This window comes from Capricornis sumatraensis, chromosome 4, assembly GCF_032405125.1.
Source record: "Capricornis sumatraensis isolate serow.1 chromosome 4, serow.2, whole genome shotgun sequence".
NCBI lineage: Eukaryota > Metazoa > Chordata > Mammalia > Artiodactyla > Bovidae > Capricornis > Capricornis sumatraensis.
Window position 1 is genome coordinate 101049731 of NC_091072.1, and position 141886 is coordinate 101191616.

The 141886-nt window shown below is 42.5% G+C and overlaps 5 protein-coding genes, 2 non-coding genes and 1 pseudogene across 12 annotated transcripts in view; 7 read left to right on the forward strand and 1 right to left on the reverse strand.

Moving 5' to 3' along the window:
• Nucleotides 1–10738: 10738 nt before the first annotated feature.
• On the forward strand, nt 10739–28304 carry PRIM1 (DNA primase subunit 1). Its single transcript, XM_068971621.1, has 13 exons — nt 10739–10843; nt 11593–11750; nt 15130–15236; nt 15308–15381; nt 16758–16894; nt 17242–17300; nt 18420–18529; nt 19037–19128; nt 19298–19439; nt 21570–21639; nt 22048–22133; nt 25798–25896; nt 27326–28304. Exons 1-13 carry the CDS (start codon nt 10741–10743, stop codon nt 27343–27345), a joined length of 1257 nt encoding a protein of 418 aa, XP_068827722.1. The 5' UTR covers nt 10739–10740; the 3' UTR covers nt 27346–28304.
• Nucleotides 28305–30435: 2131 nt separating this feature from the next.
• On the forward strand, nt 30436–41756 carry NACA (nascent polypeptide associated complex subunit alpha). 4 transcript variants are annotated; one of them, XM_068970417.1, is made up of 9 exons: nt 30475–30510; nt 31037–31175; nt 31360–31431; nt 39860–39945; nt 40127–40204; nt 40438–40584; nt 40983–41111; nt 41324–41446; nt 41635–41756. In XM_068970417.1, exons 3-9 carry the CDS (start codon nt 31362–31364, stop codon nt 41647–41649), a joined length of 648 nt encoding a protein of 215 aa, XP_068826518.1. In that variant the 5' UTR covers nt 30475–30510; nt 31037–31175; nt 31360–31361; the 3' UTR covers nt 41650–41756. The 4 variants fall into 4 exon arrangements, with proteins under 4 accessions (XP_068826516.1, XP_068826515.1, XP_068826518.1 ...); XM_068970414.1 differs by lacking the exon at nt 41635–41756 and having other exon boundaries at nt 30470–30510; nt 41324–41515; XM_068970415.1 differs by lacking the exons at nt 31037–31175; nt 41635–41756 and having other exon boundaries at nt 30436–30510; nt 41324–41515.
• A 13527-nt stretch (nt 41757–55283) lies between these two features.
• On the reverse strand, nt 55284–55888 carry LOC138078660 (cytohesin-2-like; annotated as a pseudogene).
• A 19860-nt stretch (nt 55889–75748) lies between these two features.
• Nucleotides 75749–95774, forward strand: PTGES3 (prostaglandin E synthase 3). Of its 2 annotated transcripts, XM_068969668.1 has the most exons (8): nt 75749–76030; nt 89565–89678; nt 89829–89898; nt 90438–90536; nt 92022–92111; nt 93471–93533; nt 94383–94407; nt 94640–95772. In XM_068969668.1, coding segments are annotated over exons 1-8 (483 nt in total). In that variant the 5' UTR covers nt 75749–76028; the 3' UTR covers nt 94660–95772. The 2 variants fall into 2 exon arrangements, with proteins under 2 accessions (XP_068825769.1, XP_068825770.1); XM_068969669.1 differs by lacking the exon at nt 93471–93533 and having other exon boundaries at nt 94640–95774.
• A 6961-nt stretch (nt 95775–102735) lies between these two features.
• ATP5F1B (ATP synthase F1 subunit beta) lies at nt 102736–108386 on the forward strand. Its single transcript, XM_068970047.1, has 10 exons — nt 102736–102874; nt 103345–103527; nt 103768–103942; nt 104437–104558; nt 104810–104994; nt 105491–105649; nt 105741–105863; nt 106782–106994; nt 107383–107584; nt 108133–108386. The coding sequence occupies exons 1-10, from the start codon at nt 102748–102750 to the stop codon at nt 108228–108230; spliced, it is 1587 nt and encodes a 528-aa protein (XP_068826148.1). The 5' UTR covers nt 102736–102747; the 3' UTR covers nt 108231–108386.
• On the forward strand, nt 103594–103668 carry LOC138079411 (small nucleolar RNA SNORD59). Its single transcript, XR_011144883.1, has one exon. It is a non-coding gene; the product is annotated as a small nucleolar RNA SNORD59 (small nucleolar RNA).
• LOC138079412 (small nucleolar RNA SNORD59) lies at nt 104644–104714 on the forward strand. Its single transcript, XR_011144884.1, has one exon. It is a non-coding gene; the product is annotated as a small nucleolar RNA SNORD59 (small nucleolar RNA).
• Nucleotides 108387–125856: 17470 nt separating the features above from the next.
• Nucleotides 125857–141886, forward strand: part of BAZ2A (bromodomain adjacent to zinc finger domain 2A) — a 19400-nt gene continuing 3370 nt past the window's right edge. Inside the window, exons 1-26 of one of the 2 annotated variants that reach the window (XM_068969768.1) lie at nt 125857–125992; nt 127593–127981; nt 128072–128186; nt 129053–129238; nt 129719–129937; nt 130377–130823; nt 130969–131029; nt 132286–132394; nt 132565–132666; nt 132817–133027; nt 134600–134700; nt 134976–135041; nt 135222–135449; nt 135586–135840; nt 136787–137001; nt 137291–137365; nt 137567–137747; nt 137850–137909; nt 138107–138251; nt 138776–139428; nt 139590–139812; nt 139919–140074; nt 140187–140338; nt 140523–140812; nt 140908–141040; nt 141146–141292. In XM_068969768.1, coding sequence (XP_068825869.1) covers nt 125857–125992; nt 127593–127981; nt 128072–128186; nt 129053–129238; nt 129719–129937; nt 130377–130823; nt 130969–131029; nt 132286–132394; nt 132565–132666; nt 132817–133027; nt 134600–134700; nt 134976–135041; nt 135222–135449; nt 135586–135840; nt 136787–137001; nt 137291–137365; nt 137567–137747; nt 137850–137909; nt 138107–138251; nt 138776–139428; nt 139590–139812; nt 139919–140074; nt 140187–140338; nt 140523–140812; nt 140908–141040; nt 141146–141292 — 5055 coding nt within the window. Of the gene's footprint in view, nt 125993–127592; nt 128187–129052; nt 129239–129718; nt 129938–130376; nt 130824–130968; nt 131030–132285; nt 132395–132564; nt 132667–132816; nt 133028–134599; nt 134701–134975; nt 135042–135221; nt 135450–135585; nt 135841–136786; nt 137002–137290; nt 137366–137566; nt 137748–137849; nt 137910–138106; nt 138252–138775; nt 139429–139589; nt 139813–139918; nt 140075–140186; nt 140339–140522; nt 140813–140907; nt 141041–141145; nt 141293–141886 lie in introns of both variants that reach the window. The other variant, XM_068969767.1, reaches the window with a different exon arrangement.

Here is a 141886-nt window from a genome sequence, read left to right on the forward strand (position 1 = left end):
CAGTCCGTCAGAAGCACAGGTAACAACCTGGGCTTGCGATTGGCATCTGAGGTTGGGGGGAGTTTTCTGGGGAGGAGGCTTGAATCTATGGATTCTGACACTACCTCTGGGTGCATGCATGTTCAGTCACTTCTTTGCAATGCTGTGGACTGTAGCCCACCAGGGTCTTCTGTCCATGGGATTCTCCAGGCAAGAATACTGGAGTGGTTGCCATGCCCTCCTCCAGGGCATCTTCCCGACCAAGGGATCAAACTCGTCTCCTGAAACTGGGTAGATAGTATCAGGGCTGAGTTGAATTGTAATACACACAGCTGGTATCCAAAGAACTGGTTTAGAGGTATGGGTAAACCCATCCCTCCCTCACATTGGAATTGTTATAAAATCCTTCAGCACCCTTTCACAACTCTCTCCTTTCTTGGCTCCTATGAAATCACCATCTCCTAGCTCTCCTGCTTCTATTTCTATTTGTTCTCCTTGTCCTTAGCTGGCTTCTCTTCCTCCACCCAATATTTAAAGTCAGTATCTTTAAGAGTTCTATCCAGGCCCTTCTTCTCTTCTCAATGCACACACCTTCCTTGTATGGGGACCTCAGTCATCATCAACTTCAACCTGATCTACAGTCTAATGACTTTGTAAATCTCTGCCTTCAGTCAAGATCTCTCCCGACATCTAGCTCCTCATATCCAACTGCCTGCTGGGCATCTTTCACTGGAATTCATTCATTCATTCCATAAATATAGAGTTCCTACTATGTGCTAGGTCCAGTGCTATTTACTGGAGCTAATGTTGTTGATTTTGTTTAGTCAGTAAGTCTTGTCTGACTCTTTGCAACCCCATGGACTATAGCCTGCCAGGCTCCTCTGTCCAAGGGAGTTCCCGGGCAAGAATACTGGAGTGGGTTGCCATTTCCTTCTCCAGGGGATCTTCCAGACCCAGGATCAAACCCACATCTCCTGCACTGGCAGGTGGATTCTTTACCACTGAGCCAGCAGGGAAGCCACTGGAGCTAATAGAGGAGAGTAAATTGGCATGATATTTGAAATCTTAGAACTTATCATTTTAGTAGGAAAACAGACATTAAATATACATTCCTACAAATAAATATATAATTACACACTGTGATGAAGGCTATGGAAGAAAAGCATGGGGAGCTTAGGAAATATCACAATAGAAACTCAAATTTAACTTTTCAAAACTGAAATGATGATTCAGTGCAATCTGATCCTCCTCATTTTCATGTTACTTCCTATCCCTACATGTATTCAACAAATACTCAACAAATTTAATGGTTACCCACTAGATGCTAAACAACTCCCTTCCAACCAGCTGCCCAATCCTGAAACCTGGGAGATCATCCTAGACCCATCCCTCATCCCCTACATCCAATCAACATTAATTCTTCATAATATTTCTTGTCACTTATGTCCACCCAATCACATCCATCTCTACTGCCTTAGTTCAGGCCACAAGTATTCGTGCCCTGGATTCCAACAACAGTTTCTTGGGATGGTGCTGCCTCTGGTTGCTCTTTCCCCTTCTATCTGTCCTTTACAGGGCTCCAGAGGTTATTGGAACAGACTGGTTCCAAATCGGGAAAGGAGTACATCAAGGCTGTATTTTGTCACCCTGTTCATTTTACTTATATGCAGAGTACATCACGTGAAATCTTGGGCTGGAGAAGCACAAGCTGGAATCAAGATTGCTGTGAGAAATATCAATAACCTCAGATATGCAGATGACACCACCCTGATGGCAGAAAGTGAAGAGGAACTAAAAAGCCTCTTGATGAAAGTGAAAAAGGAGAGTGAAAAAGTTGGCTTGAAGCTCAACATTCAGAAAACTAAGATCATGGCATCTGGTCCCATCACTTCATGGGAAATAGATGGGGAAACACTGGAAAGAGTGACAGACTTCATTTTTCTGGGCTCCAAAATCACTGCAGGTGACTGCAGCCATGAAATTAAAAGATGCACGCTCCTTGGAAGAAAAGTTATGACCAACCTAGATAGGATATTAAAAAGCAGAGAAAGACATTACTTTGCCAACAAAAGTTCATCTAGTCAAGGCTATGGTTTTCCCGGTAGTCATGTATGGATGTGAGAGTTGGACTATAAAGAAAACTGAGCACCAAAGAATTGATGCTTTTGAACTATGGTGTTGGAGAAGACTCTTGAGAGTCCTTTGGATAGCAAGAAGATCAAACCAGTCAATCCTAAAGGAAATCAGTCCTGAATATTAAGTGGAAGGACTGCTGCTGAACCTGAAGCTCCAATACTTTGGCCACCTGATGCAAAGAACTGATTCATTTGAAAAGACCCTGATGCTGGGAAAGATGGAAGGCAGGAGAAGGGGACGACAGAGGATGAGATGGTTGGATGGCATCACTAACTCAATGGACATGAGTTTGAGTAGGCTCCAGGAGTTGGTGATGGACAGGGAAGCCTGGCATGCTGTAGTCCATGGAGTCGCAAAGAGTCAGACACAATCGAGCAACTGAACTGAACTGAAAGGTTCTTTCTTTCTTTTTTAAAATTTTATTTATTTCTTTTCTGCTGCCCTGGGTCTTCACTGCTTTGTGCAGGTTTTCTCTGGTGGTTCTTTCTCTGGTTCTTGTGGTGTGTGGGCATCTCATTGCGATGACTTCTCCTGTTGCGGTTCATGGGCCCTAGAGTGCACAGGCTTCAGGACTAGTTGTACCGTTCAGGCTTAGCTGCTCCATGGTATGTGGAATCTTCTCAAACCGGGGATCTAACACTGTCCCCTGCGTTGGCAGGCAGATTCTTACCCACTGCACCATCATAGAAGTCCCCAGAGTTTATTTCTAAAACACAGCTCTGATTATGTTTCTTCCCTGCTTAAAAGCCTTCCAAGAGTCCCTATAGTCTTCAGACAAATACAGATTCCTGGGGAGGAACAAAGTTTGATGTTATGTTTTGATTTGAATCTGTCATCCTTTATTTTAAGCAGTCTGCAAGGAGGAAGCTAGACCCAAAATGTATATAACTTTATAATTAACAAGAAAATCTATTCAGTAGGTTTATTAGCAGGTTATTCATCAAAAATCTGGTGGGTTTGCTATTGTATAGAACATGGAACTCTGCTCAGTGTTATGTGCCAGCCTGGATGGGAGGTGGGTTTGGGGGAGAATGGATACATGTATAGGTATATGAATGGATGAGTCCCTTCACTGTTCACCTGAAACTGTCACAACATTGTTAACTGGCTATATCCCAATACAAAATGTTTTTGGTGTTAAAAAATAAAATTAAGAAAAAAATTTTTAAAATATTGTGGGTTCATTTACAGCTTAAGTGAAAAAATTCAATTTCATATATTACATCCATCAAATAGGTTAAAAAACGATTGCAAAGGCCTATAACACGTTTTATCAGCTTTGAAGTCATCATTTGCTTTGTGGTTAAAAGAATCATTCCTGTGAGATTTAACTAAAACTTTGTCATTAAAAAAAATGAGGGTACTCTTTATTACTTTCAGTAGTTGACAACAAGTGATAAAAGTTATCATAAATTGAAATATGATCTTGGCTCCACCTAGACAGTCTCCCCTGGTTTATGATGCTCTTCTGTGAACATAACAGATTTTCTTATTTTCTCCTATTTTATTGAGGAGGAAAATAACTAGCACAGGGTAATTCAAATTTTCAACTTGTTTCAACAATATTATTCATTCCCAAGCCTTCAAAGCAGATATGATTGAATCAGATATGATCAATATTTTATTTTAATTTTAACCAAAACTGAATTAAAATGGACAAATGACTTTTATTTCCATACTCTTTAGCTTGGCACACAATGCTCTGGCCATAGCTTGCCAGAGAGATGTCTTACTGTGCCTTCCCTTGAAGTCTGAGTTCTGACCATATGGAACTATTACTGGCAGTTTCCTGGAAACACCATGCCATTTAAGCTTTTGAGCCCTTCCTCCCTGTACCAATCTTGCCCAAGTCTTTAAAAAAAAAAAATACTGATACCAATAGACAACTGGGTTAAAAATTCATTGAAGCGTAAACAAAAAATAATTTACAAGTAGATGGACTTTGGGGCTTCTCTGGAAGACCAGAGCCTAGCTAAATGTCCAATACAAATTTTTATTAACTGCAGAATAAATGAATTAGTTAAAAAAATGACTGGATGAACCATATCTTTCCCAAACATTCCTTTTACATGCTAAAAACATCCAGAATAACAATACAAGCTGGACTGAAAGTCCATGAAGTAGGTGTCCAAGTCTGCAAAGAACTTGAAGAGAGTGATGGAGAGCTGACAGATTACCCAAAGAGGTTGACAGTAGACATAAGCAGTAAATGTAAAGAAGGTAGATAGTGTAAGACTTGAAGGACAAAGGGGTTTTGCAAGTACAAAGATGAAAACACAGGGGAAACCAACTGAATGGCAATACTGCCTCCCAGTGGCCCTTGGGATAAAAACCTGTATATCAAAGCACTTCCACAAAATATCTTTCTCTCTTCGAGTGGTTCTGGGCTATGAGCTTGTGCCAGGCACCTCTTAGTTTATCTCATTTAACCCTCACAACAACCCTTTGTAGACAAATAGCTTGAAGCTTAGGAGTTAATCTCACAGACTAGGAGCCAGGATGTCTGCTTCTCTCACGTACTAGCTTTGTGACTGGGACAAATTAGATCTCGGCATATGTCTCCACCCTAATGGCAGAAAGCAAAGAGGGACTAAAGAGCCTCTGGATGAAAGTGAAAGAGGAGAGTGAAAAAGCTGGCTTAAAACTCAACATTCAGAAAACTAAGATCACGGCATTTGGTATATCACTTCATGCAAATAGATGGAGACACAATGGAAACAGTGACAGACTTCATTTTCTTGGGCTCCAAATCACTGCAGATGGTGATTGCAGCCATGAAATTAAAAGACACTTGCTCCTTGGAAGAAAAGCTACGACAAACCTGGTCAGCATATTAAAAAGCAGAGATATCACTTGCCAACAAAGGTCCGTCTAGTCAAAGCTATGGTTTTTCCAGTAGTCATGTATGGATGTGAGAGTTGGACCATAAAGAAGGCTGAGGACCAAAGAATTGATGCTTTCAAACTGGTGCTGGAGAAGACTCTTGAGAGTCCCTTGGACTGCAAGGAGATCAAACCAGTCAATTCTAAAGGAAATCAGTCCTGAACATTCATTGGAAGGACTGATGCTGAAGCTCCAATACTTTGGCCACCTGATGGCAAGAGCCGACTCGTTGGAAAAGACCCTGATGCTGGGGAAGATTGAAGGCAGGAGAAGCAGATGACAGAGGATGAGATGATAGGATGGCATCACTGATTCAATGGACATGAGTTTGAGCAAACTCTGGGAGATGGTGAAGGACAGGGAAGCCTGGCGTGCTGAAGTTCATGGGGCCATGAAAAATCGGACACAACTGAGTGACTGAACAACAACAAATAGGTCTCCATCTGTAAAACAGGGATATGGTTAGTACCGATCACATATGTCCTTGACAGCATAGCAAATGCTATACAAATGTTAGCTATTATTATGTCCTCTTGCCTAATGAGAAAAACTAATGTTAAATAAATCAAGCATACAATAGGAACTCAATAAATAAACTTCCTTTGCTTTGCCCCCTGATGTCTTAGCTCCTTGCAGTGTGCCCTCTTTAATGGTCCTGAAATTCAAATGGAGGACTCCCAAATAGCTAAAAGAAATTAGTTCCTAAAGGCAGCAATAAGGAATTCCCAGTAAAGAAACACCAAAACCTCCATTAAAAAGCCCAAGGGTATGCAGCTCTGGAAAAGAGAACTCTTAATGTTGCTCTCTTTTTTGTTCTTTTTTTAAGTTTTGACTTTTGACTGCATCAGGTCTTAATTGTGGGAAGCTCAGTTAGTTCCCCAACAAATTTCTGTATCCCCTGCATTCAAAGCATGGAGTCTTAAGCTCTGCACCACCAGGGAAGTCCCTCTATTGGCACTCTTGCTACTGTTATCAGAGTGAAGACATTCCCAGAAATGAAATTTACTCTACCCAAAACAGGTTGTCTGGGGATTGTGAAAATCAGCTAACATTGTGCAGAACATCACACTTCTAGAAATACTCAAATAAATATGATCTGTCTAGAGACTATTTTTCACCATGTTGCCTACAAAAGATGAGGGACCATGACCACTTTCAAAAATTAAAGTTCATGAAAATGATAGCTTTCAAGCAATAATACTGATGTAACTATCAGACTACCCACCCCGACCCACATTTGTAGTGAGATGTATCTTTACCTGGTAAGACTGATTGGCAAATCTGCACATCACTAGTAAACAGGCTCCTTTCATACTTATAAAACTCTCCATGATTCTGCAAGCTTCCTTGGATTCAGATTTTAGTACTCCTGGATGCTCTATATGAGAGACCAAATATAGAAAGAAATAATGACCAGACCATATACAAAAACAGAACTCTGATCCACAATCTGCCCAAAATATACCCAGGAAACCAACTCCCTTATCTATAATAAACAGCCCAGAAAGCCAGCTTGCTTTAGGTCAGACTTGGAGGAAGTGAGACTGCAGTCTGGAGTAATAGTCCAGGAAGCTAAATAACCCACATAATAATCCATCCAAGATAGTCAAGACTTGATTAAAAACTGACAGCTTCCCTAATTTTTGCCCCCACTTTCAATTTAGAACCAACAAGAGAAAGCCAAATATGCGCACCTAACCAATCACATAGGATGTCCCAATGTGTGTTAGCCCACTTATACCTGCCCAATGCAAAGGCCTTGATTTAGGATATACCTGAAACCTTCTCTCTTGTCCCTATTAAAGCTTTCCCATTCCTCTGCCTACATTTAAGTCTGTCAAAATACAAGTGAGGGTGGCTGACTCCCTTTCTGTATAAAACAAGTTCTTGAATAAATAGATCCCGCTTTTCTCATTTGGTTGGTCATTTATTTCCATATATTGGATCTAGAAATTCTATGAAGAACTAATTTCCAAACCTTCTTTAATTGCTTAAATGTGTTGTTTCTAAAACAGTTATAAAGTTAGCAGAGAACATCTCTTTTACTTCATCTTGATAACCTAAGTCTATATGCATTCTTGCCTTGAGAACGCCATGAATAGTATGAAAAGGCAAAAAGATGTAACACTGAAAGATGAACTCCCCAGGTTGGTAGGTGCCCAATACGATACTGGAGAAGAGCGGAGAAATAGCTCCAGAGGAATGAAGAGGCTGAGCCAAAGCAGAAATAACACCTAGTTGAAGATGTGTCTGGATATGAAAGTAATTCCGATGCTGTAAAGAACAAAATTGCATAGGAACCTGGAATGTTATGTCCATGAATCAAGGTAAACTGGAAGTGGTCAAACAGGAGATGGCAAGCACAAACATTGACATTATAGGAATCAGTGAACTAAAATGGACAGTAATGGGCGATGTAATTTAGATGACCATTATATCTACTACTGTGGGCAAGAATCCCTTAGAAGAAATGGAGTAGCCATCATGGTCAACAAAAGAGTATGAAATGCAGTACTTGGGTTCAGTCTCAAAAATGATAGAGTGATCTTGGGTGGCTTCCAAGGCAAACCATTCAATATCATAGTAATCCAAGTCTATGCCCCAAACACTAATGCAGAAGAAGCTGAAGTTGAACAGTTCTATGAAGACCTACAAGACTTTCTAGAACTAACACCAAAAAAAGATGTCCTTTTCATCAAAGGTGAATGGAATGCAAAAGTAGGGAGTCAAGAGATAACTGCAGTAACAGGCAAGTTTGGCCTCGGAGTACAAAATGAAGCAGGGCAAAGGCTAACAGAGTTTTGCCAAGAGAATGCACTGGTCATAGCAAACACCCTCTTCCAACAACACAAGAAACAACTCTACACATGGACATCACCAGATGGTCAATACCAAAATCAGATTGATTATACTTTTGCAGTCGAAAATGTAGAAGCTCTACAGAGTCAGCAAAAATAAAACCAGGAGCTGATTGTGGCTCAGATCATGAACTCCTTACTGCCAAATTCAAACTTAAATTCAAGAAAGTAGGGAAAACCACTAGGCCATTCAGGTATGACCTAAATCAAATCTCTTATGATTTTACAGTAAAAGTGACAAATAGATTCAAGGGATTAGATCTGATAGACAGAGTGCCTGAAGAAGTATGGACAGAGGTTTGTAACACTGCACAGCAGGCAGTGATCAAAACCATTCCTAAGAAAAAGAAACGCAAAAAGGCAAAACGGTTGTCTGAGGAGGACTTACAAATAGCTGAGAAAAGAGAAGTAAATGGCAAAGGAGAAAAGGAAAGATATACCCATCTGAATGCAGAGTTTCAAAGAATAGCAAGGAGAGAAGAAAGTTTTCCTAAGTGAACAATGCAAAGAAATAGAGAAAAACAATAGAATGGGAAGGACTAGCGATGTCTTTAAGAAAATTAGAGATACCAAGGGAACATTTCATGCAAAGACTGGCACAATAGAGGACAGAAAAGATATGGACCTAATAGAAGCAGAAGATATTAAGAAGAGGTGGCAAAAACACACAGAAGAACTATATAAAAAAAGATCTCAATGAGCCAGATAACCATGATGCTGTGATCACTCACCTAGAGCCAGACATGCTTGAATGCAAAGTCAAGTGGGCCTTAGGAAGCATCACTTAACACCAAGTTAGTGGAAGTGATGGAATTCCATCTGAGCTATTTCAAATCCTAAAAGATGATGCTGTTAAAGTGCTGCACTCAATATGCCAACAAATTTGGAAAACTCAGCAATGGCCACAGGACTGGAAAAGGTCAGTTTTCATCCCAACCCCAAAGAAGGGCAATGCCAAAGAATGTTCAAACTACCACACAACTGCACTCATTTCACATGCTAGCGAAGTAATGCTCAAATTCTCCAAGCTAAGCTTCAACAGTATATGAATGAACCCAGAATACCAAGATGTTCAAGCTGGATTTAGAAAAGACATAGGAACCAGAGATCAAATTGCCAACATGCACTGGATCATAGAAAAAGCAAGACAATGCCAGAAAAAAATATACTTCTGCTTTATTGACTACGCTAAAGCCTTTGACTGTGTGGATCACAACAAACTGTGGAAAATTCTTAAAGAGATGGGAATACCAGACCACCTTACCTGCTCCCAAGAAACCTGTATGCAGGTCAAGAAGCAACAGTTAGAACCTGACATGAAACAATGGACTGGTTCCATATTGGGAAAGGAGTACGTCAAGGGTGTATACTGTCACCCTGCTTATTTAACTTATATGCAGAGTACATCAAGCAAAATGCCGGGCTGGATGAAGCACAAGCTGGAATCAAGATTGCCGGGAGAAACATCAATAACCTCAGATAGGTAGATGACACCGTCCTTATGGCAGAAAGCGAAGAGGAACTAAAGAGCCTCTTGATGAAGGTGAAAGAAAAGAACGAAAAAGTTGGCTTAAAACTCAACATTCAGAAAACTAGGATCATGGCATCCAGTCCCATCACTTCATAGCAAATAGATGGAACAATGGAAACAGTGACAGACTTCATTTTCTTGGGCTCCAAAATTACTGTAGATGGTGAAAGCAGTCATGAAATTAAAAGACACTGCTCTTTGGAAGAAAAGCTATGACAAACCTAGTCACCGTATTTAAAAGCAGAGACATTACTTTGCCAACAAAGGTCCATCTAGTTAAAGCTATGGTTTTTCCAGTAGTCATGTATGGATGTGAGAGTTGGACCATAAAGAAGGCTGAGCACCAAAGAATTGATGCTTTTGAACTGTGGTGTTGGGAGAAGAGTCTTCAGAATCCCTTGGACTGCAAGGAGATCAAACCAGTCAACCCTAAAGGAAATCAACCCTGAATTCATTGGAAGGACTGATGCTGAAGCTGAAGCTCCAATACTTGGGCCACCTGATGGCAAGAGCTGACTCATTGGAAAAGACCCTGATGTTGGGAAAGATTGAAGGCAGGAGAAGGGGACGACAGAGGATGACATGGCTGGATGGCATCATCGACTAAATGGACATGAGCTTGAGCAAGCTCTGGGAGATGGTGAAGGACAGGGAAGCTTGGCAGTCCTGCAATCCATTGGGTCGCAAAGAGTCCGACACGACTGAGAGACTGAACAACAACCATATGCTTCTGGGCTCATCTTTCCGTAGTAAATCGTCCAGGAATGGGCGTGGTCTTCTTCGTCCCACCTGTGCAGGGAAACTAGCAAAGAAGTAAATGGGCAGGGACCACAGGAGCACCTATCTCAACCAGAAAGTGAACGGGAAAGTCACTCAGTCGAGTCCGACTCTTTAAGACCCCATAGACTATAGCCTGCCAGACGCCTCTGTCCATGGAATTCTCCAGGCCAGAAAACCAGAGTGGATAGTCAATTACCTTCTCCAGGGCATCTTCCCAACCCAGGTATGGAAACCAGGTCTCCCTCATTGCAGGTGGATTCTTTACAGTCTGAGCCACCAGGGAAGCCCAAGAATAATGGAGTGGGTAGCCTATCCCTTCTCCAGCGGATCTTCCCGATCCAGGAATCGAACCTGCGGTCTCCCCTTGCAGGCGGATTCTTTATCAGCTGAGCGACCATGGAAGCTCAGTCGGTCAGAAGCGGTCTCGCCCAGGCCAGCCTCCAAATAGGAACTACAATTCCCAGGGGCCCCTGCGGAGGGCGCCAAGATGCGCCTGCGCAGTGGCGCAGGCTCGCCCTGTGTGGTTCCCGCCAATTCTTGCGGTAGTCCTCTCAGTGTTGAATTCTGCGTTCCATGGAGGCGTTTGATCCTGCCGAGCTGCCCGAGCTGCTTAAGCTTTATTACCGAAGGCTCTTTCCCTACGGCCAATACTATCGCTGGCTCAACTATGGCGGAGGTGATGGAGGCAGGGGAGAGGGGTGGTAGTGTGTCTGCAAAGGCGTGTGAGGAGGTTTGGGGAGGGTACCTTGGAATGACAATATGAAGTGCCTCCTGTGCGCCAGGCGTTGTGCTGGGCGCCTTCGTCTCTTATCTCCAGCCCTCTCCGTCACCTCTGAGGGGTAAATGGGCCGAGAGAGGATGTAATGACCAGCCTACGCCGCACACGGAAAGGTATAGCCGCTACCACTACCACTACGTGTTAGTGTGTGCTAAGTCGCTCGGTCATGTCGACTTTTTGCGACCCTGTAAACTAGCTCACCAGCTCCTCAGTCCATGAGATTTTTCCGGCTCAAATGGTCGAACTCACTTTCCGTTTGGTGTTTACCTGCAACCACGGGGCGGGAGGGGAGTGGAGAGGGGGTAGGTACAGGGTCATAGCATGAAGCTGCGAAGTCGTGATCTGCTCAGGGACGGGGGGGGGGGCAGCTTCTAAAAGAGGAGAGGTACTTAACTCTTCCCTCTTAAATTTATTAGTGCCCACCAAGGAAAGAGAGGTGGTATTACATATTGAAAATATTTCTGCATCTTTATCTTCATCTTTGTAAACCCCTTCAAATTAGGAACTAGCTCTTGTCTTTTTTTTTTTTTAACATGTAGCATAGTGTTGAGCACAGAGGACTCACTAAAAATATCTTCTCATTGGTTAATGTTTTAATGCTCTGAGCTGGATAAAGTACCAAATTAAGGTGTACATTTATTTTGCAGTGGTAAAGAATTACTTTCAGCATCGTGAATTTTCATTCACATTGAAAGATGATATTTACATTCGCTACCAATCCTTCAACAACCAAAGTGATCTGGAAAAGGAGATGCAGAAAATGAATCCATACAAGATTGATATTGGCGCAGTATATTCCCACAGAGTAAGAAATCGTTTTTTTATGTAGTTTGTTGTTTTTTAAACCAAGAAAGGGTTGGTGCCCCTAGCATTTTGAGATAAATTTGTAGTGTTTATTTTATTTGAAGAGCCACACTTTAACCATTTTTGTAAGGAAGTTGTAAAGGTAAAAAAAAATTTTTTTAATGTCCTTTGATACTTTACTGACTGGAAATCATTTAGAAATGGATTGGCTATATTCACTCTAGGACAAAAAACTTTAAGCCAGTATCTGGCTAAAAGACTAAATGAGGGACTTTCCTGGTGGTACAGTGGATGCAGGGGACATGGGTTCGATCCTTGGTCCAGAAAGATCCCACGTGCCATGGAGCAACTAAGCATGTGTGCCACAACTAATGAGCCTGTGCTTTAGATCCTGAGAGCTGCAACCAAAGCCCAGGTGCCCTAGAGCCCATGCACCTCAACAGGAGAAACCACTCCAATGAGAACCCCGTGTGCTGAAACTAGAGAAAGCCCATGCAGCAACGAAGAGCCAGCACAATCAAATAGATTAAAAAACATTTTTTAAAGACGAAATGAAGAAGTCAGCATGGTTGAACACAGAGGACATTGGAGAGAATCATTCTTGATTCCTCTCTCACACCTATATCTGTTTCGCTAGGTAATCTCTTTAGCTCTACCATAATAATATCTACTAACCACTGCTACTAGTGCTACTATCATCATCATCACCTCTTATCTGAATTATTGTAAAAACTTCCTAACACTTTGCTCCTGTAGACTCTAGACTGTATTCTCAACACGGCAGCCAAAAGGAACCTTTTAAAACAAGTAAGATCATCATGATTCATCTGCTCAAAACCATTCTCCAGTGGCTTCTCATTTTACGCAGAGTAAGAACCACTCTCTCTCCCTCACTCACTCCATTCCTGTCACACTGACCTGTGCTCAATCAATTTCCACTGCCTAGAACCCATTTCCCGAAGTATCTTTTTGGTTCATTTTTCTCACCTTCAAGTCCTTACTCAAAGAGGCCTGCAGCCTGCCCTTCCTCCTGCCCTCTCCCCTCACTGATGCATTCTAAGTGCCTAGAATACTGCCAGGCAGAGAGAGTACATCATAAGTATCTGTTGAATGAATCAACATAATTGCCCAAAATTGCCCTTCTTCCTCTCCTTAAAAATACACACAGGTAGGAAAAAGATACACATAGAATAACAGCTTTTGTATGGAGCTTTTTTTTCATGTTGTACAACTTGTTTTTCATATCATTCTTCATTATTCTTTTTTAAAAAAGAGAACTTAGATTATTTGGCCTAGCTTATACAATTTCTAAATGAGGGAGATAGGACTTGAATCCAGGTTTTTGGACTCTAAATCCCAAAGGAAAGGGAGAGGAGGTAAGAAAAGGCAGGCAGGGAAAACACTTTGGAGCAGGTTTCTCCTCTTTTAGGGATAGAGATTAAAACTGAAGTCTCTGTAGAAGAGCCAAGGTGTCACTCTAACTCCTCCCTAGCACAGAAGGGGGAAAAGGTGTCATTTCTTAAATTGGGCCCAGACAGGCATCTATACATCATCTTAGTGTGTTTTTATTGGTTATATATGCACGTAGCTTACAAAATCAACTACTATTAATTAGGCTTTTTTTTTTTTTTTGGTTTCTTACTTTTGCCTCTATTTTCTGTTCCCAAGAGGCAACCTCTTTTTTTTTTTTCGGCTGTGCTGGGTCTTAACTAAGGCACAAGGAACCTTCCGTCTTCATTGCAGCATATGGAATCTTTAGTTGTGGCATGTGGGATCTAGTTCCCTGACCAGGGATTGAATCCCAGGGTCCCTTGTATTGGAAGTGCAGAGTCTTAGCCACTGTACCACCAGGGAAGTCTCTCTTTCCTATTTTTGTTTTCATTTTCTCTGCTTTCTGGGGAATTTCCTCAGAGGTTTTCATTTCCAAGAACATTTTTTTTCTAACATATCCTGTACTCTTTTCATTGATATATCTGGTCTTGCTGAAGATATCAATGACAGTTTTTTACATTTCCTTCTGTTACACAGGCTGTTTTATCTACAGTTACATTTTTTTCTGTTTTTCCACTTTTATCAGAGGTTTTCCTTATATATCTGTTAATTTCTTGCTTGTTGCTTATATTTAAGAATAGAGTACCAAAGAGCTGATTGGAAGCTCTGGCTGAGATCTGGGCCATTTTATTGTGGGAAGCTCTGGTGTCCGTTTCTCTAGGTCTTTGCTTGAATGAAAACTCCAGTTGATCACTGATCTGTTCCTAGAGCCTAATAACAATGCCTGACACACCCGGTCAGTCTTCAGAGAGGAATTTTCCTGTCTCCTGCCTGGGATGGCAGTGGAAAGGTACAGAGGAGAGAACTAGGTCTCAACATTCCACAAGTAAATGTCTAATTAATCCCCTGAATATCTGTACAGTACAACCTTTTTTCAGCTGTGCCTACTCTCCCCTTCTCAGTCCAGGGACCCTCTGTTTTATGCTCTCCAGGTAATGATTCAGGTGTCTTTGCCAGGGAAATGGAAGCACAGTCAGCTAGCTCCACACAGTAGGTTTAGCACTAACTGCTTCGTAAATAGATTTATAATCAGTCCTCCTGTTTTTAATCTCAGCTCCAGAGATACCTGTTGTCACCTTTTCCTAAGACTTGGAGATTCTGAGATGTAAACTGGGTTTCTTCTTGTTCTTCTTTACTGAGAGCTGAAGATTCAGCTTTTTGAATCTCCTTATAAAAATTGTGGTCGTATTGTCTCCTCTCTGGTTCTCTTTTTAAAAAGTCTTATACCTGTCTTTAAAAAGAAAAAATTATTTTTGTGCAGGTTTAGAGGAAGCCAAATAAGTATTTGCATTCAGTCTACCTTCTTTACCAGATAGTCCATAGCCTCAAAGGAAATTCCTTAGAGCTTGAGCCAGACTGACTTGGGAGATCTTTTTGAATTATTGAAAAATTTTAAACACATTTTTGTTACTTATATGACCAATAACAACTAAAGGTCCTTAAAATATCTTGCAGTAGGCTACTAATTATTTGTATGGACCTTTCCTGATCAGAAACCTAAAAATGCTTCATTATGATTTCTACTAATCAACAAATGTTTATTATACAATGTCTTATGTCAATTATATCTCAATAGGATTATCAGAAAACATACTTAAGGTAAAACATTGATCAAACCTTGTTTTTAGTAGATGGAAGTTACACTGGCATCACTTCTGGCTGTATAGGATCAAATCAGTGAGCTTCTTTTCTGTGTCAGTCACTGACAGACTTGGCATTATATGGTTTCTTTCCTTCTCTTTGGGCCCTTTTTCTTTATAGGTAGGAAATAAGCATATCTGACAGTGTGGCAGCTCTTATAGAAACTGATTGATATTTTGTCCCTTTAGCCCAATCAACACAATACAGTGAAGCTGGGAGCTTTCCAGGCTCAGGAAAAAGAACTGGTGTTTGACATTGACATGACAGACTATGACGATGTGAGGAGATGTTGCAGGTGAGTTCCGCATGCTTTGCTAGTAGGGTGGGTGATATCACTGACAGTGAGTAATGATCATTCTGCCCCAGTTCTGCAGACATATGTTCCAAGTGCTGGACCCTCATGACGATGGCCATACATATCATCGACCGAGCACTGAAAGGCAAGTATTAGCAGTATCTAAATGAGGTCACGTGCAAGAATCTTTTTTTCTTCTGAATATTAATCTGTCTACACCATTTTATAATCAATTCTCATAAATTTCTGACATGTTTCTTTGAAATATATGATGGGAAAATAAAAGATTAAAGTTGTAGTTAAAACTTTGATAAACCTATTGATAAAATCATGTAATTTTTTTCCCAGTTCAGTCATGTGTTGAGCAATTCTTGCATGCCAGTTACTGTCCTAAGTGAGGGAACTATGAAAGATAACAATTCTTACCTCAAGTAAGTTATGCAGTCTAAGGAGGAAACAAGAAAACTAAGGATTACATATGTGTTAATATGCACAGGGTGCTATGGGGATATAGAACAGCAGGAGTGCATAGAGGAATGGGAAGATATTAGATCAGAAAAGGCTTCCTGGAAGAGGTGATGGTAAGGATGAGAATGATAATGACTAACTTATATAAGAGGCTTATTATGTACCAGGCACTATTTCAAACACTTTAAATGTGTTACCTCTTTTAATATTCTTACCGAGGGTCTTTAGAGAGAAATGGCAGTTGGTCAGGGAGAGAAATGGAAGTACTGGGGCATGAAGAAATTCTTAGCAGAGTGACCAGGATAAGTAAAGAACTGAAAGCAAGAGCTCAGGGAGCATGGGAAACTACAAATAATGTACAGTTGACTCTTGAACAACATGGGTTTGAACAGCGCAATTCTACTTATACAGATTTTTTTCAATAGTAAATACTGCAATACTATATGCTTCATAGTTGGTTAAATCTGCAGATGTGGAACCACAAATATAGAGGAACTGCTGATGCAGAGGAACTCGTCCTTTTATATATATATATATATATGCGTGTGTGTATATGTATATACACACACGTATATATATTATATATGTGTATATACATACACATATTTATTTGTTGGCCGGACTGGGTCTTCATCACTAGACATGGGCTTTCTCTAGTTGACAAGGAGGGCTATTCTTCATTATAGTGTGCAGGCTTTTCTTATTGCAGAGTATAGGCTCAGTAGTTGTGGCACACAGGCTTAGTTGCCCCACAACATGTGGAATTTTCCCTGACCAAGGATCAAACTTGTGTCCCCTGCATTGGCAGGCAGATTCTTAACCACTGGGCCACCCAGGAAGTTCAAGGAACTGTTTCTATGGAGGGCCAACCATAAGTTTTATGTGGATTTTCTAGTGGGAGGGTCGGCATCCCACTTTGTTCAAGGGTCAACTGCAGTATAGTTAAGATGAGTACATGTGGATAAGAGGTAAAAAAAAATCAAGCTAGAGAAATATGCAAGAACCAGAAATTTACAAATTCATTTTAAAACTGATGATTTCTTCCCTCCTCAGAGGACTTTGGATTTAAACATCGTCTCTGGGTATATTCTGGAAGGAGAGGTGTTCATTGTTGGGTCTGTGATGAATCAGTTAGAAAACTGTCCTCTGCAGTACGTTCTGGGATAGTTGAATATTTGAGTCTGGTAAAGGTAAGGTCTTCTTAATGATAGTTTACATTTCTTCATTAGCTAGACATCACCCAGCCTTGTATGTTTAGTAACAAAAGCAAACTATCTTTTAAGCATTCATATTTCAGAGTAAATGATTTTACCAGTAGATCAGTTAAAATCATAGTAGTTACATTTTTTAAGATATCTCATATTTTGCTGTATGTGGCAAAAGGAAGTTTAGTTTACTTTTCTGGTCCAAGTATGTCAAGTAAAGTTAACCAAGATTTATACTTTGACAGAATTTAATCAATATCTTTAGAACACATTAAAGAAAATTTTGATTCTTACATGAAGTTTTGTTTTGTTTTTAATGGTTTGTTTTTCAGGGTGGTCAAGATGTTAAAAAGAAAGTTCACCTAAGTGAAAAAATTCACCCTTTTGTCAGGTCTGTTGGGGAAGACTCCATGAAGTTTAAGTTGTGTCTGATTTACCTGCATGTGCTTTTAGAATTACTTTATCAATTTTCTGCACCAGGGTAGCATTTTACAACAATAATAGCCAGAATTAATTAATTGTCTGTTTTGTACATTCCAGTATTCTTGATAGGTGTTTCACAAATGTTCTTATTGGTCTTCACAACAACCGCATTAGATACATGATGGTTATCTCCACTTATAGATGAGAGAAGTGAGATTTGGAGAGATTGTATAATTTGTTTGGCTTTATGCAAGTAATTATTAAAATCAGGATATATGTCCTTGTCTGCTTGATTCCAAAGACCATACCCTTAATTCACTACTTCTCTAGGATAATGGAAAGAGCATTGCATTAGAAGTAAGAATCCCTATTCTGCCACTTTAATATGACCTTGATAAAATATTAGAGACTCTGTTTCTTATGAGTATGGGGAGAACAGTGTCTACTCCATCTATCTCAGAGTTGTGGCAGAGATTAAATGAAACAGTAGAAGGGCCCTGGCAGTCCAGTGGTTAAGACTCTGCCTCCACTGCAGGGGTCATGGGTTCAGTCCCTAACTGGGGAACTAAGATCCTGCATGCTGCATGCTGTGCAGCCAAAAAAACAATAATAATAAAATAAAAGCTAGTAACCTAACGTACAAATATATATACATAAAACAGTAGATGCAGTCTATTTTCAAACTGCAAAGCACTTTGTAAGTGTTGAGATGCTAAAGCAAACAATTCAGAATAGAAACTGTAGATTGTATCCCACATCCTACTACTGATGTATTATTACATTGTCCTGACTTGGTTGCTTTCTGCCCTTGTTACATGTCTATGACGCTATGAACCTTCTAAATTGTGGGATTTAAGAAGTAAACATTTCTTGAATATCTAGTCTAAGCCAAGTACTTTGCTAGGTTCTTTCCCCTTAGACTGTTTCATTTAACTCTCATAACCCTGTGAAGAGGTATAATTCCCATTTTATCTAGTTAAGTTCTAGAAATTCAGTGAAAATAAGTACTAGCCTCCCTAGTGAACAAAAGCCATGTGCCATATATGTCGCTAATAGTGTTGGGACTTTGTTATTATTGTTCCTACAGAAAATCTATAAACATAATTAAAAAATACTTTGAACAATATGCCTTAGTTGATCAAGATATTCTTGAGAATAAAGAAAGCTGGGATAAAATTTTAGCCCTTGTTCCTGAAAATATCCTTTCCCAAGACCATTTCTATGTGAGCTACTTGTACTGACCTGTGATATTATAAATTTGTTCTACCTGCATGTTCTCATGTACTTATATAGTTTTAATCTTTTTTACACAAAACATCTCCTATATTTCTGGTTTTTTTTTTTTAAATCTCTAGTCTGGAATACAATAAGAAGCAAGGCTGTTTTGTAAATAAATTTCCTCATTTTGGAAGCTGATCCTCCTAAAATTAGTGACTACTTAACGGATACAAAATCATCATCAAAATATATACAGATCACGGACCAGTTTTACCTTAAACCTTAAAGCTATTTTGGCATTCTTTCTGTCGTACCTAATACAATTTAACAGGGGAATTTTTCTAAGGTTTTGTGTTTAATATCTGTATTTTAGAAAACAATAATTACTTTCTATGTAATCTTTAGATATCCTTGTGGTAATACACATTGAAAATAAGTTGTTCATTGATATACCCTAAATGAGTGTGTTCCTTAATGATCCATCACCAATGCGTGATGAACTTCAACAAGGCTTCCAAAGGCATAGCAATTCACTTCAGCGTTGGGAGAATTTGAAGAACACCATCAACAAATATCAGGTATATTCCATTGAAATCTGTATTACAAATACAATAATGCAATTCTTAATTAAATTATCATTTTTTCACTTACTAAGTTAAAGGTGGTTGAAGATCATTTTTTCACCACCTTAAAGAAATCTTCAAAAGTTCCTACTGATCCTCATGCTGGACTTACATCTGTTTTTAGAAAAACAACAAAAACGACAAATGTGGACCCTGGCTTGAGTGGGAGATCATGCTCCAGTATTGTTTTCCACGACTAGATATCAATGTTAGCAAAGGAATCAATCATTTACTGAAGAGCCCTTTTAGTGTTCATCCTAAAACAGGTACTATGTAAAAAAAAATTAAGAACACAAAAGAAAAATCAAAGTTATTTTTTGTTATAGAAAGCATGTCACTGAGTGTGAATGTCTGAAATAGTAAAGCTTGAAGAATTGTTCTGTCAGCTAGTATCTGAATTAACTTATTTTTCCATTGTCAGTTAGTAGGTATTCAATGAGTTTCCACTATGTAAATAATTTTCAGTTGGGTTTCTAAGGTTCAGCGTTAGAAGTAGAGTAGGAGAGGAACTTAAAAATCATAGAACAGCAGCACATATTGTTCAGATGAGAAAATAGTGGCTCAAGAGGTTAAAGTGATTTGTCCACAGTCTTAAAACAAGTTTTGGGGAATTCCCTGGTGTGATCCAGGGAGGTTAGGACTTGGCACTTTCACTAATGGGGACCAGGTTCTATTGCCATTCAGGGAACTAAGATCCCACAAGCCTCGTAGTGTGGCCAAAAATAAAAAAATTATGTCAGAACTGATAACAGAGTTCAGTTCTTAAGACTCAAAGTTCCATGCTTTTTAGAAATAGAATCACAGATGTAGAGGACAGACTTCTGGTTACCAAGGTGGAAGCAGGGGGTGGCATGAATTGGGAGACTGGGATTGACATATATACTCTACTATGTAAATAAATAATGGGAACCGACTGTATCGCTCAGGAACCTGTACCAGTTATCTGTGGTAACTTGAATGAGGAGGAAATCTTAAAGGGGGGAGCGGTATATGTAATGCATACATAGAACTAGTTCCTTTCGCTTACAGCAGAAATTGACAGCACTGTAAGGCAACTATACTCCATTCCATGCTCTTTCCACTATGCTGCCTCCCTCAGGTCTTTTTCAATAGATTTAGCTTTCTTCTTTCACTCTTCTGGATAAGATTTGATGGACTAAAACTGACTTTACAATAAGTATGATAGTAGATACAGTGGCATAAACTTTGCTCCATCCAACTAGAGGACACAATTAGAAGTATCTAGTTATCCTTTTTAGTGTCAACAATTCAACTCTGCCACTTGCTGTGGGAAGTTAAGCAAATGACCCTTGGTTTTAACATCTGTACAATGGAGATACCTCAGTGGTTTATGGTGAAGATCTAAAAGGTTAAATGCTTAGAAAAGTGTCTGTCACATATTCAGTACTCCCACATTGCCTAGTTTTCTTTAATAGTCTACAATGACTCTGTAGTATATACATTTATATAGCCCCTTTTCAAATCTGCCAGTTATGTGTTTTTAGTTTATTTTGGTAATAAGCTTAATGTTTCTTAATGTTTCTCTTAATATTCTAAAGCTTCAGTGAGTATTCCCCTTATTTAATATTCAAGATTTGAGTAACTAATTACATTCACTCGTAAGTATACATTTTTATTATATCTTTTTCCCATTAAATGGCTATAGTCTTTTCACTCTGCCTTCTACCGATAACTCTCAATTTCCTTAATTATTTTGTTAGTCACCTGCCATTCTTTAAATTCATTATCTCATTTTTCAGATATGAATTTTATGTCATATCCCAGTTGTGGACTCTGTAAAAGGGTAATATGTCATTTATATTATTTCCATAGATGCTCAACACATAGGTGTCTGTTTTGATTTCAGCAAATTAAAGTAATGAAGTAAACTACTTCCATCTATTTTGTGTTCCATCTTCAGGACTCACTAAATTTGAGATTGTTCCGTACTTACATATTGGAGGATATAGGGAAGAGAAAAACAGAAATCAAAATGGATATAAGAGCAACTAGGTAATAGCTCAACAGTCTTTCACATCTATTTTTTGGTGTTTTTAGAGAAATAAAAGGCACTAATGTGAAAGTACTTTTTTTTAAGACCCAATTTTATTGTGTTTATGTATTTTTTGAAACTTTTTGGCCACATGGCATGTGGGATCTTAGTTCCCTAATCAGGAAGAGGATCATACCCCTTGCATCGGAAGTGTGGAGTCTTAACCATTGGACCTCCAGGGAAGTCCCGAAAGTACTTTTATATTTCTAAATAAATATTCTTAACAGATTAGTGTAACCCTCTTTCTAAGCCTTAAAGTTTTAGCCAAAAATAACTCATAGGACACAGCCTATAATTATTTGTATTGTATAATATTCAGCTTATAATTTTTTGTTTTTCACAGGTCGCATTTCTGTGCCTATTGACTTACAGAAAGTGGATCAGTTTGATCCATTTACTGTTCCAACCATAAGGTATGTTCCAGATCACTGATCACTCCTTTTTTGTTCGTGACTGTTGTAAATGTGAAGTAAATTGGATTAGATCCCTTCTGGAGAGGCAGCTTCTCTGAGGCTGTATGATGGTGCCCTTCCAGAAGAGCATTTCCTCGTGAGTTCTACAGAACACAAATTTTTCAGCTACTATTATGCAAAAAAAAAAGTTCAAATAAGTTTGAGAAGTGTTGACTTAAGCAAAATTTCCTAGTCTTTAATATGCTAACATGCATGGAAAACTCCAGAAAGAGAGTATGATGTTTAGAATATCCCAAATTCATTTGGCCACAATTTTTTCACAGAAAATCTTGTGAGATTCATGTGCTTTCATACACTGGGTAATATTGACCAAGAATCAACTTTTAAATTATCTTCTATTATTTGTAGTTCCATTTGCCATGAGTTGGATGTTATTTCTACTAAAGAAGAAAAAGAGAATGGAGCTGAATCTGATATTAAACACAGAACCAGAGGTAGGTTAGTATATTGAAGTCTCACTTTAACATAATCTTTTTATATTGACGTCTTTCTGTGACTCAGTAATTAATTTGCCTTGGATTCAGACCAGAATGGATCATTGTTTATCCTGAAACCAGCTCAGTAGCAAATAATACGATCACAATGTTTCTCTCCTTCATCAGTTGCCCAAATGGTGCTGTTGAATCCAGTGTGAGTCTACAAATATATACAAAGTAACATTTAATGCCAGGATCTATACTGAAAGATTAAATTGTCAATTGATTTTGACAATTGTTTGAATCTCAGTCTTAGAGTCAATAACTATTTACTTAATTAACTACCATGTATGCAGTATTTCGTTCTCTACTTATTTTTGTATCCAGATGAGTGTTATGTTAAATATATGTCTAAACTGTAACTGAATCGTATATCCAATATTTTGAAAGAGATGGGAATATAAAACGGCCTGTTCAGTTCAGTTCAGTCGCTCAGTCGTGTCCGACTCTTTGCGACCCCATGAATTGCAGCACGCCAGGCCTCCCTGTCCATCACCATCTCCCTGAGTTAGTGAAAGTCAAATCTTATACCAATACCCAAGAGACACTATAGCAATAGTTCAACACTACTTTCTATGATGAAAATGTCATGCACTGTCCAAATGGTAATCACTAGCCTTTATACATGACTTTTGAGAACTTGAAATGTGAGAAACTGAATTTTTAGCTTCATTTAATTTAAATAGCCTCATGTGACTCGTGACTACTGTAATGGGCAGAACAGATCTCTGATTGATCTTTTTAGTCAAATGTTGCTACCTTGCTTTCAGAATCCAAGCTCAAATGTCACTTCATATATTTCAGCTCTAACATAAACAAGGTACATTCCTCCATCAATATTTATAGAATGATTACAAGCATTCTGTTTAAAATAATGGACAAAAGTCTCTAACAAATAAACTGGAAAATAATAAACTGAAAAAAAAAAGAACTCAAGGAAGATAATGCAAGGAACAGAGGAAACCTTTTTTTAAAAAACTGATCTCCTCAGAGATTAAGAGAAGACTGTATCCATGAAGCAAGACCAGAATGCTATGGGAAAAAAAAACATTCAGAATAAGAAAGAGGTCTTAGAAACCAAAAACATAATCGTTAGAATAAAACTTTCACTGGAATGGCTGGAAAAGAAAAGAGGAGACTTCCTAGAAAGTAGTAAAAAAAAAAAAGACAAGTTAGTTATGTTTTTTAAGGAGGAAAAAGATAAAGAAAATTAAAGACTGATTCAGGAGGTCTAATATCTGACAGAAAAAGAACAAATAAAATAGGGAGGGAAAAAATTGCCAAAATTATATATGAAAACATCCCAGAAATGAGCCCTTTGTTAAAAGGGCTCAGCATAATGAGAATGATATGCCTACACCAAGGCACATCGTTTTGAAATTTAACAGAATTAAGAGAAGATGTTAAGAGCTTTCAGACCCCTTCCTACAGTCTCTCCCCACAAAAAAGCCATGGACCTAGGAAGAATGGCCTTAAATTTCTAAGTAAAAATGGAAGTATTCATTTTTAGAAGTAAGTCCTAGAAAAGAAAAAAGTAGTTGCCATTCAAGAAGATGGAAAGGTTAGCAGGGAGCTGCTATTTTTTTCCACAAAAACCTGTTAATACTATTTTACTTTTTTTTTTAGCAAATTACTTTTAACACAACTTTCTAAATTTAATAATAAAAAAATAATAAATTTAATAGTATCTCTTTGTGGACATCTTTTTACTTTATTCAGAGGTTTTAAGAAAGCAAGTTTTGGCTCCCTATAAGGAGAAGCTTTATAATAAATATCTGTTCAGAAATAAACTGCTCTTTCAAGTATTCATAAAGGCTATTAGCCATGAGTAAGTCAGGGATGCTTTAGATGAGGTGGGAGGCTGGCATAGGTGATATATAAGTTCCTTATTATTTCTTTGGTCTCTATGATTCTAACCTTTTGTCCATTTTCATATTAGTACCATTTGTTCCTTCCTTTCTACTTCCCAAATACTGGTATGTTCTCTACCTTCCTCACTGACTATCTAATTAAATCTTTTTTCTAAGACCCAGTTCATAGCTACCTCAGTCAACTGTGATTGGTCAGTTCTTTGGACACAAAATTATCCGTATGCCTGTTTGGCCTTTAATTATATGTTGTCTTCTGTTACTACATAGAGGAGTTGTTTTTCCAATTCTTTTGAAAGCTTCTTGAAGGAATTCCCTGATGGTCCAGTGGTTAGGATTCCATACCTCCACTGCAAGGAGCCCAGGTTCCATCCCTGGTCAGGGAACTAAGATCCTGCAAGCCTCACAGAGTGGCCCAAATAAATAAATAAATATTTTAAAACATATAAATTTCTTGAGATGAAGTAGTATGTATGGATTATACTTTTTTATAATTTAGCATAGTACTCAATATATAATTATGGCATGTGGAATCTTAGTTCCCTGACCAGGGATGGAACCCTACCCTGCAGTGGAAGCATGGGATCTTAACCACTGGACCACCAGAGAAGTCCCTGGTTCCTTTTCTTTTCTTTTTTTTCCTTTAAATTCTTTTTAGTAAACTATTATGAGTATTCTTAATTCCATGCAGATAAAATCCAAATCTCATCTTGATCTCAATTAGATGTTTTCCCTTCCTTTGGGTATTAATTATTGATTGTATAGTTAAATGGATGATTATGATTCTGTATTCAAAGTTTTATGTACATTTTTAAGACTTTATAAATCAAAGAATACCTATACTTAATGCATGTGACTATAAACTTCTGATTGTTTCTAGAAGGTATGGCCCCCACTTCACATGTTCAGTGTTTTGATCTATTGGTAAAACTATTTATTATTGAAGCCACAATTTCCAAAGAAAGGAGTGTTTGGTGGGACTTAATACATAGCAGTAGATGATGTTGGTCTAATACCAGAAAGCCTGACTACTAGAGTAGTTATATACATATGGTTTGGATGTTTTAGAGCAGCACTGTCTATAATATATTAGCCATATGTGGCTATTAGGCATTTGAAATGTGGCTATTATAACTAAAGAATAGGGTTTTGTTTTGTTTTCTTAATTTTAATTAATTTAAGCTTAAAAACTGATAACTGATTCAATTATTGGAAAACTTTTAAGCATGTTAGAAAAATTCGTTCTATGAGCTTGCTTTTTTACCTACATATACTATAATTTAAATCTAGATCAAGTATTTCCAATGATATGATAATATAGTATCTGTTAATAAATTAAGTTATACTTTAAGTACAAAATACTAGATTTGAAAGACTTAATATGAAAGAATGTAAAATATTTCAATCTTTAATGGCAACCCACTCCAGTATTCTTGCCTGGAAAATCCCATGGATGGAGGAGCCTGGTAGGCTACAGTCCACGGGGTCGCAAAAGTTGGACACAACTGAGCAACTTCACTCACTTTTTATCATATGTTGAAATATTTTAGATATAATGGGTTAAATAAAATATACTATTAAAATTAATTTCATCTTTTTAATGTGGCTACTAGAGTGTTTTAAATGATACATTTCTCATTATTTTCTATTGGACAGTACCATTCTATAGAATTTTTACAAGAGACTAAAAGTTATACTTTATGTTATTCTTGCTGCCAAAATGCTAATTATAACTCATGGTCTTCATAATTTAGATTATAAGAAGACCAGTCTAGCTCCTTTTGTAAAAATTTTTGAGCAGTTTCTTGAAAACCTGGATAAATCCCGAAAAGGAGAACTTCTCAAGAAAAGTGGTAAGATTCTACACCTTTCCCTTATAGCTATTTTGATCTTAGTATGGGCTGTTTAAAACATCTAACAAGTGAACAATTTTAAGAGCTCTAATCTTTGCCCTTTCAAGAAAAGTTACTAGTTTATCTTACTATCTTTAGTGTTTTGAAAACTGAGGTCCCTTAATTCAATTCAGCTCATACTTATATAACACTTTCTATATGTCAGGTTCTATGAGAAAAATAAAAATGAATTATACAAGGATGAATTCCACACCATGGCTCCCTGCCCTTAGGGAGTACTAACTGATACCAAAAAAAGTATAAAATGCTAAAAAAGCGATAGAGGTCTCGTCTGACTGAGAGAACCTGGAAAGATTTTATATGAAAAGAATGGCATTTAACTCTACTCAGTGAACTACTGTATGAATTCTAGTCCCCAGTGCCATTATATCATGCCTTGAGGTATGAGTAGGAATTCCGCAGAGATTTGATGAGATAAAGATACAGGAGTGGAGAAAGGAGACAGGTTGTTCATTCTCAAAGGAACAGCAGAAACAAAGGCATAGAGCAGGAAAACATCAAGTCACTCTAGAGGCCATCAAGTAGCATAGCTTATTTGGAAAAAGATGCATCAGGAAGTGATGAGATAGAAATTCAAAGAAGCCACAGTGTAGATTGCCTTTAATTTCAGACTTGGGAATTTGAGTTTAATTCACATGAACAGGGAAGCAATTAAAGCTTTTTGAGGAAGGGGGTGTCATGATTTGTAGTTGTATCTAAAAAGATAAATCTACTAGCAGTATCTGGGGAGAAACAGGGAATAGAATGAGCTGTTAGTATTAGGACAACAGAGCTGGAGATCTCCAAAAAGTGCAAATACTAGAGCCATCCTTGAAACTTGGTAATGATTTTTGGGGGAAGCTGAAAGATCTAAGTATAAGTGTCACAGAAGCCAAGCAAGAGTAAAGTTTCAACGAGCTTATTAAGTTCTTTGACTAGGAGACACCCAAGCATATGTGTAAAGCAAAAGGAAAAAAATCAGTAGTGAGTATTATTCAAGAGATTGATGAATACCATAGAAAATTGGCAATGTTATAGAAATGCAAGCCCCTTTTCCACTTCATTTTTTAATAAAACGTGTGATGATTAAATAGCAGTGCCTAAGATAATGCTCTACTCATAGCAGACACTCAAATACGTGCTTGTTGAATGAACAGTGATGACTCTGAACTTGGAAAGCCTCATTGAAGCTGCCATTCCAGTGGGGCATATTAAGTCCTTTGTATTCTCGTTCTGTACTAACTCAGCCTATAATGTAGGCTTCAGCAAATGTGAAAGCAAATCTTTATGCGTGATTTGAATTTAATGGCAACATTAAGCAAATCAGAATGTGAAATAAATGAGCTTTGTTTTCCTTTACTATCCTTGATAAAAGTATATCCTATTTTAGATTTACAAAAAGACTTCTGAAGACAACAGCTCCTTCTATATGAATATGGATTATCGTCTACCATCAACCAAGAATCAAATACTTCAAGAGCCATTTAATAAATGTAGCAGAACTGTGTATGTGTCTTAATGCTCAAAGCTAAATTTCCTTTTCTTGAGAAATAATTATGTTGAAAAGATTCGGGAAACCACCAAAGGAGAATGTTCAGATTCCTGAAAGGAGCAATAATGGGAGGATATAAGTGAATGCAGATTAATCTGTAAAATTTAATATTATAATTCTAAGATTACTTATACAGGTACTAACTTCTAGTAGTTGCCATATATAGAAGTGTGTAGTAATATGACCAAGACTTTAATGTCAGCTCACCAGATTAAACCTCCATACTTCTAGGTGTATGAGGGTTTTGTTCTTAAGTTCTTAATTAACACTTAAGTTAATTATACCTGGAGTGTATATTCAGTAACTTCCTCATTTTGTTCACTGATATTTTTATTGGTCAGGCCACACCTCACTCCCTGTCTTTTAAAAAATCATTTTAAAATGGGCATCTAAACCTACTATAACTTTACTTCAAAAGATATGACTTAATACTGTTACAATATTAGAGCCTAGTATTTTTTACAAGTGTTGGCAATTGTAGCTCCTAACTTCTTCCCTCAGAGAATAATTTTCTAAGCAATTTAGAAAAAATAAACCACTTCACCAGCATAAAACTTTTGGTACTTGTCAAAACACTTGGACTTTGTATATCTCCAGACACTTTAATTTTAAAGGTTTCATTTCTTCCATATTTGATTTCATATGATAGATTCTGAAATGTCAGATTACTTTTGCCTGATTTTATAGCCAGTCTAAAAACAAAACAGTCATTCTGGTTTACATTGTCTTTTGAGAAACATTGAGAAGCAGGCTTTCAGGCTGGTGCTTTCCGTGGGGTATGAAAATTTTCCTTTCTTTGCATTACCTATAACATTGTTTTCACCATAGCCACAGTCTTTTTTTTCTTTTGTCTTCAGTGTCAACACACTGAAATGCCTTGCATTTCTTTCTCTTTTCTAATTTTTTAAGAAAAAAATTAAAGACTATTGTGTAAAATTCCTCTGTTGAACTTCTGTTTGCTATATATTGTTAAGTCTTTTTGGAAAACAGTGACTGGTCAATTAAAACTCCTGAATAAAGAATTACTAAAGACTTGTTAGTCCATCTTAAGTACTTAGAATGAGAGGAGAAAGACTGGGATTACCCATTCAATGAAAGATGTTTTAGCATTAAAGCATTTTAATGCTTTAATATTAGAGCCCTTGATAACTGGTATAACCGTCCATAAAATACAGAATATATTGTGCTTGTATATAACAACGTCTGGTTCTTGAAAATAGCAGAAACATGCTCAAAGACAATTAACTTCTCTAACTGATTTGCCAACTCATCCATGTATGAAAATTGTAGAAACAAAGGGCACAGAACTAGTTTCCATCTTCAAACTTGCCCAGTTTATAAAGAAACCCAAAGAAAGAAAGCACATCCTTGGCTAACGATTAACAGTTATAAGTCAGTAGGCTTGCTGGGAAAGAAAGGGGAGTAGTCAGAATGTTTTACTTATCTAAGACCACAGTTGGCTATTATGGGCCCTTTCTTCTGAAGGTAAATGGAATGCACTGAAAGCCTCCCAGATCACTATTAAGCAGAAATTCTATCAAAAAATTTAATAGTAACATTAAGTTGGCTTTTACCTTCCTAACAATCCTATGAAGTAATCCTCAACACTATAGTAAAATAGTGAAATTTTAAAGTAGCTTTTAGAGCATTTGAAATATTCACTGCTTATCTTAAAAGTGTTAGGCTCTCAGTCATGTCCAACTCTTTGGGACCCCAAAGACTCTTCAGGCTCTGTCCATTGGATTTCTCAGGTAAGAATACTGGAGTAGGTTGGCATTTCCTTCTCCGGGGGAACTTCCCCAACCACGACTCCTCCCCTCATCTCCTGCATTGCAGGCATATTCTTTACCATCTGAGACAACAGGAAGCCCACTTATCTTAAAAGGTAGCCACAATCGTCTTAAAGCCACTAGCTTTTAAGTGTATTTAAAGTGTGATGTTGGAGAAGACTCTTGAGAGTCCCTTGGACTGCAAGGAGATCCAACCAGTCCATCCTAATGGAGATCAGACCTGGGTATTCATTGGAAGGACTGATATTGAAGCTGAAACTCCAATACTTTGGCCACCTGATGCAAAAAGCTGACTCATTGGAAAAGACCCTGATGCTGGGAAAGATTGAGGGCAGGAAGAGAAGGGGACAACAGAGGATTAGATGTTGCATGGCATCACTGACTGAATGGACATGGGTTTGGGTAGACTCCAGCAGTTGGTGATGGACAGGGAGGCCTGGAGTGCTGCGGTTCATGGGGTCACAAAGAGTCGGACATGACTGAGCAACTGAACTGAACTGAACTGAAAGTGTGAATACTGTATTTGTTGAGTCCTTTTGGAGAGAGGATATGGGAATCAAGATCCCTAACCTTTTCATTAACAAAACGTTTGTATTCTACTTTTCAAAAACTACTGTATAAGGACTGGGATCCTCTAGAACGTATGAGTTTCAGGATACAGTGTCCAAAATAGAGGCAAAAAGAAATATACTGAGTATAGAAATTTACACCTTCATGATAATCTCATTTAAATTATGTATTCCAAAGTAAAATAATTGACAGCCTAGGTCACAGCTACCTTTCATTGGTGACTACAATATCCGTGTATTCGGCATTACTTAATACGTCGTTCTACTGAATTAATTGATAAAAGGAAGTCAGAAAGTAATAATGTTGTGGCTACTTTGCTGACCCAAGAGCAGAGGCTGCTGCCTTTCGCGTGTCAAAAATGCCTCAACATGAGGTATGCGAAGGGGTCGGCTATCTAAGGACTGCATAGCTCAGGATAGAGTTCTGCCAGGCCAGCGAGTCCTGTTCTAAATTCATACCCTTATTTAGCCCTTGTCACCACCCCCAACTGGAAACAGCCGGATGACTTACTGGTTAAAGGAAGTGACTGTAAGCAGCTCCTGACCCGGAATTAGATCCTGGTCCCGCCCCCTCCCCCAGGCTTCGTTCTGCAACAGGCGTGGGTCACGCTCTCGCTCGCTCGCTCTCTTTCTGCCGCCATCTTGGTTCCGCGTTCCCCACACAGTAAGTGCTTGTCTTCGCCGCTACTTTTTATCCATAGCCATCCGCCTTTCTTGCGGTCTGAGGCGCCGCGCAGAATAAGAGCTAAGGAGAACTAGAGTTTTTATGAGGTCACGGGCTTCCTGTTCAACCCTGGGCAGTGTGGCCTTGGGGCCTCCGGACAAAATGGGGTCTGCTCTTGGTGTCCTGGCAAGAGTAGGGCAGGAAGGCCAGAGAGTCCCGGGCTGGGGAGATGAGAGCCGTTGGGGATGGAAGTGGGCTGCGTCTGCTGTTGGAACCGGCTTCGCCAGACCCCAGAAGATGTTAAGGGGTCACAGCTTTGGAACAACCACCCCCACCCCCTCGCGCGCGTATACACACACACATCCTTATTTTGACAAGCTAGTGTTGGGACTTAAGACACCTTCTTTCCCCTTCTGGGTCCCGGAAGTCAGCAAACGGGGGTCCTGGAGGTCCTCGCCCAGAAAGCGCGGGGAGAGGGGGCGCGGCGTTTCGAGGTCGCGTCTGAAGTCTCCCATCCCGTGCTCAGGAGCCAGACCGGGATCCTCTCCCTCGGGTTGAGAACGCAGTGGTAATTGCTTCTGTGTGGGATTTGGAGTGTGGAATAAAACGAATCCCTGGGCACTGGGAAATCCGCTCTCCGCGGAGTGAAGAGGAGCGATAAAAAGGTGATTCTCTTGATCAAAAATGTGAGGGTTACGTCGTGTTTTTCACCTGTTCCAGCTACTTTGGGGAGGGTTGTCCCACACACCCTTACGCTATTTAACAGCTCTCAGCAGTTTTAAGCGTGACTCTGGATTAGGCAGCGGGATGGATTCCAGTCAATTCAGGCCTCCTTTTTATTCCCTTCAGAAATGCCCGGTGAAGCCACAGAAACCGTCCCTGCTACAGAGCAGGAGTTGCCACAGCCCCAGGCTGAGACAGGTAGGTTCCCCCTGGACGCCTTGCCCTTAATTAAGATTGTAAAATTGGCCCTAAAAACATATGGTGGGTTAAATGACGTATAGATTATATTTCTGTTTTTCAGTATTGGTTCTCATTAAAGAAGATGGGGCTGTAGCTTTGCCAGGGAGGAGAGTCCATAATAGTTACTTACCTATTGGAAATAGGTGACACACTGGCAGGCCAGGGAGACCTGACCTTTTGTGAAGTTGCAGTCAGCAAGTTGCATCAAGGTTTTAGATGGCAGTGCTTGGCTTTGTGCTGTCATCACACGCCTGGATGAGTTTTGTGCTGGTGGTAAATGTGTTCTCCTGGGCCCTGGGGCCCTCCTAGATTGGTTAACTTGTTTTGTGGATTGGTGCTGAGATGTTTCTAGTGTCCTGGAACAATGCCTGCATCAACAGCTTATCTGGAACCCAGGACTGAATTAGAGCCTTCTTTTGACTGCTCTTCAGCTTTGAAATTAATGAATGTAGAACGTAGTGTAAATGCAAGGTTTGAATTCTGTTTAAAATACAACTCTACAAAATCTGAGGGGGGTAGTGAAAAAACTTTATGGTAGTCTTCTTGCTGTTCAGTTGTGCAGAAGTAAATGAAGGGATCTTCAGGCTATGACCTCCATTCTGGCCTCTCCCCGCCCCCATGGTAAATTCTTTTTTTTTTTTTTTTTAACTCCACCTGTCACTTAAGGGCAGTTTCTATGTCCTGGAATTAAAATAGTTGAAAGCATTAAGGTTCTCCCTCCCCACCTGTCTGATTTAGCAGCTGAAAGGATTAATACAGCTGCTCGAAAAGAAAAAGGAGGGGGCCTCTGAATTGGGGAATGAGCTATATGAAATCCTTGAACTATTGAGATTTAAGGTTGAAAAATAAAGGACTGGTCTCTGAAGAGTCTGTAGTTTCAGTGTTAGACAAAACTTTAGAGAGTCTCAACTTGATTTTACAAGTGTGGGGACTGAAATTCAGATGAATTTTGAATAATCTGAATCAAGCTTCAAAATTAATGCTGTTTGCTTCTGAAGCAGTCCTCACAGCTGTTAAACTATACTTGAGTATTTTGAGATTGCACTGTAGGTTAGATTAAGTGCCGGTGGTGAATACTCAGGGTTTGTTTTTTTGGTCTTTTTTTTAAATACATAACTATGACTAAATAATTATTATTAGAGTAAGTGAGGAAACTAACTCAGGAAATCGGTTATGGTGTCTAAAGCAAGTAATTTGGGCCTTATCCCGGAGTTTTGAGGTTTGATGAGAAGAAAACATTCTGAGTTTCAAATTCTGATTAATATGTTTGAGAGCATTTGCACTGTAGTCATAAAGACTTTGAGCTACCAAGTTTCCAGGAAAGACTGGTTTGAGCCTACCTCTGTATGGGATACTCTTGATTGAGTGACCTGTGAATTTGGATGCTCTAGACCTTTTTAAAAAATAATACTCCCTTCTAGGTGTTGAGCAATCATTCAGAATCTTTTGCATAGCTTCAGTGTGGTGGCAAGTAGTGCCTGTTTTGGTACAGTGGCATACTCCAGATTAAGGGGTGGGGACCCAGTGTATTCTCTCCACTTGAATTCCCTACTTTCAAAATAGAACCACCGTCTAGTTTGACAAGTTGGATTGCAGTTGCATAATACAGTTCCTACCCTTGTGACTAAGCTCTGTTACTCGTGGTCTAATTCATCCAGATTGATATCTGAAGAGCGAACATTGCTTAGAGACTGTAGAGTCCACGCTTTTATGGTTGGTTTTTTGTTTGTTTGATTTGGGTGGGTAAAATGAAGTATAGGGAAGCTCAGCGACTTAGTATTCAATATTGAGTATTCTGAAGCCTGAGCATTAAGAGACCTGTGTTTCTCATTCAGCTCTGATTCTCCATCATTATTGCCACTCGTTAGCTTCCTTGTTCCAGTTTTCAGCATTTGTTTCAGTTCATGCCCCTTGGGTGGATAGAGTAGAACTTTCTGTTGGTGATTCCATGGTCTGTGAGAAAGTCTTAGGGTTCCTTTGAGGAGGGAAGAGAAGGGCACAACTGGGAAAGGGTAGAAAGCCTGCTGTTGCCAACTTATTCCTGGGCTTGTGCTCCCCATTTAGAGACTAATAGGCTGCTCTTAGCCGGTTCTTCACCATAAAGTGGTTTACTTATTTTAGTAGATTTGGGAAAGGAGAAGAATGTATTCTACTTGACCACTGAAGTATGTTTGGGGAAGATTGCTGTTGCTTGTCACCTTTGTCTAATCCTGCGTGGTGACTTTCATTCTCAGATTTAAAATTCCAGTGTTTCTTGTGTGAGGTGTGTTGTACCAAGTTGGGCTGTATAACTCACTTTTGTTTTTTTCCTTCCCTTTCCTCCTTCACCGCCCCACCTGCTCTTTTTTTTTTTTTCACCCGCTTTTCTTCTCCAGCTGTGCCTCCTGTGTCTTCAGCCTTGAGTGTCACTGCTGCTTTAGGGCAGCCTAAACCTACCCCTACCCCTCCTTGTTCCCTGGCCGCCCAACAATGCCCTCTGGCAACCCCTGACCAGCCTTCCCCATTCCTTTCTCCCTCTACCATTGCCTCAACCCCTTTTGAAGCTCCTTTTCTCCAGTCATCCCATGGGACAGCCCTGCCTTTGGGAGCTGCCCCTCCCACTGACACCCCCATTTTCTTACCAAACCTAATAGGGCCTCCCATCTCCCCAGCTGCCTTAGCTCTGGCCTCTCCCATGATAACTCCAACTCTGAAAGGTGCTCATTCCTCTTCAGCTCCCTTGGCTCTGGTGGCCTTGGCTCCCCACTCAGTTCAGAAGAGCTCTGACTATCGCCCTAATGCTCTTAGTTCACCTCCTTCAGTCGCCGTGATTGAGTCGGGGTCAGTGACATCTCTGTCAGCTCCAGTTGCTCGCTCAGAACCAAAGCCGTCTCCTAGTCAAGCTCCCTCTCAAGTAATTCCAAACCCAAAGGGTACTCCCAACCCTCCAAGTATAGTCAGTGCTATCCCTTCCCATCTTGTAACTCCTTTGGCCTCTATTCAGTCTGACCTACCCTCATGTTCTCAGATACCACCCGCCACTCCCCCAGCCATCCCTTCCCCTCAAGTCAAAGGTGTCTCTGTTTCCTCGGCTCTGACTGCTCCACAAAACCCTGTAAGCCTCAGCCTAAAGGGACCGCTTAGTCCACCTGCTGCTTCATCTGTTTCAACTCAGTCTTTTGCTGAGGCTGCTGGGTCCCCCCCAGTTTGCCTCACTTCTCTGGGCTCTCCTCTTACACCTTTACATCAGAGTTCTCCTGTTCAAACTTCAAGTTCTAATATTCTGTCAGATCCCATAGAAGATACTATTTTTGTAGATGATTCTTCTACAGATGCCTCTTCTCAGAGATCTGTAATTCCTCCCCTTCCTTCCAGAAATGAGGTGGTTCCTACTGCTGTGACTGCTTTTCCAGGGGGGACTTCAACTTCCTCTCTGGCTCTGTCTGCTGACAAAGGCATCTCTGCTGTCACTGACCTCGCCTCCTCAAATGTAGTTGCCTCTTCTCCATTATCTCCTACAGCCTCTCTAATTCTCAAAGATTTTCCTAGTACAGCAGCCCTGGCAGCACCTAAAGATGCCCCCTTTCCCCAAAGTACATCGTCTTCCCCAGAGATAGCTGTTTCTCCTGAAGCCACCCTAGCAACAAAAAGCTACCTAGAGCCTCTCCCTGTAGTGAAGCCAGCCAGTACTACTCCCTCTTCTCTGAGTGCTAACTCCCCAGTCTCTGTAATCAGGACAGATTCTTATACAAGCCCAGACCCAACTAATCTGCTTCTCAAAAGTTCTTTCACTACCCCAACTGTAGCTGCATTTCCTTTGGAAAGTGCTGCCATTGATGGAATGGTTCTTACAACTGCCAAAGGTACTTCCACTCCTTCAAATGTAGCCAGCCCTTCCACTCTTACTACTTTACCTTTGATGCCTCCAACCTCTGAAAGTTGCCCTATGGCTCCAGTAGTGACTTTATCTTCCCAGAATGCTTCTGCTTCTCTAGCTCCTATGGCACAGGTCCCTGAAATTCCCAAGTCTGAGTCTTCTACCCCTCTGCCTCCAACTGGTACTCCTCAGGGTGAAAAGAAAGTTCATGGCATTTCTCACACCTCACCATTGGCACCTGTGGCTTCTGCTCCTGAAGGGTACCCAACTAAAGACTCTGGTGCTTCTGTTACTGCATCTTCCAAAGGAATGTACCTAGCTGACTCCCCATCTCCTTTAGGGACTACTGTGTCTCCTCAGCCTAAAAGAATTCCAACCAAGAAGGGTTCAGCTACTGCTCCCTTAAGTCTTGCCCCTTCTGCTTCTAAAAGTGTACCTGCTATCCCTGATACTCCTGCTGGAAATCTCTCGTTTACTGTTTCTCCAGTTGAAGCTTCCTCTCTTCCAGAGGCCAATCTTCCTTTTCATGTCTCTAAAGGATCACTAGCCGAGAAGCATTCCCCTACTCCCCCATCCCCCAGAGAGGCTCCTGTTCCCCCCCCTATGGTTCCTTCCCCCAAGGAGGGGCCAGCATCCCCATCCCCTAAAGAGACCCTTACTCCTCTAGCTGTGACCCCTTCCACCCCCAAAGGAGCCCCAGCAGCTCCTTCCCCTAAAGAGGCTCCCACTCCCCTAGCTGTGACTCTTCCTTCACCCAAAGGGAGCTCAGCAACCACATTACCTAAAGAGACTCCCCTTCCTGCTGTGACCCCTTCCTCCCCAAAAGGAGCCCCAGCAACTCCTTCCCAAAAGCAAACCCCAGCCACCCCACCTCCCAAAGAGGCTCCCACTTTCCCAGCTAAGGCTCCTCCCTCTTCCAAAAGAACCCCAGTTAACCCACCTCCAAAGGAGGAGTCCACTCCCCTAGCTGTGACTCATTCTTCCCCCAAAGAGAGCCTAGCAATCCCGCCTCCCAAAGAGACTTCCTCTCCCTCAGCTCTGACTCCTCCCTCCCCCAAAAGGGGCCCAGCAACTCGATCTCCCAAAAAAGCCCTGGCTAGCCCACCTCCAAAGGAAGATTCCACTCCCCCACCTGTGACTCCTCCCTCCCCCAAAGGGAGCCCAGCCACTCCATCTCCCAAAAAAGCCCTGGCTAGCCCACCTCCAAAGGAAGACTCCACTCCCCCACCTGTGACTCCTCCCTCCCCCAAAGGGAGCCCAGCCACTCCATCTCCCAAAAAAGCCCTGGCTAGCCCACCTCCAAAGGAAGATTCCACTCCCCCACCTGTGACTCCTCCCTCCCCCAAAGGGAGCCCAGCCACTCCATCTCCCAAAGGAGCCCTGGCTAGCCCACCTCCAAAGGAAGACTCCACTCCCCCACCTGTGACTCCTCCCTCCCCCAAAGGGAGCCCAGCCACTCCATCTCCCAAAAAAGCCCCGGCTAGCTCACCTCCAAAGGGAGACTCCACTCCCCCACCTGTGACTCCTCCCTCCCCCAAAGGGAGCCCAGCGACTCCATCTCCCAAAAGAGCCCCGGTTAGCCCACCTCCAAAGGAAGACTCCACTCCCCCACCTGTGACTCCTCCCTCCCCCAAAGGGAGCCCAGCCACTCCATCTCCCAAAGGAGCCCTGGCTAGCCCACCTCCAAAGGAAGACTCCACTCCCCCACCTGTGACTCCTCCCTCCCCCAAAGGGAGCCCAGCGACTCCATCTCCCAAAAAAGCCCCGGCTAGCTCACCTCCAAAGGGAGACTCCACTCCCCCACCTGTGACTCCTCCCTCCCCCAAAGGGAGCCCAGCGACTCCATCTCCCAAAAAATCCCTGGCTAGCCCACCTCCAAAGGAAGATTCCACTCCCCCACCTGTGACTCCTCCCTCCCCCAAAGGGAGCCCAGCCACTCCATCTCCCAAAGGATCCCCGGCTAGCCCACCTCCAAAGGAAGACTCCACTCCCCCACCTGTGACTCCTCCCTCCCCCAAAGGGAGCCCAGCGACTCCATCTCCCAAAAGAGCCCCGGCTAGCCCACCTCCAAAGGGGGATTTTACTTCCCCAGCTATGGCCCCAGCAACTCCATCACCCAAAGGAACCCCCACTCCCTCTGCTGTGACTTCTCCTCCCCCCAAAAGGGGTCCAGCAACCCCACCTCTCACAGGAGACCCTGCTCCCCCATCTGTGGCTCCTCTCTCCCCCAAAAGAGCTTCAGCAACTCTGGCTCCCAAAGAGTCTCCAGCAACTGCAGACCCCAAAGAGGCCTCAGCAGCAGCATCACTCAAAGGAACTCCCACTCCTTTAGCTGTGGCTCCTCCCTCCTCCAAAGGGACTCCGGCCCCCAAAAGAGCCTCAGCAACTCCAGACAACAAAGAGGTCCCTACTTCCCCAGCCGTGACTCCTTCCACCAAAAAAGCAACAGGAACCCCTGTCCCCAAAGGAGTGACCACTCCCTCAGCTGTAATTCCTCCCTCCCCAAAAAAGTCTCCAGTCCCCAAAGGGGCCCCAGCAACCTCATCCTCCAAAGGGGCTCCCACTCCCCCAACTGTGATTCCTCTCTCTCCCAAAGAGGCCCCTACTTCCCCAGTTTCAGTCACATGTTCCTTGGGGTCCACTGCCCCTCAGGCATCTAAAGGGCCCCCAATAAAGAAAGGCCCCACAGCTGTCAAAGCAGTGCTTGAAGGTTCAGCTCCAGAAAGTGCACCAGTCATCACAACTCCCACTCAGAAAGGTCCAGCAGCCAAGAAGAGTTCTATTTCACCACCTGTGTGCCCAGATCCCTCAGCTCAGAATGGTACTAAAGGACCCCTTCCTGCAGTGGCTCCAGCTCCTCTACTGACAGTCTCTACTCAGAAAGGTTCTCCAAAGGTTCCAAAAGCCCTCCCTGTCTCTCCCTTAAAGGGCAAAGATTCTTTCCATTCCCCAAAGGGCCCCTTGCCGCCTCCTTCTGAGTCAGAGACATCTACCCCTTCAGCAACAGCTGCCCCAGAGAAGATACTTCCTAAAGCTGGATCAGTGTCTGTCTCTCCAGCACCTACCCCATCAGTCTCTCTGCCTCTTGCTTCCTCCCCAGTTCCCCCTCTGCTTCCTAAACAGCAATTTCTGCCGTCCTCACCTGGGCTGGTGCTGGAATCACCCTGTAAGCCCTCAGCCCCTGCTGATGAGGATGAGCTGCCGCCTCTGATTCCCCCGGAACCAATCTCGGGGGGAGTGCCTTTCCAGCCGGTCCTCGTCAACATGCCCACCCCTAAACCTGCTGGGATCCCTGCCCCAACCCCCTCTGACAAGCAACCTGTTGTGAAGAACAATAAGGGTATTTGCCTTGGTTTGCTGTGTGCATGGTGTGTTGCCCACAACCCTCCCGGGCTACCCACCAATACTAACCATAGGATGCGCCGCTTTCTCCAGTATATCTGCTTGTGTTTGGGCATAGAATAAGCTTAAATGCAGAAACTCTAGGAATGTGAGACAGAATCTTGGTTTTCGCCTCAGATAGTCCATTGTGTATTATCTTGTGTAATGTGGTCCAGACTAACTCTGGGTCCATCATCTTCCTTACCTACCTGATCTGACACTGAAAACCAAGACCTTCTAGACGTTTAATTTGCTCTAATCTCTACCACATCACTAACCTTGTCCCTGGGCCTGGGATTTGCTAAAATATTGGGAAATGTAGAACTGCTTGAATTTCTTCACATCTTAAACTTAGTAATAAGCAGTGCCCAGGGACTCTTTTCCTCCAAGACCTATTTTTCCTAGCCTGAGAATGGTGGAGGTGTGTGCTTTTACCCTCAGTAGTCCATTGATGCTTGGCCTTTGAATTGAGAGAAACTTAAATATGTGAGTTACATTTGGAAGAAATGGATGAGGTCATAGGACAATTATCTAGAAGTGACTATTAGAACTATAGATCAAAAAAAAAACTATAGATCAGCATTTTGAGAATCTTTGGGTTGGGTTGATTAGATCAAACTGCTAGGGTTAGTAGTTTGAAAATAAAGCTAAATGTGTACACAACTGCTTCTGGCCTCCCCCAACCCAGTTTAAAGGATGAGGGGAAAGTGTCCTCTCCCTCAACCCCCTCAAGACCACCTCCACAATGTCATCTTAACTGTTTTCACTGAAGTATACCTGGAGGCACCTTGCCTACCAGAACCTTTCTAAGATGGATGGGCTATTGGGTAGAATTTGGCATTGCATAAATCATTGGTATTTGCCTGTGCCAAGAAGTGAAGAACTTGAAGGAAAAGTAACAGTTATATAAAATGCTGAGCTGTGTCTAGTGTTTCTGGGGCTGGGTCTTTAATGGATGTGTACACACTAGTTTGTGACTAAGTTACAGGCTATCATACTGTACAAGCCAACTTCATACAAGTCCATTGGTTTGCATTAAATTCTCTGAGGTCTGGCGTATAAACCAGTGACCTTTGGTCTGGGCAGGCCATGGTAAGGTGCCTCTTGTAATCTTCACTATATAATAGTAAAAGTTATTTGTCATTTTAGGGTCTGGAACAGAATCTGATAGTGATGAATCAGTCCCAGAGCTTGAGGAACAGGATTCTACACAGGCAACCACACAACAAGCTCAGGTGGGTAGTAACTTACTAATGTAAGTGCTTGGGTCAGAGAAACATTGGTGAACCAATGTTGATCAGAGAAAGCTGGCTTATGCATTTGGAGCTGTGAACTTTTGTAAAGGGAAAACCACATGGGGATTTTGGTATCCAGGTCTTACATTCCAGTTTACTCATAGCTGTTTAATTTTCTTAGCTGGCAGCAGCAGCTGAAATCGATGAAGAACCAGTCAGTAAAGCAAAACAGAGCCGGAGTGAAAAGAAGGCACGGAAGGTAAGAATTGAAGTTATAAACAAGAGTTAAACGTTCTGATGAAGCAACTTTCTAAAGGGGGAATCTGTAGTGAGACTCAGGGTCGTGGCAGGAAGCCTGGGAATCAATGATGTATTCCTGTGTAAACTTTTCTTCACCCACAGAAAGTCTTTGCTTAGAATGTAGTTTTGTTGAGTTTATTTCCTGAAGCTGCTTCTAAAGAAGTTGACGACCTGTTATTTTTTATTCTTTAGGCTATGTCCAAACTGGGTCTTCGACAGGTTACAGGGGTTACTAGAGTCACTATCCGGAAATCTAAGAATATCCTTTTTGTCATCACAAAACCAGATGTGTACAAGAGCCCAGCTTCAGATACCTACATTGTTTTTGGGGAAGCCAAGGTAAGGAAGGTTTCCTTGAGAATTGCTGTAGACCAGGATTTCTCAACCTCAGTGCTGTTGACATTTTGGATCAAATAATTCTTTGTTGTAGAAGGGCTATCCATTAAGCAGTATCACTTGCAGTTGTGATAACCAACAAAATCTCCAGGCTTTTGACAAATGTCCCCTGGGGAACAAAATCACCCTGCAGTGGAGGACCACTGCTTTAGACATAAGCTATTTCTTTGTCTACAGGGATATATCAGTATAATCTGAGTGAAATCAAGTGATTTAAAGCTAGGTGGTAAGTTAATGTGATTTAGATTAAGTTAGTTAGAGTGAGAGTTTGGGAAAGATACCATTTTGTTGATTTACTGCAGTTGATCTACTCATTTAAATCTGTACTTTCTGTCCTATAGATTGAGGATTTATCTCAGCAAGCACAGTTAGCAGCTGCTGAGAAATTCAAAGTTCAAGGTGAAGCTGTCTCAAACATCCAAGAAAACACACAGACTCCAACTGTACAAGAGGAGAGTGAAGAGGAAGAGGTATATAAGGAAATCTTTTGTATCTTAAATCCTTTCAAGATAATACCATGTTTGTATTGATGGGTGTCTTCTATATGGTTTTAGGCTCTTGAACTCCCATCAGTTAAGTAGCTTTTGACTTAAGTACTATCTGTAGATTCAAGTGATGCCTGACAACTCTTGAAGTTGTTCTTGCCTTTAGTTTATTATTAAGTATTTTTTCCTTATCTTAGGTTGATGAAACAGGTGTGGAAGTTAAGGACATAGAATTGGTCATGTCACAAGCAAATGTGTCGAGAGCAAAGGCAGTCCGAGCCCTGAAGAACAACAGCAATGATATTGTAAATGCTATTATGGTAAGTATCCAAGCTTACTCTTTGACTCCCTCTTCCCTGACCGGTTGTGGGTGACTATTTTTTGTGCTTAATATCAGCCAATTAAGAAGCCTCTTTCCAGAGTCTGTTCTGAGTTTCCTTGGATTTTAGTGACCTGTATTCTCTGAATCTGCCTGTAACCACTTCTGATGATCTCTTTTCTCTTACAGGAATTAACAATGTAACCATCTGAAAAGAGGACCTTTTTTTGGTGTTTCAAAAGAGTAACTGCAGCTGGGTTTGAAATTTGTACTGTTTCTATCATTAATTAAAGTTATGGCTTCTTGTTGGATGAACTCTGGGTGCTTGATCTCTTTGGGGTTATGGGGGGGGACAAAAGCTCCAGAAATGAAAACACATTTATTTGTAACTCTTAAGACCTTAGCTTCAGTTAAAGAGGTTTAATGCCACAGGTTTCCCTTTTAATAATTATCTTCTCCTCTGACCTATGATCTTTCTGAAAACATATTGGGACTCATCTGGCCTCTTGTCATGTAGTAGCTTGGTATAGGGTTGGAAGTAATAGATGTGAAATGCTTGCCACAGAGGCCAGATGAGGCCCAGTATGTATTCAGACAGTACTTTGTAAAAAAGCGAAGCTACTAGGACTTCCCTAGTAGTCCAGTGGCTAAGACCCCTCACTCCCAATGCAGGGGGCCCAGGTTAAATTTTTTTTGAAGGAAGGTACCTCATGAAGGAGAGATTTTTGACTATAGACAGTGCACATGCTGTGCTCTTAGACATACAGACATAATAATCTATAAATTATGATTAGGGTAGCCATAATTGTCCTACAATAATAAATGAAATCAGAACTGCTCCAGGCAAACAAGTTTGGTTTAGCCAGTCATGATAAATACACAATACAGATAACTAGAAGTCATAAAAAGAACAGTGAAGTTTCTGAGTTGCTCAGTCGTATCCAACTCTGTGACTCCATGGACTGCAACATGCCAAGCTTCCCTGTCCATCACCCAGCTCCCAGAGCTTGCTCAAACTCATGTCCGTTGAATTGATGCCATTCAGCCATCACTTCCTCTGTCATCCACTTCTGCCTTCAGTCTTTCTAAGCATCAGGGTCTTTTCTAATGAATCAGTTCTTCCTATCAGGTGGCCAAAGTGTTGATGTTTCAGCATCAGTCTTTACAATGAATATTCAAGACTGATTTCCTTTGGGATTGACTGATTTGATCTTGCAGTCCAAGGGACTCAAGAGCCTTCTCCAATACCACAGTTCAAAAGCATCAATTCTTCAGCACTCAGCTTTCTTGATGGTCCAACTCTGAACATCCATACGTGACTGACTACTACTGGGAAAGCCATAGCTTTGACTAGACCTTTGTGGGCAAAGTAATGTCTCTGCTTTTTAATATGCTGTCTAGGTTTGTCATAGCTTTTCTTCCAAACGGCAAGCGTCTTTTCATTTCCTGGCTGCAGTAACCATCTACAGTGCTTTTGGAGCCCAAGAAAAAGTCAAGTGTTTCTAGTGTTTGCCCATCTTTTTGCCATGAAATAATGGGACCGGATGCCATGATCTTAGTTTTTTGAATGTTGAGTTTTAAGCCAGCTTTTTCACTCTGCTCTCTCACTTTCATCTAGAAGCTCTTTAGTTATTAGGAAGTGGTTTGGGGAAGAGCAGAGGGCTAAAATTTGAAAATAGGAAGGCTACGTTTTAAAAAAAGTTAGATGCTGTGGTATGTTTTGGGAACTAAAGTTTAAATCTTTTTACTATTCTCAGTTCCTTTGAGAAAGTAGGCATTATTTTAGGAGTTGGGATTAAGACAGGACCAAAAGAGGTTAAATGACTTCCGCAAAGACCAAAGCCTTTTCACTGTAGTAGGCTATCCTAGAGAAGCACAGATTGACTTTTGGCTGAGAATAATGATCTGTTTCTCTGGAGTAAAACAATCATTAAGTGAACAGAAATCTCAAGAGGCTGAATTCTGCCAAGTCTGAGTCAGGTAGTAATTATTTCAGGAAGAAATTAGGGATATTAACTCCCATTTCCTCACCCATCCCTCTCTACAGAGAGAACAAACTGCCAGTTCTTGGTTACATTTTTAGAGAAGTATCTTGTTCAAGGCTATTACTGCCACTGATAACTGTAGTGTATTCCCATTTCAAACTACTGCTACCCTTTATATCATATATTACAGGCATTTGTTTAGTTGCCAAGTCATGTCTGACTTGTGACCCTGTGGACTATCACCCACCAGATTCCTCTGTTCATAGGATTTCCCAGGCAAGAATACCAGAGTGGGTTGCCATTTCCTCAAGGGAAATCTTGCCAACCCAGGGATCAAATCCATGTCTGTTGCTTTGCAGGTGGATTTTTTTTACCACTGAGTTATCAGGGAACCATTATTTTACTAGCATGTGAGATGAGTGCAATTGTACAGTAGTTTGAACATTCTTTGGCATTGCCTTTCTTGCGGATTGGAATGAAAACTGACCTTTTCCAGTCCTGTGGCCATTGCTGAGTTTTCCAAATTTGCTGACATATTGAGTGCACCACTTTCACAGCATCATCTTTCAGGATTTGAAATACCTCAACTGGAATTCCATCACCTCCACTAGCTTTGTTCATGGTGATGCTTCCTAAGGCCCACTTGACTTTACATTCCAGGATGTCTGGCTCTAGGTGAGTGATCACACATCGTGATTATCTGGGTCGTGAAGTTGATTTTAGAAAAGGGAGAGGAACCAGAGATCAAATCTCCAACATTCGCTGGGTCATTGAAAAAGCAAGAGAGTTCCAGAAAACATGTATTTCTGCTTTATTGACTATGCCAACGCCTTTGTATGGATCACAATAAACTGTGGAAAATTCTTAGAGATGGGAATACCAGACCACCTGACCTGCCTCTTGAGAAACCTATATGCAGGTCAGGAAGCAACAATTAGAACTGGACATGGAACAACAGACTGGCTCCAGATTGGGAAAGGAGTACGTCAAGGCTGTATATCGTCACCCTGCTGCTGCTAAGTCACTTCAGTCGTGTCCGACTGTGCAACCCCATAGACGGCAGCCCACCAGGCTCCCCCATCCCTGGGATTCTCTAAGCAAGAATACTGGAGTGGGTTGCCATTTCCTTCTCCAATGCATGAAAGTGAAAAGTCAAAGTGAAGTCACTCAGTCGTGTCCGACTCTTCACGACCCCATGGACTGCAGCCTACCAGGCTCCTCCGTCCATGGGATTTTCCAGGCAAGAGTACTGGAGTACTTATCTAACTTATATGCAGAGTACATCATGAGAAACGCTGGGCTGGAGGAAGCACAAGCTGGAATCAAGACTGCCAAGAGACGTATCAATAACTTCAGATATTCAGATGACACCACCTTTTTTGGCAGAAAGTGAAGAATTAAAGAGCCTCTTGAAAGGGGAGAGTGAAAAAGTGGCTTAAAGCCCAACATTCAGAAAACTAAGATCATGGCATCTGGCCCCATTACTTCATGGCAAATAGATGAGGAAAGTGGAAACAGTGGCTGACTTTATTTTTCTGGGCTCCAAAATCACTGCAGATGGTGACTGCAACCATGAAATTAAAAAATGCTTACTCCTTGGAAGGAAAGTTATGACCAACCTAGACAGCATATTAAAAAGCAGAGACATTACTTTGCCAACAAAGGTCCGTCTAGTCAAGGCTATGGTCTTTCCAGTGGTCATGTATGGATGTGAGAGTTGGACTATAAAGAAAGCTGAGTGCCGAAGAATTGATGCTTTTGAACTGTGGTGTTGGAGAAGACTTGAGAGTCCCTTGGACTGCGAGGAGATCCAACCAGTCCATTCTAAAGATCAGTCCTGGGTGTTCATTGGAAGGACTGATGTTGAAGCTGAAACTCCAATACTTTGGCCACCTGATACAAAGAGCTAACTCATTGGAAAAGACCCTGATGCTGGGAAAGATTGAGGGCAGGAGGAAAAGGGGACAACAGAGGATGAGATGGTTGGATGGCATCCCTGACTCAGTGGACATGGGTTTGGGTGGACTTCAGGAGTTGGTAATGGACAGGGAGGCCTGGTGTGCTGCGGTTCATGGGGTCGCAAACAGTCAGACACGACTGAGCGACTGAACTGAACTACCAGGGAAACCCAGAAAGGAAGAAGGGGTAGTAAGGCAAAAAGGCTGATCTCTGGCATACCTCAAAGATATTGTGGGTTCAGTTCCATACCATCACACAATACAGTGAGTCATGATTTTTTTTTCTAGTGCATTTAAAAGTGATGTAGGACTTACCAGTTTTTTGTGTGTTTTTTTTTTTTAACTGGTGGAAGTCTTGATGGCTACCGACTGATAAAGTGGGAGTTTCTGAAGATTTGAGAGTAACTTTTTTTTTTATGGCCATGCCATTTGGTTCAAAGTTGGTGTGTAGGTTGCATTCACAACTTGGCCAATTGTTTGGTGTAATTTAGGCCTAGTTTCAGCCTATTTCTGCTTTTGACATGGCTTCCTCACTAAGTTTAATTATTTCTAGCTCTTGTTTTAAAATAAGAGACGTGAATCTCTTCCTTTCACTTGAACACTTAAGAGGCCATTGTTTGGCTATTAATTAAGCCTAATTTCAGTATCCTTGTGTCTCAGGAAATAGGGAAGCTTGAGGGGAGAGAGAGAAAGAGAGATGGCTGGTCAGTAAAACAGGCAAAACACATTTATAGAGTCCACCATCTTATATGGGCATGGTTCATGATGTCCTAAAACAATTACAGTGGTAATATCAAAGATCACAGATCACCATAAAAAATATAGTAGTTTAAAAGTTTGAAATATTTTGAGAGTTACCAAAATGTGAGGTAGACATGAAGGGAGCAAGTGCTGTTGGCAAAGTGGCGCCAATAGACCCCTTGACACAGGGTTGCCACAAACCTTCAACTTGTAAAAAACACAGTGTCTGCAAAGCAAATAAAACTAGGAATGCCTATAATTCCTTCAACCATTTTTTATCTACTACCCTTAAAATGTACAACTAACCTCCTCTGCTACAGAATGATTAAATTTTTAGTTCTCAAATTAGAGGATGTATAGTTTGGATAAAACTTTTAAAGAAGAATTGTTCCTTCCTATTCTCAAACTGATTCAATACTTATGTTCAAATATTCAATAGGCCACATATCAGTGAAATCTCAAGTAATCTCTGCTTCCATCTGTAACAGTAGACCTAATACTCCCAAAACATATTTAGGATGGTTGGAAGCATTTGATAAGAATTTGAAATTGGCACAGGCTATTTACTGAATCACCCTTCTGATTTAAAATAAAAACAAAGTATTTCCCTGGTGTTACAGTGGATAAGAACCTGCTGCCAATGCAGGGGACAGGGGTTGGATCCCTGGTCCAGGAAGATTCCACATGCCATGGAGCAACTAAGTCCATGTGCTGCAACTACTGAGCCCACACACTGCAATGAGAGAAGCCACTGCACTGACAAGCCCACACATCGCAAAAAAGAGTAGCCGCTACTCGCTGAAGCTAGAGAAAGTCTGTGCTCAGCAACAAAGACCCAGCGCAACCAAAAATACATACAATAAACATAAAAAATGAGGACCTTCCTGGTGGCACAGTGGGTAAGAGTCCTCCTGCCAATGCAGGGGACCCAGGTTCGATCCCTGGTCCTGGAGGGTTCCACGCGCCTCAGAGCAACTACGCCCATGTGCCACACCTACTCAGCCCACATGCTACAGCAACAGAAGACCGCATGCCTAGAGCCTGTGCTCCAGAGCAAGAGCCCACTGCAATGAGAAGCCCAGGCACTACAACTAGAGAAAGCCTGGATCCAGCAGTGAAGACCTAATGCAATCAATGGTAAAAATAAACATTTTTTTTTAATGAAAAATGAAAAGCTTCCTAATGGGCCATTTATTTACTTAGCTAGTTTTCACGTTTCAACCACTCACTTAAATTTATCTTCTTTAGTTTTGGCTGCACTGGGTCTTCACTGCTGCACAGGCTTTTCCCCAGTTGCCGGAGCGGGGGCTGCTCTCTAGCTGCGGTTCGCGGGCAGAAGCCGCTGCAGAGGCTTCTCATGATGCAGACCCCTGGCTCTAGGCTGTATGGGCTCAGTAGCTGTGGCTCAGGGGCTTAGTGGGATGCTCCCTGATCAGGGGTTGAACCTGTGTCTCCTGTGCAGCATTGGGGCTCTTCATTCCCCAACCTGGGATCAAACCCATGCCTCTGTGCATTGGGAGACACACTTTTAACCACTGGGCCAACAGGGAAATCCCCAAAATTGATTTTTTTAATTCCTATACATGAGTTCCTACTCTTAACATACATTTATAACATGCCAAAAAAGTTAGTGTTCTGCAAATTTAAAACTTTAAATAAAATTGTATTGTATATTACATATTGTCATGCAAATTGCTTTTCAACTTACTTTCCCAAATTTATCTATGATGATAGATGTATTCATTCCCTTCCCAGTCCACTGTCATCTTCCTTTTATCTCTACTTCTCCAGGAACTGTTTCTCATCCAGGGCACCTAGATGCTAAGTCCAGTGGACGGACACTTCATGCATGGCTGCATTTGTCTTTCTTCAAATTAGCTTTCTTAACATTATCTAGCCTGTCAAAATTTTCCCTTATGTATTTCCTGCTAATACAGTTAATGAATGACACATCTATTCATTCAGTCATGTTAAAAGAAAAAGGAATTCCCAGGTGGTCCAGTAGTTAGGACTCGACATCCTCACTGCCGAGGGCATGGGCTCAATTCCTAGTTGGGGAATTAACATCCTGCAAGCCATGCAGTGCAGCCAAAAATTAATTTGAAAAGAAAAAGTAACCTGGTCTTTGCAACAAATTGTGTCAGGAAAACTAGATATCCACATGCAAAAGAATGAAGCTGGACCCTTATTTTACCCTATATACAAAAATTAACTACAAGGAATTCCCTGGCAGTCTAGTGGTTAAGAGTCAGCACTTTAACTGCTATGAGCCTAGGTTCAGTCCCCTGGTCAGGGAACTAAGATCCCACAAGCCTCCTGGTGTGGCCAAATATATATATAAAAAATAAACAATAACTACAAATGGATTAAGATCTAAATGTAAGACTTAAAATGATAGAACTCTCAGAAGAAAATGGGGGGAACTCTTGATGTTCTTGGATTTGGCAATGATTTATCAAACAACAAAAGCACAAGCAACAAAAGAAAATATTAGATAAATTAGATTTCACCAAAATTTAAAACTTCTCTGTATCAAAGGACACAAATCAACAGAGAAAAAAAGACAACTCAGAAGTTGGGGAAAAGTACCTGCAAATGACAATTTTGGGGTTATAATAGCTTAATATCTACAATGTACAAATAACTACAACTTAGTGGGCAAAGGACTTGACTAGACATTTCTCCAAAGAGGTTATTCAAATAACCAATAAGCAAATGAAAAGATATTCAACATCACAAATCATTCAGTTCAGTTCAGTTCAGTCGCTCAGACATGTTCGACTCTTTGCGACCCCATGAATCGCAGCACGCCAGGCCTCCCTGTCCATCACCAACTCCTGGAGTTCATTCAAATTCACATCCATCGAGTCCGTGAATGCCATCCAGCCATCTCATCCTCGGTCGGCCCCTTCTCCTGCCCCCAGTCCCTCCCACCATCAGAGTCTTTTCCAATGAGTCAACTCTTCAGAGGTGGCCAAAGTACTGGAGTTTCAGCTTTAGCATCATTCCTTCCAAAGAAATCCCAGGACTGATCTCCTTCAGAATGGACTGGTTGGATCTCTTTGCAGTCCAAGGGACTCTCAAAAGTCTTCTCCAACACCACATTTCAAAAGCATCAATTCTTCGGCGCTCAGCTTTCTTCACAGTCCAACTCTCACATCCATACATGACCACTGGAAAAACCATAGCCTTGACTAGACAGACCTTTGTTGGCAAAGTAATGTCTCTGCTTTTGAATACGCTATCTAGGTTGGTCATAACTTTCCTTCCAAGGAGTAAGTGTCTTTTAATTTCATGGCTGCAGTCACTATCTGCAGTGATTTTGGAGCCCCCAAAAATGAAGTCTGACACTGTTTCCACTGTTTCCCCATCTATTTCCCATGAAGTGATGTGACCAGATGCCATGATCTTCGTTTTCTGAATGTTGGGCTTTAAGCCAGCTTTTTCACTCTCCTCTTTCACTTTCATCAAGAGGCTTTTTAGTTAGTTCCTCTTCACTTTCTGCCATAAGGGTGGTGTCATCTGCATATCTGAGGTTATTATTTCTCCCGGCAATCTTGATTCCAGCTTGTGCTTCTTCCAGCCCAGCGTTTCTCATGATGTACTCTGCATATAAGTTAAATAAGCAGGGTGACAATATACAACCTTGACGTACTCCTTCTCCTATTTGGAACCAGTCTGTTATTCCATGTCCAGTTCTAACTGTTGCCTCCTGACCTGCATATAGGGGGAAATGCAAATCAAAACTACAGTGAGATACCACCTCACAAGCATTAGAATGGCTACTATCAAAAAATAAAATGGATGACAAGTGTTGGTGAGGATGTGAAGAATGGAAACACCTGTGCTCTGTTGATGGGACTATACAGTACTTCAGCTGCTACAGAAAATGGTATGGCAATTCTCAAAAAATCAAAAATAGAATATGTGATCTAGCAGTTCCACTCTGGGTATATACTCCAGTCAAAATCAGGACCTTGGAGACTTCTATACACCCATGCAGCATTATTCACAATAGTCAAAATGAAGAAACAACCTAAGTGTCTCTTGGAGATGAAGGAAAAAGCAAAATGCAGCATATACGTATAATGGAATATTATTCTACCTTAAAAGGAAGGAAGTCTGATACACGCTATAAGAGTATACCTCGACATTAAGTGAAATAAGCCAGTCAAAAAAGACAAATATTAATGCATATTATTTCACTTATATGAAGTACCTAGATTAGTAAAATTCACAAAAACAGAAAACAAAACGGTGGTTGCCAGAGGTTGGGGGAGAAAGGAAGGAAGAAGTAGTGTTTAATGGGTACAGAAGTTTAGGTGAGGAATATGAAAAAGTTCTGGAGATGGATCTATTTCTGCTTTATTGACTATGCCAAAGCCTTTGACTGTGTGGATCACAATAAACTGTGGAAAATTCTGACAGAGATGGGAATACCAGACCACCTAACCTGCCTCTTGAGAAATCTGTATGCAGGTCAGGAAGCAACAGTTAGAACTGGACAGGGAACAACAGACTGGTTCCAAATAGGAAAAGGAGCACGTCAAGGCTGTATATTGTCACCCTGCTTATTTAACTTCTATGCCGAGTACATCATGAGAAATGCTGGGCTGGAAGAAGTACAAGCTGGAATCAAGATTGCCGGGAGAAATAATAACCTGATATGCAGATGGCACCCTTATGGCAGAAAGTGAAGAGGAACTGAATACTCTCTTGATGAAAGTGAAAGAGGAGAGTGAAAAAGCTGGCTTAAAGCCCAACATTCAGAAAACGAAGATCATGGCATCTGGTCACATCACTTCATGGGAAATAGATGGGGAAACAGTAGAAACAGTGTCAGACTTCATTTTGGGGGGCTTCAAAATCACTGCAGATGGTGACTGCAGCCATGAAATTAAAAGACGCTTACTCCTTGGAAGGAAAGTTATGACCAAACTAGATAGCATATTAGAAAGCAGAGACACTACTTTGCCAACAAAGGTCCGTCTAGTCAAGGCTATTGTTTTTCCAGTGGTCATGTATGGATGTGAGAGTTGGACTATAAAGAAAGCTAAGCGCCAAAGAATTGATGCCTTTGAACTGTGGTGTTGGAGAAGACTCTTGAGAGTCCCTTGGACTGCAAAGAGATCCAACCAGTCCATTCTAAAGGAGATCAGTCCAGGGTGTTCTTTGGAAGGACTGATGTTGAAGCTGAAACTCCAATACTTTGGCCACCTCATGCGAAGAGTTGACTCATTGGAAAAGACTCTGATGCTGGGAGGGATTGGGGGCAGGAGGAGAAGGGGCCGACAGAGGATGAGATGGCTGGATGGCATTCACGGACTCGATGGATGTGAATTTGAATGAACTCCAGGAGTTGGTGATGGACAGGGAGGCCTGGCGCGCTGCGATTCATGGGGTCGCAGAGTCGGACACGACTGAGCGACTGAACTGAACTGAACTGAATGTTGCACAATGACAAGAGCAGAATCCCACTGAACTGTACATTTTAAAAAATGATTAAAAAGGTAAATTTTATCTTCTTATTTTTTTAAAAGAAAAGTCTTGTCATCCTAACCTTGTCAGTTTCCTGTTGATGTAGGTTGCTTCCATGTCTTGGCTATTGTAAACAGTGCTGTTATGAACACTAGGGTGCGTGTATTTTTTTTAAACAATCATTCTAAAAATGTTATTATTTTTGGCTGTGCTGATCTTCATTGCTACATGTGGGCTTTCTCTAGTTGCAGCAAGTGGGAGCTACTCTTTGCTGTGGTGCATGAGCTCCTCTCGCTGCAGAGTACAGGCTCTAGAGTGCGTGGGCTCAGTGGATACAGCACACAGGCTTAGCACACGTGGCACATGGGATCTTCCCAGACTAGGGATGAACCCATGTCCCCTACATTGGCAGTCATTTTTTTTAAATAATACTTTTGTTCTTATTTATGGCTGTGGTGGGTCTTTATTACTGCACGTGGGCTTTCTCTAGTGTGAGGTGGCAACTAGCAATATTGAGCATCTTTCCATGTGGCTGTGGACCATCTGTATGTCTTCTTTGGGGAATGCCTGTTTAGGTTTTCTGCCCATTGTTTTGATTAGGTTGTGTTTTTGATACTGAGTTGTATGAGCTGTTTGTATATTTTGGAATTTAACCCATTGTTGGCAGCATCATTTGCAATATTACAATTGTGGTGAGTGGAACTCTTCGTTGTGTATGAGCTTCTCATTGCTGTGGCTTCTCTTTTGAAGAGAATGGCTCTAGGCACAAGGATTTCAATAGCTGCCACACACAGGCTCAGAGGTTGCAGCTCATGGGCCCTAGAGCATAATCTCAGTAGTTGTGGCGCTTGGGCTTAGTTGCTCTGCGGCATGTGGAATCTTCCCCAACCAGGGTTTGAACTTGTCTCTTGCACTGGCAGGCAGATTCTTTACCACTGAGCCACCAAGGAGGCCCTTATGTTAATTTTTGATTGAGTACTCTGACATGAATATTACTTTGCTGGATTCTGGATATTTTTGTATTTCTATAAACACTCTTGAGATTTTTTTCTGAGGTGCAGTTAAATGACTTGCAAACAGTTTGATTCTTTCAGGTCTTACTTTTAAACTTTGTTAGATGAGGCCAGGGCAAAATTTGATCTAGGGCTAATTTTTCCCCAGTACTGAGGCAAACTCTTCTAAATACACTTAGTCATTTATGAGATTTTCTACCCTGGCTAGTGGGAATAAGCATTATTCCTGATCTTATCTTACATTCAAAGATAAGTAGCTCCCTCTTTGTTTCAGGTGGTTCTTTCCCCACTCTAAAGGTTCTTTCCTCATGTTTATGCACTAAACAATACTAAGGAAAAGACCTAAGAGGGAACCCCTAAAGATTTCTAGAAATCTCTCAGTGTGTATCTCTCTCTTTTCTGATACTTTACCCCGTGATACCTTGGCCTCCATCTCATTTCAGTTCAATTCAGTCACTCAGTGTGTCACTCACTTCCCTGTCCATCACTATCCCCCAGAGCTTGCTTAAACTCATGTCCATCGAGGCAGTGATGCCATCCAACTGTCTCATCCTCTGTCGTCCCCTTCTCCTCATGCCTTCAATCTTTCCCAACATCAGGGTCTTTTCCAGTAAGTCAGTTCTTTGAATTAGGTGGCCAAAATATTGGAACTTCAGCTTCAGCATCAACTCCTTCCAATGAATATCCAGGACTGATTTCCTTTAGGATGGACTGGTTTGATCTCCTTGCAGTCCAAGGGACTCTCAAGAGTCTTTTCCAATACCATAGTTCAAAAGCATCAATTCTCAAAAGCATCAATTTACTCATCCACCTCCTTTACTCAAGGTAATGTCCAGGCTCCTCCTAGATTCTTCCTCCTTGTGCCATGACCTGGAACTTCTCTCTAGACATTAAACTGAGACAATCATAGGGTTCATGTCATTGGTCTGTCATTTTTAAGTAATCACTAGCCTTTGGAGAAGGCAGTGGCACTCCACTCCAGTACTCCTGCCTGGAAAATCCCATGGACAGAGGAGCCTGGAAGGCTGCAGTCCATAGGGTCCCTGGACTTCACTTTCACTTTTCACTTTCATGCATTGGAGAAGGAAATGGCAACCCACTCCAGTATTCTTGCCTAGAGAATCCCAGGGATGGGGGAGCCTGGTGGGCTGCCATCTCTGGGGTCACACAGAGTCGGACACGACCAAAGCAACTTAGCAGCAGCAGCAGCCTTTGTTACCTGATGTTCAATGTCTTGAAAACAATCATTTCATATATAGTATAGTATGATTAGATTAGATCCCTGTTACTTTATGTTGGCCAGAGCAGTAGTCCTGGCAATTTTCTTGCATAGCTCCTTCCTCATTAGCAGTCTGTGGTGGTTTCCCAGGTGCCTATTGCTAAAACAGAGAAAAGATATTGATTTCTATATGTTTGCCTTTATAAGAGGTTGTCTCTGAGTGGAAATGGGGAGTCAGGCTGTTGGGGCTGGTTATTTTGTCATAACATATAGGATTGAATGACTCTTTTAAACCACATTCTTCTGTAATTTTGATAAAAATTACACAATAAATGGTAATGGGGCATCCCAACTAGTTTATGATTTAAACATTACTGTAGTGTTTTACCATTTAGGATAATATTTGCAATTTGTTTGGATATAACATAGCTTTTATTTAAATTTTTTCCTTGAATTCTTATTTACTTAGATTTATTATTTATATTGTTATGCATAAACACTGACTTGTGAAAAGTTTTTCTGCTTGCATTAATAATAATCCTAATATAATCATAATAAATTATAGTAATTGGTTTCCTTAATATTAAACCACCCCTGCATTCCAAAAATAATCTTGAGTTAGTTGTAGAGTATTATTCTTTTGCACACTGACGGATTCTCTTCGCTAATGTGTTATTTAGAATAACCACCCCACCAAGTAGGAACTCTCCTACTTTTATTTGTTTATTGTTTGATGTTTAAATAATTAATAATTACTAACTGCATGTTGATTACAAATCAGAGCGAGGTGCTAGGATGAACAGTTTTCTAAATAGGACACCAGGATCCACACTTGCAGGGCCCAGTCAGCCACTGGGGTAGGCAGTTCTGTACTAAATAATGAGTGGGTACAAAGGGGCAGGGCTCTTATTGGTTTTTGTTAACAGAAATCCACTTCTTCCTTGCCACCAACAACTCTGGAAGGGGCCCATGTTCACAGCTGCCTGAATGGACTGGATCCTCTGGTCCACTTCCGCATAGGGCCAAGATCAAGCACACCACGTGGTTTCCCTCAGCCATCCAACTGTCTGTCTCTGTTTTGCAGACTTTGATGAGCTCCTCCTTGTTATTGCGGATATAAAGCTCAAAGTAGTCACATTTCTGGCTGTTACCTATCTCTGATGCTCATATGCTTCAGGGGGATGACTCCTCTGGACTCTTTATCCATCATGTATTCAAAATAGTAGAGGCAATTGTCTCTGAGGATTAACCAGTGCTGCTTCCACATTTTCACCTGGCCCCCTTCCCCCGCCCCAGTTTAAGGAGTCAGCCTCAGGGCACTGGTTGAAGAATTTCTGATTATCATTCCTGATCATCCTCAGGCTCTTGAAGGGCTCATTTTGGGTGGTCCTAGAAGTTCCAGATCAGCTCCTTAGGCAGATCCCACCCTACTTGCTGTGCTGGTTCATAGCCACAAAATGCTCCAGGCCTGGCTTGTTCTAGCATTATCTCTGGTGAAGGACAGTACATAGCAGGCATCTGTGGACTTGATAATCCCAGGGTGGCATCTGCAGTATCCACAGGCAAAGGCTTCCATCGTCTGATCAATCTTCTGGTCCTCTCTGGGGAGACAGTAAGCTCCATAGAAATTGCCTGAGGGCCTCAACAGTCATGGAGATCCATGAAGGTATGGAGCATTGGTAGGTTCAGCTCTTCCCTCTCCCCTAAGTAGTCCCCGTGACTGTCTTGTTCAGGCCCTTGCCCTTGAACAGGAAACAAGAAGTGACTCCTTGGGGGTGTGCACTGGGGAAGTTTGTTCTCTACCAAGAACTTGATCCCCCTTCTTGGGGTCCTTGCTGAAGTTCTTTCTAACTATTGCCATGTTCTGCTCCTGTTGCAAGGACTCACTGCCCTCAGTGGCCTCCAGGCACCCTCCCTCATGGCTTCACTGAGCTCCGACCACAGGTGGTGGATCTCCAGCAGCAGCTTCTGTGTCAACAATGAGGCATTCTCCAGCTCCATCTGTTCCTCAGGAATTCAGTCTGGGTGCTCATAGACACTATCCTCCATGGCTGCCAAGTCCCCACAGGCAGGGCTGGATCCAATTTCACCTGTGGGCCCAGGTCAGCCAGTCAAATGCCTTGAAGGCTGTTGCCACTGCCTAAACAAGGGAAAAGAAAACTAAAACACAAAAGGAGTAGCAGGATAGTGGAGACACTAGAATAGCTGCCTCATAATAAAACAGGTTCCTGACATTGTACAGGAGGCGGTGATCAAAACCATCCCCAAAGAAAAGAAATGCAAAAAGGCAAAGTGGTTGTCTGAGGAGGCCTCACAAATATCTGAGACAAGAAGAGAAGCAAAGGCAAAGGAGAAAAGGAAAGATATACCCATCTGAATGCAGAGTTCTAAAGTAGTAAGGACAGACAAGAAAGTCTTCCTCAGTGATCAATGCAAAGAAACAGAGGAAAACAATAGAAGGGGAAAGATTAGAAGTCTCTTCAAGAAAATTAGAGATATGAAGGGAATACTTCATGCAAAGATGGGCACAATAAAAGACTGAAATGGTATGGACCTAACAGAAGCAGAAGATATTAAGAAGAGGTGGCAAGAATACACAGAATTATACAAAAAATTCCTAATGACCCATCTAACTATGATGGTGTGATCACTCACTTAGAGCCAGACATTCCTGGAAGGAGAAGTCAAGTGAGTCTTAGGAAGCATCACTATGAACAAAGCTAGTGGAGGTGCTGGAATTCCAGTTGATCTATTTCAAATCCTAAAAGATGATGCTGTGAAAGTGCTGCACTCAATATGCCAACAAATTTGGAAAACTCAGCAGTGGCCACAGGACTGGAAAAGGTCAGTTTTCATTCCAATCCCCAAAAAAGGCAATGCCAAAAAATATTCAAATTAACACACAATTGCACTCATCTCACACACTAGCAAAGTAATGCTCAAAATTCTCCAAGCTTAAACAGTACGTGAACTGAGAACTTCCAGATATTCAGGCTGGATTTAGAAAAGGCAGAGGAACCAGAGATCAAATTGCCAATATCTGTTGGATCATTGAAAAAGTAAGAGAGTTCCAGAAAAACATCTATTTCTACTTTATTGACTACACTAAAGCCTTTGACTGTGTGGATCACAATAAACTGTGGAAAATTCTTAAAGAGATGGGAATACCAGACCACCTTACCTGCCTCCTGAGAAATCTGTATGCAGGTCAAGAAGCAATAGTTAGAACCGGGCAGGGAATAATGGACTGGTTCCAAATTGGGAAAGGAGTACATCAAGGCTGTATATTGTTAGCCTGCTTATTTAACTTATGTGCAGAGCACATCATGTGAAATGCCAGGCTGGATGAAGCACAAGCTGGAATCAGGGAGAAATATCAATAACCTCAGATATGCAGATGACACCACCCTTATGGCAGAAAGCGAAGAGGAACTAAAGAGCCTCTTGATGAAAGTGAAAGAGGAGAGTGAAAAAATGGGCTTAAATCTCAACATTCAAAAAACTAAGATCATGGCATCTGGTCCCATCACTTCATGGCAAATAGATGAGGAAACAATGAGAGACTTTTATTTTCTTGGGCTCCAAAATCACTGCAGATGGTGACTACAGCCAGAACATTAAAGGCGCTTGCTCCTTGGAAGAAAAGCTATGACAAACTTAGACAGCATATTAAAAAGCAGAGACATTACTTTGCCGACAAACGTCGGTCTAGTTAAAGCTATGGTTTTCCCAGTAGTCATGTATGGATATGAGAGTTGGACTATAAAGAAAGCTGAGTGCAGAAGAATTGATGCTTTTGAACTGTGGAATTGGAGAAGACTCTTGAGAATCCCTCTGACTGCAGGGAGATTAAACCAGTCAATCCAAAAAGGAAATCAACCCTGAATTCATTGGAAGGACTGATATTGAAGCTGAAGCTCCAATACTTTGGCCACCTGATGCGAAGAACTCACTCATTGGAAAAGACCATCATCTTGGGAAAGACTGAAGGCAGGAGAAGGGGATGACAAAGGATGAGATGTTTGGATGGCATCATCAACTCGATGGACATGAGTTTAAGCAAGTTCCAGGAGTTGATGATAGACAGGGACGCCTGGTGTGTGCAGTCCATGGGGTGACAAAGAGTTGGACACTACTGAACACATGAACTGAACAAAAAGAACATAAGTTTATAAGTCAGAAAATAACATCTTAGTATTGTGAAAATGGGCTTCCCAGATGGCTCAGTGATATAGAATCCCCTCCCAATGCAGGAGACATAGGAGACAGGGGTTTGATTCCTGGGTCAGGAAAATCCACTGGCAAAGGAAATGGCAACTCCCTCCAGTATTCTTGCCTGGAAAATTTCATGAACAGAGGAGCCTGGCAGGCTACAGCCCATGGGGTCACAAAGAGTTGAACAAAACTGAGCAAATGAGTACACACAAAATTATGTTGTGAAAATAAAGGGTGTGTGTGCCAAGTCACTTCAGTCATGTCTGACTCGTTGCGACCCTATGTACTATAGTCCACCAGGCTCCTCTGTTCATGGGATACTTTAGGCAAGAATACTGGAGTGGGTTGCCATGCCCTCCTCCAGGGCATCTTCCCAATCCAGGGATCGAACTTGCGTCTCTTATGTCTCCTGTATTGGCAGGTTAGTTCTTTACCACTAGCATCTCCCGGGTGGTACTAGTGATAAAATAAAGGGAAAATTAAGGGAAACTTCACTAAAATTGAGCAGCAAGACCAGAATAGGGAGCTTTCAGGCAGTGCCACGAAATATCAATACAGATCCCAGTACCAGGAACCTACTTTCCACTTCCAGAAGAAACTAACACTATTTCACTAAGGCAGCAGGAGGAAGAAAAATCTGGCCTGGCAACAGCCCAGCCAATGAGCCTGTCACGACTCAGCCAATGAAAAACCACAATACTTTGAACTCCTCTGTGTGTGTGTGTGTGTGTGTGTGTGTGTGTGTGTGTGTGTGTGTATGTTAGTCACTCAGTCATGTCCAACTCTTTACAGCCCCATGGACTGAAACCCACCATGCTCCTCTGTCCATGGAATTCTCCAGGCAGAGTATTGGAATGGGTTGCCATTTCCTTCTCCAGAAGATCTTCCTGACCCAGGGATCAAACCTAGGGTCTTCTGCACTGCAGGTGATGCTTTACTGCCCAAGCTACTATGGAAGCCCGTTTTTGAATTTTTTGAACTTTTAGTTTCCTCCAATGGACTTTTGTTTATAAGGTTCCTCCTGACTTCCCCTTCTCTTCTATAAAAGTTTCTTCTCCTTTGCTTTCACAGGACTTCCTTGTGATTCACATAGTTGAAAGAAAGTGAAAGTGAAAGTTGCTCAGTCATGTCCAACTATACAGTCCATGGAATTCTCCAGGCCAGAATACTGGAGTGGGTAGCCTATCCCTTCCCATAGTCGCATGTCCCAGTTGGCAGTTATTTTCTGCTTCCCTGGTGGCTAAGAAGGTAACGAGTCTGCCTGCAATGCAGGAGACTCAGGTTTGATCCCTGGGTCAGGAAGATCCCCTTGGAGAAGGAAATGGCAACCCACTCCAGTATTCTTGCCTAGAGAATCCCCATGGACAGCGGAACCTGGCTGGCTACAGTCCATGGGGTCACAAAGAGTCAGACAGGACTGAAGCAACTTAGCACACACAAACAAGCCAAAATAAAAAAATTTTTAAAAATCTAAGCACTGTGTTCCATGACCCCACCAATATTTGGCATGAAGTTTGAATCAAGATACATGCAGTAATACTACAAAATCAGGATGCTATTACCCTTAGAGTTACCAGGCAACCACAAATCCCCACTGAGTGTCAGGTTCCATCCCTAAGAACATAGGCTATAGGCTTTCCTTGATTTTAACTAATTTTTTTGTTTGTTTTATCATTTCGTGTACCATTACCAGTTCATGTAAGCATGGGGAGTGTTTTGAGTATTTTAGTTCATCCCTAGTACCACTATTTTCAACAATGAGAGCTCATATTTTAACATCCATTATTCCAACTAATAATCCATTAATGTCTCCAACAGAAGCTAATTTCTGACACTCAATAGTTTAATGTGCAAAATGTCTAATGCTGACCAGAATTAAGACAACTGAAGTAATTCTGGTAACCGTTATGGAGTATGAATTCCCTGTTAGAATGCCATCTACACTAGCAGTATAATTTTACCTTACATATCCATATTTTACTGTTTATATTTTAAACTATAGCTTTTGTAACACTGGATTCAAATACTAATTCTACTGCTTAAAATCTATGTAATATTGGACATGAATGTAATTTGATTCCATGGAGATTCAACTGAAGTGTAAAATGGGGATATAATCTCATAGAGTGATGAGCACTAAATAATGTATATGAAAAAGCATTATAAACTGTAATACAGTCTACAAATTACAGTAGAAACAGTGTCAGTCTTTATTTGAGGGGGCTCCAAAATCACCGCAGATGGTGACTGCAGCCATGAAATTAAAAGACACTCCTTGGAAGAAAAATTATGACCAACCTAGATAGCATATTCAAGAGCAGAGACATTACTTCGCCGACTAAGGTCCATCTAGTCAAGGATATGGTTTTTCCTGTGGTCATGTATGGATGTGAGAGTTGGACTGTGAAGAAGGCTGAGTGCCGAAGAATTGATGCTTTTGAACTGTGGTGTTGGAGAAGACTCCTGAGAGTCCCTTGGACTGCAAGAAGATCCAACCAGTCCATTCTGAAGGAGATCAACCCTGGGATTTCTTTGGAAGGAATGATGCTAAAGCTGAAACTCCAGTACTTTGGACACCTCATGCGAAGAGTTGACTCATTGGAAAAGACTCTGATGCTGGGAGAGATTGGGGGCAGGAGGAAAAGGGGATGACCGAGGATGAGATGGCTGGATGGCATCACGGACTCGACGGACATGAGTCTGGGTGAACTCCGGGAGATGGTGATGGACAGGGAGGCCTGGGGTGCTGTGATTCATGGGGTCGCAAAGAGTCGGACACAACTGAGCAAATGAACTGAACTGAACTGAACTGATATTATTTATAATAATACTATTTATAATAATTTTGGATAATAATATACCTAGTAGGGGTTAGGTTATGTTGAGATCCTTTGAAGATTTGTCCTTACATGGAACATTAGGTGACCTCTAATGCTCACCTATTATAAATATTACAGTTCAGATACTCTTTGTCTACAAAGACGGGAAAAAGCAAAATGAGTAAGTTATGGATCCTTAACCCAGAAGGCATTTCTTTTTCTTGGGAATGGTCTTGATCCCTGTCTCCTGTACAGTGTCACGAACCTCCATCCATAGTTCATCAGGCACTCTGTCTATCATATCTAGTCCCTTAAATCTATTTCTCACTTCCACTGTATAATCATAAGGGATTTTATTTACGTCATACCTGAATTCTTCCCTGGTGGCTCAGACGGTAAAGCCTCTGTCTACAATGCGGGAGACCCAGGTTCGAGCCCTGGGTCGGGAAGATACCCTGGAGAAGGAAATGGCAATCTACTCCAGTACTATTGCCTGGAAAATCCCATGGACAGAGGAGCCTGGCAGGCTGCAATCTATGGGGTCGCAAAGAGTCAGACACGACTGAATGACTTCACTTCACTTCACTTCACCTGAATTGTCTAGTGGTTCTTCCCTACTTTCTTCAATTTAAGTCTGAATTTGGTAATAAGGAGTTCATGATCTGAGCCACAGTTAGGTCCCACTCTTGTTTTTGCTAACTGTACAGAGCTTCTCCATCTTTGGCTGCAAAGAATATAATCAATCTGATTTCAGTGTTGACCATCTGGTGATGTCCATGTGTAGAGTCTTCTCTTGTGTTGTTGGAAGAGGGTGTTTGCTATGACCAGTGTGTTCTCTTGGCAAAACTCTATTAGCCTTTGCCCTGCTTCATTCTGTACCCCCAAGAGAAAAGAAATGCAAAAAAGCAAAATGGCTGTCTCTCAGGCCTTACAAATAGCTGTGAAAAGAAGAGAATCGAAAAGCGAAGGAAAAAGTGAAAGATATATCCATTTGACTGCAGAGATCCAAAGAATAGCAAGGAGAGATAAGAAAGCCTTCCTCAGTGATCAGTGCAAAGAAATAGAAAAAACAATAGAATGGGAAAGACTAGAGATCTCTTCAAGAAAATTAGAAATATCAAGGGAACATTTCATCCAAAGACAGGCTCAATAAAGGACAGAAATTATATGGACCTAACAGAAGCAGAAGATATTAAGAAGAGGTGGCAAGAATACACAGAAGAACTGTACAAAAAAGATCTTCACAACCCAGATAATCACAATGGTGTGATCACTCATGTAGAGCCAGACATCCTGGAATGTGAAGTCAAGTGGGCCTTAGGAAGCATCACTACGAGCAAAGCTAGTGGAGGTGATGGAATTCCAGTTGAGCTATTTCAAATCCTAAAAGATGATGCTGTGAAAGTGCTGCACTCAATATGTCAGTAAATTTGGAAAACTCAGCAGTGGCCACAGGACTGGAAAAGGTCATTTTTCATTCCAATCCCAAAGAAAGACAATGCCAAAGAATGCTCAAGCTACCGCACAACTGCACTCATCTCACACACTAGTAAAGTAATGCTCAAAATTCTCCAAGGCAGGCTTCAACAATACATGAACCGTGAACGTCCAGATGTTCAAGCTGATTTTAGAAAAGGCAGAGGAACCAGAGATCAAATTTCCAAGACCCACTGGATCATGGAAAAAGTAAGAGAGTTCCAGAAAAACATCTATTTCTGCTTTATTGACTATGCCAAAGCCTTTGACTGTGTGGATCGCAATAAACTGGAAAATTCTGAGAGAGATGGGAATACCAGATCACCTGACCTGCCTCCTGAGAAATCTGTAGGCAGGTCAGGAAGCAATAGTTAGAACTGGACAGGGAACAACAGACTGGTTCCAAATTGGGAAAGGAGTACATCAAGGCTGTATATTGTCACCCTGCTTATTTAACTTATATGTAGAATACATCATGAGAAACACTGGGCTAGATGAAGCACAAGCTGGAATCAAGATTGCCGGGAGAAATATCAATAACCTCAGATATTCAGATGACACCAACTTTATGGCAGAAAGTGAAGAACTAAAGAGCCTCTTGACGAAAGTGAAAGAGGAGAGTGAAAAAGTTGGCTTAAAGCTCAACATTCAGAAAACTAAGATCATGGCATCCAGTTCCATCACTTCATGGGAAGTAGATGGGGAAACAGTGGAAACAGTGTCAGACTTTATTTTGGGGGGCTCCAAAATCACTGCAGATGGTGACTGCAGCCATGAAATTAAGACACTTACTCCTTGGAAGCAAAGCTATGACCAACCTAGACAGCATATTAAAAATCAGAGACATTACTTTGCCAGCAAAGGTCTGTCTAGTCAAGGCTATGGTTTTTCCAGTAGTCATGTATGGTGTGAGAGTTGGATTATAAAGAAAGCTGAGTGCCAAAGAATTGATGCTTTTGAACTGTGGTGTTGGAGAAGACTTTTGAGAGTCCCTTGGTCTGCCAAGAGATCCAGCCAGTCTATCCTAAAGGAAATCACTCCTGAATATTCACTGGAAGGACTGATGTTGAAGCTGAAACTCCAATATTTTGGCCACCTAATGCGAAGAGCTGACTCATTTGAAAAGACCCTGATGCTGGTAAAGACTGATGGCAGAAAGAGAAGGGGATGACAGAGGATGAGATGGTTGGATGGCATCACCGTCTCAATGGACATGAGTTGGAGTAAACTCCAGGAGTTGGTGATGGACAGGGAGGCCTGGCGTGCTGCAATCCATGCGGTCACAAAGAGTCGGACATGACTGAGTGACTGAACTGAACAGAACCCAGAATGCTAAAATAATTTAGACTGGCACTGGGGTGGAACCCTCCCCTATGCTATTCCACTGGAAGATTTTCTACCAAATGAGGGTGGACAATAGATTTAATAACAATACCTGACATTCATCCAGTTTTTATTATCTGCTAGATCGTGTGATTAAGTACATTATTTTATTTAATCCCCACAATAATTCAACTAAGTAGCTATAGCTTTCAAGCTCACTTTAAAATGAGGCCTGGGACTACTCTGGTGGTCCAATGGCTAAGACTTCAAGCTCCCTGTGCCGAGGTGGGAGGGCCTTGGTTTGATCCCAGATCAAGGAACTGGATCCCACATGCTGCAATAAGACCCAGTGCAGCCAAAAAACAAAAAGGACATCTCAGGGGTTTTCTGGCAGTCCAGTGGCTAGAATTCTGTACTCTCACTGCTGAGGTCCTGGGTTGCAATCTCTGGTTGGGGAACTAAAATCCCACAAATCTTGCACCATGGCCAGAAAAAAAAAACTGACATCTTACCACCCGCATGCCTCAAAGCCAACAGGGAAAGGAAGCCCTGAAGTATGAGAAGAAACCATTTTGTTTTATTTATGGCCATACTATTTTAACATGCTATCAAGGTAATCCTCAAAAGTCCTAATAAGCTAGGCTTCAACAGTACGTGAACTGAGAACTTCCAGATGTACAAGCTGGATTTAGAAAAGGCAGACAGAGGATGAGATGTTTGGATGGCATCACTGACTTGATGGACATGAGTGTGAGCAAGCCCTGGGAGTTGGTGATGGGCAGGGAAGCCTGGCATGCTCAGTCCATGGGGTCACAAAGCATTGGACTTGACTGAGTGAATGAACTGAACTGAAGAGGAACCAGGTATCAAATTACCAACATTCATTGGATCATAGAAAAGGCAAGGGAATTTTAAAAATTACATCTTCATTGACTACACTAAAGCCTTTTACTATGTGGAGCATAACAAACTGGAAAATTCATAAAGAGACAGGAACATGAGAATACCACACCTGTCTCCTGAGAGACCTGTATTCAGATAAGAAGCAGCAGTTAGAAGTGGACATGGAACAACTAACTGGTTCCAAATTTGGAAAGGAGTATGTCAAGGCTGTATGTTGCCACCCTGCTTATTTAACTTATATGCAAAGTACATCATGTGAAATGGCAGGCTGGATGACTCACAAGCTGGAATTAAGATTGCCACAAGAAATATCAATAACCTCAGATATGCAGATGATATCACTCTAATGGCAGAAAGTGAAGAGGAACTAAAGAGCCTCTTGATGAAGATGAAAGAGGACAGTGAAAAAGCTGGCTTAAAATTCAACATCCAAAAAACTAAGATCATGGCATTCAGTCCCATCATTTCATGGCAAATAGATGCGGAAAAAGTAAGAAACAGTGACAGATTTTATTTCCTTGGGCTCCAAAATCACTGCAGATGGTGACTGCAGCCACAAAATTAAAAGACACTTGCTGCTTGGAAGCTATGACAAACCTAGACAGCATATTAAAAAGCAGAAACATCACTTTGCTGACAGAGGTCTGTATAGTCAAAGCTATGGTTTTTCCAGTAGTCATGTATGGATGTGAGTGTTGAACCATAAAGAAGGCTGAGCAGCAAAGAATTGACGCTTTTGGATTGTGGTGCTGGAGAAGACTTTTGAGAGTCCCTTGGACTGTAAGGAGATCCAACCAGTCAATCCCAAAGGAAATCAACCCTAAATATTAATTGAAAGGACTGATGCTGGAGCTGAAGCTCCAATACTTTGGCCACGTTATGCAAAGAATTGACTCATTAGAAAAGACCCTGATGCTGGGAAAGACTGAAGGCAAAAGGAGAAGGTATGGCAGAGGATAAGATGGTTAGATAGCATCACCAACTCAATGGACATGAATTTGAGCAAATTCCAGGAGGTAATGAAGGACAGGGAAGCCTGGAGTGCTGCAGACCCTGGGGTCGCAAAGAGTCAGACATGACTGAACAACAACAAAATGTATGTGCATATACAGCTAATCATCATTATTCATGGATTTCACATCTGTGAATTAGTGGTAATCTTACAGATATGTGCAGAGCAATATATATGTTGAGCTATATACATTAATAAATAACTGTGATCAAGAAAGTTTGGCAACCACTAGTGATGGAACGGAGAGCTCCAGAGTAGAATTTAGGAGATCACTTATATTTTAGAGGACAGCAGATAGTCAGTGAAGGACAGAGAAAGACCAGTCAGTCATCAGTCACAGAGACTGACAAGAACTAGAAGTGAGCCATTTCAAGAAAAAGGAGTGATTGATCAATTATGTCAGATACTTCAAAGAGGTCAAGGATAAGGACTTAAAAGATCTTTTAAAAAATTATTTCCCTCACAGATCTGGCACCTGACATACTCTTTCAACAAGTTATTTATTGAGCAAGAATCAAGATAAAGCTACTAGAAATAGGAATTTCCCTAGTGGTCCATTGGTTAGGACTCCACATTTCCACTGTAGGGACACAGGTTTGATGCTTGATTGAGAACTAAGATCCTGCATACCCCACAGCATGACCAAAAAAAAGAAAAAAAAAAGCTACTAGAAATAAAACCAGATGCTGTTGGCAACTGCAGGGGTCAAGAGAGTGACCCATGGGCTAGGAATTTAAAATGTCCCTCTTTAAGCATGGAGTAGAGTTTCCTGATAAGTCGAGAGGGACTAAGATTTGTACACTTTAATTTTTTTTATTTTTGCTATGTCATGTCACTTGTGGGATCTCAGTTCCTTGACCAGGGCCTGAACCCAGGCCACAGCCGTGAAAGCCTGGAAGCCTAACCACAAGGCCACCAGGAAATTCCCAAAACCTTATTTTTTTTAAAAAATGAGGGAATCAGTATGCTCAGGGTAAGAACAGCTTCTGCATGTTTCCCTGCTGACCTCTGTCAGCAGCAGTCAAATAGGAACCCCAGAACTGTGCATGTCCTGGCAAAAGTCCCCATTTTACTCAACATTCACAGCTTCTCTAACACTATCTTCCTTGAGATCATTATGCCCTTTATCCCTGTTCAGTCAGTTATCAGTAGAATCCAGGATTCCCCAGCCACTAAAATTCCTACGGTCTGTGTATCATCGCTTCTAACTTTATTTCACACCCCTTCCTAAATTTTGAAATCCTTTCACAACTGAACTCAAGATCAAATGTCTGCAAAATCACTTACTTCTCAATCTCTTTTCTGAACATTTCCTTCACCTTAGTGCCTTAAGTGGAACCTGGCTCTCCTTTGATGGCAGTGTTTCCCCGCAGCCTTCTTGAATGTAACTATTCTCCTACAGTCTTTGGGACTATGGGGCCTTGAGATGGGGTGTCCTCTTGATATAAGTTGGACTTCCCTGGTGACTCAATGGTAAAGAATCTTCCTGCCAATTCAGGAGACACGCGTTTGATCCCTGATCTGGGAAGATTCTACATGCTACGGAGCAGCTAGGTCCATGGGCCACAGTGGTTGAGCCTGTGCTCTAGAGCCTGGGAGCTGCAATTACTGAGCCCACGGGCCCTAGAGTCTGAGCTCCACAACAAGAGAAGCCATCGCAATGAGAAGCACTCAGACTGCAACTAGAGAGTAGCCGGCACAGCAACGAAGACCTGGCACAGCCAAAATAAATTCCTTTTAAAAAGCATAAGTTATCAGACTACAGACAGCCCCCAACTTTGAATTGTATAACTTATGGTTGATTTTTCAACTTTACAATGATGCAAAAGAACTATACATATGTGCGTGTGCTTAGTCGTGTCCAGCTGTGTGTCACCCTGTGGGCTGTAGCCTGGGGCTCCTCTGTCCATGGGACTCTCCAGGCAAGAATACTGGAGTAAGTTGTCGTGCCCTCCTCCAGGGGATCTTCCTGATTCAGGAATCAAACCCATGTCTCTTATGTCTAACCTGCACTAGCAGGTGGGTTTTTTACCACTAGGGCCACCTGGGAAGCCCCAATATGCACATAGTAGAAACCATATTTCAAATTCTAAATTTTGATCTTTTCCTGGGCTAGCATTATTTGGTATAATACTCTCTTGTGATACGAGGCAGTGCAGGGACCCACAGCTCCCAATCAGCCATGTGATCTAGAGAGTAAACAAGCCGTACGCTGACAACCATTACAGAATGGTTGTCATATATACCCATATGATCAATTTTTCACTTTTAGTACAATTCAGGGATACCCTGTTTTATTGTGCTTCACAGGCTTCTCTAGTTGCCTCAAGTGGGGGCCTTCGCTTCGTTGTGGTGCACAGGCTTCTTTCTCATTGCAATGGCTTCTTTTGTGGTGGAGCATGGGCTCTAGAGTATGGGCTCAGTAATTGTAGCACAGGAGTTTAATTGCTCCACAGCATGTGGAATCCTCCTGGATCAGGTACTGAACCTGTGTTCCCTGCAATGGCAAGCAGATTCTTAACCACTGGACCACCAGGGAACTCCCTCTCACTGTAGTTTTGAATTGCATTTTTCTATTAGTGATGCTGAACATTTTTTTATGTCAACATTACAAAGTAATTTGTGTTAGATGATTTTACCTAACTTGTAGGCTAATGTGTTCTAAGCACATTTACGGTAGGCTAAACTAAGCTATGTTGTTCAGTAGGTTGTATATTAAATGCATTTTTAACAAACAATGGGTTTGACATAACCCCACTGTGAGTTGAGTAAGATCTGTATACTACACACTCACTAGCTCCTCTTGTAATTTGCCTTTTTCCCTAGGTTACTTCTACTCATTTCTTTAAGATTTTAGATCCTGGTTGTCTGTCACTCTCTCCAGGGACAAAACTATCAGAATTCTTGGTGATATCAATATTTCTTCAATACCTTATGTTTCAAGTTCATTGACCTCTTTTCCCCCAATGATATTCTACATCATACCTGAGCCACTCATTTCAATGGTCTTGGCCTTATCATCACCAATAACTGTAACTTACCCATAACTTCATTTCTTTGCAAACTTCTTCGGCCACATACTTGAGAATGTGTTATTTTAATATATAATAGATATTTGATAGTGATTGTAACTTCTTAAATTTTTTGGTAAAAGATGTTGAATAATACATCTCATTATTTCTTGCTTCTTTATTGTCTCCCTGACTACAGTGTAAGCTCTTTGAGGGTAAGGATTTTTGTTTTGTTTATTGTTATATCCTTAGCATCTACAACAATGCTGGGTCATAGAAGGCGCTTAATAAATGTGTTGGATAAATGAATGGAAAAAATATCTATTACATATCAGGCCCTAGGAATACAACAAACAAGACAAAATCTCAGACTCTTTGGAACCTACAATTTTATACTGAAAATAACAATATTAAAGTGATGAAACTTCACTATTTAGGTAACAAAGTATTCTTCTAATTTTTTGAGATCTAATTGACACATAACATTATATGAGCTTCAGTATAAAATATTCTTGAGTCTGTATCAGGACTCTATCAAATCGAGTACTCCCGTTCTTGAGCCTTCCCTGGTGGTCCAGTGGCTAAGACTCTGCACTTCCAAGGCAGGGAGCCTGGGTTAGATCCCTGGTCAGGAAACTATATCCCACATGCCACCACTTAGAATTCGCATGCTGCAACTAAAGATCCTGCATGCCACAATTAAACATCCTGTGTACCACAATGAAGATCGAAGATCCCATGTGCCATAACTAAGACTAGGCACAGTTGAATAAATAAAATATTTTAAAAAAGGAATACCCTCATTCCTGTTATTAGTTATCATTAAAGTTTATACAAAGGTGATTGGATCTGTATGAAATCATCACTTTGATATATGACTGATCATCTTTGGCAAATTGTCTTAGGTTGGGCTGCTCTAACAAAATACTATGTACTAGGTAGCTTAGAAACAATAGAACTTTACTTCTCACAGTTTTGGAGGCTAAGAAATCTGAGATCAGGGTACTAGCATGGTAAGGTTCTGCTGAAGGCTGTCTTCCCAGTTGCAGACTGTGACTTTTCATTGTATCCTCACATGGTGGAAAGATGAGACAAGAGCAGCTGTCTCTGAGTTCCCTTCGAAATGGGCACTAATCCCATTTATGGATGGTTCACCCTCATGTCCTAATTACCTCTCAAAGTCTCCACCTCCTAATACCATCACATTGGGAGTTAGGATTTCAACCTATGAATTTTGGGGGAACACAAGCATTCAGTCTATCACATAAATCCAAAACTTAGGATTAGAGTACCAAAATAGTTGTATCTGTATACACTACATGAGAGATCTCCTTATAAGCCAAGCCTTGAGTTTTTGTATGTTAAGGGGTTTAGAAATTGCTTATATAATTTAAAAGCCCTTAGACATTCATCGCCTTCCCTCTTTCCTCTGGGTTTTATCTTCTCCTGCATCTCATATCAGACCTTGTGCTCTCAATTATCCTGTCTTTGACCCCTCCCTTTCTACTGGCTTTTTCTCTTACTCTTCAAACATGATAAAAACAAAACAAAAACACTTCCTCATTCCTAAGCAAGCCACAAAAATAAAAAAACCTTCCCTCAACTACTAAATATATACAATATTAAAGTGTCTCTTTTTACTTCTCCATCTGTCCCTTTTAGTTTCAGCTAATGGTGTCATTCACCTACTCTCCCAAACAAGAAGCCTCTTTATCTCGTCCCCTTTTTCTAACTGGTCTTCAAGGTCAGAAATTAGTCAAAATTTTGAGTGAGCACTTTTCTTCAATTCCTCAGCGACTGTTTTAGTTCTGGGTCTACTGTCTTGCCTAAACTACCATAGCTGGCCTGTCTGTAGTCTTTTTCCAGCAAATTATATTCCACAAATTTTGAGCATCTATTACGTGTCTGGCACTGGAAACACAAAGACAAATATGACACCAGTCCCTGTAGTCAAGAAGCTTGTCCACTCACACTGTAGCATCATTCCTATATGATTAATAAAAAACTTCTGTTGCCAGCAGAATTAAATCCAAACTCCTTAGGCAAGCATATAGGGCCATTTACCATCTGCCCTGAACCCACTGAATTTGCTGCCTTATTTCTCACTACTCTCCTTTACCTACAGTCTCTCCTAAGCTCTGACCATGCCGAACTTTGCACAGATCCTTGAAAATTCCACTGCTTTTTATGTGCTATCTTATGCCTGGAATAACCTCTTCTCCCTCTCACCATTGGCCTGGGAGAAATTAATTCAGCCTTTGAAACTCAGCTTTGATCCTTACCCTTTTTGACACCTTCCCAGACTTCTCTACTTATTTCTATGGGTTGCTGTTCCCACAGTACTCTGTTTACAGCTCTAATATAGTACTCATCACCATGCATTATAGTCTATGTATTTACTTATCTTTTCTACAATTCCTGGAAGTCAGGAACAGTATTGCTTTGCTGTATCAGGCATATGATAAATTTTTTTTTTATTGCCACGTTGGGTGGCTTGTGGGATCTTAGTTCCCTGATCAGGGAACAACTGGGCCCACAGTAGTGAAAGAGTAGAGTCCTAACCACTGGACCACAAAGGAATTCCCTCCAAATATTTTTTTACATGAAATCTCTAAGCACTTGGTCTTTTCTTATTTCCCCCAAATGGTAGTCTTTATTTCCTGGAAAAGGGAGCATTAAAAAAAATTCAATGGACTCAGAGGGAGAGGGAGAGGGTGGGATGATTTGGGAGAATGGCATTCTATCATGTATACTATCATGTAAGAATTGAATCACCAGTCTATGTCTGACACAGGATACAGCATGCTTGGGGCTGGTGCATGGGGATGACCCACAGAGATGTTATGGGGAGGGAGGTGGGAGGGAGGCTCATGTTTGGGAACACATGTAAGAATTAAAGATTTTAAAATTAAAAAATAAAAATAAAAAAAAAAAATTCAAGTGAGCAACTAAAAAATCAGAAAAAAATAAAGGCTCCTTTAACTTTGAAAGTAATCCTTTCTCTCCATCATCCCATTATATACCCAGTTATCCTAGTTATCCTGCAAAGTGCTGAACAAAATGCTAATATTTCACCAAAATCTCATGTCTGAATGTATATGTAACCTTCTTCTGGTCACTTCCCACCTCACTCAATGGAAAAAGCACAATGATCTATTTACCTATGGCAAACAGAGTTACCCACGAACAGTAATACATTCTCTCTCATGAAGACTATGAAATTAAAACTATTACCTCATTTTTTCTGATCCCAGACAGTACTGATAATTTACATAGAATTAAGAATATATCACTATTTATTGTCATATTTTCTACAATATGAACTGCAGTAAGGTGATGTTTGGGGTAGAAGACCATTTTTAGGCTATTTCAATGTATTTTATTTTAAAATGAAATTAGCTTTTTAAAGCCTCTTCCTTCACTTAGAGCAGTTCATGCCTTTCTCATTCTACTGGAGAAAGTTGCAGCAAAACTCAGGATATGAAAAAGCTCAACATAAGACAGTTATTTTTTTACCCCTTTCTCTTACTGTCAAACCAGGCTGGCAGGGTATGTTTCTAGCAGGAAGGTGTGATGGTATCAGAGATCATAAAGTAATTTAAGTTTAAAAAAAAGTAATTTATGATCATAAAGTAATTTAAGTTGGTATATGTTATGTTTACATCATGGGATATGTGATGCTTACAACATGTCATGTTGTCTCCCTTAAACTTTGACCAATTTCTTATACCCTATACCTAGAACAGATTACTACTTGCTCCTTTTCCTTTTATTTACAAAAGTTCTTGTCTTATTAGAAAACCCATTCATAAAACTGGACTTTTAAAAAAATGGCTCATATCAATCTATAAAGTTCTCTCTTGCTATTAGTGACTGTGGACACTTAAACTCCAGACTCAGAAAAATTCAGGGAAAAGATGGATGCTACAACTGAAACTGACAAATTCTGTGTGTTCCTTTTTACTGTTATTTTTAAAAATTTTATTTTTGGCTATGTTGGGTCTGTTTTTCTAGTTGTGGAGCAGGGGCTGCTCTCGAGCTGCAGTGTTGTACAGGCTTCTCATTGTGATGGCTTCTCTTACTGTACAGCACGGGCTCTATCTAGGCTTGGGCTTCAACAGTTTAAGCACATGGGGCTCAGTAGTTGTGGCACATAGGCTAAGTTGCTCCTAGGAACGTGCGATCTTCCCGGACCACGGATCAAACTGGTGTCCGCAGCAGTGGCAGATGGATTCCTAACCACTGGACCACCAGGGAAGTCCACTAGTTTGTTAAACTGGCCTGGGAATTCTTTTCTCTTAGAAGACTGTTAGGATCAAATTTGTGAAATGGGAGCTAATACCAACCATTCTCTGGTTTCTGCCAATTTGGGTTGCATATTTTTCTCGCCAGATCCCTGACACTATAGCTACACATCCTTGAAACTTGATTTTGTTCCCTACTAGATATAAAACTTTTCAGTGAATTTGAAAAACAGATCTGGTACAAATTGGGTCCCCATCAGTTAATAGATAAGCTGTATGCATGGATAATCCTGATTACAAGGTATTTGTGAAACTTCTGGGTGAGAAGCCATTTCCAGAGCTACACTAACGTGAAATCCCTTAAAATATGTACAATGGGGGTAGTAAATAAACTATAAAATACAATGCAATGGATTTGAATTTTCAAAAAATTTGTATGGAAGGCAGTTTTCCCCATAGCACTTTCTTTTGATAATGGAAATTGCCAGTTGTTTCAGCTTGCAGACTTCCAAATGCTATCTTCAATTCCTCCATTTTCAGTTCATCTTATATGTTGGTGCCAAATTAATCTTTCTAGAACACAAGAGTGTTACTCCCCTTCAAAAAAAATCAACAGTTTCCCACTGTCAGAGAAATAAGTTGAAAACAATTAGCCTGCTACTCAGATGCCACCATTATCTGGTTGCGACCTACCTTCCCCCTATGCTCTGGACTACCTATGCCGAGGATTGGCCTGCAGCCTTCAGGCTGTTAATTTCTGTATGGCCTTCAAGAATGACTTTTACATTTACAAAGGATGGAAAAGAAAACAACGTGACACATGGACATAAAAAATTCAGATTTCAGCAGTTTTTTAAATAGTCACTCTGGTTTTCTTATATATTTTCTGTGGTTGAGTTCATGCCACAATAGTAGAATTCAAAAGTTCCAGTACAGACCTTGTGGTCTTATCTGACCCTTTACAGAAAGTTGGCCAGTCCCACCAAGATCCACTTCTGTTCCCACCACTTAACCTATCACGATCCCTCCCTGCCTGGAATGTACTACTCCCACTCATTTCTGATGTCACCTCTGAGGATATCAAAGTAAAATTTTCAAAGACTTTCAAAACATGCTTCTCCCACAAACACAAAATCAAGATTAGCCAAGCATTAACTTGACTTCCTTGGTGGCTCACATGGTGAAGACTCTGCCTGCAATGCAGGAGGCCCAGGTTAGATCCCTGATTCGGAAAAATGCTCTCTGGAGAAGGGAATAGCAACCCACTCCAGTATTCTTGCATGGAGAATTCCATGGACAGAGAGAAGCCTGGTGGGACTACAGCCCATGGGGTCCATAAAGTTGGGCATGACTGAGCAACTAACACTTACACTTAAGCATTTCCTCAATTCATTGAGGGACCCAGGAAGATGGTAAAGCTGGTTCCAAGGAGATTTGAGGGACTATTTATTTATGGGCATAAAAGAATTCAAATAAGGTTGCATGTTAAAACTGGATAGCGTCCCACAGAGCAATAAAACCCTTAATTTGGGGGTTACCTTTTCTATCAGTCAGAAATTTGCAACTCAAGTAACTTCACAATGTTTGAGCTCTAATTATATAACAAGTAGCAAACTTAAACACAGGTACCTTCTCTTAGATACTCATCCTTGGGCAGAGGTTAAACTATGCCCCAGAGTCAACTGAAAGGTCATTCATGCCTCCACTCATTTCCATGCTTTAGATCAATCTTTTTTCATAAGGCCTCTCCTAACCCTTCCAGTCACTATCGTCCTCTCCTTTTATGCACCCATTATATTTTGTACTTCCATTATAGGACTCAAATATCTTGACTTGTGTGTGTACTCCGTTTTCCCCAACAAGTACTAGGCTCCGTAGAATCATAGTATATGAGAGCTGGCGTTTAACCTCCCCTTTTACCGAGATTCGAGCATTGGGTCCAATCTCTGTAGCTCCCAACATCTGCCTTGCACAGAATATACACCAAGTCCTCAATGCTGAACATGCAAGCCCCCAAACACTTCCCAAGTCGATTGCACTTTCCTTAAACTTTATCTGCTAATGAGCGGTGCACTGGTGTATGTCTCCCCTTGCTCCAGGGTTAAGTGACCTTCTAGAGTAGACAAGGAACTGTGTTTTTTACCAACCCTCAAGATCCTCAACCAGTGCCTTACACAAACCGGCAGTTCCACAAATAACTGTTGGAAAAAGATGGGAGGGGGCCTATCCCCCAACTGATATACCTGGAGACAGGAGTGTCCTAATCTCTTCATTCCTACAAACTTAAACGGCAAATAACCTTCCTGTCTCACCTATAGCACTAATTTCTCAAAGTAGGTGCAAATGCCGCGCGCAAAGAGTAAAAAGTTCCCCCTCAGAAGACCTCAAATTTTCGCTGCCTCTTTACAGCATCTCCAACCCTCAGAAAGATGGCGAGCTGGACCCAGGCCCTTAATTCAGAAGTTAGCCCTTCTCCGCAAATATGTACAGCAGAGGCTTCTGCGGTGCAGTTCCTCGGCAGACTGGTTTACTCTCTTTAAGAGGAACCGAACCTCCACTTCACTTTCCGAGACTGGGCTCCGCACCCTCCGCCTCGGCCTTTCTCCCGCGGTCAACGCGGCCGTTTTTCTGGGAGATAGTCCGAGGCGCGTGGCGCGGCGGTTAGACGGCCAACGGTTTTCCACCGCTAGGGGGGAGCGCGGGATGAGTGGCGGGAACCAGTCCGGCCAGAGGCTGCGGACGTAGGGCGGAGCCAGCGCCGGGAAGGATCGCGAAGGAGCTGGGAGGCCCCGCCCTTTCCGTAGATATCTCTAGAAAGCCGCGCAGGAGCCCGAAAACAAAGAGTGCGCACGCGCGGCGGCTAGGCCCGGGCATTTTGCTGCGTCACCAGCCGCCGCCCGGCCTCACCACCCCTCGCTTGCACGCACGCACGTTCATTCTCCGTCCTCGCGCCCCTTTTCCTACACTTTCCTCTTCTCTCCGACCGGAGGAGTCGCTCTCCCCGCGCGGTGCATTCTGGGGAGCCAGGTCGAGCCCGCCGCCGCCGCTGTCGCTTGAGGAAAGCGAGAAGAGGCCGCGACTGAGGAGAAGACGCCGGGGTCGCCACCGGAGAGGAGTCGCCTGCCCAGGAGCTGCCGCCGGAGAGGCCCGCCCACCCGTTCGCCCGTCCCCCTGCCCCGTTTCACGATGTGAGTGCGATACCTCGCCGAGAGAAGGTCGTCCGGGAGGGAGGCCGAGGCCGCGCGGGGGGCTGCCGGAAAGCCGTCCCTTCCCCTCCCCCTCTTTCGGCTCCCTCGGCTTTCTCCTCGGTGGAAATCGTTCTTGCCTGGGGGTGGGAGGTTCATTATCCTAGTTCCGGTTACCGTTGGCGGGTGGAGGACATTTTTCCTCCGATGTCCGCTTTCCCCACCTCTATACTGGCCTTTGGCTTCCTTGTGCCGGAAATCCCACTTACCCCCCATCGGCCGGGCGGGCCGCTCCAAACTCTCGGTAACTTAGCCGTAGGCCTTAATCTCCCGTGAGCTTTTGACCACGCGGGCGCCCTGGAGGCGTGGACCCTGGTGGGCCTCTGCTCCGCTCCAGGGGCAGTTTGCCCCTGTCGCTCTGTGATGCTGGGGCTAGGCCCGGGGCCAAGTGCACCTGCGGTGGGTGCTACCACGAGGCTGCTGGTGCTCGCCGTAGAGCACCACGCGGCCCTCCCCCGCGAGCGACAGGTACTTGCAGGCGACTGGAGGGAGGCCATACATTCTTCGCAACTTAACTTCCCTCTCGGGTGTCGTGATTGCTTGAGTGTGGTCTTTCCAGACTTCCTCCTGACTCCAGTCTCGCTAAGTGAAGGTTGCCAAAACTCAGTCGTGTCCTTGGCAGCGAGGAATTACCATTGAGCGGGGAGTTCTGCACGTGTTGGAGTCGAGAGATACTTGTGGACATTTTCTGTGTTCTATATTAAACTTTAGGCGAGCTTTCGTTATCTTGGCTTAATATAAGGATGAAACAGGTATGTCGTTACCTTGGCTCAAATTTGTTTACGTGAGGTGACTAGATACTTACGTTTTATGATACAGGGAATCCTTGATGATTTTAACCAAATGAGAATTCTTGGCACCGCCACTTTCAAGCCTTTAAATTTTTCTCAGGGAAAGCTTTACATTTTCAGATGTGAGAGTTTTTTGGCACTAAATGCTTCCTAAAAATTGCATATGGAGAGCAGTTGAGGGGAACAGTTTTTATTCCTGGAAAAAATAATGCTCTTTCAAGGGTTTCCTTAATAAAATAATGCGGTGAGTATATTTAGTTAGACATCTAAATGGATATGGAAAAAAACACCAGAGCCAGTTAACGATAAGCCTTGAGAAGAACGCGTGTATTGTTGTAAAGTAATACGTTAGAATTTGGAAGGATTCCTCCACCCCCAAAAGTATATAATAGCTTTTAATCTACGTAGTTTGTGCTTTTACTCTAAGAAATCCGTATTCCAGATAATGTACAAGGATTGTCAAGTTTTAAAACTGAGAACATGAATCCTCACGTAAGGCCTTACCAACTTTTAATAGGTTAATGTAACCAAGCAAATCTTTTCACGAAGAAATAGTATGTTGAATATGGTTTGAAGTAGAAACACTCTGGGAGGTCACATGAAATAGTTAAATAGGTAAGAGATTTAAGTATTTGTAAATAGATTAAGAGCTCGGGTAGTGTAACAATCACTATTTCTAAAAGCAGTCTGTCTGTAGATTAAGAATGCTACTTTCAAAATGAGTGTTTTGAAGAGTCCAGGTAAATCTCATTCGTTTTAAGATAACTGCATATATACCCTCTCGCAAATTCTTTAGGATATCTTATTAATGACTGAATGAATTTACAAGGTGAGTATTAGGAATCAGTTACTTGAGTTGAAAAAGACTTTCTAGTAAGAGTCCTAGGAAGAATCTTGGCTGATGAGGGTTCATTTTGTTGATGTCTGCTGGAAACATTGTTTTAGTTGTGGAGAAAGATGTTTTTTGCCGGACATCTCAAGGGTTTAGGGTCTGCTTTTTATCACTTCTTAGCTCTTCAGTCGTCATTTCCGAGGTAAATTTCTTTCAAGTTTTTAAACTTTTGTCTAGTAGTTTGCATAGAAGTGAAGTCGCTCTGTTGTGTCCGACTTTCGGACTGTAGCCTACCAGGATTCTCCAGGCAAGAATACTGGAGTGAGTTTCCATTTCCTTTCTCCAGGGGATCTTCCCGACCCAGAGATCGAACCCAGGTCTCCCACATTGTAGGCAGAGGCTTTACCGTCTGAGCCACCAGGGAAGTCATTCCTCCTACCTTGGAGAAAGCTGGGAATTGAGGACCTCTCCTCTACTTTACTTTTTCTTTTTTAAGCTATTGTAGTTGGTTTTAATATCAGTTGGACCTATTAAGAGATGGAGTAAAATGTTCAGATTTGAGCTATTTGAAGTCACTCTTTCCAGTCTTATTATTACACTATCCAGAAATTATTGTTACCGTTGGTTAACATCGTACTTACTTTGTCATCATTCAGCTTTGTAAGATTGTTCCCAAAGTAAAATCATCTGTTTTCAACCTCCGAAACAAGTGATAATAATGACCATACAGCATATGGTTAATGTCTATAAGCTAAGAGTAACTGATGTTGGCTTTTGTTCAGTGTTGATTTCCTAACCACTGTAACCTGGCAACTGGATTTTCTTTTTTTTCTCCTGTGTTTGCACTAGAAGGCAGTAGAAGCGAAGTGACAGATCAGTTGAGTGCAGACCAGTATGTATGGTTAAGATTTCCCTTTTGAATTGTGTTAAAAGATCTTCTAGAAGCTGTATCATTGTGGAGTGGTTAGTGATAATTGCGTCCCAGGAAAAAATACTTTTGTAATATCAACTGTTTAGACTTAATCTAGTTCTGAAACACTGAATTGAAAATTGCTGTATCTAGTGTATTTTAAAGTGTTATTATTTGCTGTGTAGATTGGCAGTAATAGATTTTACATAGAAGCTGACTTACCCAGAACACCTTTGAACTTTTGGTTTTCCAGGAAGATGCTAATACATCTTGTATTCCAGAGCCAAATAAAACGTGTTGTTGTGGATTGTCTATGCAATAGTTGATCTTCTCATGTACCCATACTTTATTGCTAGAAAGAGTTTATGTCAGGGCTCTTTCCACATCAATATTTTTAATTATCTTTGTGTACTGAAAGGATGTAAGTCACAGAGGTGTTTTTTAAATTTTTAGTATTATTACAAGGTTTAGTTCTTCAACTATGATTTGAACCTGGAATTCCTGACAGAAAGTTTTTTTTCCCCTACTTTATGAAAAGGGAGAATAATTTTCCAAGTGGTCCTTATATTTCCAATAAGGAAATGGCAACCCACTCCAGTATTCTTGCCTGGAGAATCCCATGGACAGAGGAACCTGCTGGGCGGCAGTCCATGGGGTTGCAAAGAGTTGGACATGACTGAGCAACTTCACTATCACTAACCACTCAGTTTTATTATTTAATATAACTGCTTCTATTAAAACCTTGCCACTTCCTGAGATATGAGGCTCTGAAGTCTGTTACGTTGACCTTACTTCAGTTTTATTTATATGAAGAAAAATTAAAAATTTCACCGGGTTTGACGATGTTAAAAGGATATGAGCACACAAGTGGTAATGTGAGAAAGTCATAGAGTTGCTTGGAAGGCAGGCACTAAGTTGGGGCGGGAATAGTGTATTTAAGAACACATTCACCTTTATATTTTAAAGTAGTAATTACCAAAGAAAGGAACTAGCACAAAGGTTCACTCACCCCTTGGTGTCTTGGTAGTGTTTCTGTTTTTGTTAACTGTTTTGGGGTTTTGGGTTGGTTAGTTTTTTAATGGTGCTGCTAGACCGCCAAATGGCGTACCCTAGCAGTTCTATTTATTAGGTAGTTGGATCCAAACAACTTAAATGCTTTGTCCTCACAGCCTCCTAACTATTTGGAAAACTAATACACATAAATTCCAAGGAAAATGTAGTTTATTCTATAACTGTGGTTATTAATGGAAGGTGTCTGCCTTTTGGGCACTCTATAACTTGTTATACCTTGAAATCAGATTGGATACTTCAATCTCAATTCCTCACTGATTTTTTTTTTTGTTTGTTTTTGGTTTGTTTGTTGTGTTATTTTGTTAGTTTTAAATTAGAACAGCCTCCAGAAATCCAATTTTGCAAAGATGAAACTTAGTGGAGAAGGATATAGTGCAATCTACTGTTGAAACTGAGCTACTTGGTATCTTGACTGAAGCTGAGTATCGCTGAATTTCTTTTAAATTTGAAATCTCCTGTGACAGCTCTGTAAATTCTCCCATAGAGCTGTGATCCACCTTGGCACCCAGTTTGGGAATCACTGGACTTGCATGTATATTCAGATCATTTTTCCAGAAAGTTCTACATAGTAGTGCAACTGACATACAGAAGATCTGAAAATATGAGAAGCATATCAGGGTTTCTGTGAGCAAAGAATATGTGAAAGAGAGTTTGGTTTTAGATGTTTACAGGCAGGACTTTTGATAATACTTAACTAACTGGAACTGCTTTTTTTTCTTTTTTAGCAGAATATTCTTGTTTCCATATCATTCCTCACTTGATACAAACTGAAATACGATTACAGTTTCTTTTTTTGTAAATGATAGGCCAGTTGACAGACTTAAAGTATCAGTTATTCTGAACTTCAGTGACATCTTTTTTAAACTTTTTTTCTGTTTTCTCCTTTTAAAATTTTTTTTTATCTTTAATGTTTATTTATTTGTTCGGCTGTGCCTGGTCTTAGTTCCAGCATGTGGGAATGTGGGATCTAGTTCCCTGATCAGGGATGATAGAACCTCGGCCCCTTTGATTGGGAGCATGGAGTCTTAGCTTCTGGGCTACAGGGAAGTCCCTGTAATTTTTCTAGATGTTTAAAAATATTCTAGGTATATTAAAAATGAGTGATTCTAGTCTTTAAGAAGCTTTCCATTTACTAGAAATGTTTAGTTTATCCTCTAAACATAGAGTATATTTACTCCATTAAGTTCTATTTTCAAAAAAGTTTAATCTTCTGATTACTATTGTTGTATCTTAGAATTCAAAGTGATCTTAATTCAAATAAACATGTTCCATTAAAAATAAACTCATGGGGGACTATCATTACTTCTGAATAAAGTATGTGAGGTTGTATGTCATAATGTATCTTACAGTTAAACACACAAATGAGTTACCTTTCAAAGTGGTAACCAACACAAGTATCTTATGGTATATCACATATTTATGCTCTAAAAAAGATAAACCATAACTAGTAATGGATCTGAACCATCTATGCCCATGTTGCATAGAAGACTTTGGGGCTAAATGTCATCCAGCTTGAATGTGAGCTTCTTAAAGGCAGAGGATTTATCTCTGGACAGTTGTCTCTAGACAGTTCCTGGTATCGTGTTCAATAAATACTTGTTCATTGAATAATATTCAAACTAAATCTCTTAGCTATAAGGCTTGACTATATGAGGTTCTTGACGGTGAAGGTTGGGACTAACTCAGATCTTCTACAGCTGGTCCTGTGTTCTGCTATATCACATTTTTGGTCAAATTCAGCTATATATCATATAGATTCAAAAGTAGATTGCTGGTCTCTAGTTGAAAGGTAAAGTTGGTGAGAGTCATCTATAGCTTTAGATTCTGTTAACTGAGACTTTGCTGTATTTGGGGAAATCTGGAAAAGAAGTACCACCAAAGGAGTATATACCCTCAAATTACATTTGACTTGTTTGTGAGCCCTTTATTAGGGAAATGTTTATTTTGGGAATATTTATTAGTTATAAATTGATCAGACTGATCTTTCTCTTAATTGAGTGATTACCATAGATTCTCTTTTAAGAGATTCTGCCCTTTTCTTCTCCCCTCCAATTTTTTTCACATCCAAAGAAATTGGCCTTTCAGTAAAAAAGTAATACTTTTTTGCTTGATTAATTTCTATATGTGCCCATCAGTTGAAGATAAAACTTAATACATTTTTATTTATTTATTTTTTTTTGGCTGTGCTGGGTCTTTGTTGCTGCATGGGTTTTTGTCTAGTTGCTACCAGTGGGAGGGCGGCTACCTAGTTGCAGTGCCCGCAGTTTTCCTTGCAGTGGCTTCACTTGCTGGGGAGCGTGGGCTCTAGGGCACGTTGGGCTTCAGTAGTTAGGCTCTCAAGCTCTAGAGCACAGACTCAATAAAGTCTGCACAGGCTTAGTTGCTCTGTGGCACGTGGGATCTTCGCGGACCAGGGATCGAACCTGTGTCTCCTGCATTGGCAGGCAGATTCTTTACCATTGAGCCACAAGGGAAGCCCAGATTTATCTCTTCAAAATGTACTTACTACTTTGGCTGTGCCAGGTTTCAGTTGTGTCTTCAGTTTTCACTGTGGCATGCAGAATCTTTAGTTGAGATGTGTGGTATCTAGTTCCCTGACAGGGGATTGAACCTGGGTCCCCTGCATTGGGAGCATGGACCATCAGGGAAGTCCCAAAACTTAACACATTTAACAATATTTGTTTAATCACAAAGATTATTGTCATTTAGTGTGTGCTCGTATCACATTTTTCAAGCCCTTTAAGTACTTCTACAAAAGTAGAACATTTTTAGTTTTGTTTTTTTGGCCAAGCTATGCCACACACAGGATCCTGACCAAGGAATGAACCCATAACCCCTGCATTGGGAAAATGGCATCTTAACCACTGGACCACTAGGGGAAGTCAGTGGTGCATCCATTTTTTTAAAGGGAGAAATGCCCTTCCCTGAGAGCTCAATGTTAAGAATTTGCCTCCAATGCAGGAGATGTGAGTTCGATCTCTAGGTTGGGAAGATCTTCTGAAGTAGGAAATGGCAACCCACTCCGGTATTCTTGAATTGAAAATCATGAACAGAGGAGCCTGGTGGGCTACAGTCCATGGGTTTGCTAAAAAGTCAGACATGATTGAGCAGCTAAGCAACATATGTATACTTAGAGCTGATTCATGCTGTAAGGTAGAAACCAACATAACATTGTAAAGAATCATTCTCCAATTTAAAATGAGGAAAGAAGTGCTTATTGTTTTCTTACAAGCCATAGTTAAGATGAACCAGATTCTAGTATGCTAAAAGCAGTATTTGGGAACAAATGTGGTTTCCACTGTCATTCAAAGACAAGCTAAGAAATTTTAGTCAAAACTACAGAGGAGAATTTTAGGTAATGCAAATTTTAATTGCTCAAATTGAGACAGCCCTAAATATTGAACTTGAAAATACTTGTCAGAACAACTTGGAATGTCCCACTTCAGGGATTTTGGGTGGTGTTGTAATTAGTGGCTTATTTACATAATGTATAGAGAGATGAAAAAAGTTTTGCATCTATGTTAGTATTAAAAAATGGATTAACAGACTTGAACGGTAGTACGGGATTTTGCCAGGGTTTGTATAAGACTAGAGATAAATCTAACATAATTTAGATGCTAGAGTTTAAAATCAGCCTTTCTCTGGGTTAATAGGAAAAAAGGGTGATGTGATATGATCCTCACAGAAGACAAAAAGGATTTCATAAACACTTGGTTTGCCTTTCAAGTGAGTGAATATGTGTGTCTGTTACTATTTAGGTTAAGGGTAGGATTTCCTCTTGTATTTTCTGATGGTTTAGATCGGGGTCACTTGGTAACTATTAGGCTTTACAGGCCATGAGTATCCCTGTCTCACATTCTTATTTTTTCAACTCTTAAATATTACAAAAGTTAGGACTTCCCTGGTGGCTCAGTGGATAAGAATCCACTTGCAATGCAGGGGACATAGGTTCAGTCCCTGGTCCAGGAAGATTCCACATACTGTGGAGCAACTAAGCCTGTGCACCACAACTGCTGAGCCCATGCTCTGCAACAAAGAGTAGTCGCACTCACCACAACTAGAGAACGCCTGCACAAAGCAATGAAGACCCACACAACCACAAATAAATAAATAAATAATTGACATACATATGCACATATATACACACACCAAATGGCTCCTGGGCCAACCTCTGATTTGGATCATTTGATTTTGCTTTTATTATCTGGTAAAATGATCATATTAGTTTGTTAGTGCTGCCATAGCAAAGTACTAGAGGATGGATGATTTAAACAGTAAAAATTTTTTCCTTACAATTCTGGAGAGTGGTTAGTTCAAGATCAAGGTGTCAGAAAGGTTGGTTTCTTTTGAAGCCTCTCTACTTGGCTTGCAAATGGCCTTCATCTATCTTCACAGGGTCTTCCCTCTGCAATGGTCCTAATCTTTTGTTAAAAATTAATGTATTTTTAAAATTAATTTTATTGAAGTATAATTGCTTCACAGTGTTGTTTCTGCTGTACAGCACAGTGAGTCAGTTATGTATACATATATCCTCTCTGTAGATTTCCTTTCCATTTAGATCACCACAGTTCCCTGTGCTATTCAATAGGTTCTCATTAGTTGTCAGTTTTATATATAGTAGTGTGTATATGTCAGTCCTAATCTCTCAATTCTTCCCACTCCTCCCTTCTCTGCTTGGTAACCATAAATTTGTTCTCTACATCTGACTGACTCTCTCTGCATTGCAAATAAATTCTTCTGTACCATTTTTCTAGATTCCATATATAAGCGATATTATATGATACTTGTTTTTCTCTTTCTGACTTCCCTCTGTATGACAAACTCTAGGTCCATTCATGTTTCTACAAATGGTGTTATTGCATTCCTTTCTACAGCTGAGAGTAATATTTCATTGTATAGACCTATCACATTTTCTTCATCTGTTCCTCTTATGTATGGACATTTAGGTTGGTTTATTGTAGCTATTGTGATCTCGTACAAGGACATTAGTCATACTGCATTATGGTCCACTCTAAGACCTCATTTTATGTTAAAGGCCCTGTCTCCAAATACAGTCACATGAGGTTTAGGACTTAACATAGGATTTGGGACACAATTCAGGCTGTAACAATGATGTAAATCTAGATTACTGAATGTGAATTCAAGGAAAGAAGAAAGATTCTCCCTGATTCCTTTGTCCTTGATATGAACAGAAACCGAAGAGTTTATGTACTTGGTTTTTGATAGAGCTGCCAGGTCACCAGTGGTGGTCCTCCTCCATTACTATAGGTTCTTAATGCGTAACTCCACTTTAAGAAGGTGAACACTCTACTTTAACATGGTAAATGGTACTGTTAACTATTTCAGATTACATTGTTAAATTGGCTGGAAAAGCGTGTTTACCAGTATTGAAATAGCCATTGGTAAACATGCTGGGAGAAGAATCTTCTCATTAATCAGATTAATTCAACATTGTAAGTCAACTTGGGCCAATAAAAATTCATTTTCAAAAAATCTGGGTAATTGTTTTTAGTGTTACTACAGGAAAGATAGAATACTGCAATGAATTCTTCAGAAACCCATTATTCAGTCCCAACCTTTACCAGTACAGGGTTATTCTTATTTTATCTACCCCCCTCTCTTTTCCCCAGTGGATTTTACATTGAAAATCCCAGACATGTTGCTTTAAATAAGGAACATCTGCAATCTGGATACCTTTGACAACAGGCAATTCTTGTTTACCAAAACAACAATTTCTAAAACTTGAGGATAAATGACAATTGGGCAATAAATCCTAAATAGATCTTCTGGTCTGTAGCTATTACAGTCTTTGTTGCTTTGTGTCTTAATTGAATGGAAAGGATTGATTTTTCTTTTTAAATAAGTTTCGCCATTAGATTATGTTGCTCTAAAGAAACAAACCATTCTGTGTCAAAACCATTTAATATCATTTTTCTAAAGTGTGAAAATAATAAACCCATCTACACTTAGCAGTTTGAACATTTAGCAGGTCATTGCCATGTAGCTTTCTCTCTCCTTTTTTTTCCTTAATTATTTTAAAGTAAGCCTCATGTACTTCTCTTTTAATCTTGGGTGCTTTTTTTTTTTTTTTTTTGGTAAAGCAGTGCCTTTCACACCTAACAAAACTACCAGTTTTCACGTTGTCTAATACTCTGTCCATATCTAGGACAGGTTTCCACGGTTTCGGGAATGTTTTTTTTATATTCAGTTTGAATTGAGATGCATACCAGATTTACAATTTGTGCTTGTTCGATAGTTCTTAGGTCTCTTTTAATCTAGAACAGTTAAGTTCTAGATTGGAATGAATCATGTTGATCAAATCAGGAGGTAAATGTCTGGTTGTCCAACTTTTGGTGATGCTGAGATCATAAATTCTTTATCTGCTATTCATCTAATCATTACTCATGGTCCTATTTATTGATGAATAACTGCCAAATCAGTATAAAGATTGAAAAATGGTGATTTTATTTTATTTTTTGTTTTCACCTCTCACATTTTATTCCACACCAGAGCTAGAATTCTGTAAGGAAGCTTCCTTCATGAAATGGTCCTATTCAGGTATCATTAATAAAGATTCATAAAGGGGACTTCCCTGGTGGTCCAGTGGTAAAGAATCTCTGCCAGTGCAGAGGACGTGGGTTCTATCGCTGATCTGGAAAGAGTCCACATGCCACAGGGCAGCTAAGCTTGTGTATCAGAACTGCTGAGCCTGCATTCCACTAGAGCTAGAAGTGGAGCCTGCACACCCTAGAACTTGCACTCTGCAACAGGAGAAGTCTGAGCACTGCAACTAGAGAGTAGCTCCCACTCACTGCAAATAGAGAAAGCCTGAGAGCAGCAGTGAAGACCCAGTGCAGCCAAAAGTAAAATATAAATGGATAAACAAAATTTAAACATTCATAAAGGGAAAAGAGGATAGATGCCTGTTCTTTCTTCTCAGTTGCCTTTTTGTAAAGAATTGGAGCTGTATTATCTTCTGGTAATCTAGAATTGTGGATAGTTTTTAAATCAGTATAAATTTGGAGTATTTATAGTCAGTGTATTTGGATCAATTTGCAATCATTCTTTCAAATTGTCACTGGCCAAGGAGAGAGACACCATACTTTTTTTGCCTGAAGTGGGCAAAACATTGTTTTTATTTTTTATTTCTTTAAATTTTGGCTGCGCTAGGTCTTCATTGTAGCATGTGGCCTCTTTGCAGTATGCAGGCTTCTCATTGCAGAGCCCTGGGCTCAGTAATTGCAGTTAGTGGGCTTAGTTTCCCTCAGTCATATGGGATCTTAGTTTTCCAGCAAGAGCTCAACCCAAGTCCCCTTCAAAGGGAGATTCTCAACCACTGGATCATAGAGAAGTTCTGACATATTAATGACCAAAGATATATTAATTTGTTTTATTGTTTAGTTCCTAAGTCATGTTTGACTCTTTGGACCACCATGGATTGTAGCCTGCCAGGCTCTGTCCATGGGATTTACCAGGCAAGCATACTAAAGTGGGTTGCCAATTCCCTATTCAGGGCATCTTCCTAGCTCTGGAATCAAACCTGCATCTCCTGCATTGGCAAGCAGGTTTGTTACCACTGAGCCATCTGGGAAGCCCAAACCTTTGTTACCCAAACATTATTGACCAGAGATGTTTAAATATTCACTTATATAACAAATTTCCAGCCACTGATGTTTTTGCAAAAATTCCCTAGTCAGTAATGAGTTAACAAATAATAAATATTTTCCGTTATAGAACAAACATGGGGGGAATTCCTTCTCAGTCCAGGGATTAGGACTCCTGGTGCTTTAATTGTTGAAGGCCCATTTGATCTCTGGTTGGGAAACTAAGATCCCACAAGCTGCATAGAAAGGACCAAACATGTTACCACATATTGAGAAAGCTGTTTTGGCAAGAAAATGAACCAGAGGTAATGTGTGGCCTATTGGAACCTATTAATAAACTCCTAAATCATTTATTTTATGTACATTGACATGGTAACATTAGAAATTGTGGTTTTTATTTTTAATTTTTTTAGTCCACAGAAGTTTGGTTCTTTTTCAAAGTGAAGTTGCTCAGTCGTATCCAACTGTTAGCAACCCCATGGACTGTAGCCTACCAGGATTCTTCATCCATGGGATTTTCCATGCAAGAGTACTGGAGTGGGTTGCCATTTTCTTGGTATCGAACTAGGTCACCCACATGGTAGGCAGACGCTTTACCGTCTGAGCCACCAGGGAAGTCATAGACATTCTTCAAAGACATTTTTAAATCCCACCCAAGTCTGCCAGTAGATGCCTAAAGAAATAGCTGTTACTCTTGCTGATTTGTTGGTATTTCAGCTTTGGAAATTGCTGTTTATAATTTTTTTTTATATATATATTTATTTGCCTGTGCTGGATCTTAGTTGTGGCATGTGGGCTCCCTAGTTGCGGCTTGTGGAATCTAGTTCCCTGACCAGGGATCAAACCTGACCTGCATGGGGAGCTTGGAATCTTAGCCAGTGGACCACCAGGGAAGTCCCGCCATTTATAACTTTTAATTTCAGAGCTGATACCAGTGTTCCAGAGTAGTGTCTGGCAACTAGTTTAACCATTACACAAGTGTAATCATTGTGTAAAAATGAGCTGTGGCTGTAACATTTTAGAACTTGAAACGGTTACTTACACCTTAGGATTGGGAATTTCGGAAGCAAACAATTCCTTTATGTTGAGTTGATTTATGAATAGTGTTTGAAGATATAACTAATTTCTTAAAAAGTTTTGATTTGAAGTTTTGGGTTTATAGAAAAGTTTAAAAAATACAAATAATTCCTGTAACTTTGATTTTTAGATGATCAAAGTGGCACATACTTATTTTTAAAAATTGCACCCAAAATGGAAAATAAACGGTTTTTTAAATAATTGGAACAGTTAGGATCGATATGGCTCTATTTCCTTTCTTTTCTCTTTCTGGCTCATGCTTTACAGGCAAGTGCTGTTAATCTACCTGTTCTTCGTGCGTGCCTGCCTGCGTGTGTGTGAGAATTCTTGGAGTTTGTATGAGTGTGTAAATATTTATCGAAGTAACCTGTCTTGGTCTTGAAGATAACAAAGAAAAATTTTATTTATCACATGTAATCTTGTGTGTGTGTGCACTCAGTATTGTCTGACTCTCTGTGACCCCATGGACTGTAGCCCACCAGGATCCTCTCTCTATGGGATTTTCCAGGCAAGAATACCGATTGGGTTGCCATTTCCTGTTTTCGTCCCTACCCAGGGATTGAACTCATGTCTCTTGCATCTCCTGCATTGGCAGGTGGATTCTTCACCACTAGCACCACCTGGGAAGTGCTTATAATCTTTACTGCCTGTTAATTAACCATATTTGACTGTATTTGCTTCTAGCAGATTTTTAGCTATATTTAAAACATAATTTTTAATGGATGAGTAGAGCTTTAGGCAGAACTTTGAAATACTGTCATTTCTCATACTTCTAAAAAATTCCCCCCCACGTTTCTCGAATTGTAAGTAGAAATGTTGCGTACTATATTTCGTATGACAATGGATTAGTTCTTTTAAATCCTGTGAAGTTGAATTTTTAAGAGCAGGGCTGAAAGAAGTAGCACACAGATTTTAACAGGGCTGCCTAAATGGTTAACTCCATTGAACATTTTGGTCTTACGTTTTAAAATCTCTTCCTATGAGGAAACAGTATCATTGCATTTTAACCTGAAATGCACCTGTTAGGAAAAAACATATTAATAGTTCACATTTGAAATTGTAATATATTGCCTCAAAATAACACTCTGATGGAGAATAGAAGTATGTTACTTACATGCTAAATTTCAGAGGTTATGTAAATACCCACTTAGTGAATTTCGGCTTAACTTTGTCTAATTTTATCTCACTATAGGCAACCTGCTTCTGCAAAGTGGTACGATCGGAGGGACTATGTCTTCATTGAGTTTTGTGTTGAAGACAGTAAAGATGTTAATGTAAATTTTGAAAAATCAAAACTTACATTCAGGTAAATTACCATTTTTACATCCTTGGATGAAAAACTTGTTTCCGACAACTTGAATAGCTTTGGTTTGCTTGTTTTGTGTTTTCTCTGAAGTTATTACTAATCTATACCTCTTTGAAGAGACTCATTTTCCCCCTCCTTTTTTTTGTACAGTTGTCTTGGAGGAAGTGATAATTTTAAACATTTAAATGAAATTGATCTTTTTCACTGTATTGATCCAAATGTAAGTAGTTTTGAAACTTTAATCCCCCCAAAAATTTAAATTTAAATTGTGAGGAAATGGACATAATTTAAATACTCATTTTAGAGATGAATATTAATTCTTAACAGTTCAGAGGCTAAATATAATTACATGGTTTGCACTGTTTTCCATCTTGTAACTACTACTTTGCATATTATTTTTGTTGTTATCAATGTTTAGACTCAGGACAGTACTGTCTTTTTTAACCTTTTTAAAATTGCAGTGTAGTTAATATAATGACAGTACTCTGCTTGTTTTATTTAAGCATAGATGTAGCTAAGTATGTTCTATGCTTACACCATGTTTACTAATTTTTTTTAAACTTTTTATGCTGTTCACCTTGGTCAGGGGAGGCAAAAAATGATACTTTTGCTATTGGATAGCTTATGAAATCTTCAGTAGCCTAGATGTTTCAGGGTGTACGGAAAGAAATGAGGAGGAAATAAATGACACCAAGCAACTTTATATCCTATATTGATACTAGAGAGTTATAACTGTGAAAACATTTATTTTTGTTTTAGGATTCCAAGCATAAAAGAACGGACAGATCAATTTTATGTTGTTTACGAAAAGGAGAATCTGGCCAGTCATGGCCAAGGTTAACGAAAGAAAGGGCAAAGGTAGGTTTCTTTTCCTTTTTTTGAAAGTTAGGTATTTTAAAATAATTAAAGATACATTGACATCAAACTAAAAAGTTTCTGCCCAGCAAAGAAAACCACCAAGATGAAAAGACAACCTACTTAATGGGAAAATATATTTACAAATCATGTATCTGATAAAAGGTTAATATCTAATGTATATGAGGAACTCCTACAATTCAGCAACAAAAATCCAATTAAAAAGGGGGCAGACTTCTGCTATACTCCAATATAAAATAAAAATTAAAGAAAGGAACAGGTAGAGCAGTTCCCTGGTGACCTAATGATTAGGATTCCAGGCTTTCATTGCCTTGGCCCAGGTTCATCACTAATTATTAGAGAAATCCAAATTAAAACCACAATGAGATATCATCTTCTAACTGTCAGAATGGCTGATGTCAAGAAGGCCAATAAGAAATGCTTTGTTGGGATTATAAACTGATGTTGCCACTATGGAAAATAGTATAGAGATTCTCAAAAAATTAAAGAGCAGAACTACCATATGATCTAGGCATTCCACTTCTGGGTATTTATCTGAAGAATATGAAAACACTAGTTGGAAAAAATGTGTGCCATCTCTATTCATTGTAGCATTATTTAAAATAACCAAAATACGGAAGCAGCCAAAGTATCTATTGATGAATGAATGGTAAACTGGTGTGTGTGTGTGTCTGTTCAGTGGATTAGTATTTCGCCATTTTAAAAGAATGAAATCTTGCCATTTGCAGCAACATGGATGGACCTTGAGGGTAATAAGTAAAATGAGTCAGAAGGAAAAAGACAAACCTAATTTTAAAAAATACAACAAACAAAACTAAAAGACACATAAAGAGAACAGATTGATGATTACGAGCAGGGGAGGGGGAGTTGAAGGGGTAGATAAACGGGTACAAGGAGTCAGTTTTATAGTGACAGACAATAAGTGGACTTGGAAGGTAATCACTTTGTAGTTGTATACAGATGTCAAGTGACAATGTTATACACCTGGAACTGGTATTTTTAAAAATTGGTATGAGGAATTATAGTGTGTTTATTTCATGGCATATTTCTATTAAGACCTTGTGTTCCATACGCTTTTCTCTACTTTGAGATTTATTAGTGTCAGTACCAAGGGTGGTCAGAATAAGATCAGTCTCTAATTGATGCAGGCTCTTTTGCATTCAAGAGAAAGACTTAAAGGTATAAATTACTGAAATATCAGATCAGAGTATATCATGGTGGCATTTAAAAAATAATAAGTTAATTATCTGAATTTGAATAGTTTCTATTAGTGATTTTTTTTTTTTAAAGAAAAAAGGTTTCTGACAACTGAGACTCCATGAAACTATATTTACTAATATATATTGCATTTGATTGACTGATTTTTCTAGTCTATTCTTTCTTTGTGCTGATTCCATGCCTTGCTAGTGAGTATGAACTCCACAATTCAATAATTAATCAGAGGGTGATATTTGTGTTGATCTATAGCTTAATTGGCTTAGTGTGGACTTTAATAATTGGAAAGACTGGGAAGATGATTCTGACGAGGACATGTCTAATTTTGATCGTTTCTCTGAGGTAAGTTCTTTTAAATGCATTCTTCCGCCTCCCTGTCAGTATACTTGTTTCTAGGCAGTTTAATTTGGTTTTAAAGGCCTAGTGATATGTAAGGACCTGCATTACTTTACTTTCAAGAGTGTTTTTTTACAAGTTTTTAAAAATTAGTGTCAAGTTCTAAAATTGATGTGTAAGGGAAAATAAACTATATGGTCAGTACAACAGCTAATTTTTACTGTTTCTTTGGGAAAAAAAAAGTTAAAAAGTAAGTACCAAATTTCATGTATGCAGTTGCTTATTTAACATCTCTCATATGGGTCTAGTACCTTGATTTCAAAAGAGAGAAGGGAGAAATGATATTCATTCTCCTAAACTGTGCTACTCCTTACCTGTACTAATTGGTGCCACCATTTACCCAGATGTGCACGTCACAACTTTTAACAATCTCCTAAGTAAACTATTTAATGTATTCAGTTCTGCATCTATTGCCATTGCATCTTGACATCTAGTATTGCACTTTGGACCCTTCTGAGTATTTTTCCTGCTCAAAGAATCTTAACCAGTATTTAGTGTCTTCAGATGTAGGAAAACTTCACTAGTTACTCATATTATTTGAGAGTAGATGCTCAGGATTTTTATACTGAAAGGTTTTTGAGTCAGTATCTTTTTAAGACCCCTTCTAACTCTGAAGTTCAGGTAAGCATGTGTTTTTGAAGTTCCATATGAATTATTCAGTCTGCTTATTTATACCTCTTTACGTTATATTGCAGTTCTTATTCTCTGTTGGGTCCGGTTTATTTTAAGTATATAAGAGTATTTTACACAGCCTATATGTTTTCTTTCAAGGATTATGTTTATTTTCTGATTTTAACTTAGTTACTGGTGTTTAGCTGAATTCAGTTCAAGGCTTTTATACAAACTAATCAGCCCAAAGGACTTTTATTTTTAAGCTACCATTGATTCTTCACAATATTTAAAACTACAATGAGAATACCATAATACACACGCCACTTAGTTGAACATACAAAACTTAACAACTAAAAATAATCCCATTCTTAGTCACCAGAGGTGCCTGCTGTTCAGGATTGTGGTATTTAATTTCTGCATCATACATACGTGTCTAATTGGATGAATTTTTAAAATTTCACTTTTCTTCAATGAGAACTTACTCTTAACTTCCTACTACAGTTTCAGGATTTTATGTAATTACATAAAATCTAACTTTTCCAGAAAGGAAAGTACCTAACTAATCTATAGTTGAATTTTTTTTTAATTGGTGGAAATCTATGGCAGAGCTAAGGTTTATTCTGGAGTGTGCAACCTAATAATTGGGGCTTAATTTAACATCATTTTTAAAACTAATTTTTACACTTCGAATAGATGATGAACAACATGGGTGGTGATGAGGATGTAGATTTACCAGAAGTAGATGGAGCAGATGATGTAAGTCTATTCTTTTCTATGTTTAATAAAATAGTAAGAAACAATGTATTTACAGGTTGTTTTATATAAATCAAGACTGCTTTTTTTTGCCACTGGTTGGTTTTTTTCCTAAAAAGTATTACAGGGAAAACCAATTCTTTTAGAAGTCTTCATTTTAGAGGGATGGATACCTACTAGGAATCAGGTGTCCCATGGATCATTCTTAAAGGGACCAGATTTATAGTTCAGAATAATTATTGTGCAGAGACATATACCTTATTCAATTAACAGTTCAGGGAATATTTTGACAAAGTTAAACAGGTTTTAACAGCAGGATGGTCAGAGAGACATATAGTAAACAAGTGGATGTTGTGAGTCTGTAAGGATATACTGGTCCACTCTTCTCAAAATTTTCCCACCTGGCATCCTGTTAACATCTTAAGTTTTTCGATCTTGTTTGGAAAATATTTATTTAAATAGTTCAACAGTTAGGATTAGAGTTCATTGTCTTCTGTCATTCCAGTGGTCTTCATATTGAGCCATTTTTCTCTTGCATTAAATGCCAAGAGAGAAAAGAAACCATTTTATAGAAAAATTCATTTTGATTAGTAGAAAGGAATTCAAAGAATGGGCTCGATTCCCTCCAAAAGGCACACATCTTATAGGAAGATATATTCTCAGCTGTACATACTATTCATCTTAAATAAGCCTGTTTTTAAGTCCGTTGATAAGTTCATGAGATGAATGTAACCACATGTCTCTGCTACTTTGGTCAAAAGTATAGTGCTTCAACTTTTTAAGGCAAACTGTTCAGTTAGCGGAGGAGTATTTGATCAATTTGGTTGAAATTTTTTGTTTCTCTTTCTGCAGGATTCACAAGACAGTGATGATGAAAGTAAGTATCTTTGTAAAAATAAATCTGCACAGAGATATTTCACATCAAAGACCAAACTTAAAATAGAGAAGTTACTTGTTTAAAATTCTTAGAAGATCCGTGATTATGGAAGATACATGATTATTTCTTTATGGCCTCTAACAAACAGCTAAAGCAACAATTTGAATGATTCAAAAGTTGTTGGGTTATTATCCTCTTGTAATTTTCACTAATCTTTCAAAAATCTTTTCAGAAATGCCAGATCTGGAGTAAGGGATATTGTCATCGCTGGATTTTGAGAAAGAAAAATAACTTCTCTGCAAGATTTCATAATTGAGAGAATTCCTGAGTTGATAGCTGTAAAGGCAGATGCTGTATTTGCCTCCTTTAACCCATTTTTCAACCTGTTTGTTTTTTTTAAGGCTTCACTAAGGGTTGATATGTACCATTGTATGGGGCAGTTTTAAGTCAGCTAAGGCAATAACCTTGTGCATGAACATTTGCCAGATTTCCATGATGCTGTTGAGGTCCTAGGCAATTGACACAGCAGTTGTGATAAATAAAAATCTCACCTAAGTCTCCTTTACTCATAACTTAGATACTGACATGATAGGAAGCTCTCTGGTTTAGAGAAAGTAACTAAATTTTAGATTTTAGAACATGGACTCAAAAGTGGCTGAAAGAATTGGTTGATACTTTTAAACTGGTAACATGTTATTCCTCTGCCATATCCTTCAGGATTGTTCCACTAAAGTTTTATTTTTCAAAAAATTTACTTCACATTATTGTATGTAAGTGATCACTTGTCAGTGTTTCAGATGTATCTTAGCTAAAACTAGTGAATGCCCTAACTTAGATGGTTTTGAAGCCTGTACATTTGGTATTGTTTGACCCTTAAACTTTTACATCTCTTAGCATGGAGGACGAAGAAAGGCTGTACATTGTTGCTTGAGAGTCTGTACATTTAGACCAAATTTGTATTTGCACTGTCAGTATGGCAAATGAGTGGAAAAAAATGTTAATACACTATTGGATTTTTTATTCCTTTTTTTTTTTTTTTGGATTCAGCGTGTACCTGGGCTGAAAACCTCAATTTATGTTCATGACAGTGAGGATTTTTTTTAATGTCTACATTCTTTCTAATAAACTGTTGGAAGACTTCTTGGCTATCCTTTCAAGTGTCTGGTTTACTGTAATTTCATGTATTGCCATTTACTGGAATGGAGTTTTTATTTTTACTTGAGGAAGAATTTGGGAATATTCCTCTGTTTGGGGGAAACAAAGGCTTGCTGTAATGTCAGAGAAAACCTTTTAAAGTGGATCTGTAATAGAAAATTGTAGATGCACTTTGCATCAGTTGGAAAAGAAAGTGTTGTGATTTGATTGAAATAAAACTAAATGTGTTGTCCTCCTCTAAATCTTTGAGCTTTTGCATTTTGGCACTTTTTATTCCTTCCAGCTTCTGTGTATTTGTCATAGCATAGAAATGCTTCATATTTCAGTACTTTCTCATGTCAGACACTATAATTGTTCCAAATGAGATACTCAAAGCCATTTTCTTGAAATGGTACAAATAGAAAATCTTACTACTTAGAGACTGGGCAATCAGCTCTTTTGTTACATTGGTCCTCTTACGGGAATGCAGTTTTTCTTCAAAGCCTTAGTTTTTTCCACATTAGGTATGTTTGGACTTCTGTACTTCTAGAAAATTATTTTAAACTTGGTCTCCTTTCTCTGGAGCATGCCAGAGGTATCAGTATGATTGATAATGTACTGCTTCATAGAAAAACTTTAAATTTAAAAAAAAAATACCCTCTAGTTTTATTCTTGCAAAGAATTATTTTTGTATGTTCTGGAAGTTAGTCATTAATGATTTATTGGCTTAATGCAAGCCATTGGGCTACAGTATTAAAATACAGCATGATGGATTTCTAATTTCATCCTGTTCCTTAAGATTTTTTCAAACCTGCTTTGTGTTCACATACTATAGTGGGATTTCAGTAATGCTTATTGCTGTCAGGTATGAAGGCCTCTCAGTGGTATCTGACCCCTCTTTAAGTTAAAAGGATATCATGCCAAAAGGTGAATTGACAGGCCAAAACTTAAGGAGGACTATTTGGCCTTGCATTGCAAATCTGAACCATGGCTTCTTTTACCTTAAAGAATCACTGGGGAGAGGATCATTTGGTGAATTTAAGCTTGGATAAGGGAGATGGCATGTCACCATTTGGCTGTTGTGACGTGATAAAGATGGCTATATTCAACTTCCTGAACTGTAAAGTTACCTTCAAGGAAGAAAGGAAAGTGATTAGTTGCTACAGCTTACGTTTTATTTACCCGTTCAGTTCTTTGCAGGTTTTTTTTTTTTTTCTATTTAGCAGGAGTTCTTTTGACGTGTGATAATGAACTTCACCTGTATGTGAATATCAGCTGCTGTTCCCCTTTGCTCTCCCAGTATTGTACTAACCCTTGAGAACATAAAGGCTGAGGAGGATAGGGTAGGCAGGTTTGTGTAAGACCTACTCTTAACTCCCAAATTATTCTACTCTGATAGGCATTCATACTTGATAATAGTCGGTAATCTCTTCAGGAATAGTGAAGGATGTAAATAAATAAATGTCGCTCAGTCGTGTCCGACTCTGTGACCCCATGGACTGTAGACTACCAGGTTCCTCCGTCCGTGGGATTTTCGAGGCAAGAATACTGGAGTGGGTTGCCATTTCCTTCTCCAGGAGATCTTCCCAACCCAGGAATCGAACCCAGGTCTCCCGCATTGTAGGCAGATGCTTTACCATCTGAGCCACCGGGTATGTCACCACTAAATATCCCACTCTGAGGACAGCACCTGCTAAAGTGAAAACAAAATGTCAGTTGCTTGCAGCTTTAGTGTCAGCCTGGATAATTTCATTGTTATGTGAAGAACCTATCCAGACCTCTAGCTCAAATTTCTTTGCCTCAAGTCCAATGACCTTGACTACTTATCTCCTTAGCAACCCATTCCCGTATCTCGTGATCACAGGTTTAGGAGGGATTGCTGTATCCAGTATAATAGCCTTTTGAGTTTACCTCCCTCCCTCGGCCATATTTTTATATTCTCACAAGTTTCATCTCGAAGCTCTAGTTCCTGTCCTGTACCTGTAGCCTTGTAGCTATAGACCCACCTTGGGTCTATGTAGATTCAGAAGTCCCAACCGGAAGATATGCCTTAGGATAGTAGGTGCATGTGGGGGCCAGAAAAGTGCAATTATGATACTTGACATGTGTGATCCCAGTAGTCCAGTGGCTAAAGCTCCATGCTTTGGATACACAGGGGACAGTGGGTTGATTCCTAGTCAAGGAACTCAAGATGCCACATGCCACAAGGTGCAGCCAAAATAGAGATGTAGTTTGGTTTCTTTTTAAGTGTCCTGGCTACCAGCATCCGTCTCACCTAGGAACTTGTTAGATATCTGGGCCCCCAAATCTTCCAAGTCAGAAACTAAACTAGACCTCCAGCTGATTCTGATGTGTGCTGAAGCTTGATAACTTCTTTAGATCTAAAACACAGATTCTGAATCAGTTGGTCCTGCTTAGCTGGCAACCCCATCCAGTGTGACTGATGAAATTGTTCTGTGTCTCCATTGTCTGATACAGTGAGTGCCAGCTGCAAAGAACTATTGGAAATCTGGAAATGTGGCCAGTGTGACTAAAAACTGAATTACTTAATTTTAACAAATGTAATCCCATATAGCTAGTGATTACCACAGTAGATATTGTAGATTTACATGATTCTGTGCTGGTGGTTCCTGGCCCACTCACTGCAAAAAAATTCAAATTCTTATTAATGATACGGGGAAATTCTTCCAAGAATGATGCAAAATCTAGAAGGTACAAAGGAGAGATCTAAAAAAAATATAATCCCTGCTGGTCCAGTGGTTAGAATCCTGTGTTGTCACTGCCAGTCACCTGGGTTCACTCCCTGGTGGAGGAACTAAGATTCCCCCATCTGACAAGCCCTGTGGCACAGCCAAAAATAAAATTTTTTAAATTAAATGAACATAACTTTAAGCCAACATTTTATTTCTAGTAATTTTAAAGAAGCAATAGATGGTGTACTCATGTTTATAAGATTTCCTTTTTTTTCTTCAATACTGCACGTAACAGTCATTTAAAACACTCCAAATAACCATTAATGGAGTAAGTTATTACACATTTCTGTGCCATAAGGTGTAGCTACAACCAAAAATGTATGCTCACACAAAGTTCTCAAAAACATAAAGATCAGAAACATGTTTTCTCTAGTGTGCCTCCACTGAAGGTTTTTTAGAAGACAATATATGTTTTATGGACATGGGATAGAAAAGTGAATGCATAGATGCAAAATATTTTTTAATGCTTATTTCTGGGAGTGAGATTTGGGTAGTGATGAAAGGATTTATCCTGATCCTGTGTGCTTACAATGTGCATGTACTACTTGCATTAAAAAAAAAATTGTCATCTGACAAGAGAATATTAGATTTTTGAGGTACAACTTGAGTAGGATACTTAAGTGGAATGTCAGTTCAAAACTAATTGGAATTGAAGAGATTAAAAAACTCTGAAGCCAGGGAATTGATTGGATTATTTTTGAAATCACCCAACATGATTGTCAAAAAATACGGTAGAGACAAAGTACTGAATGAATGTGGGACTTGACCATTATGAATGGCGGTTAAAGTGAGTTTGTAAGAAATTCCCTGGCAGTCCAGTGGTTGGGACTGTCCTTTCACTGCTGTGCATTCAATCCCTAGTTGGAACTAAGATTCTGAAAGCTACTGCTCAGCCAAAAGAAAAAAAAAGTTCATGGTAAACAATTTTCACCTTAAGATGAAATTCGTAAGGTTTCCAGTCATAAATTGAGAGGTTAGTTAATTGGAAATTAACTTCAGGTTCAGTCTTTGTGGTCTCTTATCCCATGGAAAGTAATTTGTATTTTACATGAAATACTACCTGGGCTATCTGGAAATCAAGAAATAAGCAAGACCAAATATGTCAAAACTCAAATGTGCTGTGTTTAGTTATATCTGACTCTTTGTGACCCCATGGGCTGTAGCCTGCCAGGCTCCTCTGTCCGTGGGAATTCTCCAGGCACAAATACTGGAGTGGCCTGCCACGCCCTCCTCCAGAGGATCTTACTAACCCAGAGATTGAACCCAGGTCTCCCACGATGCAGGCAGATTCTTTACTGTTTGAGCCACCAGGGAAGCCAAAGAATACTGGAGTCGGTAGCATATCCCTTCTCCAGGGGAACTTCTCCACCCAGGAATCAAACAGGTCTCCTGCATTGCAGGCGGATTTTAGACAGTATTACTTATAAATTTAGCAGGTTATTTAATTTCAGACAGCAAAGGAGTTAGAAAAATGAAAAATTTACAAACGAGCATAGTGGAGAAATAGCTTTATATCCACCTCGGTAACATTAAGAGCATTTAGCGTTGCATTGTGATACAAAGATTTGTTTAATGTAACCCAGCTGCCCAAGGGAGAAGGCAATGGCAACCCACTCCAGTACTCTTGCCTGGAAAATCCAATGGACAGAGGAGCCTGGTGGGCTGCAGTCCATGGGGTCAAGAAGAGTTGGACACGACTGAATGACTTCACTTTCACTTTTCACTTTCATGCATTGGAGAAGGAAATGGCAACCCACTTAAGTGTTCTTGCCTGGAGAATCCCAGGGATGGCGGAGCCTGGTGGGCTGCCATCTATGGGGTCACACAGAGTCAGACACGACTGAAGCGACTTAGCAGCAGCAGCCACAGCAACTGCCCAAAGAATAAAGTTTCCTGATAATATCCTAAATGTAAAAACATTTCAAAAAGTGATGAGCCTCAGTTACCTGGAATTTTATGTTGAAATCTTCCCTTGGACACCTGGATTAAGTGAAGTGTCAGTTTAAATGTTTGATGGTTAATAAAAAATTTTGGCCACAACCAAAAGTGATGATACAGAACCAAAGGATCTTAACACTAAGTCAATAGTAAGTAAAAATACTAGTCAACACAAATGTGCTGATTATGTGCCAGACATTTTTCTAAATGCTTCTTTCACATTTTAATCTATTTGATTTGAAACAACTCTATGAGATTATCCTCATCTCTCATAATGAGGAAGATGATATACAGAGATTTTAAACTTGCTCAATGATGTCTAGTAAGTGTAAAAAGATTTTAAACCCAGTCTGGTTCCAGGGGCAATTCTTAAGTATCTTATCCTTTCTATAGAAACTTCAACTCTAATAGTTGAGAAAAGCAAGTGAAATGTGTAGGTTCCTATTAAATGGGATGCTACCCCGTGTAATGGGAAGAGCACAAGTTGCAAAACAAAAATGTATATCCTGCATGCAGCCCATTGAAATTCTTTGACCCTGTATCACTGCAGAATGAATTCCTAGTTGCCAAACTCAACTAGTTCTTTTGAGCCCTTATTTTATAGCATAGTTAGGTCATTGATACTATTGACCACTCTCTCCTTAATACTCTACTTGATTCTTGCATAGTGTATGTTCTTTGGTCTTCTCCTTATTCCTCTGCTGTTTCCCAAGATGGTTTATTTTTTTCTACCTGCTCCATACACATTGCTGTTTTCTTGGGCTCTTTCCCTCTTACTAGGCAAGATTACCTGTGTGCATGCTAAGTTGCTTTAGATGTGAACTTTTGGGACACTATGGACTGTAATCCACCAGGTTCCTCTTTTCATGGGATTTTCCAGGCAAGAATACTGGAGTGGGTTGCCATGCCCTTCAAGGAATCTTCCTGACTCAGGGATGGTAGCCAGGTCTCTGGTCTGCTGCACTGGCGGGCAGGTTCTTTACTACTAGCGCCACCTGGGAAACCACAGGCACTTCAAATCAAACTTTCTCTAATTCTCTTATGTACCTGCTTTCTCCTTTTAAGTTCTTTGTAGTTCTTGCTACCAAACAGTAGAAAACTTTCACTATCACGCAGAAAAATAAGAACTAATGTGTGCTGGTTGGAGAAAGTCTGGGGAAGTAGCTTCATGCTGACCAGCAGCCATGTTTGTTCTAATAGATTAAGGGTTTCCTCCACCCTGCTCCCAAATACCTTAAATAAAGTCAATACTACATTAAAGGATGTCCTATTTATTTTATGATTTTTCGTGTTCAAGGACCACACACTTACCTCTGCCCTGCCTCCACTCCCATCCAAGGCCATGAAAACTGGTTCTTCTCTCTGTATTCATCTCTTTATTCGCCTCTTTTTTCCCTTCCTCACCTGCAATACCACAAAAGAAACATGCTGTGTAATACAAATATATAGTGGAATAGTCTTCCTTCCTACTTTACCCTAGGAATTCTACGGAATTCTGTTTCCCAACCTTTTCTACACTCTACGGATGTTTCTGTCAACCTCTTCCACTTTAAAGGCAATTCCACCTACATTTTACATTTCTAAAGTAAAGTCGCTCAGTCGTGCCCGACTCTTTGAGACCCCATGGACAGTAGCCTGCACCAAGCTCCTCGGTCCATGAGATTTTCAAGGCAAGAGTACTGGAGTGGGTTGCCATTTCCTTCTCCAGGGAATCTTCCCAACTCAGGGATCGAACCCAGGTCTCTCACAATGTAGACAGACACTTTACCGTCTGAGTCACCAGGGAAGTTTCTAGATGACCTAAATTTATCCCTTCCTCCATCTGTTTTACCCTGTACTAACCAAGACCTATCACACTTTATTGGATTTTTTGCTCATCTGTTTTTAAGTCTTATTGCCTCCTCAATGCCCAGCACACATTTTTTAAAAGACTGGTTTACATGAGTGTCTTTCATTGTATCTTTAATTCTGTCCAGATTCCTGACCTGCTGAATCGTCTAAAAACTTCCAATCTCCCTACTGCGGAAGAAAAACCGTTTGACTCTAGAGAAGACTCCTAACTAGCCAAGGTCAGTCAATGTTGCCTCAGGAGGCTACCACTTCCTTAAAACCGCCCCTGAGACTGTCACCTAGCTCAAGGTCCTATCTAAAGAGAGAGCCCAAGGGCAGCCAAAGACAGCCCACGTGCTTCCGCACAGGAACTCGGCCCCTTTCCCAAACGCAGTTCCTCCAAGTGCTCTCTCCGACTGACATCCCTGTTGTCCAATTATGTTTCAAAGCTCTGAGGGTGGCACCGAGCCAGTCACTGTCCAATAAAAAAAGGAATTCAGATTAGCACGAATTTTGGCCAATGGTTGAGAAGATGAGAGACTATTGGCCTATAGGAGCAGCGCCCAGAGTGATAAGCAGAAAAATTACCCAATGGCCGTGCCTACTGCAGAGTAGGTCTCGCCTCCAACTGCTGGCAGTTGGAGGCCAGACCGCTGCAGTGCTCAGTCTCCACCCGGGCTCCGCCATGTTGGGACTTGTGGGTCGTGTGGCTGCTGCCTCGGCCTCCGGGGCCTTGCGGGGAGTCAGCCCTTCAGCGCCGCTACCGCAAGCCCAGCTCTTACTGCGGGCCGCTCCTGCAGCGCTCCAGCCTGGTAAGTGCCTTGCTCTGGCAGCTGGGTTCGGTTCTGTCGTCCCATGACCTTGAGCCTGGGGCCGATAGTTGCTCCGGCCTAAGGGATCTGTGGTGCTAGAAGGACGCCAGCGCCAGCGCCCTGCCCTCTAACGGCGGAAGAACAAGAACAGGGACGATCTAATTCCATCTTATTTTGGAAGAGGGGCGCTGTGTGACGTAGTAGTGCGAGCAGGTGCATTGACCTTCCCGTGAAATGGGGGCACCGCGCGCCCTCTCGAATAATGGAGTTTTGTGCATGAGGATGGGAAGATGGTGCAGGCTCGCTCTCCGCTTCCAGCGCGGCCCTCCCTCTGGACCCGCCTTCCTTGCAAGCGGAAGGGGGCCGGGCCTGGGCTGCGTTCACCAGTAACTTGTGAGTTAAGGTCCGGGCGTCCGATGACCTTTAACTGTCCTAACCCCAACTTCTTCAACATCTTTTTTGTCTGTTAGCCAGAGACTATGCCGCTCAAGCATCTCCATCGCCAAAGGCCGGCGGCGCCACTGGGCGCATCGTGGCGGTCATTGGTGCAGTGGTGGACGTCCAGTTTGATGAGGGACTGCCTCCCATCCTAAATGCCCTGGAGGTGCAAGGCAGGGAGACCAGGCTGGTTTTGGAGGTGGCCCAGCATTTGGGTAAGTAGAGTTTGTTAGGAATAGTAAAGATCTTGTTCGACCCAAATAGCCCTCAAAACCAGGCTGTCTTCTATGATGATTTTATCAAAATGACTTTCGTTCTTCTGAGTTTGCTGAAGCCACGTTTAGATACTGAGAAGAAGTCTTGGTTGACTTAGGTGTTTAATGCCAGCTACAACTTAAATAAATACCACGAAGCCAGTTTGTCCTGTGTAATCCTGCAATGCCTATATCTGACAGGTGAGAGCACCGTAAGGACCATTGCTATGGACGGTACAGAAGGCTTGGTTAGAGGTCAGAAAGTCCTGGATTCTGGTGCACCAATCAGAATTCCTGTTGGCCCTGAGACCTTGGGTAGAATCATGAACGTCATTGGAGAACCTATTGATGAGAGGGGCCCCATCAAAACCAAGCAGTAAGTATTCCTGTTGTTGTATCTACACACAAAGGAACTTTTTCCTAGCAGTTTTATACATTAAGGTGGCACCATCTACTATAGCAGAATTTTTCTGCAGAGAATCCCTAAACCACACGATGCAATTTCTAATAAAGAAAATTAATGATGCAGAAATTCTGATTATAAAAAAGAGAAAATTGAACTCCATAGGTTGATTATTTCAGTTCATCTTAATACCAGTGGTGTTTGTATTTCATATTGGTATGTGAAGAAGTGATGTTTAGACTCTGTAAAAGGAAAACTTCATGACAGAGTTGTCAGGGAATGGGATTATTGCTTCCTGAGATAATGAAATTCCTTTTATTGCAGAGTATTTGGGCTTGATGGTGGGTGGTAATTTGTCTAGAGTGTTATATAAAAGATGAGACTGTGAGTAAAGGGTTAGGCTTGAGAATTGAGAAGAACTTTTTAATAAGATGAACAGACACTGATCTTCTCGTCTGCCTTTACAGATTTGCTGCTATTCATGCTGAGGCTCCTGAATTCGTGGAGATGAGTGTTGAGCAGGAAATTCTGGTTACTGGTATCAAGGTTGTGGATTTGCTGGCTCCATATGCCAAGGGTGGCAAAATTGGTATGTTAAGTGACAGGTAGATATTTTCCAAACCTAATGTGGGAAACAAATCCTACCATGTTATGAGTGGGTACTGAGATACGTCCCTCACTGATGAGCAGCTTCTGACTTTCGTTCTTCTGAGTTTGCTGAAGCCAGATGCCATTTCTGAGAAGGGAAAAGATGGAAAGAAACACACACAAAAAATTTTTCTTGAAGTTTGCTTATATGGAAATGAAATTCTTAATTTGTTTTTTCTCAACCTCTTGTAGGGCTCTTTGGTGGTGCTGGAGTCGGCAAGACAGTACTGATCATGGAGTTAATCAATAACGTTGCCAAAGCCCATGGTGGTTATTCTGTGTTTGCTGGTGTTGGTGAAAGGACCCGTGAGGGCAATGACTTATACCATGAAATGATTGAGTCTGGTGTTATCAACTTAAAAGATGCTACCTCTAAGGTGAGCACTGAGCTGATGTCCATGTAAGTCAGGTCAGGAAACTGTTGAAGTTGACTTGTTTTGTATTTTCATTTTATTGTCCTAGGACCTACAAAGGAAAGTTGTATCAGTATTTTTCCCTGTTGCTAATACACTCATGTACATTGCGTTTTCCTTTTTAATATTAGATAACGTTTCTTGGGTTTTTGTTCTGATATATAGACCCATCATTTGAAAGTTAATTCTGGGGACATTAAACGTTAATGTCTCAACCCTATTTTGTGCTTTTCACATATTTACAGTTTATTTCCTTCCTGCCAGAAGAATTTTGCCTCAGTAATAAAAGAAATTATCTTTTGTTTTGAACTGCAGCTCTTAAAGGGAAAAAGAAATTATGAACAAAAACCTAGACACCTGAGGAGGAGGGTTTTTTGGTAGTTTCTCTGATTTGGGGACCTTGGATAGATGACTTTCATACTCTTCTGCCAGGATTTCTGATTGTTTATAATTGCTGCAGGTAGCTCTGGTGTACGGTCAAATGAATGAACCACCTGGTGCTCGGGCCCGGGTCGCTCTGACTGGGCTGACTGTAGCTGAGTATTTCAGAGACCAAGAAGGTCAAGATGTGTTGCTGTTTATTGATAACATCTTCCGCTTCACCCAGGCTGGCTCAGAGGTAGGTTTGGGAGAACCTGGTTCATTTGACCTTTTTATGGAATGATGGAGATAAGGCTAACAATATGGTTTTTCTTTTTTTTTTCCCCCAGGTGTCTGCTTTATTGGGCAGAATCCCTTCTGCTGTGGGTTATCAGCCTACCCTGGCCACTGACATGGGTACCATGCAGGAAAGAATCACCACCACCAAAAAGGGATCCATCACCTCTGTACAGGTGAGAACAATTAAATGGATGAAGGTCTAATTTGTCTAAAGGCATGTACAGAGGTATAAAATCTCGTTACTTTTTTTAAGTAGGTACTGGAGCTTAAATAATATTTAAAATTCTGTGTGTGCATGTTAAAGACCCTAAAAGATTAAGAAACCACTCATCTGAGCTAATTGAAGGTGTATATGTAAATGTAGATCACAGAAGAGTGGTTTCCAACCTGAAGGGAACTTTGAAGTGAACTTTAAATATGTACTACACTGCTGCTGCTGCTGCTGCTGCTGCTAAGTCGCTTCAGTGGTGTCCGACTCTGTGTGACCCCATAGACGGCAGCCCACCAGGCTCCCCCGTCCCTGGGATTCTCCAGGCAAGAACACTGGAGTGGGTTGCCATTTTCTTCTCCAGTGCAGGAAAGTGAAAAGTGAAAGGGAATTCGCTCAGTTGTGTCCGACTCTTAGCGACCCCATGGACTATAGCCCACCAGGCTCCCCCGTCCATGGGATTTACCAGGCAAGAGTACTGGAGTGGGGTGCCATTGCCTTCTCCAATGTACTACACTAGCTACTACAATTTTCAAATGTATGTAGATGGTGTATAAAGTAAAATTATCAAAAAATTATTCTAAATTTTTTTAACTTTCATGATTCATTTTCCTGATATAGTAGGGCGAGTTTTTTGGTTTAGAGTTAGAAAGTAGGATGAAGAACAAATGGAATAACAATGAAAATTCTTCCATTACAGCTTGGAGGAACTAGATAATATGTAACCACTAATACTCTGCATTAGGAGTGGTGAGAGTCTCCGCTGGACTCTTGAATGTTGAGAAGATAGAGTAACATAATGAGGAGGGGTCAGAAAAGGGGATGGTTTAAGTAAAATTACTTGGGTTCCTGCTGCTCTTAATAGGTTCTTGATTCACTTTAGGCTATCTATGTGCCTGCTGATGACTTGACTGACCCTGCCCCGGCCACTACCTTTGCCCATTTGGATGCTACCACGGTGCTGTCCCGTGCTATTGCTGAGCTGGGCATCTATCCAGCTGTGGATCCTCTGGACTCCACGTCTCGCATCATGGATCCCAACATTGTTGGCAGTGAGCATTATGATGTTGCCCGTGGGGTGCAAAAGATTCTGCAGGTGAGATCAGTGACCATAAAGTCGTAGAGGGAATTTGGGAACTAAGATCTTCCCTGGTAATTTGTGTGATTTGCATTAGAGCAAGGAAAGAAGAGACTAGAATTCCTAGTGAGTGTTAATGAGGTCTCCTGAGTTTGCAGGTTTGGAGTTACAGTTTTTTATAACAGCAGCGGATAGATTCAGAGTCGGGGAAACAAGATACCAATCTTAGCTGAGGGCCCTCATGACCCTCATTTAACTGATTTGTTTCAGTTAAGAAGTACAGTAAAGTGCTAAAATGCTCTATACAAAGCTCATTGTGAATATAAAGTTGTATTAACCCTTAAGTTTTTGTCCAAGTTTGAGGAATGTAAATATTTACTTGGCCTCTCATCTTGTTTTTTCATAGGACTACAAATCCCTCCAGGACATCATTGCCATCCTGGGTATGGATGAACTTTCTGAGGAAGACAAGTTAACTGTGTCTCGTGCACGGAAAATCCAGCGTTTCTTGTCTCAGCCATTCCAGGTGGCTGAGGTCTTTACCGGTCATTTGGGGAAGCTGGTACCCCTCAAGGAGACCATCAAAGGATTCCAGCAGATTTTGGCAGGTGAGATTTCCAGTATAAGGCTGAACATAAAGTGGCATAGAATCTGAACTCCCTTGAATGCTGTGCTGTGTTCCTGTTCAAGGAACCATCAGGCAATATATATTGTGCCTAATTGCATAATTTTTATATGAAAATAAGACATTCTCCATCAATTTTCTTTGAAAATACCGTCTGAGAGTGAGCCTTAGATTTAGTGAGTCTTAAGTTTTCAGTGCCAGCTACTCTTCTACATGATTTACAACATCCTTATAAAGAAGGCATTATTATCCTATTTTACACATTAGGAGGCGTGAAGCTTGGAAAGTTTAACTGGCCCCAATATCATACAGCCAGAAAGAATTTGAACCTGAGTTATGTGACTCCAGGCCTTATATTCTTAATCTGTACTGTAGCATTTCTTGTAAATTATGAGGCGAGTTTAAGAAAAGAACCTAAGATGACAGGATTTCATCACGTTCTGACTGGTGGCCTCAAGTGGTGAGGTATGTAACCACTGTAGAAGTTAATATCCTTCACTTCTCACCAGTTGGATTTTTTTTTCCATATAGGTGAATATGACCATCTCCCAGAACAGGCCTTCTATATGGTGGGACCCATTGAAGAAGCTGTGGCAAAAGCTGATAAGCTGGCTGAAGAGCACTCATGAGGGGGTCCTTTGGGCAAATTAAGCACTCATCCTCCATGGTGTCCCTCTCCTTGCCCCTAATCCAGAAATCGCAGTTTTCTCTGTAGGCCACGTGAGAGCCTTGATTGAAGACATTGTGTTCTGTCTGAAGAATATTTAAGGTTTCCAATAAAATGTACATCCCTCAACATCTGTCTGTTTTTCTTGGTCCTGACAACACAGCCAGTACTGAAGTTTTTAATAGTAGTTTAGAATAGCCACAAGAAACAGCACAAAGTAGGCTGTATATATATGCTTGAAATGGGGTCATCCAAAAAGAAAAGCCATTGTCTTGCATTGTTGAATAGCTGAGTCTTGTGAAGGGGTTTCCTGGGGATGATGGGATCCTAATAGGGCCTCATTTTTGGCCCTTTTATGTCACTGTTCAAGTTGAGTTTTGCCTCTTAAATATATGTAGTGTAGTCCTACTTTTTTAAAAAGCAAAAGGATTTTTAGAAGAGCATTTTGGGGAAAATGGGTTTAGAAATAACTGCTGTTCTAAGAGAAGGCACAGGTTAATCAGTGAATTAAATTTTTTGGAAATGATGCAGTTAAATTCTGAGGGATTAAAACTGAGTCAAAAGGGTTCTCTTCTATTACCACCATTTTTTTCAGAAGGTGTCCCTGACTACTACCTCCTAACATTTTGGGCAAGACTTGTATGTATGATTCCTTGAGGCAGTGCAGACTATAAAGTGCCTTAAGGCCTATTCTGAGGTTTGCTAAAATTAAGAAAATTGGGAAAAGAATGTTATAGGAAGAGTAATTTTCAGAGACTTCCCTGGTGGTCCAGCTGTTGACTGCTTCCACTGCAAGGGGTGCAAGTTCGATCCCAGTTTGGGGAACTAAGATCCACATGCCCTGTGGTGTGGCCAAAATAAATTTTTAGAGGTAATTTTCAGGGTTGTTGGGCTTGAGTTTCTGAGCCAAATAATGGAATGTAGACAATCTTCCCTTCATTTTAGGCTTCATTTAGGCAAGGATTACAAGAAGAGCCACCTAACAAGTGCCCTATTAAAGTGCAAGGTCAGATTTGGTGCCCCTTAGGTGTGAGATGTTCTTTTGTAGATCCAGACCCATCTGCCCTCTGGTGGTAGGACTGAAGGCTCTGCAAGAACTGATCTCACCATTTTGAAATCCATGAAGGCCATTTGCTGGGATGTGGTTCTTTGCTAATGACTGTTTACAAACCAGCTGGGGTTTTTGTCCTAAGGAGGAGCCTGAATTATAAGCTCCACCCCGAGGCATTCAAGTTGGGTAAAAGCAGGGCAGGATAAACTGAGATCCCAATTCAGAGGCCCCTGGGGGCTGAAGGTTGGGCAGGGGCCTTGGGAGAGGTGCCAGGGGTGGAGTAGGGGCCTTTAAGTTTCCTCCCATCTGCCTCTGACGTCCTTGGCACCAGCCTGGCCTGTGTCACGGTTTGGCCGGAAGGTGGAGCCCCTGAGCCGCCTGTGCTCAGTAGTTTGCCCCTAGGAAAGCCTGGATTTGGGGAAATGCTGAGTTATGGGGGTGTGGGCACATCCTCTAGGTTTTGACTCTGGAATGGGTAAGAAGCTGACGCAGAAGTTCCCGGGCTATGGGTCCACCCTTTCTGCTCTGTTTTCCCATGTTATCTAGATGCAGAAAGACCTAGGAACTGTGATCCTAAAGGTGGTTTCTCCCATACTTCTACCCCTTCCCCCCCCCCCCCCACATTTCTGTCTCTTAGCATTCATCGAGAACCTTCTCCCTCTCAGTAGCTGCAACTATTTATTTCCTTCCCCCTTCACCACTCCTGGTACCACGCCACTAGGGTGTCAACACAGATCTAACCTTCCTCCATATTTCTCCTGGTTCGGCCCTGTCCTCACCGCCTCCTCCCTCTCCACCCAGAGAAAGCCCCGCCCCTCCCTCCTCCCTCCCCACCCCAGTCTGTCACACAGGGACATCACCCTACAGCAGTTCAGGCTGTGGTTCGCAGGAAGCATACATTGGCTTTTTGATTCGTGCTAGTTCCCAGCTCATAGTTTGGGAGGATCTAACACCAGCCTGCACGTGAAGGGGGAACCAAGGACAGTGAGGAGCTGGTGGTCCCAGCCCTGGAGCCCTGCCAGCCTGACATGAGTAAGTATGAGGACCAGCCCCCGGCAAGGCCTGAGGGATGCCTACCTCCCTCCCTGGCTGACTCAGCAGGGGTGGGGCCTAACCTTTGCTCTTTTGGGGGGTGAAGGAGGGGAAACCAGACTACAGGGGCACAGGACTCAGCTGGTGAGGCTGCTGACCAAGGGATCGTCAGCGTTGGCAAGCACCAGCCTCAGGGAAGAGCCTGGACTGCCCCTTAGGTGGGGGCTTCCCCTCCTCCCCACTCCCGCCCCTTCAACCCCGCAGTCCCTTGTGCCTCCCCATTAAGCTGCTGGGATTCAAGAAATATTTTACAGCACTCATGGGTGGCCTCCCCCTCAAAGTAAAGCCCACTTTTGGTCACGTTGGAGAATTTTTAAGGCGCCTCTCCCTCTATTTTTTCCCAGGCCTTTTTAAGTCCCTGTCTTCTTTCCTCCCCCACCCTGACCCACCACCAGGTGGGGGCTGCACTGAGCAGCTGCTTCCTGTTGCCCCAGAGGTTGCTGCAAAGGTGGCGGTGGTTGGGGGAAAACTGAACTAGAATAAAGCCGATTCTCACGGTCCCACATCAGCTTCACCAGCGCAGCTACTGGCGGCCCCCCACGTTCCAGTCACTGAGAAACACGGAGAGGCAAGACTGAGGCTGAAAGGCCTAAAAGGTCTTTGCCCTCGCGGCTTCCTGATTCCAGAAGCTTTTATACTTGGGTCGTGCCGGGGGAAGGAGGCTGCGTCTCCCCACAGCGGTAGGGCTTGAACTCCCGAGGAGTTGAACCTGTTCACCTAGTAGGGCCGCTGTGCGTTACCCTCAACAGGCTCGGCCGTGAGTTTCCTCTCGGACACCTCTATTCCTCCGGAGTCCTTGTGACTCTCACAGCCTTCCTGGTCCTCCTTTGTGAAGAGATCTCGGCCGGTGTCTCCCGGAGCGCGGGTGGAGCTATCCCAGGTCCTCCAGTTCGAACCCACCACCACCCCCCACTTCACCGCAGAAGTTTCTGTCTCTCCTTCCTGGGGATCTGTTCTCTTCCTCCATCTGGGATTCTTCCTGGTTCTGGCCCCTAGGAGACGCCACCGGCTTCCCCCTCCCCCAGCGGATTCTTCGCGACAGCCCTACCCGAGCGCTTGTCCCTACCCCAGTAGCTCCTGCCCCTTTAAGTGCTACTCCCCCCCCCCCCCCCGCCCCGCCGGCGGCCCAGGGCTGGGGGAGGAGGCGCCGCCGCCGCCCGGCTCGGCCACCTGCGCTGCCGCCACCGCCCGGCCCTGCTCCAGGTGAGGCCCGGCACCCACGTCCGGTCCCGGAGTCCCCCGGCGGGCCGCCCCTGCGGTCTCCTACCCGGGATCCGCGCTGCCGGGGACTCAGGATCTGATCCTCCCCCTGCGGGAGCTGCCCTTCCTCTCTCCCCCGCACTATCTACTCGCCCATTTCTCCCCTGTCCTCTGCGACCGGAATCCGGAGGCTTCTCACGCCTCTCGGCCAACCTCTCCCGGGTACCCCTCCTATTCTGGACCCAGGATCTCCCCCTCCCCCGCGCCTTCCTCGCCAGAAAAATCTCCCTTGGTCTGGATTTCGCCTCCTCCCCCCTGGAACCATCGCTTTCCCACGCCATCCTAACCTCCAATGGGAGGGGGAATAACCGCCACCCCAACTTCTCTCTTTCCCCGTAGTAAGGGGGGTGGGGGTTATCGTAGCCTAGAGTCACTTTCAGGCCCTGCTCCGTTTAGCCATTCAAGTTCAACTAACTCTCACCTAAAGCTTTCCTGAATCCCTCACCCTACCTCATCTCTTCCAGACTTCGGGGGTGCGATCTCAGCACCAGCCCAGGTGGGAACGGCCCTTCTAAGCTTGGGGTGGGCCAGTCCCGCCTAAGACCGCTCTTACCCCAGAGTCAGGGAATGGGGGGGGGGGGTGCCACCCAGAATCTTGTGATTCTGGGCTTAAGGGGCTGTTGGAGAACAGTGGATGAAGGGCTAGGACTAAGTCTCTAAGGGTGTTGCGGGTGGTGAGGAAGGCCTGGGAAGCCTGGCCTTTTCTATTCAGATGCAAAAGAAGTCCTGAGGAAATTAGGTCTTTCCCCATCCTCTTCTGAGACCAGTCTGGATAAGCTCCTTGGAGAGTTTGAAAGAAGACTGCTGAATCTGAGGGGACCATACCAATTTGGAAAGAAGGATGAGTTGTGGTCCTTTTGATGGGGAGAATCTGGCCTCCCCTAAATACGGGGTGGGAGGGTGGGGGGAGGAGACTGTTTTCCATTAACCTGGAGAGGAAAGTGGGACAAGTTGGAATGGTTAACAGGTTGAAGGCTATCTCTGCACTAGACTCTATTAACATGTGAACCCTTCAGCGAGTGAGGGCGAGGTAGGTCTTTAATATTGATAAGGACCCCATCTCCGTTAGAGAATTCCCCTCCGTCCAAATCCAGCTGAGACCTTAGCTCTGCCCCTTTTCTTCTTGCCCTCTCATTCCCCACTGTCCCCAGCACAACACACTCCAGAATGAAGGGACAAGGGTGTCTGGATTTGAGTCATGTTTCACAGGCTGAGAGGGAGCTGGGTAGGGATGGGGGATGGAGAGGGTGGTCAGCAGTGGTGGTTGGGGTTGAATTCCAGGAGTGCCTGGACAAGGAGAGGGAGAGGCAGAGGGATGCAAACGAATCCGACGTCTCTTGCTTTCTGTCTCTTCCCTCTCTGAGCTCCAGCCATCTGGCTCCTCAGTGGTGCCATGCACTATGGCAGCTGACCCCAGTCAGGGTGGTACAGCAAGAACACAGGGAGGGTGAGAAAGGGAGAGCAGGTGCTAATTTCTCCCTCCCCATTGTCTTTATTACCCGCCCACTGGCCTGGCTTGTTAGAGGTTCAGAGTATTCTCTAGCTACTCTTCTCACAAGTTGCTGAAAAAAATGACCATTTGCCCCTTCCTGTTTCTAGTAGCTTCCTAAAGAGAGATGGGGTAGGAATTGTCCACATCTGATAGGACTGAGGAATGTCTGGGGATCTAAAGGGTCAGTCTGCCCTCTGTCGTCTGGATGTGGGGGAGAAGCACAGCTGCTGTTTGGGGTGGCTTCTGGCAAGAAGGAAACACCCAGCTGTTGGCATATTGACACCCCAGCCTCATCCTTACTCAAAGAGCAAGGAAGACCTCTGATTAAAAGGGATGAGAAGGGGTCTCATTTAAGGAGGAAGGTGATTGTAGTCTTTCTGCATCAGATGGGAAAGAATGGATCCTGCCTCACTTTTCTAATCCCGAGTGGCCCTTTCCTATCCAACACCCTTCTTCCCAACGGCTCCTGGCTGGGATAGTCCTAGAGGTTGCCCTGGAGACTAGGCCTGAGGCTCGGAAGGGGTGGGGGCAGTCAGTGGGGCACAAGAGTAACCGGCTCTTCCGGAGAGGAGTGGAGCCAGCGGGTGGGTGTGTGTGGGTGTGTGGTGGGGGGGAGGGGAGGGGGCGTGGCTACACCCGTCTGACTGGCGCAGGCTCCTCCCCTGCTGCCCGCCTCCGACTGTCCTGCCCACTGATTGGGGGCGGGAGGTAGGAAGATTCGCCCTCATCTGCCCTGGAAAAGGAACAAGAGAAAAAGAAAAAGGATACCTAGCTCTGTCTCTTGTCCCTTTAGGAAGCCAGTTCCATGCCCTCTCTTCTTCACTTGTCTTTATTCGGGGGATGGGGGAGGCATTCCTTAGCAGAAGTTTGCTGGATCCTTGCTTTCACCAGAAGAAAGAACCCTCCCTCTACCCTGAGTGTGATCCCTATTTACCCAGAGACTTGAGGTTAGTAGGCTGTTAGGGGTCTTGATTTTTTATTCAAGGTGACCCTATAAATCTGTTATTGAGTCGTGGAGGAGAAAAGGATTTTGATTTCTGTCTGCTCCTTCCCACTGGCAACCTATTTTTTTCAGGAGGAGAGACATCCTCCTAACCCTTCTCAGCCTGTCTCTGGCCTACACACTTTGAGCTTTGCTGAAGCTCACTTCCTTCTTAGCTTTTCTGAGCCATTTGTTTGTTGTGGTGAATGAAGTCTGTCAAAACTCAGGAAGAACTCACTTCTCTGTGTAGTAAGAAAATCCAATCTAGACTGATGGATTTGGTCCTGCCTTACTCTGGTCCCACCCCGTTTCCAGATCTTCCTCCCCAGACTCCCAGAGGAAAAAAGTATTTGTTGACACCCGCAACCTGCCAGAGTTTCATCATCCCCACTCTGAAACTGTTCCTCTTCCAGAGAATTCAGCCTGAGTTTTGCACAGTTAGGCAGTTGTTTGTAGAACTGCATTGCAATGAATTGAATAGGAATTATCTTGATGCCTGCAAAGTCTGTTGAGTTGCAAGGGGGAAAAAAACCTGGTTTCTGGTCACATTTTATCCACTGTTTGACCTTGAACGAGTTGGTTACTGTCTTCAGGCCATAATTTCTTCATCTAACCAGAGAAGATTGAACTAGAAATTCTCTAAATTCTAACATCACATATGACACTGTTCTCCACTCTGGGCCTCTGCAGTAGACATTTTAGGTGATAGCTAATCTCTAGTCCTCTGCTAGAATTTTCCTTCCTCTTCTCAGAAGTTTTCAAATATAGTGCTATCAGAAAAAGTACTGGAACTATCTTAAAAGTGGTGATTTGGGGCACCTTATTTGCTGGTCAGTTTTCCTGTTCCTCCCCTGTCCCTCTGACCAGATTTACGCTAGACTCTGGCCTTCCCTTTCTCGTCTCAAGGTTCCTTTTCTTACCCACAGGAATCTTCCTGACCCTCAGGGTCCTGCTAATGTCGCTGGGAAATTGGTGATCCAGGCAGGAACGGGCTGCCATCCACGGGACAGGTGAGTGGGCAGCAGATGGAGCTTGCCTTCTTCCACCTCTTTACCAGGACTGAATTTTTCCTAACCTTTCCGCTTCTGCACTTCCACTTTTCCACTACTTATCATGGGAAATAGCTGCCCCCGAAATGATCTCCCTCTCCTATCTCCCACCCCGCCCCCCTCCCGCCCCCCCTTAGGGGACTGGCACATGTCTTGGTCCTAGAAATTTGGTGTAGTCTTTGAGGTTAACCTTGGGTTTAGGGCATGCCTTTCAGTTTGCTCAACGTGATGCGGGACTACCGCCCACAGTGAAACAGTGCAGAGGTAGCTCACCGGTAAGCTAGGGTGACGCCGCGGCGCTAGGACCCAGATCCGGGTCAGGGAGCCGGGATGCCCCGGCGCTAGGACCCGGCGGCGAAAGGCGGCTCTCCTGCGGCCGCAGCTTCCCCGCCCCCTCCGGCTTCGGCTCACTCCTCCCCCGCCGGCCATGTTGGCTCCGCTCGGGCCCCGCGGTTGAGCCGCGTCCCCCTCCCCCCTCCCGGACCCCAGACCCCCTCCCCCGCGTTCCCCTCCCCTCCTGGCGCCCGGAGCGCGGCCATGTGAACCGCCCGTCCCCCGGGGAGAGACAAGCCCCGAGCCTGGCTGGACGCCGCCGCCTCAGGTCTGTTGGGTCTGTGGCTGGGGGCCTGAGGGGAGGGAGCCCCGCTTTCATCCGAGGTTTCCCTCAGGGGACGGAGGCTCTGGAACCGCCTACAGCCTTGCGGGGAAGTAGGGGGGAGAGACGCCGACTTTCTAGTTAGGACCCAGCCCTGGGCGGGGGTCTTCTCGCCCAGGGGGCTGGAAGGAGAAGGCGGCTGGCCGGCCTGCTGTAGACCCGGGATGGGGCGGCGGGGGCGGGTGCGAGAGGAGCTGTGGAGGCTCCCGGCGACGGCGGCGGCTGCGAGGAGGAGGCGGAGAAGCCTCCTGGCTGGTGGAGATGACTCCTGTGGGGGACTCAGGGTGGAATCCCCGGGAGGGGCTCCACCTCTTCAGAAGGGGTGGGGATTGCCCGAGTGCGAAGGGTAGGTGAGGGGGTTCCCTGGACGGGTTTCACACTCCGTTTGTGGGGGTTGGGGCGTTTTGGCAACGGTGAGTAGAGGTTAAAGGGCTTTCCAGGGGTCTCGGGGTGTCTCCTTGGCGGAGTAGGGGGTGGGGTGCACGTTCTCTTGAGCTTGGCGAGCAGGAGCGAGCCCTGCTGGAGTGAAGCTGTGCTTGGCTTGGGGCCCTCGAGTCCAGGGAGAATCCCCCACTCCAAGGATGGGGGTTGGTAGGGCCGGTGCTGAGGCGTCCGGATTTGAGCTGGGCTTAGGGGCCGGAGGGAAGAATAAAGAGGGAACCCTTAACAAGCGGGATCCCTCTCTAAGGGGATCCCCATTTCCATGGCAGAAAAGATGATCCTGCATCATCCCTTTCTTTCCTGAGGTCCCCAGTTTTCAGGGGAAGGCAGTGCCATAAGCAGTCATCCTTTGTAGGATTTGTTGGAGTGAGAGATTTGCATCCTTCGGGGGGCGATGCGGGGGGATAGCTTCCACCTCCATCTGTACACAAACAGCCCCTCCCCCAAGCCTCCCGCAGGAAGTGGCCGGGAAATGGCAGCTGTGCGTTTGCTGCTGCGTCTCTTGTTGTTTTGAAATGTCCATTTTAATCAGATTTGGTTTCATTTTCTGAGGCCTTCAGGCAAGCTTGGATCCTGTCAACCATGTGGTCTGAGTCCTTTCGTTCGACTTTTTTTTTTTAGTAAACTTAATTTGTCAACTGAAAGTAGTCACTGCGGTTGCCTCACTGATCCCAATCCCTCCTCCAAAGCATCTCTGTCTCCTTGTCTGGATTTTTTTCTCCTGAGCTAGAGGTCATAGAAAATCAAACTCACTCATTCACCAGCAGGGCTACACTTTCAGTACAAGTGATGCAAATTCCCTGAGTGTAAAGAGCAGCCAGGAAGACTTGGGATCTTTTGTGGCATGAGAGTGGCTTTTGGGGATCTTGATTTATATGTGTATATGAATATTAAATATATTCTTACATATGATAGTTGCTGTATTGCAGACCACTTGAGCAAGTGAGCTTGTGAAGAAGTTAATTCTGAGATGTGGAAGAAGAGGAGGGAAGAGGGAAGATTTAAATGAGTGGGATTTGTGTGTTGGGGTAGGACTGATTTGCAGAGTGAGGGTGGTGGGCTTGTTCCTCAGTGGTAATTGTAGCCTAAGAAAAAGTCCCTGTTGGAAGCCTGCTAGTTAACATAGGGGATGGTTTACCTTCTGCAGAAACAACTCATTAGGGGAGTGAGTTATCATATGACTTACACCTCAGTTCATAAAAGACATATTCTCTCTTATTACCATTCATGGAGAGTGGTAACCTTTTCCCTTGTTCTATGCAAAGTCATGTGTCTATGCAAAGATTTTCTCTTTCTCCCACCTGATAATCCCAGGAGATTTTTATTGCAGTGTACAGTGATGGACTCTGTACTATGCCCCCAGGCACTTAGTTAGACCCTGGGTTTGGTTTGAGGTGAGTTGGCCACAGGATTTTATGTTTTGAGAAATGGAAGTATTGAGATCATTTGAACTACCCTGAAGATGGCTTAAGCCTAACATTTAAATAATCTTTTCAGTATTTTCCACCTGAATTGTAGATTCTTAGATTAAAGGTCCAGGATAGGACCTGGTAGACATATATGATTATGTGACAGCAGCATCATCAGTGTTAGGATAGCAGCACTGCTCTTTTTCCTGGTTGTTGGAGTTGATATTCTGGAACAGTAAAAACAAGTTCAGTGTCACTGTCCTTTTTCTTGCCCCTCTGCTTGACTGGTTGGCTTTTGAGTTGCTTTCTGACAGGGTTGACTTGACACTGATTTTTAAGTTCCCCTTTCTTCAACCTTTGTTTACCTAGATTGGGGCCTGACAGAATAGTAAATTGATTTTCCCTGTTGGAAATTAAAACAATGAAGGAAGGAGAAAGACTACTCCTGTTTCTTTGGACTCTGTAAGAGAAGTTGATTTTTGAGATAGCTATGGCTTCGTTCGATACATGATTGATCGGAAAGCTGGATGAAGTAAAGCTTTCATGGCCTTTTTGTAAAATGGATGTATTTTTCTCTCAGAAGTGGATTTCTGAATATTGACTTTTTTTTCTTAAGCCTCTCTGTAGAGGAGAAAATTTGAGGTGTATAGAGAACTATGTGGGCCGACCTTAGTGTCAGTCAGAAATCTAGAATGCCCTGAGGCTCATCTTGCAGTCTTGTGGTTCTGGAATCGGGTGTTGCCAAGGGAGAAGCAAAGGTTGTTAGGGTTACTGTGTCTTGCTCCTGTTGACCTTTCTTCTCACCTCTGAAGAGGTCTGCTATATTCTTTTGTTAAAATAGTGTGGAAGTTATTCCAATAACTGGAATGCTGCTCAGTCTTGTGTGAGATGTGTACAATGAGGCAGTAATGCCAGAAATTTTATTTCCTATGACATACAGTGACTTATAAAACTCTTGAGGATTTTGTGGGGCAAGTAATCTTCTGGATTTGTTTCTTAGGATATGAATGTTCTCATATACCTCATAGCCCAAGATTATACTTTCTCAGCATTGTTGCACATGGGTCAGAGGGACCATTTTTCACCACCTTGTTGTTTTTTCATAATTCTGATTTATAAAATTATAAATTTATAAAACCTGCCTCAGTAAACGGGGTCTTTACCCTGCCTTCTCAGCTCAGTTTTTTTTTTTTTTTTTTTTTTTTGAGGAGGGTAATATATTTTTGAAGAAAGGGGTGAAGTCTGACTGTTAGAGCTGAAATTGAGAAACAGAGCTTGAAAGGGAAATAACCTTGTTATAGCCTCTGGAGTGTAGCTTTTAATGTCCTTCAATTTTAAAGGCATTTCCAGTTCTCTGGTGAAGTGACCAGAGCAGAGGCAGAAAACCTAGCCTAGATTGTTGGTATGTGGTTCCTTTATTCAGTCACCAAATATTTTAAAACCTGCTATATACCTTGAGTGTTCAGTTCAGTCATGCTTCCCTGTTTCTAGGCCTTATTTTCTGCATGAGACATCTGTCTAAAATATGTCAAGATTTGGGACCTTTCTTCCCTCTAGAAGAGTTACCTCTATGAACAATGAAACTGAATTTTTTGTGTTCCTACTATTTTCTGAGAATGGTAGGAGCAAAAAACCGTATTCTATATTGGATGAATAAATTGATAGTGACAGAAAAGATAGATTTATTCATTCATTTGCTTAATCTACAGGTTCAACAAATACTTCCTTTCATTTTTTTATGTACTTAAGCACTGAATTAAGTGCTGGAGATATAATGGTGGAGCTAGTACCTGGTTGATGCTGTAGAACCTACATGTGTGCTCAGTCGTTCAGTCTTGTCTGATTCTTTGTGAGCCCATGGACCGTAGCCCGCCGGGCTCTTCAAGTTCATGGAGTTTTCCATGCAATACTGGAGTGGGTTGCCATTTCCTACTCCAGGGGATCTTCCCAACCCAGAGATTGAACCCATGACAAAGTCTTGAACCGGCAGGTGGATTCTTTACCACTGCGCCACCTGGGCCCCCTAGAACCTACAAGTATAGAAGAAATAAGAACAGAGAACAATCATCTTTGTGTTCTGTGCAGCTTGGACATGGCAGTTGTCTTTGAATTGCTTTCCTTAGTATAATAATCTTCCTTCTTTCATCATCTTCCTTCTGCCTCGCTGTCCTGACTAGGAAAGGGAGGTTAAGGAAACGACATTATGAGAGAATGAGCCTCAGTCAGTATGGCTATAGTCTGAGTCAGCGTTCCAAAGGAAGTCAGTTACCAGTGCTGTCTAAATGGGCTATCCTGACAGGAGAAGAAGGCATGTTGATTTTGTGGCTTGACACTTGGAACTCTGTTGGTGGAGGAAGACAGCCTAGCTAGGGAAGGGGTTTTTAGATTTGAAAGGCAAAGCATCCTTGTTTGCAGCATCAGGCACTGGGAATAGTGAGAACTTTTGAATCTTCCCCAGAGAATAGGATAAGAATGGGAAATGAGGCCGCTTTTGTATTATAGCAGAGTTTTTCAACCTTGAGCAAGAGCCAAATAATCCTTTGTTGTGGTAGGTTGTCTTGTGTATTACATGATCATTAGGAGCATCCCCAATGTCGATTTCTTAGATAACAGTAGCATATACCTTTCTACATAACTAAATGTCCCCTGGTTGGGAACCACTGTATTAGAATATGGTGGGTGAATCCAGAGATGTTCACTGTTCAGAAATATCATAACATGCACCATTACAAATCTAAAATGTAGTAATATGATTTATTTACTATACTGCAAGATTTACGTTCACTGTTTAGTAAAGACAGGTGTTTGAAATCTCTTCCTAGGCCCCCATATTAGAAATTTCTCTGGAATTTTAGCATTCTGTATGGGAAGAAGGAAGCAAGAAGCTGCAGGCATTGCTCAGGGGTCCAGCTAGATGGTGTTGATGATGTGTCTTGTTTGCGGGTAGGTAGCCTCAGAGGTCTGAGTGTTGGTCAGGGCACCTGCAACAGTGTTGAAATTTGCAGTGTTTCAATACTTTGTGCATTGTCAGTCTTTTTCTGTTAAAGCCGTGTCACAGGTCCACAGAGTAGTACCTCTTCAGTTGCAACTGAGAGAAAGAGCAGGCTGTTTGGCCATGTGGCAAGAGCTTTACTGCCTCAAGCTTAAGGGGCAGTGTCCCTCTCTTAACTCTTATAAATGAAGCTTAAAGGCTCTTAAGAGATCCATTTACATACCACTGGGACTGGGCTGGGTGCTGGCCTGATTGTACTTCCTGGTCAGGAGAGATGTCTACTATTCTGGGGGTTGGGCACTAACTGATTTCCTTTTTTCATTTGTCCAAAATCCTGTTAGTTCAAAGGGAGACACTGCTTTACTGTTCTCATTAGCTCTAGATTGGAAGACATGATTTACCTTCAGGCCTTATCGTGAAAATCATCTTGGGTAGAAAGGTTAAAATAAAATACCTCTGATTTTATTGCTGAGAGGAGCTGACCACATTTTCTTTGCATTCCTGTACTGTGATGCCATATTTAAGTGACATCTGAAATTAAAAGGCGCTTGCTCCTTGGGAGAAAAGCTATGACAAACCTAGACAGCATATTAAAAAGCAGAGACATCACTTTGCTGACACACAGGTCCATATAGTCAAAGCTCTGGTTTTTCCAGTAGTCGTGTACGGATGTGAGAGTTGGACCGTAAAGAAGGCCGAGCAGCGAAGAATTGATGCTTTTGAATTGTGGTACTGGAGAAGACTCTTGAGAGTCCTTTGGATAGCACAGAGATCAAACCAGTCAATCCTAAAGAAAATCAACCCTGAGTATTCATTGGAAGGACTGATGCTGAGGGTGAAGCTCCAAAACTTTGGCCACCTGATGCAAAGAGCCAACTCATTGGAAAAGACCCTGATGCTGGGAAAGATTGAAGGCAGAAGGAGAAGCAGGTGACAGAGGATGAGATGGTTGGATGGCATCACCGACTCAATGGACATGAATTTGAACAAACTATGGGAGATAGTGAAGGACAGGGAAGCCTGGCATGCTGCAGTCCATGGGGTGCAAAGAGTTGGACACGATTGCACGACTGAACATCAAAAGTATACAGTGAGTCTGGCTGGGAGGATCATTCCTGCTTTTGTAATATCTCTCATAGTAGTAAAATAGTAATGGTTTTAAAGTAACTTGTCAAGGTCACACAGCTAGTGGTAGTAGAGCTGGAATTAGTACCTAGAGCCCACTGTTGTTCCATTGATCTCACTGCACAGCACAGAGTATTTTATGTTTCTAGGAATCTTCTTATAAATGAAGTGATTGTGGTACTGGTGACCCCTCAGTAGAGGCTACTGGGAAACAGACCTCAGGCACTAGATAACTTCTCATCCCTTTTACTTATCTGATTTCTGTAAGGCATCCATTTATGCTGTTGCTGCTGCTGCTGCTGCTACGTCGCTTTAGTCGTGTCCAACTCTGTGCGACCTCATAGATGGCAGCCCACTAGGCTCCTCTGTCCCTGGTATTCTCCAGGCAAGAACACTGGAGTGGGTTGCCATTTCCTTCTCCAATGCATGCATGCATGCTAAGTCACTGCAGTCCTGTCTGACTCTGTGCAACCCTGTGGATAGCAGCCCACCAGGCTCCTTTGTCCACAGGATTCTCTAGGCAAGAATACAGGAGTGGGTTGGCATTTCTTTCTCCCCATTTATGCTTATTAGTATATAGTTGGTGAGACAGGAAATGGTATACTGTCCCAGACTAGCAGAGATGAAAAAGCCACTAGTTTCCTCATGGATTCAAACAGAAAAAGGACAACTAACTGTGGCCTGTCATTGAGTGGGAGAATATAGTCCAGCGGATATAGGAGAGAAGATGTGTGTCTCACACACCCCAGCAGATATGTGGCTGTGCATAAAACTGGAGGAGTGGAGAGGTGGAGATCAGATGAGATTGGCTCTCATCTGATTATCAAGCATAGCATTTCTAGACTTGTGTAATGAATTATTGAATATCCTCTCTGTGATGTAAGTTTGCTTATAGCTTTGCTTATTATTATTTTGGCTGTACTGCCTGGCTTGAGGGATCTTAGTTCCCCGATCAGGGATTGAACCCAGGCCCCAGTAGTGAAAGTGCCGAGTCCGAACCACTAGACCACCAGGGAATTCCTTATGATGTACGCTTTCCCAGGTGGCTCAGAATCTGCCTGCCAATGCAGGAGATGTGGGTTTGATCCCTGGGAAAATCCCTGGAGAAGGAAATGGTAATCTAGTCCAGTATTTCTGCCTGGGAAATCCCCTGAACAGAGGCGCCTGGTGCGCTATAGTCTATGGGATCGACAATCCATGGGGTCCCAAAGAGTTGGACATGACTTAGTGACTGAGCATGCATGCAACCTAGGAGATAGAGGATGAACTTTTCTTCCTTAATGTCTTTCATTTTGGAAGGATCACTATTTTCACAATGCTTATTTATCAGACCGTTAGTGCTGAGGAGTGGCCTTTAACTATAGGAAATCTTGGAGGGCCCTGAGGTCTTCTCTGTAGAGACCCAGTGTCTTCATTGATGCCTAGCAAGTTTGGATCTGCTGCTTATTTTAGAATGAAGATAGGAAATCCTATATGGAAAATAAGTTTATCCTAAAAACTTTCCTTCCCTTAAATTGACAAAATACAGAGTGGCTTTTATTTTTCAAATTCTAGTTAAAATTGATGAAGGTGGAGACAATTACAGTATTAAGCATGGAAAATCTTATAGCTGTCATACCATAGGCTATACTGGGTTTTTGTTTCATGCTCAGGTTCTTAGGTTCACTTAAAGGTGGCCAGTTTGCATTATCTAGCATGTTCAAGAATATGATTCTTACAAACCTTGGGCAGTGGTCTTATATATTCTTAACTAATTTATTCATTCTTTATAAAGCTTTACTTCTAGTTTTTTTATTTTATTTTTTTAAGAAGTTATTAAAAAAAAAAAACCTCACCTAGGGGGCTTTCCTGGTGGTCCAGTGGTTAAGACTCTGTGCTCTCAGATTTGATCCCTAATCAGGGAACTAGATCCCACATGCACAACTGAATAAAAACTAAACAAAAAATGTAACCTAGGACTTCCCAGGTGGCGCACTGGATAAGATTCTGTCTGCCAGTGCAGAGGACATGGGTTCAGTCCTGGTCCAGGAAGATTCCACATGGTACAGAGCAACTAAGCCCGAATGCCACAATTACTGAAATCTGCGTTCTCTAGGGCCTGCAACAAAGAGTAGCCCCCACTCTCCGCAACTAGGGAAAGCCTTCTCGCACCAACGAAGACCCAGCACAGCCCATAAATAAATAAAATTATATATTAAAAAACCCCACATAACCTAGGTCTGGTTATTATTTCATCTTGGGAGCTTGATAAATCTTTCTATCTGAATTCTTCTGTCCTTTTTCAAAATGTAGTAACCAGAGGAGTTACTTTTTCTGTATCACAACAGATCACGTCTCTCACATGTCAAATTAGTATGTGCTAAGGATCTGATTGATGTGTCAGACTTTGCCAATAATCCTAGCTTCTGTTTCCTTTCTTCTTCTCTTTGGTCTATCAAAGGTAAATTTATTCTTAAAAAAAATTTTTTTTTTAAATTTTTATAAAGATCTATTTACTTTTGGCTACACTGGGTCTTAGCTGCCACACACTGACTTTGTTCAGTTGCAGTGAGTGGGGCTAGTCGTTGTAGTGTGTGGGCTTCTCACTGTGGTGGCTGCTCTTGTGGAGCACAGACTCTGGGGCAGTCACACTCAGTAGTTGTGGGGCACGGGCCAAGTTGCTCCACTGCATGTGGGTTCTTCCTAGACCAGGGACCAAACCCATGTCCCCTGCATTGGCAGGCAGATCGTTAACCACTAGGCCACCAGGGAAGTTCCTCAAAATACTTTTTTTTATTTATTTAGTTTTGGCTGTGCTGGGTCTTTGTTGCTGCGAGGGCTTTTCTGTAGTTTTGTACATAGGGGGCTACTCTGTAGTTACAGTGTGCGGGCTTCTCATTTTGGTGCACAGGCTCTAGGGTTCGTGGGTTTCAGTAATTTTGGCTCCCTGGCTCCAGAGCACAGGCTCAATAGTTGTGGCGCATGAACTTAATTGCTGTGTGGCATGTGAGTTCTTCCTGGACCAGGGATTGAACCCATCTCTCCCACAGTGACAGGCAGGTTCTTTACCACTGAGCCACCAGGGAAGCGCCAAAGATAAATTTATTCTGATCATCATTCCTACTAGTATATCACCTCATATTCAGTAGAGGGTAAAGAACTTTTTAACCATATTTCTCCCCAATGAGCCACTGCATTTTACAGTTTAAGTACCTAGCAGTTCTCTCAGTGACCCTTTATATTTAAGCCACAAAACCAAAACATGGGGAAGTAGTCATAACAAAATACTATTCTTTAGGGCACTCTTATTTAATCAGTTTTCCAGCTTTGACACTTTTCAGAGCTTTGTTCTTGATAACGTAGGATTTCCCATGAAAAAGGAGTAGAAGTGTTACTTGATGATTCGAGTTTTGCCATTATGATCAGCTTTCCTGAAATATGTGCTTTTCAAATTCCTTTACTCAGGTAACTATACTGTCATCTGATGTCTGAGGCTATAGATAGGATAACATGAAAATTAACTCAACTATAATAATAAAACATGATATGTATTAAATTACTTTTTCTGCCAACATGTCCATGCTTTCCTGTCAAAAGATGGTTTTGGGAACCTTCTGTAGACCCTGAGAATGGGACTCTGACCTTAATTGAGGGGGAGAAAAAAGGATGGAGAATGTTAAATATTACGATTGAGGGCTAATATCTAACACAGAGGGCTAACCTGGGCTGGGAGTTAAAAGGGTGGAGCTTATACTGTGGAAAGACTCCTCCAGGCAGCTATTTTGGTTTTTCTCCCTAACTCTTTGTATCTCTACAAGGCTGATATTTAAAAAAAATACTTTGTATAGGGTCATTGCCCAGATTAGGAGTATATTTCCTCTTCTCTTTCTTTTTCCTCAACCCCCTTTCTCCCCACCACTCTGCCCTGTCCAGTACTTACGTAGGAGAAGGGTAAGTAAAGTAGATGGAAGGGTGGGGGCATTCCTTCTAGAATATTTCAGGTGACATAACCTTGTTTAACCGCCAGTATTTTTTTCCCCTTTCTCTCCCCTCCTACAGAAATGGAGGCAAACGACCATTTTAACTTTACTGGCCTTCCCCCTGCACCTGCTGCCTCAGGACTGAAACCCTCTCCCTCCTCAGGGGAGGGGCTCTACACTAACGGGTCTCCCATGAACTTCCCCCAGCAAGGGAAAAGTGAGTGTGAGGGCCATGTGGCCTGGGAGGGAGTGGGCTTCATTTCTTTAGAGTAGGTTGATGGGATCAGTGGGCTCGCCTCTGGGTTGGCTGTTTCACAACAGCTCTTTTATGTCAGGTGGGAAGGGAGGAAGTGAATCCTCAGAACTCCAGCTGCTGGAGAGAAATCAAGCTTCTTAGAGCAAGTTCTAGGGGGGTTTGGAAGAAACACTGTTAGTTTTAAGGTTGGAAGAGATTAGAAAAATACACTGGCCTTTTCATATTAGCTTGTTCTTCTGTTAGCCCTGTTCCCTGGCTACTGCCCCAAAGTGGTGAGGTGGCTACTGCTTCTGATAACCAGGTTGCACTCGTGAGAAAGAGATAAAGGGCCAGTCCTCTGAGAAACTGTTTATAGAGATTGGAGTAGCCGCCCCAGGACTGGAGGTAGAGGGGTTGGGTGAGGATTGGGATTTGTCTGCCTTTTACTTTGTGCTGAAGAGAAGAGGGCAGATGCTTGAAGTGCCTGTGCCACTTCCTGTCCTTGTGGATAGAAGAGAGGGACAGTGAGAGTTTTAAGTTTACCTACTTCCCCAGAGAGAAACATCTGTAATTCCAGACGGAAGTGCTGCTTCCAGGATCAGGTCTTTCCCTGGATTTGGCCTATCAGTTGCTCTCTGCAGTTGCTCTGCCAAGTACCTCTCTACTCTTGCCTTGGTTTCAGTCAGGTACTTTATGCTTAGAAGCAGGGGGAGCTCAAATGCTTCCCTCCTTCCTTGCAGCAGAAAAATACTGCCCCAGGCTTATGCTTAACCACCACTCCCTCCTGACTTCAGGAGGGTTGCAGATCGATAGAAACTCCCTCACACCCCCACCTCCCCTGAAGCTTCCTTAGTATTTTGGTTTCTTTTATTTGATTGCCCTCCAGTCCAGAGGCTGCCATGGGTGTGAAAGGTGAAGTCTGCAGTACTGGTCGTGCAGAGATTCCCCTCAGTGCCTATTACCCTGTGGGGTTCAGTGCCTATGGGGAGGGGCCAAGTCCAGTCTCCTCTGAGCTGGGATCTTGCTGCTGTGGTGACTGCAGATTCTATTCTTAGCCCAGCACAAAGTGCTGGATCTGCATGTGCCAGTGAGGTGGAGGCTGTCCCTTCTGGTGCCACCGTGGGGCCGAACAGCCACTGGGAAAGGCAGGGGGGCGGGGGAAGGGAAATGGAGGATTCAGTCATGCCACTCCAAGGGAAGAATTCCTCCAGGGAATGAGGGTGGGGAAGAATACAAGTCACTGTAGAGATTCTGCAAACAGTTTCATTTAGAAAAGAAAAAAAAATTAAAAAGCCCTGAGCGTCAGCAGCAGCCATCTCCCTGCTGGTCGTTTCTGTAGTAGGCCGGGAGAGTTCCCCAACCCCCTACTCAGCAGCCTCAGCCGCAGTTGCTAAGCTTAACATCCAGGAGCATCTGGGTTTGGTGTTCCCTGGAGACCAAAAAAAACTGTAAATATAGTAGAGGGGGAATCTCGCACCCCTTCACCTTTACTTTTTCTAGTCAGTGCTATTCCTTTAGTAGAATTAGTATTGTTACTTGCATACATGTCTGAAACTGACCCTTTTCCCTCCTTCTCTGCCAGGTTTGAATGGGGATGTGAATGTTAATGGCTTATCTACTGTATCTCACACTACTACTTCAGGGATTTTGAACTCTGCTCCCCACTCCTCCAGCACCTCACACCTCCATCACCCCAACGTGGCCTACGACTGTCTCTGGAACTACTCACAGTACCCATCTGCCAATCCTGGCAACAACCTCAAGGACCCACCCCTTCTCTCCCAGTTCTCGGGGGGACAGTACCCACTCAATGGCATCCTTGGGGGCAGCCGGCAACCTTCATCCCCAAGTCACAACACTAACCTTCGGGCTGGGAGCCAAGAGTTCTGGGCCAACGGTACCCAGAGTCCCATGGGGCTTAACTTCGATTCACAGGAACTCTATGATTCCTTTCCCGACCAGAATTTTGAGGTGATGCCCAATGGACCCCCTAGTTTTTTCACCTCCCCACAGACTTCTCCTATGTTGGGGTCCAGCATCCAAACCTTTGCACCCTCCCAGGAGGTGGGCAGTGGTGTCCATCCTGGTGCGGCAGCAGAAAAGGCACTGACTTCCGCTGTGACAGAGAACGGTGCTGGGTTAGTGGGCAGCCTGGAGCTGGAGGAAGAGCAGCCAGGTATACTCATGTGGGCCCATGAGCTGGGTGGGAGAGGGAAAATGGGGCTGTGGGGGGCAGTGGCTTTTTGAGGTGAGGAAAACTTGTCTTTCCAGCTCTCTGCAGTGGAGGCTGATTTGCATGTTGGTGATTAGCAGAGCCAAGTGGCTGGTGTTTTTGTGGCAGCAGCACCAGCTCGAGAGTGGGAGTGCAAATTATTTCAAGCTCATGCAGAGCTGCTGGCCTGGAGAGGGCAGGTGGGCGAGCCCGAAACAGCCCCAACAGACACCTTGCATCAATAAAGGCTTCTTCTAAGATATAGGAAGGGATTGGAGCATCAGCAAGAGGCAAAGAGGCCAGTTTGATTTGACTGTGGCAGAGCCAGACTGGCTGCTAAAGTGGGCTGAGCCCTAAGTAGTGATTGGCACATGAAGGAGGGAAGGAACAGGCAGAGCATGCCATTGCTTGTCTACTCAGTCTCCTTTCTTTTTTGTTGTTCTTAGCATTGGTACATGTGCAGTCTCTCATCTTTTCCCTCAAAATATAATTTGCTATTGATTCCAAGCACAAGGGATGACCACCCTGTAAAGTCACAGGATGTTTTCTCTAACACCTGTTCCCACTGGATGGGGGAAAATAGCTGAAAACACCATGGGTTCTTGTCTCAGACCCCACTCTTCTTTTCCCTTTTTATCTGCTGTAAGATCTTACTCACACATCTTTGTTTAATCAAAGTTCTTGATATTTTCGGTACCCAACATAGAACTGGCACCCATAAATGTTGAAAGAATGATCATCCGACCCTCTAGCAAAGATTGCCTACTATAGCTGACTGAACGCGTTGAAGGCACTGACTTTGACTTTTGCCCTCTCCTGGGGTATCCTAGAACTAAAGATGTGTGGCTACAACGGCTCCGTCCCTTCTGTGGAATCATTACACCAGGAGGTCTCAGTCTTGGTCCCTGATCCCACAGTGAGCTGCTTAGATGATCCTTCGCATCTTCCTGATCAACTGGAAGACACTCCAATCCTCAGTGAAGTCTCTCTTGAGCCCTTCAACACTCTGGCACCGGGTAGGCTTGGAGATTGACTCCCTTCAACATATCCATGCAGAGGGTAACTGACTTATACCCCCTAGAAGAGATAGTAAGCCAGGGAAAGTATTTGGGAATTTGGGCCTCTGGGGCCCCCAGATGATCCTGGCAGGTCACAGTTTCATGCCACTGGCCTGACTACGCCAGTTGCACTCTGAGCTGAATTGGTTCATTTCCCACATTCTTTCCCAGTGTTCCTTTTGGCCAGGAGCCCTGGATAGGGACTTCTTACAACACAGTTGGGCTATTTGGGTTCTCACTAACTGGAAGGAAAACATTACCTTTTACCACACTGTTTTATGATAGATACTAGAATTTTGTGTTGGTCTGTGGGTTAATAGAACCATTTGCCTTTCCTTCACTAATATTAGAAAGAACCTTCACCCTATAGGAAGTAGAATTGGATATATTCACACTAATATTTCTTAAATCTCACTTCCTGATTTTCTACCCCTGAAGAGCCAGTGAGTGGAGGACTCTACGGTATAGATGACACGGAGCTGATGGGTGCAGAGGACAAGCTGCCTCTGGAGGACAGCCCTGTGATATCTGCCCTTGATTGCCCTTCCCTCAATAATGCCACTGCCTTCAGTCTCCTGGCAGATGACAGTCAAACTTCAGCCTCTATTTTTGCCAGCCCCACCTCTCCACCTGTCCTCGGGGAGTCTGTTCTGCAAGGTGAGTGAGGAAAGCTAGACGAAGTCCTTGACCTAGGAAAAGGTGAAAGTATAGGCCTTAGGGCTGGGAGATCTATGAGAACACTTTGCTGGGAGCTGAGGGGCCGTGGGATGGTGTATGGTGGGACTGAAAAAAGGCATTGTGACTTCTCTGTGCCCAAAGAACTTGTCGGTAAGACTTGGAGTTTGCAGGAGAAAGGAGCCAGAGGCCTTTATTGGCTCCAGGTGAAAGGTATTCACACAGTGACAGCAGCAGCAGTTTTGCCCTTTAACCTTCATGAATGATAGGGGAGGACAGCCAGAGGCTACTTCTCTTTTTCCTATCCTAGGGGAAAGCCCTTGAAGTAACCTTGCTTAACTTAGTCCATGTTTGTCTGAGTAGATTCTCTTATTTTATAGGGTCATTTTTCCTTTATCCATCCTGTCCCTTTGGATTCTAGATAATAGCTTTGACCTGAATAATGGTAGCGATGCAGAACAGGAAGAAATGGAGACTCAGGCTTCAGACTTCCCACCTCTGACCCAGCCAGCCCCTGACCAGTCATCCACTATTCAGCTACATCCAGCAACCTCGCCAGCAGTCTCACCAACAGCCTCCTCAGCAATCTCCCTGGCAGTGTCTCCAGCAGCCTCTCCAGAAATTTCCCCAGCCATCTCCCCAGCAGCCTTCCCAGTGGTCTCTCCAGCTTCCTCAGCAGCACTCCCACCAGTCTCCTCAGAAGTCTCCTTGACAGCCTCCCCAGTGACCTCCCCAAAAGCCTCCCCTGCCGCTTCCCCGGCAGCTGTCTTCCCGACAGTCTCCCCAGCAGACAAAGATATCAGCAGCGTCCCTGAAACAACTGCTGACCTGGAAGACACCGCTGTAGGAGTCCCTCCCTCTGGTAGCGGTGAGTCTCTAGATTCTGTTCCACCCCGACTGGTTCTAGGGAAACCTATCTGTCTCATGTGGCATTTAGCCCCTCCTCACTGACCTGTTGTTTCAGTATTTTGCTTGACCTCTTAACTTGGGTATCCCTGTCTTGCTCCCCCCAGGTGATGTCCTGAGGAGACGTATTGCTACCCCAGAAGAAGTTCGTCTTCCCCTCCTACATGGGTAAATGCTCTAATTTACTACATGCACTGACCTTTGACACATTTAATGAATGATTCTAGGAAGAAGGGAAGGGAGCTCTCATCTGAGGTGGGGGAGGAATGGACTGGACAAGAATAGGTTAAAGGATAGTTATCTGCAATGGTAATGTTTTTGGGCATGAGATTCTTAGGCTTTCTTTCTTCCTTTGTCACCGTCTTCCTTCCCTCACCCATTCTTTCCTCATTTTGTGGCTACTTAGTTTTCTCCTCGAGGGGCTAGTGCTGTTATCTTTTCCAAATTCAGCTGGCGGGTCTGGGATTCAGGTGTCCAGTTGAGTTCATCTGTCCTATATGTTTGGAGAAGGAATAGCAGTGAATGGGGAGTGGCTTCATCCCCATGAATCGGGGTTTTTTTTTTAATGCACTCTAAGGGCAGGAACAGTATGTGACCAGAATGAACAAGCCAGCTAACACCAAGGGCTTTGTAGGAATAACTGCCTTCCTGATCTTCCCCACCCCCGCCCCTCTAGGCTACTTGTGGTCACCAAGTCTGAGTTCTGCTTTAAGTTTTGAGAGAAAGATAAGGCTTAGTCTTAGAATAATCTGTTGCTCAGAACACAGAGTTCCTTACTAAACCCTGGCCTCTACGGAGTCATTTCATGGAGTCGGCAGTGAGTTTGTTCTGCTTGCCTCCCTACCCTCTGTCATTTCTGCCTTTATTCTCTTCGGTCTATGTTCTTTGCTGGAAGCCCAGTAATTTGTCCTGAATGGCATTAGGGAGGGGGTTTCTGACTGTTTCTCTCGCTGACTTTGGAAGTGGGCGGGTGGAGGTCTTTCTGCGTTGTACAATGTGGTGTGTTGCTTTCCCCTGAGCCACTGAGGGGCTTGAGGCTCAGGCCTGCCTTCTGGCCAACCTTGTATCTCAGAAAAAGTGAAAGTGAAGTCGCTCACAAAGTGTCTGACTCTTTGCCACCCCATGGACGAAGCCTACCAGGCTCCTCTGTCCATGGGATTTTCCAGGCAAGAGTACTGGAGTGGGTTGCCATTTCCTTCTCCAGAGGATCTTCCTGACCCAGAGATTGAACCTGGGTCTCTCGCACTGCAGGCAGACGCTTTACCATCTGAGCCACCAGGGAAGTCTTGTGCCTCTGCATCTACATGCAGTTCTAGTGAGATAGGTGTGGGGAGGGCCATCTGCTTAGTGGGGTTGGCTTCTGGGTGGCTTAAGAGTGGGTAGGGGTGTGACCTGGCGGCAGGGCCCGTGTGCTTCTCTGGCAGATGGCGGAGAGAGGTGCGCATCAAGAAGGGCAGCCACCGATGGCAGGGGGAGACCTGGTATTACGGCCCTTGTGGGAAGAGGATGAAACAGTTCCCGGAAGTGATCAAGGTAATGGAGCTTTTGTGGACTCTTGTAGAAAAGCACAGACTCCTTTTTTGGGCCCAGTGGTGACAGGCTGGCATTGTCTGCTCTGGGGCTTGTTCTGCTTGTGCTGTTGATGGCCAAAGGGCATGGTAGGACTGTAACTTCACTGACAGCACTTTACCTCCTCCTTGCAGTACCTGAGCCGCAACGTGGTACACAACGTCCGTCGGGAGCATTTCAGCTTCAGTCCCCGTATGCCTGTTGGTGATTTCTTTGAAGAGAGAGACACACCAGAGGTGCACACCCAAGGGTTAAATATACTTTTTTAAATATGACAAGCTGCAGCTTCCTCATGGGGTTTGGAGATTCTCAGACATCAGATGGTTCAGAGGTTCTGGTGGCTTGCATGAACTTCAGTTGTAACAATGTCTTCCTTCTTACCTCAGGGCTTGCAGTGGGTACAGCTCTCAGCAGAGGAGATCCCATCCAGGATTCAGGCAATTACTGGGAAACGGGGCCGACCTCGAAACACTGAGAAGGCCAAGACCAAGGAAGTCCCCAAGGTGAAACGGGGCCGAGGTCGGCCACCCAAGGTCAAAATCACTGAGCTGTTGAATAAGACAGACACCCGCCTCCTAAAGAAACTGGAGGCCCAAGGTACTGTGATGTTTCTTAACTTGGGAATTCTGCTCACTCTCTGAGGTATCTGAAATGTTGATGAATTGATTAATGCCTGGGTTTCCCAGGAGTGTGACTGACATCTGGATGGAATGAATCTGAATTACCTTCCCCTCTCTGGAAAGCAGCATCAGGGTCCTAGCACTTTCGGTTTTTTTTTTTTTTTTTTTACTTTATTTTGCTTTGCAATACTGTATTGGTTTTGCCATACATTGACATAAATCAGCCACGGATGTACATGAGTTCCCAATCCTGAGCCCCCCTCCCACTCCCCACCCCATATCATCTCTCTGGATCATCCCCGTGCACCAGCCTCAAGCATCCTGTATCCTGTATCAAACATAGACTGGCAATTCGTTTCTTACATGATAGTATACACGTTTCAGTGCCATTCTCCCAAATCATCCCACCCTCTCCCTCAGAGTCCAAAGTCTGTTCTATACATCTGTGTGTGTCTCTGTTTTTTTTTTTAAACAACCAGTTCCTTTCTTGAGTTTCTCTTTAGTGGAGCCTTGTGCGGGGAGGTGGGGGTGGTATCCCAGAAATAATTATGAGAGGAGAGGGCTTTCATGTCCTTTCTTACCATCTTTTAGCTTCTTACTTATCTTACTGGTCTTGGCTTGTCTTGTGTAAACACTCGTTTGGCACCATCATAGAGGTTTAGAATTCACATCTGAATCCAAAAGATAATTGGTACTGTTTTAGTGGGATGGATAGGTAGGAAATGTCTATGTTTTTCAGTAAATATTGCACTTACCCTTATATAGTATGAAGAATGTGAAAGAATTTGGAATCAGGTATCTCTTATTCAGAATTCCAGCTCTGCCAAATTCTGACTGTATGAACTGGAGCAAGTAAAGCCTCATAGTGGTTCATCTGCAGATAGTATCTAAACTTAGAGGGTTGCTGCACAGATGTAGTAGTGGTGGTAGTATTTCTATGCCAGAATAGGATAGGTGCTATTGTATCAAAAACATCAGTTCTAAAACACTGTTGTCTGCAGAATCACATCTCAATATCATCTTCCAATGGAGAAGAAATTCAGATATTTTAATGGAGCAAGACATAGGAGCTGAACATAGGCAATAACTGTGTCAGATTTGATAGGATTCTACTAAAGTGTCCTTTATCTGGGTCCTTCCTTTCTGGCACATTCTTGCTTAATTGGTGCTTCCAACTCAAGACCACCTGCTTTCTCTGGCAGTTTTTCTGCTTCCTTTCTTAGTTCTAAAATCAACCTGTCAGGCAGCCTGGGAGAGGGACAGTCTCTAAGGCTACTCTGCTGTTCTGGCCTCCAGGACCCTTTCTAAAGCAGTCTAAGTTCCAGAGGCTGGTGCTTCTGGGCACGAGATGCCATTTGTGTTACCTCCATAGGAGGTTCCTCTCGTACATTTTTTTCTCCCAGCATTTTATGTATACTTAAAAAAAAACAGGCATCTAGTTTCTTCATGGAGCTGTTTGGAAGCCAGCTTTGTGATAGGCATGTGCTGGTCTGGATGCTGGAGATGGGTCTGCCTGCCTCACTCTTCATTTTTCTTTTTGCTCTCACAGAAACACTGAATGAGGAGGATAAAGCAAAGATGTGTAAAATCAAGAAGAAGATAAAGCAGAAGGTGCCGCGGGGAGAGTGTCAGACTACCAACCAAGGGCAGGTGAGGGACATCAGCAAGATTCCACAGTAGGTTAACTTCTCCTACAGCCGCTCTGTCTTCTTTTCCATCTCCCACGCCTGCCACCTGCCATTTAGAGAATTTGGCTTGTTCAAAAATAATGTGGGCATCTCCAGGGTGAAAGAATTGATCCATTGCCAACCCCTCATCCCATGTCTCAGCTATTCTCCCCGGCATCCTTGTTTGTTTTTGAATCCTAGCCCAAGCAGTGATGCTTTCAGAGTTTGAGGAGAAATGACTTCCTTTATGGTTTACAGGCCAAAAACAAGAGGAAACAAGAGACCAAGAGCTTAAAGCAGAAGGAAACCAAGAAGAAATCCAAGGTAGGTTCATATATGCACAGGTGTAACTTTGAAGTCACCAAACTGATTTTGCAGGATATATGAGTTGGTCATGTTTTATAGTCATGTTTCTGGGTGTAAGGTGGGGAGGAGGGGACCAGGGAAGGGTGGTGATGTGAATCTTCACGGCACTCTTGATTCCTCTCTCCCTTGGGTGGGTAGGCTGAGAAGGTAAAAACAAAGCAGGAAAAACTGAAGGAAAAAGTCAAGAGGGAGAAGAAGGAGAAGGTAAAAATGAAGGAAAAGGAGGAGGTGGCCAAGACCAAGCCAGCGGGTAAAGCAGATAAAGTGCTGGCTACACAGAGGCGCTTGGAGGAGCGGCAGAGGCAGCAGATGATCTTGGAGGAGATGAAGAAGCCCACAGAGGACATGTGTCTGACTGACCACCAGGTAGTGAGGGGAGAAGAGCAGGTCCTGGAGGGGCCACCCATGAAGACACTTCTGTTAACAGGAGGAGCCTCCTAGATACCCAGACTGTTGCCTTCCCGTGTGTTTGACAGAACACCTACCACTTTTATCCCTACAGCCGCTGCCTGACTTCTCACGCATCCCTGGTCTGATCCTGCCTAGTGGGGCCTTCTCAGACTGCTTGACCATTGTGGAGTTCCTGCACAGCTTCGGCAAGGTGCTGGGCTTTGACCCTGCCAAAGATGTCCCTAGTCTGGGGGTCCTGCAGGAGGGGCTCCTGTGTCAAGGCGACAGCTTGGGCGAGGTGCAGGATCTCCTGGTGCGACTCCTGAAAGCGGCTCTCTGTGACCCTGGCCTGCCCTCCTATTGTCAGGTGAGGGCCTTTCCTGGGCTCAGGGGCTTGGGGTCTGTGCTTTTCTCAGCTTTGCTTTCTCTTTTGAGTTGAACACATGAAAGCCCCTTCCAAAGTGATCAGGACAAGTCAAGGGAGATACACAAATGGTCCCCAAATAGGAGTGGTTTGACTTACAATTTTTCGACTTTACAGTGGTTCAAGAGTGATAGGTCTTCAGTAGAGGTACTTAAGGTTTTGATTTTGATCTTTTCCTGGACTGGAGAAATGCAATAGTACACTCTTCATGGTGCTGGGCAGCGAGTCAGCCGTGCATGTCACTTTTGCAGCCATTCTATTCCTCACTTTCAATACAGTATGCAGTAGATTGTGTGAGATATTCAGCATTTTATTATTAAGTGGATTTGTGTTAAATGATGATTTTGCCTTCCTCTAGGCTAATTTAAATGTTCTGAGCATGTTTAAAGTAGGGTTGGCTAAGCTGTCATGTTCTGTAGATTAGGTGTATTAAATGCATTTTCAACTTACAATATTTTCAGTTTATGATGGATTTTTTGGGACATGATCCCATCATAAATTGAGGAAGATATGCATACTACATGCTATCCCTTGTAATTTACTGCCTTTTTTCTTAGGTTACTTCTCATTGCTTTATGATTTTAGGTCCTGATTCTCCATTATTCTCTCCAGGGACAAGTGGAGGAAGATCTGCAGTTTCTTCCTATTTTTGTTTTCCTCTATTTTTTATTTTTCTTTCTGACCTCCCTCTGCTTATTTTATTCATTTTCCTTTAATATACTTCTTTTCTTTTGTACCTGTCCTTTTTCTTCTCTCATCTTACCCTAGCAACTTTCCTTCTTAACTTTTTCTATCTTAACCCTGTAGTTCTCTCTTATTTTTCTATTCCAGGTTGACTTGAGTTGTTCCTCTTTCTCTCTTAACTCCTATTATGTTCTTCTCCAAACAGTCCTTAAAGATCTTGGGGGAGAAGGTGTCCGAGATCCCACTAACAAGAGACAATGTGTCTGAGATCCTGCGCTGCTTCCTCATGGCATATGGAGTGGAGCCAGCCCTCTGTGACAGCCTGCGCACCCAGCCTTTTCAAGCCCAGCCACCCCAACAGAAGGCTGCTGTTCTGGCCTTCCTTGTGCATGAGCTCAATGGCTCCACCCTCATCATCAAGTGAGGGGCTGGGCGGGGGATGGTTATTACGTGCCTTGGTCAGGCCGGGATAGGGGAGGGGTTTAGCCATCTAAAAATCCTAGGTGGTGTGTGTCTACCGCCATGTTCTGGGCATGCTGGTATGACCTGGGACTGAATCTAATTTTCCTTCCCGGGCAAGCCCAAGCCTTACTCTGCCATTCATCCAGTCTAGGTTCCAGGATGAAACTCCTTTTACCCTTGAACTTCCCTTCTTCTGTGTCTGTGTTGCCACTTCTCCCTCAAAATACTATTCTCTGTTTCCCTGCAGTGAGATTGACAAGACTCTAGAGAGTATGTCCAGCTATAGGAAAAACAAGTGGATTGTTGAAGGCCGGCTGCGGAGGTAAGGACAGGACAGAGGAGAGAAGGGGACAAGGTGAAGCATGCCCAGGGCTTGTGTTTGGAACTTGGTGTCCTTAGCCCCTCTCCTGGGGTTGAGACCGGTCCAGGGCCCGGGGCGGCTTAGATTCAAGGTGTTCCTTTTGTGGCGGTATTGTGTTCCTCACACACAGTTTAAGTTTTCCCTTAAACTGTGTGTGTCAAGATTGAAAACTGTTCTGGCCAAGCGAACGGGGCGACCTGAGGCAGAGCTGCAGGTGCCAGAGGAAGGCCTGGGGCGGAGGCGCAGTTCTCGGATCATGGAGGAGACCAGTGGCATGGAAGAGGAGGAGGAGGAGGAGACTGCAGCTGCTGTCCATGGCCGTAGGGGTCGAAGGGACGGAGAGGTACTAGCCTAGACCAAGGAAGGTGGGAGGTGGAAAGCATTCTTTCTTCCCCTTGAATCTGATGATTCCCTTTTTCTTGGTGTCTACTTGTTTCTTCTCCAGGTTGATATCACAGCATCTAGCATCCCAGAGCTAGAGCGCCAGATAGAAAAACTGAGCAAGGTATTGTGCTTCTAGCCTCCCAGGAGCTGGAGATAGGGCCTGGGCGGGAGTTGGTTACCTTATGAGTTGGGCCTAGATGGTATCAATTTTATAGGGAAGCTGAGAGCCATGCCTTTCTCCCATATACTGGACGAAGTCACCACTGTCACCCTGGAAGTGTGTTTTTCATTCATCTTCCTTTTCCACTGCCTACCCAGCGTCAGCTCTTCTTTCGAAAAAAGCTGCTTCACTCATCCCAGATGCTTCGAGCAGTCTCCTTGGGTCAGGACCGCTACAGACGCCGCTACTGGGTGTTGCCCTACTTGACTGGTATCTTTGTGGAAGGAACGGAGGGAAGCTTAGGTAGGTGTGTTGTAGGACCCTGGTTTGAGTCCCAGCTCACAAAAGTTAAGGAATTCCTTTTCCTCTACCTAGCATCTTGGGCTTTTGATTGTATGACAGTCAGTTTAGCATACTATGGATAGGAGCACAGGCTCTGGAGTAAGACTGCCTACCTGTGCTCTGCCATTTACCAGTGATATGCTTCAGTTTTCATTTGTGAGATGGAATTAATAATAAACTGTATATGTCATAGGGCTATTGAGGGGATTAAAGTAACTTAATAGAATAATAACTTAGAATAATGTATAACATAGCTGGTTCTCAATAAATGTTAGCTTATGTTTATGCTGATGATAATTACTTGGGAACATAGTTTTTCTTTTGCAGATACTATGCTGGTTGCCATATAAGCATCTTCCAGTGCACTCTCAAAAAGTGGGGGATTAAGTCCAAGAGAAAAAGAAAGTATATGTCCTGTGTTTGCACACCCTCGTTCTTTCCCGTTATATATCAATGTGTCTTATGCTCTTCCCTTTGCTTTACAGTTCCTGAGGATGTGATAAAACAGGAAACTGACTCCTTAAAAGTGGCAACCCATTCGACAACCAGCCCAGCCTCCTTCTCTCTGAAGAGGGAGTTAGCTGGCTCCAGCACCTCTGCCAGTTCTCCTGCCCGGGCCCGAGGCCGACCTCGGAAAACTAAGCCTGGCTCTATGCAACCTAGGCACTTGAAATCTCATTCCAAGGGTCAAGGTTCAGAAGAGCCTCAGACCCAGCTTCAGCTGGAGACTCAGTCCCATCCTCAGCTTCAGGCTCATGCCCAGCCCCAGCTTCAGTCCCATCCTCACACTCATAATGGATTCCTGGAGCCAGAGGGCTCCCCATTGTCTCTGGGTCAGAGCCAGCATGACCTCAGCCAGTCAGCCTTCCTGTCTTGGCTGAGCCAGACTCAGAACCATGGCTCCCTGCTGAGCAGCTCAGTCCTCACGCCTGATAGCAGTCCCGGAAAACTGGACCCAGCCCCATCACATGCCCCGGAGGAGCCAGAACCTGACGAGACAGAAGCCAGCCCTGATTCTCAAGCCCCCTGGTTTAATTTCTCAGCCCAGATGCCCTGCAATGCTGTCCCTACACCACCCCCTGCGGTTTCTGAGGACCAGCCCACTCTTTCCCCTCAGCTACCTGCTTCTTCCAAGCCAGTAAGTACCCAGAATTAGTGCTATGCACTTACATTCATCTGGCCATAGGCTAGGTTGCCTGGCTGTGGGCTGTTGCCATGGTTCGGGGGAAGGGATGAGGCCACTGGGGTCCTGTCAGCATGAAAACAGCCCCATCATCTTATGTTTCATCTCATTCATAGGTGAGTAGAGCCAGTGCTGCCAACTCCTATTCTCCAGGGCCGTTCTCTTCCACTCCTTTGCTGGGCATGGCTCATAAAAGGCGAGCAGGAGATCCTGGAGAAACACCACAGAGCCCCACAGGGCAAGGACAGCCAAAACGGAGAGGGAGACCTCCCAGTAAGTTCTTCAAACAGATGGAGCAGCGTTACCTGACCCAGCTGACAGCCCAGCCTGTCCCCCCTGGTGAGTGACCTTGGGATGGGCTGGGATGAGTATAGGTAGGAGTGGCATCAGATATGGACCATGTAGTTCCCACTGCCCATGTTACACAGATAAACTGTGTTCACAGAGATGCGCTCTGGCTGGTGGTGGATCCGAGATCCTGAGACATTGGATGCCACGCTCAAGGCCCTGCACCCCCGAGGCATCCGAGAGAAAGCACTTCACAAACACCTGAACAAGCACAGGGACTTCTTACAGGAAGTCTGCCTACGGCCCTCAACAGGTAAAATAAATACTTAACCAACCTGAGCTGAGGAGCCCAGGTCAATTTTGAGCTGCTGCTGTGGATGGTGAACAGCCTGATGGGCTTTTCCTTCTGCCTTCTGTCTTCTCAGACCCCATCTTTGAGCCCAGTCAGCTACCTGCCTTTGAAGAAGGGATCGTGAGCTGGACCCCCAAAGAGAAGACATATGAGACAGACCTGGCTGTCCTTCAGTGGGTGGAGGAGCTGGAACAGCGGGTGATCCTGTCTGATCTGCAGATTCGGGTACCCTGGGCTGGCACTGGGTAGGGGGTTGTTGAGAGTGTGTTAATCTCTTATACCCTGTTAGGAAAAACCTAGGGTTCTCATTTTGCAAAGTGACTTCCCATGACCCTAAATGGGTCACATCTTTTTCTACGCTTAATGTCCTTCTTTTATAATGAGTTTTATTTCTCTCTCCCACCTGCAGGGCTGGACATGTCCCAGCCCAGACTCTACTCGTGAAGACTTGGCCTACTGTGAGCACCTAGCTGATTCCCAGGAGGATATCACCTGGCGGGGTCGAGGCAAGGAAGGTCTGGCACCCCAGCGTAAAACCACCAACCCCCTGGACCTGGCAGTGATGCGACTTGCTGCCCTGGAGCAGAATGTGGAGCGGCGGTACCTGCGGGAGCCCCTGTGGCCAGCTCATGAGGTTGTGCTGGAGAAGGCCCTGCTCAGCACGCCCAGTAGTGCCCCACAGTGTACGCCTGCAGAGATGTGAGTGCCCACACTCCAGTTCTTGGTCTTGGGGAGAAGGAATCAATTTAATAAATCCTACTCCTCATCCCCAAATCACCACTTTCTCCCATCAGATCATACGAGATCACTCCTCGAGTTCGGGCGTGGCGCCAAACGCTAGAGCGATGCCGGAGCGCAGCCCAAGTCTGCTTGTGCCTGGGCCAGCTGGAGAGGTCCATTGCCTGGGAGAAGTCTGTCAACAAAGTGGTGAGAAGCCTGGGGAGCTGAAGAGATGGCAGCTGGGATGGGTGGGGTGAGTGGCAGGCAGAGAGGCTTGAGGGCTCACCCTGACTCCTCACAACTCTGGTCCAGACCTGTCTAGTCTGCCGGAAGGGTGACAACGATGAGTTTCTTCTACTTTGTGATGGGTGTGACCGTGGCTGCCATATTTACTGCCTTCGGCCCAAGATGGAGGCTGTCCCGGAAGGAGACTGGTTCTGTGCTGTCTGTCTGGCTCAGGTACGTCTGCTCTCTCATCCCACTCCCGAGCAAGTCAGAGGTTTTCTTTCTCATCCCATTTACCACCTGTCTTAAAAATATCATTCTCCCCGTGCCTTCCATCTCTCCTCGGAAAAGGGTCCAGATGACATGCTAGGAGACCTGGGTTCCGGTCCTTTTTTGCACAAGTCACTTAAATTCTACCACTTTACTTGCTTTCCTTGTAAAATGGGAGTGATTATACTTTCCTTTTTCACATAACCCAAAAGGGTGAATAATAAATTCACAGACTGACTTATGCATGAAAGTATTTTGAAACCTCAGTCACACTCAGACAAGTAGTACTGTGCTAACTCACTTTAGTCGTGTCCGACTTTTGCAACCCTGTGGACTATAGCCTGCCAGGCTCCTCTGTCCATGGGATTCTCCAGGCAAGAATACTAGAGTGGGTTGCCATGCCCTCCTCCAGGGCATCTTCCTGACCCAGAGATCAAACCCACGTCTCCTGCATTGGCTGGTGAGTTCTTTACCACTTGTGCCACTGGGAGGCCCCCAGACAAGTAGGGATTGTGATAAAGTAGAGAGCAAACAGAGTACGTATTTCCAGCTGTGGCT

Bases quoted from the DNA above. Each gene is read 5' to 3' on its own strand.
- PRIM1 (XM_068971621.1), top strand. From the start codon at position 10,741: ATGGAGGCGTTTGATCCTGCCGAGCTGCCCGAGCTGCTTAAGCTTTAT. The intron at 15,237-15,307 runs GTGAGTTCCGCA...ATTCTGCCCCAG, and splicing joins GATGTGAGGAGATGTTGCAG to TTCTGCAGACATATGTTCCA. The intron at 25,897-27,325 runs GTAAGATTCTAC...ATCCTATTTTAG, and splicing joins AGAACTTCTCAAGAAAAGTG to ATTTACAAAAAGACTTCTGA.
- NACA (XM_068970415.1), top strand. From the start codon at position 31,362: ATGCCCGGTGAAGCCACAGAAACCGTCCCTGCTACAGAGCAGGAGTTG. The intron at 39,946-40,126 runs GTGGGTAGTAAC...TAATTTTCTTAG, and splicing joins CAACCACACAACAAGCTCAG to CTGGCAGCAGCAGCTGAAAT. The intron at 40,585-40,982 runs GTAAGGAAGGTT...TCTGTCCTATAG, and splicing joins TTGTTTTTGGGGAAGCCAAG to ATTGAGGATTTATCTCAGCA.
- PTGES3 (XM_068969668.1), top strand. The intron at 90,537-92,021 runs GTAGGTTTCTTT...GTTGATCTATAG, and splicing joins TAACGAAAGAAAGGGCAAAG to CTTAATTGGCTTAGTGTGGA. The intron at 94,408-94,639 runs GTAAGTATCTTT...AAATCTTTTCAG, and splicing joins ACAAGACAGTGATGATGAAA to AAATGCCAGATCTGGAGTAA.
- ATP5F1B (XM_068970047.1), top strand. From the start codon at position 102,748: ATGTTGGGACTTGTGGGTCGTGTGGCTGCTGCCTCGGCCTCCGGGGCC. The intron at 105,650-105,740 runs GTAGGTTTGGGA...TTTTTCCCCCAG, and splicing joins TCACCCAGGCTGGCTCAGAG to GTGTCTGCTTTATTGGGCAG. The intron at 106,995-107,382 runs GTGAGATCAGTG...GTTTTTTCATAG, and splicing joins GGGTGCAAAAGATTCTGCAG to GACTACAAATCCCTCCAGGA.